The 144179-nt window shown below is 42.0% G+C and overlaps 1 protein-coding gene across 3 annotated transcripts; it reads left to right on the top strand.

The window, feature by feature from the left end:
- Nucleotides 1–35903: 35903 nt before the first annotated feature.
- CXXC4 (CXXC finger protein 4) lies at nucleotides 35904–139982 on the top strand. Of its 3 annotated transcripts, XM_075286276.1 has the most exons (4): nucleotides 35906–36355; nucleotides 38196–39269; nucleotides 134531–134566; nucleotides 137030–139982. In XM_075286276.1, exons 2-3 carry the CDS (start codon nucleotides 38442–38444, stop codon nucleotides 134549–134551), a joined length of 849 nt encoding a protein of 282 aa, XP_075142377.1. In that variant the 5' UTR covers nucleotides 35906–36355; nucleotides 38196–38441; the 3' UTR covers nucleotides 134552–134566; nucleotides 137030–139982. The 3 variants fall into 3 exon arrangements, with proteins under 3 accessions (XP_075142360.1, XP_075142377.1, XP_075142368.1); XM_075286267.1 differs by lacking the exon at nucleotides 134531–134566; XM_075286259.1 differs by lacking the exons at nucleotides 134531–134566; nucleotides 137030–139982 and having other exon boundaries at nucleotides 35904–36355; nucleotides 38196–39889.
- Nucleotides 139983–144179: the final 4197 nt, after the last annotated feature.

Here is a 144179-nt window from a genome sequence, read left to right as displayed (position 1 = left end):
CTGTTTGTATCAAATAGAGAAGAAGAGGATAGTTGGCTGAATAAAGGTTCTTCAGATGGGAAGTCAAGGCTATCCCTAGACAGGGTAACCTCCTCTTGCACATTTTAAAACCAAAGTTTAGCTTTATGGCAATGCATAGTGTATTTTAAAAATTAGCCTCAGATTTTTATATATCTACCTGCAGCCCTGAGGCTGAGAAAAAGTCACTTAGAAACCAATGTAGGTTTGGAAGGGAGGATAAGGATCTAGTAAGGGTGAGCAAAAGGTCATTTGCAAATAAATTTGCCATGTACTTAGATAAACCTATCTACATCCCTACTATATTGGAGCCAGTTCTATGTAGGTGCGCCAGGGGTTACATAGCCAGCCAAAAAAGCACTGGTGAAAGAGGACACCCCTCTGGTTTTGTTTTAAATCTTATGTAATTGATCCCATCACTTGGACAGCTTTAACATGGAACACTGGCCGTTTACCAAGGGATATTAAGTTTAAATCCATTTTAACATATTACTCCACACTTCTGTGGAAAACTGTAACTTCACTAACCGCTCTTTTAGTAAACCCCGCTTTCCACCAGCAAGTAGATTTGTGTCTTTTCATTGTAGGTCATACTACGACTTACAGAACTCCATGCTTTTTTATTAAATGAAAGCCTCATTACACACCCTCAGCTTCATCTACGTTAAAACTACCCAAGAAGTAAGGAATTCAGGCAAAGACGAATCCTCTTATACTTGCGTTCAGTGGTAGGCCAACTTACAAATATAACATAGGAAAAATTTGTTGTGTATTCTATAGAAAGAATTGGCCTTATCTATACGGCTTACTGGATTCCCTACAGATTATCAAAAATTACCTTTTATGTTAAAGGATTGTCCAATTTCAGACAAATATTAAGTGACTAATGTTATTGAAGAATTATGAAATTACATTCTCCAATATACTTTCTATGTCATTCATTCTGCTTACTTCCAGTGGATATAAATCAGACGATGGTCATGTGATTTACAGCCCATGGTCATGTGATGAGCACACATGTGCACAGCTGATTACCAGACAGGTGTCTGATTACTGTGCTGTGACTATAACGAGCAGCACCTGTGTGTACATCACATGACCATGGACTGTATATCACATGGCCATGGACTGTATATCACATGACCATGGACTGTAGATCACATGATCATGGACTGTAGATCACATCACCATGGACTGTGGATCACATCACCATGGACTGTATATCACATAACCATGGACTGTAGATCACATGACCATAGACTGTAGATCACATCACCATGGACTGCTTTTTATCCACTGGAAGTAAGCAGAATGAATGACAGCAAGCAGAGATCTGGAAAACCGTGAGGAATTGGAAGTATAAAGGAAAATTGTGTAACTTTTCATTACAAAACAATAATACTTGTGTCAGAACATTGGTCTGAAATTGGACAAGCCCGTTAATGTGTTATGAGGATATCTGCTACCAGCTTATTCTAACCAGATGGAGTAACTTTTTTGAGTGTCTTAGTAAGCATAGCTTGAAAGTTACACTAGCTGAGACACTATTGAAGTTTTTTCAAAGGACCTACCTAGTACCAGAATGTCTCCAAGCTACCGAACTGTTTCTCCTACAATTTACAAATTATGGGTCCATTGGATCTATGTATCACATGTGGTGGGCTTGTCCCATTTTCAGAAGGTTTTGGACCTCTATATGTTCAGTGATATCAACAGTTCTTGGTTTTATATTTCATAAGATCCCCATCGGTTTGCCTCCAGGGAGTATGGTCTAGTGAACTGCGTCATGAAATATGTTCTCCTAGTAGTTCAAATTCATATAGCATCTCAATGAAGAACATGCAGTCTCTTTACGGGATCCAAACATGAACAGAAAAATCACAAAATTTGAAAAAACAGACGTATTACACACAGATAGGATTGAATAGTATTACAAGATCTGGCAACCTTTGCTTCTTCCCACTCCTTTAACATGTTGTATTAAATATCTTTGAAGGGTTTTGGTGGATGTCCTTGATTCCTGAATCCTGACTCTTTTATCCAGTGTATATCTTTGACGGCTGCATTGGCTGGACTCTATTGCTGTTGCTACTGTAACCGTCACCTTGGGATATGTTCTTGTTATGCTTTCTTCTTTTCTCTTTGGTCAATGTAATTAATTCACCCCATGCATAGGGCTATTTTTTCACACATTAAGAGGCTATGCTTACTGTTTCTATAAGTCATTCTTCCAATAAATATTGTTTGAAATGGAATAACATATTCTGTGCTTGGAAATAATATTTTTCCAAACAAGTTGTGTAGCAGATGCAGGAAGTATCATGTTGTCAGGCACAAAGGTCCCATATAGTCCCAGCCAGTTTGATCCCTCATATGGTGCTAGCAACAATACTCGTAAAAGAACCCAACATGGGTCTCAAAAGTAACATTAATATTACCCCAGCAAGATCTTGTGTTGTCTTCTCCTCCTGCAGTTGTTTCCTTTTGGGAATCAAGTATATGGTTGTTGATATGTCAGCAGATATATGTCAGAGATAGTTTCTACATAGATAGAGGAATTATGTACTAGCAGTCTACCCCATATATTTCCATACCTTACAATGTCAGCTATAATGTGCAAACTAAATAAATTTTACTCGTGTAAATTAAAAAACAAACAAAAAAAAAACCTATTGTGTATTACAAAGCCTTAGGCAATGCACCCTAGTAACTAACAATATATTAAAATATAAAGTGAGATATAACAGGTTGCACCTGGACAAAATGTACTGTACTGTATACACTATGTTATGCCTAGTGCAGAGTGGCAGGGTGTTATGCATGAGGGGGAGGGGCACAGTACAGAGCACCGTGAAAACCTCTTGTCATCCTCTGCATCTTCAGGCCCTTCCCTAGGCATAACACAGTGAGGCAGATGAACTAATGGCAATGCAGCAAAATTCTGGTGCAATATGTGTTAAAAAAAAGCGTATGTGCATTACACATCACAAGTGTTTTAACAACTTTCTAGCAGTTTTTGAACCTTCCTACTCAGGGGCTTAAAAAGTTATACCATCTAGCAAAAAATAATACCAATGTTTTGACACATTTTTAGTTAGAAACTAAGCTAAATAATAATAATAAGTGGTATAAAATTAGATTAGACAGTCTAAAACTGTCTAATAAATCTAGTGCAGTTTAAGACTACTCTAAGCTTGCACTGTCTAAAATTGAGGGAGTATTGGTTCATCTGCCCCAGTGTAACAGTTTTGCCTGATGCGTTACTTAAATACTGAAATGTTGTAAATGATACATACAATATAGTACACACAATATAGTATTTTATCAAAAAACTATAGTAAAGAATTAACAAAAATAATCAACAATATATTAATAAAAAACACTGTATAATATTTCCAAAATCTTCATTAGTCTAGATGTGGACACATACTGTGAATACAGTAGATAAAATGTATGCTAGGTTGATATTTTTGGTGTATATATCTGCCACTCAGCCTCTCTTTTCTGTGTATATGCTCACTCACAGCTAGCAAATAACTGCATTCTTTCTTTGTTGGTTCTCCTTTACCTATCAGATGTAGCCACAGACAGCAGAAGAGTTGGGAGTAGGTGAAAGACTCTATGTGTACCTTACCTTGTAGTCTAAAAACAATGTGTAAGAATTGTAGAATTTGTTTATAGCTTCGCTTTATGTTATTAAACATGCTTTTATATTGTGTAAAAGTTATGAGATAATAGTGATTTAATGGATAATTCAATCATGCTTGTTACACCTTTGCATATTCCAGAATGTATTCGTACTTGCCTGAAGGGGGCAGGATATTACAGTATACACACTGTCCAACAAACATAATTGATACTATTTATCCTTTCTCTCTAAAGCAATTTTTCAATCAACAAAATATGATCAGCTCCCGGTTTATTCTGTGTTTAGTATGTCTACTGTAACTAAAGGTTTACGTGGAATCTTGTCTGGCTTCTTCTTATCTTTTATTGGATACTAAAATATTTAACAAAAAATTTAACAAACATAACATGTATATTTCACATAAGTATTTAACACTTAGACAATAATAGCAGAATAACAATAAATGGCATCCCAAGAAATCTCTGAAACGGTTAATTCCACTAACATTATTATCTGTATTCGTTGTTATGTTCTGCTGCAGCAACTCCCCCATTTCATAAATACTTTTCTACTGCATTTTCTAAGATGGCTTCAGGAATTTTCATCCATTCACAAGAACTTACTGTAAGTAAGGACATGTTACAATCTAAGGCCCCGTTCACACGGGGCAAGAGGGGGAGGTTTTTGGTGCTGAATCCTCCTCAAAATCCGCCCCTTCACAATAGTGGTCTATGTAGACCACTAGCGTTCTTTTTTCCGTGAGCGGTTTGTTCCCGCTCACGGAAAAAAGAAGTGAGCTGCTCTTTCTTCAGGCGGATTCCGCGGCTGATCCAGCCTCGCGGCAGCCCCCTCTGGACTAGGCCCATTCATTTGGGCCTACTCCGGAGTGGGAAGCCGCAACTGTTGGAAGCCATAGCAGGTGCATTTTGGTCCTATTCTGATGCGGCTTCCCGCGTCAAAATCAGGACCAAGATATGCCATCCCGTGCCCCATGTGAATGGGGCCATACAAATATTGTTCTATGGCTCCACTCAAAACTCATACAGTGTCAGCTGCATTATTCCAGGGATTCCTTTGCTTGAACTCTACAGTTTTTGTCCTACATCCATTTCCAATTTTTCTCAGGTTCGAAATCCACCTCAATGCAATTGCAAAAAGAGCAATAAAAAAAAGAGGAAGCAAATGTTTTGTGTCCTAACTACAGCATACAAAAACTACTGGAAAGGTTGAAATTATAAGTGTATGCTGCTGGTGCAGGAGACCAGGCATCGCTCCCATATACAGTCATGAGAAAAACAAAGCTCTATAAACACCCTCTTTGAATTTTATGGTTTTCTATGGTATTCTAGGGGCTCTTAAGTGACTATATAACCAGCAAAAAGTCCTGCACAGACTTTTTTCTATGCCCATTTCCTCAGACGATCCCCATTACAGTCAATGAGTCAGTTTTCTCTCCTCTGGTTTCAGTATAAAACCAGTGAAAATCTGATAGACATCCGGCAGACCCCATTATAGTCTATGGAATCCACAGTAACCGCTTTTTTAGCGGACTTTCTCTCTGTCTCTTTGCTGTTTGTATTTACATTTCTGACCTTTGGCTTTTCTTCTGACTACACTCTTGGATTATGATTCTGCATTGCGCTGCTCGACTGGTATCAACCCCTGGGCTAGCTGACCTCCCTTTTGTTGTTTGTCTTGTCTGCATTCTGTGTCATTACTTATATCAAGAAGGGACTGTTGCCCAGTTGTCCTCTGCCGCCTAAGGCAGTGAGGTAAGCAGGCAGGAACAGGGGACAGGTTCAGCTTAGGACTCGCTTGTTTTGTTATCCCCTCCCTCCCAAGGTTCACCAGCAGCTACTGAGGAATTGCTCTTCCAGCAATTCCCTTACAACTAAGTGGGTGCTCACACTACTGTCGGTGTCCGACGACTAGTGTCCGCTGCTAATGTCCGTGCAAAATCTTGTGCGGACATTAGCATCGGACACTAGCTGTGTCCGTGACATTTTGCATTGATTTAAATGGACATCGGGTGCATTCTTTTACTGTTCGGACATTAGCAGTGGACACTAGCTGTCGAACACCGACGGTAGTGTGAACGCTCCCTAAAACACTAAATGTCTATCTTTAGAAAAAAATATCAATATTTGGGAAGGTGGTACTCTGACTCTCATGATCAACACCAATCATCAAAATGAAGGGACTGCATTGCTTGCTATTGTCTACCATGGAAAAATGTGCATCTGTGTCTGATATTGCATCTCAGCTCCACTCACTTGAGTGCTCATGTTTTCATTACATTAGGATCTATTAATAATTGTATATATTTACTTTTTCTGCACTCCTGTTGCATGTTTTGATAACCTTTACTAAGGATAAGCCCCCAATGTTTACTTCTTGAAAAACTCTTTTAATTTCTCACAATGATCTGAGTTAACTATTATACAAAATCTGAAAGTAAAGATTGTGCTGAATTACTTCATACTTGTTCAGCAATTCATTCCAGCAATGTGATGCCAATGCAGGGTATCTGCACTCAGCAGCGGCTTTCTGCTACTAATTAGATCACAATGAATGGGCCTAATCAGCAGGAAATCTCAAGCTGCGGAATACTTGGCTGGTCAGCTGCAGCATCCGCAGCAGGATCGAGCAGAGTGCTTATTTCTTTCAGTTTCCTGCTACAGTCTCTGCCTCTCTTTGAACACAATGGGAGGCAGAATCTGGGTGAAAAAAAAGCCTCCCATTGACTTCAATGGGTTCCTTTGCAGAAAAAGGAACCCATTGAAGTTAATGGGAGGCTTTTTTTTCAGCGCTGAAATTCCACACCAAATTCCTCACCATTTTCCTCCGTGTGAATGGACCCTTATAACCAAGTAGTGAGTGGGTCTTAAAATGTTTGGGGTTAAAATTACGGGATAAATTGTTCTTCATAATGGTACCATGTAAAATTCTGTACAATGTACTGAGAAAATGGAAAAAAAATATTCAGAATGGGGTGGAATTGCAGAAAAGGTGCATTTGTGCGACTTTCTTACGGATTTAGTTTTTACAGCATTCACTGTGCAATCAAAATTACAATTCAACTGTATTCAATATTTTGGTACAATACTGAATGTTTTTCTTAGTGTCAACATAATCTGCATAGGGCATATTTTTTTGGCAGTTTTTTAGTTATACTATTTTGGGTAATGTCTATTGCTTTGATCACTTTTTCTTCAAATTTTTATCAGAGATGAAAGAGTAAGAAAAGATGAAAATTTTTGATTTTTTTTCCCACTATTCACCAAATGGGAAAAATATTTTTAAACGTTTGTAGACGGGGCGTTTTCAGACACAGGGATACCTAATGTGTATGTGTTTTACTATAGTTTTCTAGTTTTATATGTATTCTAGGGAAAGGGGGTGATTTAACTTTTTATCCTTTTTAATTAAATTGCATTACAATGCATTGCAAAATATCAGCACTTCTATTACAGGCTGCATAGAGTAACCTGTAGTAGAAGTAATACTGAAACAGTCCTTGAAAGCCTTCTATAGGCTCCCGGTTGTCATAGCAACAGATCGCTGGCCTCGATTCTCGTTCTGGACGCAAGTGATCCTCCCCAAAATGGCAAAATGATGATTCAGTCAACTTTGTTATGCACCTGATGCAACAAATAATTCAGTAAGTCCTGGGCAACTAGAATCCCCAAGCGCTGAAGCAAAAACAGTCCTGGGTGTGCTGCGCTCTGCTAACCGGAGCGGAACCAGGCCTTGGAGTTCTTCATCAGAACTCCTTATGGTGAAATTGAACTTGGTAAAGTCCGAGGCCCGGATCCGCAACTGCCCAGGAAACTCCAAGAAGGAGGACCCAGAAGGACGCAGACACTAATCTCAGAGTGAAGTCCAAGAGAGCAGGATGAACTGGAGTAGCAGGTGAGCAGGAGGGTAATCCAGGGGAGTCATGCAGATACCCAAGAAACAGATTCATGGTCAAGCAAGCCGAGTCGATAACTGAAGGTCATGTGGTATCAGAAGGCAGAGGCAGAAGTGTAGTCAAAGAAGCCGGGCCATACACTGGAGGTAAATGAAGTAGCCAAATCAGAATCCAAAAGCAAGGTCAGGCGGAAGCCAAAGGTCATACACAGGAGGTCAAGAAGGTGCCAAGTCAGCATCACAGACGAGAGGTCTATAAGGTCATACACATCCAAGGAAATCCAGGTACAGGGAAAGAGGCAGGAGGTAGTAGGACAAGAGACAGGGAACTGGAGAGAGGCTCGTTGCTAGGGGAGCTGATTCCGCAGGAAAATGAATAACCAGCCATGGGCCAAAACCAAAATGAGGCCTAAATAGCCTCAGGCCCGCCGTTTACCCCCTGACCGCGGAAGTGCTGTAACCAGCAGTGATCCCGGCGCTGGACAGGGATTGGGTCGGGTGCCTCCGTGCAGCACAGCAGAGGCCCCGACCCGTCCTAACAGACTTTGACCGAAGTCTCAGGGGCCCTAATGCCCACGATCAGTGCCTGCATAAGTGACCCAGGTATTAGTGCCGGGTCTTACCTGTATAATACAACAAAGACTCAATGGCTTTGGTGGCCGTTTAGCTCCTGCCATATTAAAATATTTGACATCTGCTGTAATAGTACAGTGGATGACGGTAAGAGATTAAAAGGAATTAGGAACCAGAAAACAATCTATTTTTTAAACCAAGTTTTTATGTTAGAAATATTTTTGCATCAGCTACTAGCAATAGGTGATGTCACAGCTTACCTACTCCCCTTCTCTGCACAGAGCTGTATAAACCTCTCCCAAAGGCCTTAATGAGTCGGCTCCAGACTATTGCTGCCTATGGACATGACCATGCTGTAAATCACATCACTGAATGCTATTAACTGAGCAGAGGAGAAGCTCAGGCAAGAAGACAGCCCATATAATCATGTACAGAAAATATAATCTTCAATCAGAAAATAAATACAGATTACAAAAAGTGATATATTTCAATATCTAAATATAAATATATATTTTAATAAATAAATACACGATACATTTCTTTTGAATCTGTATTCATAACTGCATCAGAGGCACTTATAGGAGCCTCTGTCACATATTCGTCATATGCAATAGGAAGAATAGCGCATCATGCAGCATTATTCCTTCCATTATAAAGACAGACAACACAATGGAACCCCAAAGGACCTCATTATAGGTCAGTGGGGCACACAGGGTGCCATTGGTGTCTATCATGTCATGGATCCGGCACTGTGTCAAGGTCTCCGTATATAATGAAAAACACAATGCAGATGTGAATGAAGCTTAACATACACATTCAGAATGACCACAATACAGCGCAGCCTATAAATACACACAATCAATTGGTTTATTTTCTGATGCACTGTCAAATTGAAATAGAGAACAGCTTATAAATACACACAATTGTTTCACTTATGATCTGTTCTATTGTGACATCATGAGTGCAACTTATTTATATGTTCTCATACACACAACTCAGAAGTAGCCATGCATCTTAAAATAAAAAAGACTAATCAGACCCACCAGAACAGAAAAACTTACAAAAACAAAACAAATGATCTCAGAACTGTTGAACAGCATCACTGGAGTAAAGTTCCTATTACCAGGAGAGGAGCACAGAGATACAACACAGCATTGAGGGGGGTGACCAGGTACAGGAGATTGATGACCTAAGGATAGGACAGTAAAATCAGATCAGTGGGAATCCATCTGTCATGAGAAGTGCCAATCAGCTATCTGCGCTCTTCATTGCTTACCAGCACCATCTACATCACAGTACCTGTGTAGGAAATTACATTCACTGTAATTCACAAAGCATGAAAACAATAAGGGGCATTGCTGTGGGCCCTTCAAACAGTTGATAGACAGGAGTGTGTCATTCTGGCAGTATTTGTGTCATTGATACATTTTGCAATATACTTTATTAACAAGTTATAGCTCCTTTCCATGAAATCCTGTATTTCTTCAATGTTTCACCTGCTTCTCTGTAGAGAGCGTTCCCTGCTTCTAAGGGTAGTTCACACTGTGTAAAGTGGAGCGCAATCTGGCATGTATACGCATGTCAGCAGTTTGCGCGCTCAAAAAGATCCCATTGATTTTAATGGGAGTTACGAGTGTATACGCCGCGTAATTTTGCGCCCGTAATTTTGGGATCTTTTTGAGCACGCAAACTCTGACACGCCGTATACGTGCCAGATCGTGCGCCAGATTACTCCATGTGAATGCCCCCTAAGTGTGTACAGAGTATAGGCTTGTGTTAGATGAAGAGAAAATGAGGGAGGGGGGGGGATCAATTCAAACAGTTATATCTCATGCAATATAAAATGTAGAAACTTGCTTTTGGTGTCTTATGAAAGAGGAGATTCTCTTCTTCCATATGACACAAAGGAGCAGGTTTTACCTTTATTATGGAAATTGGGGATTGAGATATTTGCATGCAGCTACATTTTTTATTCCTGTCTTCTGCATGAGAAACTGGACAGGAGACGGAAACCTGGCAATCAGTGCCCGCCCATGAGCTTCTTCTGTTCTCCACAGCGAAACATTTTTTTTTAACCGGACACAAAGTCGTACTTTATGTCCGGTTAAAAAAACCTGGTTTCTCCACGGAGAGGCAGAAGACGCTTAGGGGCGTACACTTTGCAAACCCATTCAAATGAATGGGATTCAAAACTGACTGCCGGTTTCCATCCCCTGTCCAGTTTCTCGGACAGAAGACGGAAACCTGCAAAGTGGAGACTGGGCACAGGTGTGAACTCACCCTTATTAAACCTTACATAGTTTTTTGTGTTATGTATTTTGTGCCTGTTTAGCATAAATAACTTTTTACTTTTGTATTACATGTTGGTACAGTTATCAAGTATGCACACAGGTTTTTACAATATATTTTGTGCAATAAAAACCATAGATTAAATAAATAATTTATTCGGTGGCCTAGGCAATGGTGCTGTAAAGACGCTCGTTTTCAGAGCTCCCGGACCCTGGCAGTAATTCCCTGGCAATATCGGCTCAAAGCTCCTACCTCCTCCTGGCTCCGACATGGTCCGTCATTTGGACCGAAAATCTGCATCTTCGGCCAGGGTGAGCCGCAACTGGCACGGTTTCTCCTGGCTGTGGCCTCCCCTGCGTCCTTGCCCGGCAGCTCCAAGATGGCGCCGGCGTGCGCCTCCAAGGACGGCACGGAGGTCCCTCCTCCACAACGGTCTGCTCCGACAGCGCGGCCTGCCTCTCCGGCGGCTTCTGCTATTCCTCCGGCCCTCCTCTCCCCCGGCGTGGGGACTTCATGGCCAGCTACTGACAAGGTACCGCAGCTCCTCCCTGTGCTTCATGATGGCGGTGATGTCAGCCTCTTGGTGGCCCCCCTCCCCCACTCCTCCGCTGCAGACACAGCTCCTGGAGCCCCTCTGATGGCCACTATGCCCTCGGCGCCCCTGCAGGGTGGGATGTGCCCTACTGATGCCCAGTCTCCTTCCCTGGGCCCTGCTGCAGCCTCCCCTCCTGTGGCTTCCCTGCTCCTTCCTCTCCAGGCCCAGGGGCCCATGCCTGAGGTCACACTGGCTCAGCATGCAGAGTCTCCTCCTTTGGATATTGCCTGCCCTCCCATGGGGGCCCTAACTTTATCTCATGAGGCCTTGAATCTGGCCTGTTCGCATGTGGTACCGCTGTCTCTGCCCCTGGGTGGTGTCCCCTCACCGTCCACCCATTATACCGAGCTGAATATGGACTTTTCTGGTACTCCTGCAATTCCGCGCGCTCCACCAGCTTCAGATTTCTCTGATTCTTCTTTGCAAGCCTCTCCCTCTTCCCGCTGGTCCAAGCGCCCTAAGCTGTCTGACATTTGGGATCTGCACCGCTCCATGCCTACTAAACTGGACCTGAAAGCCATGGTCCGGAGGGTGGAGGAGAGGCAAGACAAGATTCTATCTGGTTTCAAATTTGATCTTCAATCCCTGGTGGCTCAAGTTTCGACTCAACAGCAACATACGGACTCTATTGACCAGCACTTTGTGTCTTTGGAGCAAAACCTCTCTATCCCACGCATGTTTAAACGCCATCTGCTGCTGCAGGTGGATGATCAGGAGAATAGGGGCCGCCGGAATAACATTAAGCTGTGTGGAATTCCGGATGCTGTTCCAACTGGGGAATTCCGCTCCATCGCTGTATCTGTCTTCAACACTGTCCTCTCTAGGCCAATGGACACGGAGATAAACATCGATAGAATCCTCGAGATGTCCTTTGCCAGGTGCATTTCTATAAGAAGGAGGACTTTCTTCAGGCTGCTTGGCGTCACGGCCCGGTTCCCTTCCTGGATGGCTCGATATCACTCCTCCCGGATATTTCCCGCCGCACCCTGGCTATGCGGCGTCTCCTGAAACCTACTCTTCGTTTGATCCTGGCCTCGGAGGCTACGTACAGATGGGGCCACCCCTTCCACCTTCAAGTCCGCAGCAATGGAGCGGTTTTCAACCTGCACTCCCCGGATCAGGCGACTGCCTTGGCTCAATTTTTGGATGTCCCGGATTGGACCCTGCCAGTCTGGTTGGATTATCCGCTCCCTGCTGCTCCACCTGTTGATCGACCTTCTTCCCCCCCCCCCTGCCGCGTCAGAGGCGTCGTGGGGCGGACTCTATTCTGACTTCTTCCAGAGGAACTGTATCCTTGCCAACTGACTAGGAGTTGTTGGGACTTATGTGGTCTGATGATTATGTGGTACCTTGTCTTCGTCTCTTATTGCTCCATGTTCTCTTTGTCCTCTTCCCTTTCACTTATTGCTAAGCTTTGTGCCCCTTGGGCGGCCGTCGTGGACCTTATTCCGCGCCGCTCGCTCGTGGTGTGTCTCGCGACCCCTCCCTGGCTGGGCCGGAGTGCTCTGTGGCCCGATCTCCTCTGCCTCCCACTGTGGTGCTCCTTCGTTTTGCGGCACCTCGATAGGGACTGTATACGAGTGGTTTATTTCCTCCCCTGGCTGGCTGCGGTGTGCTTCGTCCTCTCTCGGGCGTGGGAGCCTGTGGCTTGAAGGTGCCTGTGGCCTAGTTACATGTTTCGGGCCTTGACCCCTTCATTCTCTCTCTTTCTTTCATGTTTTGCTGCTTTGGGAATGGGTAGCTTTGGTTTCTTGACTACCTCTCCCCCAGTTAGTTAGGTTTGGCAGCCCTCTGAGCGTATACTACGGTGTGCCTCTGAGACCTGCATTAGTGGGGTTCTCCCACTGTTTGGTGTTTCAAGAGTTTGGATTAGCTGGGTTCGGTCTTAGTTAGTCTCCCTTCCTGAGGGTAGCTTGGTTCGGGATAACTGATCTTGCTTGTTTTCTTTGCTTTTGTGTGCATGTTCCCCCCTCTCTTTTTTTTCTTCTCTCCTTTTTTTCTTCCTCCCTTTTTTCTTTTCTTCTCTTTCCCCTCTAGGGGGGAACCCCGGCTTCTGACTATGGATACTCTGGTGTTCTCTTCCATTAATGCAAATGGGCTCAACACCCCTGAGAGGAGATCCTCCCTCCTTTGATTGCACTGGAGTAAGAGGGCCACTGTCGCGTTTGTGCAGGAGACGCATTTCCAAGAGGGTTAAGCTCCTTCTTTCTCTTCACAGAGGTACCCTGATGTATACCATAATTGCTATTCTGAGTCCAAGTCCAGGGGAGTTAGCATTTTGATTGGTCAGGCAGTAGACTGGAAATTTAGGGCTGCCCTGCTTGGGCAGGTTCCTATTTGTTAAGCGGGAGTTGGCTGGCACCCAGTTCACCCTTGCTAACCTGTATCTCCCTAACTCTGACCAGGTTGGTACCCTAGAGAGTATCTTGGACAAGCTGGCTGACTTTGCCGAAGGTACCCTTTTGGTGGGACTTTAATCTAGCCTTGGACCGGTCTGTTGACGTCTCCAGAGGGCTGTCGTACCTGCCTGCCCTGGCGCTTTGCCAAGTTCGCAGGCTCCTCCACTCCCACCAATTGATTGACATTTGGTGCACGGTTCATCCGGACATTAGGGATTATTCTTTCTGCTCCCATCCCCATGATGTCTACTCCAGTCTGGACTATTTCTTTATCAGACACGCTGATATTCCCTTGCTTCGTGATTCGGTTAGGGACCCTATCACTTTCGCGGACCACGCAATGGTCCATGCTGTGCTTGTATCCCCCACTGTGAGACCTCGGTCCTGGCAGTGGTGCCTTAATGAGTCGCTCCTGCAGGATATTTCAACTTCTCTGGCTGTCTCATCCGCGCTCGACCTCTACTTTCGGCCGATGTCTCCCCTGTCACACTCTGGGCTGCCCATAAGTGTGTGATTAGGGGGGTGCTTGTTCAGCATGGAAACCCGCTTAAAGAAATATCCTGTGAAATGGCGGCTCTGATAGCTGAGGTGGTCTCCCTGGAGCAGACGCCCAAGTGCTCGCATGCGGCGGACGTCCGCTCCGCTCTTCTCCTGGCTCGTAAGAAGTTACGAGATTGCCTTGATGTTCGGACTAGATGCCTTCTGGCTAGGGGTTGTCGCCATTTTTATGAGTTTGGGAATAAGTGCAGTCACATGTTGGCCACATCCCTCCGGGAACAACGTTCGCGTAATTATGTTCCCTCCGTCACCGGGACGTCGGGTGCGCGCCTTACAAATCCGCATCACATCGCTGAGGAGTTTGCCAGTTTTTACCGCAGGTTGTATAATCTCTCTCCTCCTTCCGCGTCTCCCCTGGCTACCTTGCTTTTACCGGCGATCAGACAGTACCTCAGGTCTTCGGGTCTGCACCGTCTCCCGGACGGAGCCTTAGCTTCATTCGAAGAGCCCATTACCAGTGAGGAGGTTGCGCAGGCTCTTAAAACGATGTAGCCCAGCAAGGCCCCTGGCCCAATGGCTTCCCTGCTTCCTACTACAAGAAATTTTCGTCGGTATTGCTGGGCCCCCTGACGCGTGCCATAAATTCATTGTCCGAGGGCACCTTCCTTCCTCCGGACTTGACCAGAGCCCATATCGCAGTCATACACAAAGAGGGAAAGGACCCGGCATTATGTTTGAGTTACAGGCCAATATCCTTCCTCAACGTGGACCTGAAGCTTTTTTCCAAGGTTCTGGCCACGAGGTTGGCCCCCTTCTCCTTGACCTGGTGCACTCTAATCAAGTTGGCTTTATTCCCACCCGGGAGGCCAGGAATGTACGCATTGCCCGCTCCCGGGGCCTCCCGCTCTGTCTTCTCTCCACTGATGCGGAGAAGGCATTCAACCGGGTTGGTTGGCCCTTCCTTTTTAAGGCCCTGAAACATATTGGCCTCGGCCCAGTCATGAGTTCCTGGATTTCCTCTTTATACTCCAACCCCTCGGCGTCCACCAGGGTCAATGGAATCTTGTCCTCCCCTTTTCCGATAAATAATGGCACGCGTCAGGGATGCCCTCTCTCCTCATACAAAGAGTAGTTTGTCCACAGCCACTGCAATCAATTATTTATGTGTATACCGATGCAAGAATCCGCCCTCCGGACCGGGCATTAAAGCAGTGTTCACAATGAGAAAAAAGATCCAGCACCAGAAAATGACTGAATTAAAACATGGCTTTTATTCTAAATTGCTAAAAACACATAGCGTGAACACCAAAGTGCATAGAGAATATATATGTATAAAAAAGTTTTTTTGTATATGTCATACCAGTCCACGAAGACAAAAAAGAAACATCAGACGAGACCTACATAACACATGGCTGCCGCTGACGCGTTTCGAGGTAGTGTAACCTCTTGGTCATAGCTATCGCTATGACTAAGAGGTTACACTACCTCGAAACGCGTCAGCGGCAGCCATATATTCTCTATGCACTTTGGTGTTCATGCCCTCTCTCCCCCTTGATTTTCGTAATTACCCTGGAGCCCCTGTTGAGGAAAATCAGGGCCAATCCTGCTATAGTGGGCCTCAAGATGGGGAAGAATCATCTCAAGATTGCGGCTTATGCGGACGATCTGTTTTTTTCCCTACGTGACCCTGTCTCCTCTCTCCCCGTCTTGATGTCCGAACTCAGTGATTTCAACCACCTCACCAACTTCATAATAAACCTACAGAAGTCTGAGGTGCTTGATGTCTCACTCCCACCTGGGCTCCAGTCTGCGCTTTCTACTAGCTTCCCCTTCCATTGGTCTCGGTCGGCCATTCAATATCTCGGTGTGTGGATCTCCGGCGATCCGAGTGTGCTCTTTTCCAAGAACTACCTTCCCCTGCTTCGGGTTGTTCATTCAGACCTGAAATGGTGGTCTAGGGGTACCTATATCTGGCTTGGTCGCTGTGCTATATACAAGATGAATGTTATGCCTAGAATGCTCTAATTGCTTCAAACTCTGCCGATCCATATCCCTCCTAGCTTTTTCAAGTTGCTATACAGTGACCTTGTGCACTTTGTCTGGCAGGGCAAACGGGCTAGGTTAGCCCGTTCCACCCTGACACTTCCGAAGCGGTGGGGTGGTCTGGGTCTCCCTGACCCCCGCCGCTACTATGAGGCCTCCTTACTACAGCGTGTGCTGGACAGGTGCCCCCACTCCCCCTTCAAGCAGTGGATCTCCCTGGAGGGCTCCTTTTCGAGTCTTCCCCTCCATCCTCTCCCCTGGCTGAACTCTGTTCGTCTCCCTTCTCTGGGCTCCCTTCTTTCCCCTTCTTTTTCTTTCCCTGCTCTCTTCAATCCCTCTCTCTCTCTTTCTCCCTTGTCCGTTTGGGGTGGTGCTGGTGCCTCCCTCGGCTTGTCTGTTTCCGAGAGGCCCTGTTTCCATCTTGCTTGTTTTATTTTATTATGTATTTGGACCTTTGTTGTTATTACATGCCCTCCCGGTTTTGATTTCCAGTTGAGTGTTGTTTCACTCTGTTCTTTCTTATGTATATTTTGTATTTATAAATAAAGAATTTATAACAAAAAATATAGATAAATAAATAAATAATTTATTCTTCTGTCGCTGATATTGATATTCTTTTATAAATTTTTGGGGAGAGGTACATGAAAAAAATGTTGATTGAAAAGTTGTTAAACAGCTGAGGTCGGGGTTAATTGCAGTTTTTGAGCCTTTGTGCTCTCTCTATCATAACTACCTTGACTCCTGGACGTACAGTTACGTCAAGGAGTGAGAAGGGGTTAAACAAAACACGTAGAGTAGAACACTCACACAGGAATTCAAGTGCTTAGTCAAACAGGTAGCAGTTGATAAAGAAGATCAAGTAGCATTTTATATGCTGTATCATGGAATAGATGTGAAAGTAGTCAAACAAGCCAGGGAATCAGGTAACGGAAGTCAAACAGGATCAAGATGCGGTACAGTGGACAATCCCAAAGGGTAGTCAAGGAAACCAGGTCACAGTAGGTCAAGTTCAAATATAGTATTACAATCCCAGGTAACGTTGGCACTTCTGTGATGCCATGGTACGTGAGGAAAGGCAGACAATATCACAGTGCTAAAGAAAAATAGAGTACAAACTCTTTTAACTAGCTATATCCTCAGTGTAACAATAATTCAAATTGTATACCTTTCATCCCAGTTGGCTTGGTGATGTGCACTATGTATGAACGCCTGCTGCAAGACTTAGAGCAGAGGCAACAGATGGCCTTATATACATTCATTTTACCTATACTGACATTTTTTTTTGTAAATTTCAACATTTTTCCAGACTTCTTAATATCAAATAACATCATTTGATAAACCTCCCCCATTGGTTTTGTATATTTTTAATTATTTCTTTGTGACTAATATTTACTAATGGTTTTATCCATTATTGCCAAAAAAGTGGTATCCCCTACCAAAATCAAAAGGTCTTAAACCTAACTTTTATTAAAGTACAATTAAAATAATAATAATAATAATAATAATAATAATAAAAATAAAAATGAGCAGTGTATAGCCCCTATGTTGAAGATGTGCTGGATACTAAAACCCACACAATGCTCCTATCCCCAAACACCAGATATTACACAGGTGCAATCCAAACTGTGATGTGGCTGCCACAATTTAGCCGTCTAGTGGCAAGCCACAAATTATACCAATATCGACCTCACTAACAGTTTGTGTCAAAAAATGGTTAACTTGAAGCTGTGATTTTTATGTTTACAGCAGCATCAGCTCAGATAACAGCTGGTCCGCTAACTATTGCACGGAGTAAACGGAGGAACTGTACCAATCTAATGATTTTGATATTGAGAGCACAGCCCTAGATGAACGCTTTGTATCCCGTGGGTATCCCCGGTCGCTTTTGTCCTCTGCAAGGGAGTCTGCACAACGTACTCCAAGAGAGTCTTTGCTAGTACCAAGAGCTAAATCTAATGGTCCGCAGTTGATCCGTATGATTGGATCCTTTGACAGTTATTCAATGGAAGTTACCAACATTATTAAGACTAGAGATGAGCGAACAGTGTTCTATCGAACACATGTTCGATCGGATATCAGGGTGTTCGCCATGTTCGAATCGAATCGAACACCACGTGGTAAAGTGCGCCAAAATTCGATTCCCCTCCCACCTTCCCTGGCGCCTTTTTTGCACCAATAACAGCGCAGGGGAGGTGGGACAGGAACTACGACACCGGGGGCATTGAAAAAAATTGGAAAAAGTCATTGGCTGCCGAAATCAGGTGACCTCCATTTTAGACGAATAGTGGATTTCAAATCCGGGTCATATGAGAATGTGAACTTTGTGACTATGAGACAGGGATAGCTGTACAGGCAGGGATAGCTAGGGATAACCTTTATTTAGGGGGGAATGTTATTAAAAATAACTTTTTGGGGCTCTATCGGGTGTGTAATTGTGATTTTTGTGAGATAAACTTTTTCCCATAGGGATGCATTGGCCAGCGCTGATTGGCCGAATTCCGTACTCTGGCCAATCAGTGCTGGCCAATGCATTCTATTAGCTTGATGAAGCAGAGTGTGCACAAGGGTTCAAGCGCACCCTCGGCTCTGATGTAGCAGAGCCGAGGCTGCACAAGGGTTCAAGCGCACCCTCGGCTCTGATGTAGGAGAGCCGAGGGTGCACTTGAACCCTTGTGCACCCTCAGCTCTGCTACATCAGAGCCGAGGGTGCGCTTGAACCCTTGTGCACACTCTGCTTCATCAAGCTAATAGAATGCATTGGCCAGCGCTGATTGGCCAATGTATTCTATTAGCCTGATGAAGTAGAGCTGAATGTGTGTGCTAAGCACACACATTCAGCTCTACTTCATCGGGCTAATAGAATGCATTGGCCAGCGCTGATTGGCCAGAGTACGGAACTCGACCAATCAGCGCTGGCTCTGCTGGAGGAGGCGGAGTCTAAGATCGCTCCACACCAGTCTCCATTCAGGTCCGACCTTAGACTCCGCCTCCTCCGGCAGAGCCAGCGCTGATTGGCCAAAGGCTGGCCAATGCATTCCTATGCGAATGCAGAGACTTAGCAGTGCTGAGTCAGTTTTGCTCAACTACACATCTGATGCACACTCGGCACTGCTACATCAGATGTAGCAATCTGATGTAGCAGAGCCGAGGGTGCACTAGAACCCCTGTGCAAACTCAGTTCACGCTAATAGAATGCATTGGCCAGCGCTGATTGGCCAATGCATTCTATTAGCCCGATGAAGTAGAGCTGAATGTGTGTGCTAAGCACACACATTCAGCACTGCTTCATCACGCCAATACAATGCATTAGCCAGTGCTGATTGGCCAGAGTACGGAATTCGGCCAATCAGCGCTGGCTCTGCTGGAGGAGGCGGAGTCTAAGGTCGGACCTGAATGGAGACTGGTGTGGAGCGATCTTAGACTCCGCCTCCTCCAGCAGAGCCAGCGCTGATTGGCCGAATTCCGTACTCTGGCCAATCAGCACTGGCTAATGCATTGTATTGGCGTGATGAAGCAGTGCTGAATGTGTGTGCTTAGCACACACATTCAGCTCTACTTCATCGGGCTAATAGAATGCATTGGCCAGCGCTGATTGGCCGAATTCCGTACTCTGGCCAATCAGCACTGGCTAATGCATTGTATTGGCGTGATGAAGCAGTGCTGAATGAGTGTGCTTAGCACACACATTCAGCTCTACTTCATCGGGCTAATAGAATGCATTGGCCAGCGCTGATTGGCCAGAGTACGGAATTCGGCCAATCAGCGCTGGCTCTGCTGGAGGAGGCGGAGTCTAAGATCGCTCCACACCAGTCTCCATTCAGGTCCGACCTTAGACTCCGCCTCCTCCAGCAGAGCCAGCGCTGATTGGCCGAATTCCGTACTCTGGCCAATCAGCACTGGCTAATGCATTGTATTGGCGTGATGAAGCAGTGCTGAATGTGTGTGCTTAGCACACACATTCAGCTCTACTTCATCGGGCTAATAGAATGCATTGGCCAGCGCTGATTGGCCGAATTCCGTACTCTGGCCAATCAGCACTGGCTAATGCATTGTATTGGCGTGATGAAGCAGTGCTGAATGTGTGTGCTTAGCACACACATTCAGCTCTACTTCATCGGGCTAATAGAATGCATTGGCCAATCAGCGCTGGCCAATGCATTCTATTAGCGTGAACTGAGTTTGCACAGGGGTTCTAGTGCACCCTCGGCTCTGCTACATCAGATTGCTACATCTGATGTAGCAGTGCCGAGTGTGCATCAGATGTGTAGTTGAGCAAAACTGACTCAGCACTGCTAAGTCTGCATTCGCATAGGAATGCATTGGCCAGCCTTCGGCCAATCAGCGCTGGCTCTGCCGGAGGAGGCGGAGTCTAAGGTCGGACCTGAATGGAGACTGGTGTGGAGCGATCTTAGACTCCGCCTCCTCCAGCAGAGCCAGCGCTGATTGGTCGAGTTCCGTACTCTGGCCAATCAGCACTGGCCAATGCATTTCTATGGGGAAAAGTTAGCTTGCGAAAATCGCAAACTGACAGGGATTTCCATGAAATAAAGTGACTTTTATGCCCCCAGACATGCTTCCCCTGCTGTCCCAGTGTCATTCCAGGGTGTTGGTATCATTTCCTGGGGTGTCATAGTGGACTTGGTGACCCTCCAGACACGAATTTGGGTTTCCCCCTTAACGAGTTTATGTTCCCCATAGACTATAATGGGGTTCGAAACCCATTCGAACACTCGAACAGTGAGCGGCTGTTCGAATCGAATTTCGAACCTCGAACATTTTAGTGTTCGCTCATCTCTAATTAAGACTCATTGGAACATTCTTAAGCAGGACCCGGACATATGTAGTGTGATTCCACAACATCCATCAATAACGTTCCACAGGGGACAAAATTTGGAAGATAGAATCACGCATAGCCACTTGTCACCTCTCCAAGGACAAAGAACTTGGCTGGGAAAAACGGAGACCGTGGGAACATTCAGATGCGGCTCATGTAGGGCCTGCGGCTACATTCAGCATCATACAAAAATACGGGCTTGTGCCACTGGACATACTTTTCAGATCAGGGATTTCGCGAATTGCAAAGCAGAAGGAGTTGTATATGTAATCACTTGCCCATGTGAAATGAACTATGTGGGCAAGACCCGTAGGCAGTTGCGAGTGAGGGTACTTGAACACGTAGGAGATGTCGTTAGACGAGCTGATACTCCAGTATCCAAGCACGGTTGGGAGGCACACGACGGAGATCCTTTTGCCCTCAGGTTTCAAGTTATTGAAAAAATACCTAGATCAATTAGAGGCGGGAATTGGGATAACCGAATTCCTCGCCGTGAAGCACAGTGGATTTTTCACTTTTCATCAATGAAACCTCGAGGCTTGAATGATGGGATTTAATATCTACCGTTTATATTGGAGGTTAATAATTTCTATCTGGTCTTGACTTTTAGAACGGAGGTTACATAGGAGAGGTTCATCTCACATGACGCGTGTGGGCATTAGTTTAATTCCGGTAGATGGTGGACACATATACAATACTAACGTATGCTATCATGTAGAGGACATAACACGCTGCATTAGTCATCTAGTGGCGTGATGTTTAAGTATCATGTAGCAATATGCGTCTGTTTTTAGTGTATCCACCAGTTAAGATGTGCCCTGTACTAATAGTAACATGGCACTCTGGTGATGATACTGCTCATGTCGGTATGTTAACCCCATTCTGGCCATAGGGTTATCCTAGACATACTTTCATGTCGAAACGTTGTCCCCATTCTGTCCGTAGGGTCGTCCTAGACGTGCTTGCAGATGTGGGGTACTCGATTCGTTGAGCAACGGAGCTGCCTCAGAAAAATGATTTAATAAACCTTGATAATCCTGAGATGCTTTATTTATTATTTACTGGATGTCTCCGATTATCTCTTACCTAACACTTACCTTTTACTTAATACTTACCACATACTTGTTCTTCAATATCTGGAACGAAGCGCTGGAGTCTTCGGGCAGCACCGTGAACAGTCCTACCCAGGACACGCCCCCTCTATGACACTGTGACGTGTCACTGCCAGTGTGGACATCTGATTGGGCGCGCCTCCTTGGAGAGGTGGGGTTTTACCTAGCTCTGTTTCTATTTAAGAGCGGGGTGTAGAGAACGCAGTAGGACCCACCATCAGGGTCCCGGGAACTACTGACTTAGGGTTTAGGCTAGACATCATGCACCACAGATTGAGGGTGTAGTGATTAGTCTACTGATAGTCTCCTGATGAGTTATAGGATAACGAAACGCGTTGAGATGAAATATGGTGTGAAAGCAGTATCTAGTCGTTCAGCGCCACAGCTCCTTTACTATCTGACGCTGCTTCTATGAGTTAACGTGATACAACCATATCTTGCTGTGTAATAGTTAGCGGACCAGCTGTTATCTGAGCTGACGCTGCTGTAAACATAAAAATCACAGCTTCAAGTTAACCCCTTTTTGACACAAACTGTTAGTGAGGTGGATATTGGTATCATTTGTGGCTTGCCACTAGACGGCTATATTGTGGCAGCCACATCACAATTTGGATTGCACCTGTGTAATATCTGGTGTTTGGGGATAGGAGCATTGTGTGGGTTTTAGTATCCAGCACATATTATCTTCAACATAGGGGCTATACACTGCTCCTTTTTATTATTATTATTTTATTTGTACTTTAATAAAAGTTAGGTTTTAGACCTTTTGATTTTGGTAGGGGATACCCCTTATTTGGCAATAAGATTAATACTACTGGTAGTCCCAGATCCTTGGAGATTTAGTTTTATACCTTAGCATGGTGAGAACTACAGACCATGCTTTTAAAGGGAGTTGTCAGCAGGAAAATCAGTATGAAACTAATGACAGTAGACTTTTCACAGATACTTTTATATTCTGCATTGCAGCGCCATTTTCATGAAAATCAGGAGTTTACCATGATACAAATTAGTTGAAAAGGGCTTTAGGGGAGTTTCTTTTCCTGCTCTGGATAACTGCCAACAGCTCCGCCCACAATTGCTTGAGTGACGTCTGCCATTTTGTTACATTTTGGCTGCAGATAAGAGGGGTAATCTAGATTGTAGAGCAAATCCCCAGCAGGAGAAGAAACGCCCCTAAAGCCCTTGCATAAGAATATAATGTTATTTTTCATGAAAAAGTAGCTGCAACGCAGAATAAGAAAGGCACAGTTGTTGTGTTAATAAATGCACCCATATACCTTTAGCCTAGTTTTGAATAATTTTTTTGAGTGTCTCTGGGAGCTTCTGGTATCTTCAGCATTTGTTTACATGGTTCAGCTTTCTGTTATGTAACTTCCACACTAGCTCCCTCTTACCTCACTTCCCACCTTTCCTCTCTCCATCCCTACCATACACCATCTCCCTGTCTCTCTAGCTATCCCGCCCACTACTAGCTCCTCCCTACCTGCTCAGCCTAATCCCCAACCCCATTATATACTTACCTCTCTTCCTTCCAGTCTGTATACTGTGGGATGTCTCCTCCTTACTTTCTGTCTGCTAGCGCGTGCTCTTGTCCCAGGGCTACTCTGTGCTCTGCAGCGACGGTCCACCTCTACTTTGCAAGCATGGAAGGTGCGCAGTAGAGGTGGATTATAGACAGCAAAGCACAGAGCAGTGCTGGGAGAAGCGGCGGCAGTCAGAAAAGAAGAAGGAGCCATCCCACAGGAAGAAGCCTGGAAGGTAAGTATGATGGAGTGGATGGGAGTTAGGAGTAGTAGTGATGTTCCATTTCCGGAAATGAGGAAACGGATGGTCACTGAATAACCAGCAAATGTCCCTAGGGCGATCACATGACCGCAGCAGGAAGAAGCCTGGAAGGTAAGTATGATGGAGTGGATGGGAGTTAGGAGTAGTAGTGATGTTCCATTTCCGGAAATGAGGAAACGGATGGTCACTGAATAACCAGCAAATGTCCCTAGGGCGATCACATGACCGCAGCAGAGATATGGGTAAGTAGGAGGAGGGTGTGTTTAGATTAGTGTAGAGCTTTCCATTTATCCCGGACAACCCCTTTCAGCAATTCCACTAATGAAAATAGTGGAACAAACTTAGTGTTAAATCTCATGCAATGTTAGTCATAATGTGGAATGTATGCCTATTTTGTAATATAGAACAATTTGTGGAATTAGGTGTTACGTAAACTAAGAAAAGAACAAAGTTTTTTTCTCTTAATTTATAATTATTCAAATTAGAGTCTCACCCCCTTAATTTCTTAACGTAGGTGTTTTGTAACTTCCTTCCTAATCACTTCCAGATCCAGTCCTGAGAGTTGCCTATTATTCTAGAGAAAGCATTTGGAAGTCTGGAAGACTTGTAAATGGAACAGCCTTTTGTTTGGGTCTGCTTGTTTCATACTCAGCAGGTGCTGCATGTGGATGGATTTATACCTTGTCAAAACTCATACACCATGGCTGTATAGTGCAATGACTGCTCAGCCAGTATACCCTGTCACCAGGCTCTCATCCTCATTAAATAAAATTGATTTTCCAGTTTATTTTTATCAGATGACTCACTTTATTTTCACCCTTTCTAAGCCAAAGGAGATTGTTGGTATCGTCATATGCAAAAAAGTACAATAAGGACAGGGTTCCAAAATCCCCTTTCTTTCATTCATTTTCATTCTAACGGCAATGACTATGTCCTTTTAACCTCTTTCATAGGTTTTGTTACCTAGCCTTTCTAGACTTTTGATCAAGAAATCTTCTAGCTAATGCAGAAATACATAAATCCACTGTTCCACATTATAAATGCACAACAGAGTTCTAAACATTTTATAAGTTGTAAAAAAACTAAAAATGGACAATTGTTGACCTTGCAGCATTAAGAGTTCACATTTACTGAAATCAAAAGCTATTTCAATCATGTTACATATCACTTTCACAATCTTGCATCTATTGAACTTGTGAGTTTTTGGATAGTTTCTGCTTGAATTTCTTTGCAGTGTGTCAAAATAGCCTCCCAGGACTGCTGCTTTGATGTGAGCTGCCTCCCACCCTCATAGATCTTTTGCTTGAGGATGCTCCAAAAGTTCTTAATAGGGTTGAGATCAGGGGAGGATGGTGGCCACACCATGAGTTTCTCTCCTTTTATGTGCCCCTAGCAGCCAATGACTCAGAGCTATTCTTTGAAGATGATTTTGCAATGGAAAGCATGGTTCTTCTTTTTGCATCTTAGAAGAAAGTGGTCAGTCAGAGACTCCATACACATTGCAGAAGTCATTTTCCCACCTTCATGGACCCTAAAGAGGCCTACTAGTTCCCTCCCTATGAGTTCAGCCTATCAGATGACTCCGAAACCTCCTTTCTGACGGCGCAGAGTAATTGGGTCATGGTGGCCAAAAACCAATATTCCATCCATCTGGATCATCCAGGGTTACATGGCACTCATCAGTAAACAAGACTGTTTCAAAACTAGTCTTCATGTACACTGGGGCCCACTGCACCTGTTCCTGCTTGTGAGCACTGTTTAGGAGTGGCTGGATAGAAGGTTTTGCACAACGGTATACCTGTAATAGGGACTGCTGAATAATCAAACTAATATTATAAATGTCAAAGTTTGTATGTTTGTTCCTCAATCACGCAAAAAATGGCTGGTAAATTACATGGTTTCACGACTGTTATGAATTTATGTTCACATACTATGTTACACTGTTCCTGCAGCAGCTTATCTCAGCCAGGTCTGTTATCTCTCTGTGTAAACACACACTAACCCTCAGTGGTTTGTGTACACACATTTGCATATTATTTGAATTGCAGACAAACTGAAATGGGTGAACACCTTTAATCTAAATTGGCTTTTGTCAATTTTAAACATGCCGGGAAAAAGAAAGTCTAATTGTCGCAAACAATGAGAGCTATGAAGGTAAGCCAGTGTTCACAGACTTCTCAAGCGGAGCTGAGGGGGATCATCAACGCCAAGAATACATGCTTTATGTGGCGTTGCAGCAAGCTGCTGAGATGCCGCAATAATTACAGGCACGGTGCGAAGAACAACTTCAGTGCCAGGCCAACTTGAGAGCTGCTGAAACACAGGTGGATCATCAACGCCAACAACATGCCCATTATATGGCTTCTCAGCGAGCTGCTGAGATGCCGGAACAATCACGGGCACAGTGCGAGGAACGAATTCAGCGACAGGCCAGCTTGAGAGCTGCCGAAACGCCGGAGCATGCAGATCATCAACGCCAACAACACATCTATTATATGGCGTCTCAGCGAGCTGCTGAAACAATCCCGGGCACAGCACGAGGAACGTGTTCAGCGACAGGCCAGCTTGACAGCTGTAGAAACGCTGGAGCAGTTGGATCATCAACACCAACAACACACTCATTATATGGCGTTCCAGGGAGCTGCTGAGATGCCAGAACAATCACAAGCACGGTGTGAAGAACAAGTTCAGCAGCAGGATAGCTTAAGAGCTGCCAAAACGCCGGAGCAGGCAAACCATTGGCGGCAGCAATTTGCTGAATTTAGGCGGATCATCCACTCCAACAACCCGCAGACAAAGTCGTGGGCAGAGGCTAGTAAGTTATATAGAAGAAAATAAATTTCCTTGATCCAAAGCTTGTCAGATACCGCTTTCAGACTTCTGGAAAAGCAGGATAACATACTGTAATATGTGGAGCTGTAATGAGGAATACTGAATACTATATTTATTTACATAAATCTACCTCTTTACACTATAATCATACCATAGCTTGCCTGGATTTCCTTTTCAGAGTTATGAGAAAACAGGGTATCATACCAGGTAATGCAGTGATAGGTACTGTTGAGTGCTAAATATAGCATATAAATCCCCCTGCTTGCTCCCAAATCATGTCAACTTTTGGGTTTTGGGAAAGCTGGGGGCATTGCACGTGAAGCTGTGATAGAGAATACTTAATACTGCATTTATCTGTGCTATAGTATGTCAGATGTGATTTTCAAGGTCCTAGAAATCTGGGTAGCGTAACAAGTAATGCTGTATTAGGGACTGCTGAATACTAGGCAAACCCTCTTCCTCTGTAATTGTTCCTTTATGTGATAGATGTATTTGTAGGGAAAGCTGGGTAACATACCAGTCAGTGCTATAATACAGACTGCTGCTGAAGAAAAATCTTCCTATATATAAACCTCTTTCTAAGCTCTAACACGGATAGCCAGAGGCGTAGCTAGGGGTTCGGCACAGGAGGAACAAACATTTCCAAGTGGACCCCCTACCTGGGTATACTGATATTATCACTATGCGGTGACCATATAGTGATATAGTGGCTGTACACAAGGCTCTGAATACAGTTTAAGTAAATTCAGTACAGGAAAATGTTTTGACTGATCATTCCCGTTTCTCATCTCCTCCACCTGGACCTTCATGACCGCTTCTTCCAGCCGCAGCTTGTATCAGTAAAGTTTTCAGCAAAGACATCTTTGACTCCTCACTTTCCAGAGACTTTTTTCCAGAGACTCCACGTTTTACTTGCCTATACAAAGTAAACAGCCTGCTGCTACCCCAATTATAAAATACATTATATAAAAATCCCCTGTAAATGAATAATACCCCCATATGTATCTTAAATTAATAATGCCCCCTTGTGTCCCTTAATTAATACCTCCTGTGAGATTGTTTAGTATCAGAAATATTTTTGCTGGCAGCCGGCCAGGGTTATAAATAAAAATGCACTGACACCTGCATCCTCCCCTCTGTCCCTGCACTAGGCCTACCATCACCTTCACTGTACTATTTGTATATGGAGTGGCTGCAGGACTAATGTCAAATTGATGAGAACACTGCAGCCAATCACTGCTCTCTACAGTACAACAGTATATAGTACTGGGCTGCTGCGGTTTCTCTGTTGACATCTCGCTGCAGCCTCTCTGTATACATGCAAAGGTGACTGACAGCCCAGTGCAGGTATAAGGGAGATTGTACATTATAACACTCATGGCTCGTTCACATCTGCGCCCCGGGTCTCCGTTTTGCAGGTTTACATTTCCTGCCCGAAACTGGGCAGGAGACGGACACCTGCAGTCATTTTTCTAACCCATTTATTTGAATGGGTTTGAAAAGTGTCCGGCCGTGAGCGCTGGTGAGCGTTTTGTGCTCTCCATGGCGAAAGTTTTTTTTTTTTAACCGGACACAAAGTTGGACATGCAGGACTTTGTGTCTGGTTATAAAAAAAAATGTTTTTGCCGCGGAGAGCACAAAACGCTCACCGATGCTCACGGACGGACACGGTCTGACAGGTTTTTGTCTGAAGAAGACGGAAACCTGAAAATGTAGATCGGGCGCTGGTGTGAACCCAACGTCACCTGCTGCATCCTTTAAAATTTATGATAGCACAACCCTTTAAGCGAATAGTGCCCCTCAATTAATAATGCCCTGTGTTACCCTAATAATACTTCTGTATGCCTCCTTAAATCAATAATCCCCTAGGTCCCCCCTAATAATTCTCTTTTATGCCTGCTTAAATCAGTAATGCCTTAGCTAATAATGGCCCCTAATTAATAATTGCCCTGTATACTCCCTTAAAGGGGTTGTCCAGGAAATACAGAACCGGGGCACGAGGCTGGGGAAGATGAAATACAAAACTGCCCCCCAAAAACATACTCATCTGCGTTCAGCGTCACCCGGGGATTTGTACTGATGGAAGTCCTTGCTGCATGTGACGTCAGTGGTCACAGGAAAGGAACAGGGATGTCACTCGCAGTCACGTGTGGCTTGGGCTTCCGCAAGAACAAACCCCTGAGTGGTACTCGATCAGACAGAGGTGGGGATATCAGAGCGCTGGAGACAGGTGAGTATGTTCACATTAGTTTTAAAAAGCCCTTGCACCTGTTTTGCAGGAGTTAGGCTCTGTTCTGCCGTCTTACGCGCGCTACACATTGAAATCAATGGGAGGCTTTGTAACCCATTGATTTCAATGTGTAGCGCGCGTAAGCCGGCACCCATTGAAATCGATGGGATCTGTTTTGAAGCACCGCGCTCTGACACGTGTATACGTGTCTAAATTAACGGCGCATTACTCCGTGAGAACGGAGCATAACAATTGCACTGTGGTACCAAGACCAGTGCAATGTTCTAACAAATATTACTATGATTCTGAAAAATTGAACTCCCACCATCCGTCTCTATATTTATGCACAGGGGAAAACTGGGTGTAGGAAAAGTGGAATTCCCCTTTAAATTATCAGTAAATTATAACAGAACTCACTGTAGCAAGAAAAATCACCCTGTGAGCCACCAGCAAAAAAAAAAAATCAAAACATAACTGGGCATTCATTGTTGAGAGGAAAAGATGAGATGTTTTAGAGGGAAAGTCTGCCATGTGTCCTCAAATTGGAATGTGCATTAGCTGACCCATCCTTGCCACGGTCAGATTATTGCTATTATGTTTCCTGGGTGACTAATTTTCTGCTCCAGGTCAGTGCACAGAGTGTATGTCTATAACTAGAAAGACAGATCCAGTTCTGTCTAGAGATCGCAGCCAGTAAATGCAGTGTATTGTATACGTACAGTCATGCTGTCCACTTGCTTGATAATTACTAGAGGGTACAGGTGCCTGCACTTATATACTGTATATCAAAAAACATTGTGATGATGATCAGAATTTGGAGAGAGAGCACAATCATATATTTCACATCCTATATGAAGTGTACATGGGTATGTAGGTGATCAGATGAAGCCATTAGGGCTAATGCAGGTCTACACTGGTTCCAACTTCTGAAAGTACTTAGAATAGCTTAAATGAGTTAAGCATGTGATGTGGGTTTGGATGCAGGGGTGCATCTTCCATAAAGTGACTTGAGGCGATGACCTCAGAGAATGCCTCATGGAATAAACTGGGCGGTGTTATTTCTTTTAATTGGCCACTGCGGAGGGCAGTCTTGACAGGAGCATGGATAGGTAGGTAGAAATTATTGGCAGCTACCTATTGCAATAACATGATAGGTATTGCCTAACATATGGCTGGGAGTCATATACTCCGTGTGTGTGGAGAGGAAAAGGGGGATCGTAAACTATGTGGGGTGTGTAAAAAAAAGGGGTCATATACTGTCTGGGTGCCATAAAAGGGGTCATACAGTCCTATGAAAAAAGTTTGGGCACCCCTATTAATCTTAATCATTTTTAGTTCTAAATATTTTGGTATTTGCTACAGCCATTTCAGTTTGATATATCTAATAACTGATGGACACAGTAATATTTCAGGATTGAAATGAGGTTTATTGTACTAACAGAAAATGTGCAATATGCATTAAACCAAAATTTGACCGGTGCAAAAGTATGGGCACCTCAACAGAAAAGTGACATTAATATTTAGTAGATCCTCCTTTTGCAAAGATAACAGCCTCTAGTCGCTTCCTGTAGCTTTTAATCAGTTCCTGGATCCTGGATAAAGGTATTTTGGACAAACGATTCAAGTTCAGTTAAGTTAGATGGTCGCCGAGCATGGACAGCCCGCTTCAAATCATCCCACAGATGTTCAATGATATTCAGGTCTGGGGACTGGGATGGCCATTCCAGAACATTGTAATTGTTCCTCTGCATGAATGCCTGAGGATTTGGAGCGGTGTTTTGGATCATTGTCTTGCTGAAATATCCATCCCCGGCGTAACTTCAACTTCGTCACTGATTCTTGAACATTATTCTCAAGAATCTGCTGATACTGAGTGGAATCCATGCGACTCTCAACTTTAACAAGATTCCCGATGCCGGCATTGGCCACACAGCCCCAAAGCATGATGGAACCTCCACCAAATTTTACAGTGGGTAGCATGTGTTTTTCTTGGAATGCTGTTTCTTTTTGGACGCCATGCATAACGCCTTTTTTTTATAACCAAACAACTCAATTTTTGTTTCCAAAATGAAGCTGCCTTGTCCAAATGTGCTTTTTCATACCTCAGGCAACTCTATTTGTGGCGTACGTGCAGAAACGGCTTCTTTCTCATCACTCTCCCATACAGCTTCTATTTGTGCAAAGTGCGCTGTATAGTTGACCGATGCACAGTGACACCATCTGCAGCAAGATGATGCTGCAGCTCTTTGGAGGTGGTCTGTGGATTGTCCTTGACTGTTCTCACCATTCTTCTTCTCTGCCTTTCTGATATTTTTCTTGGCTTGCCACTTCTGGGCTTAACAAGAACTGTCCCTGTGGTCTTCCATTTCCTTACTATGTTCCTCACAGTGGAAACTGACAGGTTAAATCTCTGAGACAACTTTTTGTATCCTTCCCCTGAACAACTATGTTGAACAATCTTTGTTTTCAGATCATTTGAGAGTTGTTTTGAGTAGCCCATGATGCCACTCTTCAGAGGAGATTCAAATAGGAGATCAACTTGCAATTGGCCACCTTAAATACCTTTTCTTATGATTGGATACATCTGGCTATGAAGTTCAAAGCTCACTGAGGTTACAAAACCAATTTTGTGCTTCAGTAAGTCAGTAAAAAGTAGTTAGGGGAATTCAAATCAATAAAATGATAAGGGTGTCCATACTTTTGCACCGGTCAAATTTTGGTTTAATGCATATTGCACATTTTCTGTTAGTACAATAAACCTCATTTCAATCCTGAAATATTACTGTGTCCATCAGTTATTAGATATATCAAACTGAAATGGCTGTTGCAAACACCAAAATATTTAGAACAAAAAATGATTAAGATTAATAGGGGTGCCCAAACTTTTTCATAGGACTGTATTCTGTGGAGGGCATAAAAAGCGGGGTCATATATCTTGTAGGGGGCCAGAAAAAGGGGGCTTTATACCATGTGGTGGACTAGAAAAAGAGGATTTATACCATGTGATGGTCTTAGAAAAAGGGTTTATATACCATGTGGGGGGTGGTAAAAAAAGGGGGGGGTGTTATATTTTGTATGCAGGGCCAAAAAAGGAGGTCATATACTGTGTGGGAGGTCAGAAATATTGGGTCATGTATTGTGTGGTGGGACAAAAAAAAGGGATTGTATATTGTGTGGGAGCCAAAAAAAAGGCTGTTATACTATGCAAGGGCCAAATAAAGGGGATGTCATAATTAGGGGGGCCCCATCGTGTAACCAAAATTAGCCAGGTTGGGTATCTTTTTTGGGTGGGAGGGGCATCTTTCTAGGGCTCAGTGAGACAAAAAAGATTACAAACATGCATAACAGTTTTAAAAATAAAAGGAGAAAAAAAAACTGAAGATGCATATACTTAGAGTTTTTTTTTTGTTTCCAGGAAGCTTGGAGGAAAAGTATAACCAACACCCAGCTTGTTCGTTGGCTTCCACAGTATCAATAAGTCTACAACATATTTGCAGTCTCTTGTAAGGTGAAGCTCTTGGCTTGTGCTCAGGTAACCCCCTCCAGCGTGCCCCATTTTCTGAGTGCTGTACTTTGGTTGTCTCTGGTGCTTCCACTGAAAGGAATGTAGCGGTATACACACTCAAGAGCTATAGGGTAGGGGTACTCAGCTACTTTTAGTAAAGGTCTGTTGATGGTGTCCCCTCATCAAGTAAAGGTCCAAACTGAACACATCCAGTATTTTTCAGACAAAAAGACAGGTCTGATTACAAGATGCTCAAGAAAAATTAGGGAAAAATATTTCCTGATGTGGCATCATACTGTGTGGTGGTCGCTAACATGGCATTATACTGTGGAGTACTCTAAGAAACTTTCTGTGGGTGGGGAAACTAAGAAGCAATATACAGTGATTGAGGGCACTAAGGAGCATTATCTTGTGGGTGGGGGCACTAAAGAGCATTATACAGTGGTGGCACCAAGTAGAATTTTACTGTGGATAGGGGTACTAACAAGCATTATATGGGTGGCGGCATTAAGGAGCTTTATACTGTGGGTGGGGGCACTAAAGAGCATTATATGGTGGGTGGAACTAAAGAGCATTATATTGTGGGAGGGGCACCAAGGAGTATTATAATGTGGGTTGAGGCATCATGGAGCATTATATTGTGGGTGGGAGCATTATACTGTGGGTAGGGGCTCTAAGAAGCATTATACTGCAGGGGAATCAATGCAACACTAGTTCCCCACACAGGAAAATGCCCCATTATTGTACCCCCCAGTATAACTGTTCGTTAGTGCCCCCACACATATAGTAATAGTGGCTAAGAGAAACATTCATCTCCCGCCCCCTGTCCCCAAACCCTGATCCCTTGCACTAAGCAGCAGCAGGCATCACTAACCGTCCCTGCTGCTGGCGCAAGAGCCCTCACGTATGAGGGCAATAGAGATGATTATCAATTCCTGCTGCTGCTAGTGAAATGGATCGGGGTTGGGAGGTGGGAGAAAGAGATTTCTCTTGGCTGCTGACAAAATGAAAGAGCATGGGTGTGGACAGCTGATGGCCGCAGCCCACCAGTTGAATATCCCTGCTGTAGAGGGTGAGTTAGCAGTTGCCCTGGACCCCGAGGGGGACCCGATGGCCCATCAGACACATCGAATATACCACTATTCTATTTGGCATAAGGTGGTAGGGACCCCGTTACAGAATTTGCATTTGAGCCCAAAAGCTTCAAGCTCTGCACACACTGCCTGACCACCACTCCATTCAGAATGGGTGACAATAGTCCCTTGCTCCTGTTGAGTATTTGGACATCTTTTAATCTGCAAGTTATCCAATATCTTAGAACTTCCTTTCATGGAAAAATCCCTTTAAAGAGGACCTTTCATCAGATCGGGCACATGCAGTTTTATATACTGCTGGAAAGCTGACAGTGCGCTGAATTCAGCGCACTATCGGCTTTCCCGATCTGTGCCTGGTGTAAATCGCTATCAGTCCCGGTATCGTAGGGCTTTACAGTCAGAAGGGCGTTTCTGACAGTTAGCCAGGGACGCCCTTCTGCCCAGCAGCGCCTATCACGCTGTGCTCTAAGACTGGGGAGGAACGCCCCCTCCTGTTAATACTCGTCTATGGATGAGCATTGTGAGCAGAGGGAGGGGGGCGTTCCTCCCCACTCACACTGTGCAGCGTGATAGGCGCTGCTGGGCAGAAGGACGTTCCTGGCTTTCAGAAACGCCCTTCTGACTGTAAAGCGCTACGGTACCGGGACCGATAGCACTTTACACCAGGCACAGATTGGGAAAGCCGACAGTGCGCTGAATTCAGCTCACTGCCGGCTTTCCAGCAGTATATAACACTGCCTGTGCCCGATCTGATGAAAGGTCCTCTTTAAGTCTAATGCCTCGTTTTACAGAGACGCAGTTTTTTGGGTTTTTTTGCTGAAGATTTTGCTGTGGATTTTTGAGCCAAAGTCAAGAATCGCTATTAAAGGAATGGGAAATATCTGTGAGCTACTTATACTTCTACATTCTGCTCAATCTATTCCTGGCTTTGGCTTAAAGAACCGCAATAAAATCTGTCACAAAAAAGCAGCATTTCCACAACATGGGGCCTTAGCCTACCTACACGTGGTACTGATTTTTCTGCTGCAAATCTGTTGGTGGATTTTATCATAGAAAGGGATGAAAATCATTATGAAAATCTACAGAAGAAATTAGCAAACCATAAATTAGTTACAAATTTCATCTAGAAACACACAGAAAATCCACAAACCATGCTATGTGTTCAAGTGGCCTAAAAATGATTTCTGCTTGCAGGTATTTAAAGGGACTTTATAATATATCCAAGATATATGCAACTTTCTGAGATACAAGCTAATTCTAAGGGCTATATCAGACAGTATGATTCCCTGCCAGGATGAGAGCAGATCGATGATAAACACATCGATTTACGCTTCGCAGTAGCGATAGTTCCTCCCCCAATTACTTTGAATCATCCTGTGTAATAGGAGCGGAAACCTGGCAGCAAGTGTTCAATTCACCTGCAGCACCACCACAGGGCAAATAAAACATTGCACATTGCTCAGTGAGAGTGATGGGTGGTCTGTGTAATAGTCAAGCACCCCGGGTCCTCCTCAGTGAGTGGCACTGTTCATAGATGCCCAGTGTTGGGGAAGATGGATTAGAGACCACCTAACCAAAAGCAGATGCCAACAGATGCCAACCTTCTCTCCATTATGACCGCATTGTTAATAGAAACCACATGGCATTTCTAGCATTGCTACAGATGTTATCGTTTTCTATCGCATGAGATGACATTGTTTTACATTTCTAATAATCGGTCATTCTGTGGGGACCAAACAAATGGAGAATATTAAAATTCTGAAGTGATGGTCCCCGGCGGCCATGAATGATATAGGTTGTACTAGCAAGAATGAGATATGGAAGGGTCAGTCATAGACTTATCAGCCATGAGACCAAATCCCAGGGGACTAGAGCAGAGCTCAGTCATGTCTGCTGCTATTCCTTGGAGTATGGTGCACGTATATCTACAGTATATATAATATTCTATCTAAGCCTATCTATATTTCTGTAGACGTGTGTGGTGTGTGCACATGTAGGCTGCCTCAGTTTCCTGAAGGAAGAAGCTCCATGCAGCCGCCTCACACCTCGGGGATAAAGGAAAGGGAGGTCACATGAAATTTCTTGTCACCACCAGAGAATAAGGATGATGCTGAAAAGCGTGAAGTTTATTATCCCCCTTCCCCGCGTTATCAGCCGCCGTCCCCCCGCAGGACGAGCCAGTGTCACTCCCCTCACACCGACCCCCAGACAATAATAATAATAATGGCAGCCGTGTCCCTGCGGAGGGCTGCGGGGGGAGCAGGAGACGTGGCTGCTGCTGCTCCGGAGCTGAGCTGAGGATTTGCTGTGTGAAGGGGGGGGGGGGGGTGTAATAGGAGGAGGAGGAGGAGGGAGGGAAGACTACAGAGAGAGCAGTGCCCGTGTGTGCGCCTCTGATTCCCGGTGTAATTTGCAGCCAATCATCAGTAGGTGTCCACATCCCTGCATCCTCCTCACCTCGGCGCCAATAACTCTCCACCTCTCTCCTGCCTCCCTCCTCCTTCCCTCTTCTATCCCCCATCCCCCTCCTGCTTCCTCCCCCCCCCCTCACCTCCTCCTCCCCTCGCAGCCCCCCCATGCCTCTCAGCCACACGCAGAGAAAGAGAGAGAGACTGACTGACTCCCAGGCTGCTCCCTCCTCCCTCCCTCCTCACACACATCGACTGGAAACTGACTGGAGAGCAGCGCACAGGGAGAGCCAGCTATAGACACACACACACTGAGGGGAGAGCAGGGACCACCGAGAGACCAGCGGCGGCGGCGGCGGCGGCGGCACGACACTGCTCCTCACCCTCCTCCTGCCCCCCAGCCATATACCTGCCTGCCCCGCTCCCAGGATTCTCCCCTCATATCAGTCACATCAGCACTAAGTAATAAAGTGTCCATGTCCTGGAGCTGCCAGGGCACCTGGAGTGTGTCCCCCCTGCCCAAGGTGCAATGTGTGGGGGCAACTAGATGCAGTCAGCAGCAGCACCGTGCACAATCCCTGTCCTATCCTCCATACAGTGGTAAGTACACAGATTTTGTTGTTCCACCTTGTCACCCTCTCCCCTCCTCCCCTGCCATCACTGAATGTTGCTGTGCCTTTGCCCTTTGCTGTAATGTGACTAATGGTAAGTGCCGCCGGATTCATTTATTAATTAATCTGCCCCTCCCCCATGGATGGGAAATGTGACCTTTGATCTCCGTGGAGCCAGAGCAGACATGGCATATTAACCATCTCGTGGCCAGAAGTCTGCGAGAGGGCATCAACTATCTGTTGTATTTGTAGCCATCACTTCTTCTTGCCACTACTTTCTTGACTTGATAAACCTTGTATGGGTTACATTGTGGGCATGTGTTGGCTCACCGGTGGCCAGGGCACAAATTGTTGTCTTGTTGGCATAACTAGTTTGGAGTATGCAAGTTTGCACATTGCGTTATTGGCGAGTGTCCCGTGCATGCGTTGTATTGCCATTGTCAGCTTGCATTTAGCCTGGAGCCTTTTGGGGCAGCCTTTGTACTGCCATCAGACCTGTGAGTGTCGGCTTTCCTTGATAGAGGGCACAGACAGTGGTGCTTCCTCTTGGCAGCAGAGCAAGGTCTTTGGGATTTCAGATCCCTATCAGTATTCCCGGAGGATGCGGCTCCTGTGGGTTTCCGATTCCTTGTTCTGTGCTGCAGGGGGATCGTGCCATGTTCTACTAAGTAAATGCTTCATTAATCTAATTATAGGTTTAATTAGTGGAACTGATCACCATGCTGAACTTTGGGTATTTGCTTGGCTGAGCGTCCCCGGTTAGGAATTTGTAGATTATTAGGGACGTGGGGCTGCCATGGTCCAGGGAGAGGTCAAACTTGAGATTCCCATTGGGACTGCTGAAGATCAGATTGGAAGCTCCTGTTATTCGCCTGTATCAGAGGCAGGAAAAGTTGCTGGCGGCCCCTGGCTGGGGAGACAATGAAGCCTCTCTGGTCCTGTGGTGTGCAGGTGCCTTGTATTGTCACTGTGTGCTGTCACCAGGGCTTAGGGATGGATGCAGAGGGTTCTCATTCTGTGATTGTAAAGAGCTCAGCCTCGCTACAGCTGCTGGCTCTTAGATAACAGCACAAGAATATGAAATTGCCTGACTTATTTTTATCTGGCCCCTTTCTCATCTCTTCCTCTCCTTGCCTTGCGTCCGCTCTCCCTCCTTCACATTGCAGGGGCCCACCTCCCCACTCCCCATCATTTAAATGGCTGCTCCAATTGAGACCTGTCCTTGGTACATTGAATTAAGACCCTAGCAGAGCCAGCTGTGCTGGGATTCCAAGTAATGACCGTCAGCCACAGAAGGACAGTGTGGCAGCTGCTAGTGCCTATTTAGTGGGGCTTGTATCCAGGCGGCCTCTCGCTGGCATTGTGCTTCTACTCTGATGCATTGTCGACTTTCTCAGCACTTCATTTGCTAATTTCCTGTTCATTTTTCTCTCCGAGCCCATTTTGCTTGCAGCCTTCCAGCGTTTCCGTGCCTTGACAAGACTTTGTTCATGCATTTCATAACGTTAAATGCCCTCTGGTTAGAGGTACCATAACCCTTTCCATCTCTGATTTACATGTCTTTTGATCTCTACTTTCTGTCTCCCTTGGCATTTGTCAACACCCCCAATTTCGCTCTCCTCCCCTCCCTCCCCCCCTCTCCCCAGTCTCAGGTATTCCATCCTGCTATTAATGCTATTATGCAATTCAATTATGTTCGGGGGAATAGGAGGGGGGTGGGGGGATGCTATTTATTAATGTGATGGAAATGCTTTTGACAGTGTATTTCTTTCTTTCTCTCTCTCCCTTGCACCTTTTTGGAATGATTCTCTTTGTTTTACTTGGAACAGTTGGCGTTTGTGATAATGCACAAGAAGATGCTCCGTGACAAAGTGCTGTCTGCTGAAACATCACCTACAGAGAAATAAAAGGCACTTCTCCCAATTCCACTAACCTCCCCCCTCCCCAAAAAAATCACAATCCAATCAGTTGCTTATTGAGGGTCTCACCCAAAAATAAAGGTGACTGAATTAAGCAGTTTCGGTGGTTTCCCCCCTCTCTCCCCTCCTACCCCCTTCCACCTACCCTCCTCAGAGATGTCCAATATGAACACTAATGTTTGCGTGGAGAATGGACAGAACCCGGAGGCTGCCGTGCTCCCCAAGGATAACCTGGTGGAGGGGGCCTTGAACAGCCTGATGGATTACAATTCGGAAATGGAGAGGTATAGGTCCTTTGCTACCTTTTACAAAACCAATGGTGCGTTCCCTCAGGCTGCTAAGATTGCCAGGATCACCACTCCTATCTTCCCCAGTGCCCGGATTGGCATGTCTCCTTGGAACTGTGATAATGCAATGCTTTGGGGAAGGAAATCAGCAGCTATCAACCCTAATAGGACCAGCATGCACAGAAACGACTCCCAAAGGCTGGGGAAGCCTGGCGGAGCGCCAGAGTCGTTGCAAATGGCAAATAATAATTTCCTTTCCACCTTATCCCCTGAACACTGCAGACCTTTGGCAGGGGAATGCATGAACAAGCTCAAATGCGGCGCCGCTGAAGCAGAGATAATGAATCTCCCTGAACGCGTTGGAACTTTTTCCGCTATTCCGGCTCTAGGGGGCATCTCATTACCTCCAGGGGTCATCGTCATGACAGCCCTTCACTCCCCCGCAGCAGCCTCGGCAGCCGTCACAGACAGTGCGTTTCAAATTGCCAATCTGGCAGACTGCCCGCAGAATAATTCTTCGGGAGCCGGCGGGAACCCTGCCAAGAAGAAGAGGAAAAGGTGTGGGGTCTGTGTGCCCTGCAAGAGGCTCATCAACTGTGGAGTCTGCAGCAGTTGCAGGAACCGCAAAACAGGACACCAGATCTGCAAATTTAGGAAATGTGAAGAGCTTAAGAAAAAACCTGGCACTTCACTAGAGGTCAGAGGAGATGATTCTTTCTTTCCCTGCCTTCCCAGCTCCCTGCTTCCCCCCATCCCTCCACCCCTCCAGTGCTTCTTGTCTGGCTTCAAGACGCACTATCCTTTTTCTGATACCTCCTGCGGGTTGTGAGGTTGTCCTTTATGCACAGCCAGATGTGAACAGAGAGCTATTGGTGTGTATGTGTGTGTGCCCATGCAGCTTGACACTTTTACAACTTTTCCTCACACATAGCAAGTATTAACCCAGTGCTGCCCTGTGAAGCGGCCGGGGAGGTACAGAATAATCTGTGTGGGTGTGCTAGATCATCTCAGAATTTATTTTCAGTGTCACACCTTTGTGTTATAAGAGCTGCTGTATCTGTACCCAGTCCTATTAAATTATACAGAAAATGTTTGTAAAATGTTATTTTTTGGTCCTGTAAAGTCCTAACCACTAAACTAATGAGTGAAATCTGCAATAAACTTTATCTTACACTCGAAACACTCATGTGCGTGTGTGTATGTGTGAATGTGCTGTTACCAAACCGTTTTTTTATACACTAACTGTTGTGAACTGAATAATGGAGCGCAATACCACCTGCTGTATTCTACAGGTGTAGTTTTGCCCTTTTGTTTGGTCTGTAGCTTGTGTTTTTTTCCGTGCGTTTCTTTTACCTGTTTGGGAGTATAGAATAAGGGGTTGTCTCGAATTTAAAAATAAAGCAGAGGATGTTTTCACATTACAAATATTCCTTTACAACCTTGCGGCTTCAGTGCTGTTGGTCTTGTTGATTTGTCCTGCAGCGGTGACAGGCCACACGTGACTGCTGCAGCTACTGGCTGGCTTCAGGGGTAATGCCTGCATGGAGGACGCACAACTATTGAGGCCCATGATACGCCACTGATGTCACGTGCTTGTATGACACGCCATCACTGCAGGACAGATCATCTAATCCATGTAATGTTTTCATTTATAGTAAAACATTAGCTGCTCATAGAATTTTTATTTATTTTTAATTCCTGGACAGTCCCTTTAAGATGTAAATAATTGATACACAGGTATGCATTTTGGGGAGGGGAAGGTTGTAAGTGACAAACTGCCAAAAATATATCATTTCTTAGCCCTGACTTGTATGACCACTTTGGATGCCCATTAGCTTTAGATCTTACAAGGACCCATGCAACCGAGAAAACACTGTATGTTAACCACTCCAACAGAACTCTCTGAGGATTGTCCAGGACTAGAAAAATATAACACCTGTCTTCTTGAAACAGCACCACATGCGCCTGCAGTTTGTGTGTGGTAATGCAGCTCAGCCCTATTTACTTCAATAGAACTGACTTGCAATCCCTCATACAACTCATTGACAAATTTGATACATTCATTGGTATAAAGAAGCCATGTTTTTGTAATCCTTGACAATCCCTTTAACTATTGAATTGTTTTAAAAGGAGTCTGTCAGCAGAAACATCAAACTAAAGTGCCCTTGAATCTGAGGGTATGTACCAAGTAGCACATATGGATTCATTGTCATGTTTATAAAAAGCTGTATTCCTAAGCATTGGAAGAGGGGATCACACTAAATGGTGCCATAGGAATCTGTGACCTTCCCTACAATACATTGTATTAAAACTGTCTAAAAGAACTGTCTTAGGCCCGGTTCACATCTGCCTTTGGGTTTCCTTTTGGGGAGTCTGCTATGGAAACCTATCCGCATAAAAAAGCGGCTACCTAAGGAAACACGCCGACCCAATAGACTATAATGGGGTCTGTATGGTTTCTGCATGAAAAAAGTGCAGCTTGCAGTACTTTTCTCTCCGCATAGTTCATGCGGATAGGGTTATGGAATTGCACGATTGCAGATGTGAACCGGGCCTCAGTTGATCATAGCAGCCAATCATAGTGCAGCTTTCAAGGTGTTTTCTGCTCTAGAAAAATGAAAGCTGCGCTATGTTTGGCTGCTATGGCAACTAAAACAGTTTTCCTTGTAGACCATTTAATACATCTGCCCCTTTGTGTTTGACCAATGTTTCTGCTGACAGACTCCATTTAACACTTAGGGGGTGAAAAAATTGAACAACCCATGTGTGCTTCTACCTTAGTAAAACAGAAAGAAAATGCTATGATGGGAATATAAGCTGATTTTAGGGTTCCTCAATGGGATTAATGACAGGAAGTCCAGAAATGTCTGCCGCCATAATCACTTCTTCATGTCATATATCACAATGTTTGAGATATATTGCTATGTGTATATACATGAATGCAAGCAGCTCTTCTTTATAAGTTTTGTTCCCCTTTAATCCCTTTGGACTGTTGTAATGTAGGCTATGCAGGCATGGCTGCTCGCTCATATACAGATAATGAGTTTGATGAATATAACTTAGTTTTTCCTTGGTAGAAAGGTTGTGCTATTTCTGTTGTAAATGAGACACGGAAGGTTACTCCTTTCATTCATAAATGATCAGCCTGCGACTCATTCAGTAATGAGCTTTGTTTTACGTCTAGTATCACACACTTCCTGCAATGCTACAGCTACAGCTAGAAGTCAAGTCATTATCAGCGCGGCCCATGTACAGCTCGCTCAGGCCCCGACCTCTACCATCTTTGTCTATGTCGCCTTTTTTGTAGAGCCCAGGGCACCTAAAGATTTTCATATAAGTCTCTGCATTTAATGTTGTAAACGAAGCGAAGCGGTAATTGTTTTATTGATATTAATAAAGCCATTGAACTGCTGGAAGTTTCATCTTTTCCCCACCCCACAAAATCAATATCCAGTTGACAGAATGATTTATTGTGTGCAGCCCTTAGTTTATGTAGGTTTTTATTATAGTTTGTGCATTGTTTCCTTGCCTGGAAAAAATAATGTCAGTGTACTTAGTACTGGTGAAATGTAGAGATATAGGTGCTATCTTTTTCTGAAATACAGTGGTTTGGTCTATATGTCTCAAATAGGGGTAAAAAAATCCCGTTTATTTTATGTTATAATGGTAACAGAATGTCAGGAGGTTGTTTTTAGTTTGGAAATATACCATACTCTATTTTTTTTGGATTTGTTGCATCTGGACTGGTTTTCTGAATAGGAAAGGTTATAAGAGATGATAGAATTGATAGTTGTGATATCAGTACTACCAAATTATCATCAGGTCTTCTCATTATGTAACTTTCTAAGGCTGTGTTCACATGGAGTTTTTTGGTCAGGAATTTGGTCAGGAAAAATCCGCTTAGGAAAATTCCTGAGGCGTTTTTTTTTAAGTGTTTCCTGAAGCGTTTTTTTGAAGCGTTTTCCGCCTGAAAAAAATCAATGCAAGCCAATGGGAAGAAGAAAATCCACCTGGCATTGTTTGTGGCAGTTTTTGTCAAAAACGCCTCAGAAAAAACGCCAGGTGGTTTTTCCTTCTCCCATTGACTTGCATTGAATTTTTCAGGCAGAAAACGCTTGACGAATGGACATGTTGCTTCTTTTTTTCCGCTGGCGGAAAATCTGCTAGCAGAAAAAAAAAGCAGGTTACATAAGGCTGTATGGTGAGGCATTTTTTTGGAGGAGAATTTTGAGGCGGATACCTGACCAAAAAACTCAGTGTGAACGCAGCCTACGGCTAAGTTCACACGGGGTATTTTGGTCAGGATTTTGAGGCCGTGTCCGCCTCAAAATCCTGACCAAAAAGACGGCTCCCATTGAAATCAATGGAGCCAGTCAGTTCTTTTTTCCGGGTGCCGTTTGTTCCGGCTCCCGGAAAAAAGAAGTGACATGCTCATTCTTTCAGGCAGATTCATCTCGCGACGTCCGCCTAAAGACATTCCCTCCCAACTAGACCCATTCATTTGCAGTGCACCCGCATCCAGACGCAGCTACCCGTATTTTGGTCCGGAACCTGAGGCGGCCTCCGCTTCAGGTTCCAGACCAAAAAACCTGTGTGAACTTAGGATCATACTCTGAATTATCAAGACATTTGCTTGCTTTTAGTAAGTAGAAACATTTTTACTTACATGCAGAGGCTGAAAATGTCCTTACTGTATCTACCTGAGACATATACGGTAAATGGCATGTAATAAAATAGAGTAATTTACTGAAACAATCTTCAGACGTGTTAGTAAGTTTATTTAGTTAGTTATATAAGTTAAAAACATAGGCAATACATTCCTTAAAAGGATTTTCCATCTAGTTAAAATTGATGGCCTATCCACAGAATCAATGGTCCAACTATCAACACCTACGCTGATCAGCTTTTTTAAAGGGTGTATCAGTTGTATTACAATTTCCTTGGAAATGTTATAACTTTAGCAAGTGTGATCCCTGAAGGGCTACCACTTTAAATCCTTGCTGTTTTCTATGCTTAAGGGTAAGTTCACACAGGGTTTTTTGGTCCAGAACCTGAGGCAGCCTCCACCTCAGGTTCTGGACCAAAAAACGTGTTGCCGCGACTAAATGCTGGTGCACTGCACTGCATCGGCATCCAGTAGCGCACTCTGCTCCAAATTAGGCCCAATGAATTGGCCTAGTCAGGAGGAGGGAGTGTCTTCAGGCTGAATCGCGTGGCGAAATGGTCTGAAGAATGAGCATCTCGCTTCTTTTTCCAGGAGCCGGAACAAACGAAGCAAGACCTGAGCGGCTCCCATTGATTTTAATGGGAGCTGTCTTTTTGGTCAGGATTTTGAGGCGGATACGGCCTCAAAATCCTGACCAAAAAACCCTGTGTGAACTTACCCTTAGAGTCCAGTGGGCCTTCTCAGTGTTAGAAAGCTGCCTCTGTGGCAGTCATTGGACCACCCACTAAGCCCCAAAGCATAGAAAAGACAGAGAAAAAGAATGCATTGACAATTTTTTTATTTATTAAGACCAGTTAGGGAGGTATCACTTTTTTCTAATCTGTTTTTATTTTCTGACTAGATTTTTTAAATATTACTTTTTGTACATGATTATGAGGTTCACAATCTTACCAAGGCTTCTCTGTACTATTAACAGTAATTGGTCAATTATGCTGTACAGGATTGTCATGGCCATAGGCAGCATAGACTGGAGCCAACTCAATGAGGTATATAGTAGAATTTTCCAGACATGCTCTGTGCAGGGAGGGGGGTAGATAAGTTGTGACATCATCTATTTGGCAGTAGTGGATACAATGATGTATGTTATCTGTAGAAGTGTTAACCTCTGTTGTAATCTTGTCTGTTCTTTCTGTGATGTAAATGAAGTGACCCCTATAGCTACAGATTGCACTGCAGTTTCAGTGTGACCGGTTTCCTTTAGGTATATGATTTACCATTGAACCTGCTTAAAATGCTTTATGCTTATCAGAACCAATTAAAATAATAATTATGCTTATGCTTTATTACAGGTGATTATGTATTAACATTGTAGGGTTGCTATTTATTGCAGGTGTTACAGGTAACATTGTAGGGTTGCTATGTATTTCAGGTGTTACAGGTAACATTGTAGAGTTGCTATGTATTGCAGGTGTTACGGTAACATTGTAGGGTTTCTGTATGTTGCAGTTGTTACAGGTAACATTGTAAGGTTTCTGTATGTTACAGATAGCATTGTAGGGTTGCTGTGTATTGCAGATGTTACAGGTAAAATTGTAGGGTTGCTGTGTATTGCAGGTGTTACAGGTACCATTGTAGGGTTGCTGTGTATTGCAGGTGTTACCGGTAACATTGTAGGGTTGCTATGTATTGCAGGTGCTACAGGTAACATTGTAGGGTTGCTGTGTATTGCAGGTGCTACAGGTAACATTGTAGGGTTGATGTGTATTGCAGGTGTTACAGGTAACATTGTAGGGTTGCTATGTATTGCAGGTGTTACAGGTAACATTGTAGGGTTGCTATGTATTGCAGGTGTTACAGGTAACATTGTAAGGTTAATGTGTGTTGCAGGTGTTACAGGTAACAATGTAAGGTTGCTGTGTATTGCAGGTGTTACAGGGAACATTGTAGGGTTACTGTGTATTGCAGGTGTTACAGGTAACATTGTAGGGTTGCTATGTATTGCAGGTAACATTGTAGGGTTGCTGTGTATTGCAGGTGTTACAGGTAACATTGTAGGGTTGCTGTGTATTGCAGGTGTTACAGGTAACATTGTAGGGTTACTGTGTATTGCAGGTGTTAGAGGTAACATTGTAGGGTTGCTATGTATTGCAGGTGTTACAGGTAACATTGTAGGGTTGCTGTATATTGCAGGTGTTACAGGTAACATTGTAGGGTTACTGTGTATTGCAGGTGTAACAAGTAACATTGTAGGGTTGATGTGTATTGCAGGTGTTACAGGTAACATTGTAGGGTTACTGTGTATTGCAGGTGTTACAGGTAACATTGTAAGGTTAATGTGTGTTGCAGGTGTTACAGGTAACAATGTAAGGTTGCTGTGTATTGCAGGTGTTACAGGGAACATTGTAGGGTTACTGTGTATTGCAGGTGTTACAGGTAACATTGTAGGGTTGCTATGTATTGCAGGTGTTACAGGTAACATTGTAGGGTTGCTATGTATTGCAGATGTTACAGGTAACATTGTAAGGTTAATGTGTGTTGCAGGTGTTACAGGTAACAATGTAAGGTTGCTGTGTATTGCAGGTGTTACAGGGAACATTGTAGGGTTACTGTGTATTGCAGGTGTTACAGGTAACATTGTAGGGTTGCTATGTATTGCAGGTAACATTGTAGGGTTGCTGTGTATTGCAGGTGTTACACGTAACATTGTAGGGTTGCTGTGTATTGCGGGTGTTACAGGTAACATTGTAGGGTTACTGTGTATTGCAGGTGTTAGAGGTAACATTGTAGGGTTGCTGTATATTGTATACTTTACAGGTAACATTGTAGGGTTGCTGTGTATTGCAGGTGTTACAGGTAACATTGTAGGGTTGCTGTGTATTGCAGGTGTTACAGGTAACATTGTAGGGTTACTGTGTATTGCAGGTGTTAGAGGTAACATTGTAGGGTTGCTATGTATTGCAGGTGTTACAGGTAACATTGTAGGGTTGCTGTATATTGCAGGTGTTACAGGTAACATTGTAGGGTTACTGTGTATTGCAGGTGTAACAAGTAACATTGTAGGGTTGATGTGTATTGCAGGTGTTACAGGTAACATTGTAGGGTTACTGTGTATTGCAGGTGTAACAAGTAACATTGTAGGGTTACTGTGTATTGCAGGTGTAACAAGTAACATTGTAGGGTTGCTGTATATTGTATACTTCACAAGTAACATTGTAGGGTTGCTGTGTATTGCAGGTGTTACAGGTAACATTGTAGGGTTACTGTGTATTGCAGATGTAACAAGTAACATTGTAGGGTTACTGTGTATTGCAGGTGTTAGAGGTAACATTGTAGGGTTGCTGTATATTGTATACTTTACAGGTAACATTGTAGGGTTGCTGTGTATTGCAGGTGTTACAGGTAACATTGTAGGGTTGCTGTGTATTGCAGGTGTTACAGGTAACATTGTAGGGTTACTGTGTATTGCAGGTGTTAGAGGTAACATTGTAGGGTTGCTATGTATTGCAGGTGTTACAGGTAACATTGTAGGGTTGCTGTATATTGCAGGTGTTACAGGTAACATTGTAGGGTTACTGTGTATTGCAGGTGTAACAAGTAACATTGTAGGGTTGATGTGTATTGCAGGTGTTACAGGTAACATTGTAGGGTTACTGTGTATTGCAGGTGTAACAAGTAACATTGTAGGGTTACTGTGTATTGCAGGTGTTAGAGGTAACATTGTAGGGTTGCTGTATATTGTATACTTTACAGGTAACATTGTAGGGTTGCTGTGTATTGCAGGTGTTACAGGTAACATTGTAGGGTTGCTGTGTATTGTAGGTGTTACAGGTAACATTGTAGGGTTACTGTGTATTGCAGATGTTACAGGTAACATTGTAGGGTTGCTGTGTATTGCAGGTGTTGCACGTAACATTGTAGGGTTGCTGTATATTGTATACATTACAGATAACATTGTATTGCAGGTGTAACAAGTAACATTGTAGGGTTGATGTGTATTGCAGGTCTTAAAGGTAACATTGTAGGGTTGCTGTATATTGTATATGTTACAGATAACATTGTAATGTAGTTGTGTATTGCAGGTGTTACAGAAAGTAGGTTGTCATTATTCATTCAGTCAAATTATAATTTTTTTGCATTTTCCTTTAATCGTATTCCTGTGGAATATACTGGCACTTAGTAAATAGGGACAAATCCCAAAGGCCGCTGTTACATAAATATGACATACCTTACAGAAACTGATGGCCCATTAACTTGTAAGTAAATTTGGAGCAGTCGGCCTAGCCACTGCAGTAAAAGAATGAATTGGGTAGTGTGCTTTAGCCACAACATGCCCAGCCTCCCCGGCTGTAACTCCCCAACCAGATGTTACTATGCCACCATGGTGGTCCTCAGCTGTTGACTAAAGCTACTATCGCTTTGGAGGAATGTGGACTTCACTATAACTTTAATACAGTTAAACAGATCTTAATCTTTTTGTTGCAGAGATCCTAAAAAATAAGTTGCCTTATGGAATATATTTGCGATATATATGCATGAAGCAGCAGCAGTAGCCATGAGTAATGCTCATTCATAATGTGAACTGCAGTCAAGGTGGAATATGGAAATTGCTTCCATGTAGCAGTACTATAGAAAAGTCATGCGGAATTCTAATTCACTACCGTGTCCCTCCAGTATAACAGCAGGCATGCAGGGCAAAGAATAGTGATTTCAACTTTCCTACAAACTTATTATCACATCAGAATTGTTATTTACTAGATTCTTCTGTATCAGTTGAAATTTCATTCTTGACATTTTAGAATTGCTCTCTCAAGGGTTTTTCATGTTGTTAGGTGTCTATGGGGAAGTGCCTTTGAGAGTTGGTTCATTTCTCATTTGTGTGCATGAGTTAAAGTAGTTGTCCAAGTATTAAATGAACTTACTTTGGTGATTTTTATTTAAGGCTGGAGCTGGGGCTTGAACTGGACTGGTTCTGACCCTGGGGCGATTGATCTGAACCAGCCCCTGGTCGCTCCTCCTCTCCTGTTTGCATAGGTAGTTAAGTACCTGTACTGTAGGGGCTGGCCCAGCTTAAAGCTATTCCTCTTCCCTGCCTCCATACACATGAACACTCAGCTCATTTGAGCATGTATGTATTCTGAATGTGGAGAGAGGAATATGCTACTGTACAATCATTATTTTTTCTGACATCTGATAGTTGTCCGGCTTCATGGTAAAATTAGATTAAATATCAATTTCCCTTTAACTCTCTTCTGTCACTAACACACCTATTAACGTGAGCGAGGAGTCAAAGTCAGTGGTTTGTCCCACCAAAGCCACAGCCTTGAATACTGTAGTGTTTGTCAATGGTATTGATCTAATGAATGCTAGTTCAAATTCCCTTGGGAGAAAAGTTATTAAAAGTATTTAAAAAATTCTAACCATGAAATCTCCTTCCCTAGCTTACATATAAAATAAATAAAACAAAAGAAGCAAAATAAAGATGTTTGGTATCGCCACACTCAAAAATGCCCAAAAATATAAAAATATTTATCCCACATGGTGAATGTTGTAGCAGGAAAAGGAATCAAAATGGCCAAATCGCTGTTTCAACTTTGAAGTCTTATGCGAATGAGGCAGTTGGTACACTAGGCTGGACTGCGGGGGGAATGACTCTCACTGCGCAGGGTAGTGTAGGCAGGGGATGGGAGGGATCTGAGGGGCAAGGTCATCTGAGCTGGAGGCCAACCCCAGTGCACTAACTACGTGAATTGCAGAAGACTTCAAAATTGTTCTTTTCCACATCTGCAAAAGTGACGTCCATAAGAAAGGTATGTTGTTTATGGCTGTAATGGACAGTAACACTCTATTGTCTTGAGTTGAATATGCTTGGGTGAGGGGATAGATTCCTTTTAAGGACAGGGCCCCACAGGCCGGAAATGCCGCGAATCCCATGCCCACTTTGCTGTAAAAACCGCAGCACGGACATGCTGTGATTTCCAAAACCGGTGCGGCTTTGGAAATCGCATCATATCAATTATATCTATGGAAACGCCAGCGGCTTCCCCGTAGCTATAATTGTAACAGAAATTCCGCGGAGGAAAACTCTGTGAACTTTCTGTTCAAAGCGCTGTGGGATGAACTGCGATGCGTTCCTGCAGTGGTTTTTCCCGCAGCGCTTTAGAGCTGCAGAACGTCCCATGGGGCCTAAGCCTGGGTCCATTCACACGGAGGAAAATAGAGTGGAATTTCAGCGCTGAAAAAAAAGCCTCCCATTAACTTCAATGGATTCCTTTTTCTGCTAGCATATTCTGCTAGCAGAAAAAGGAACCCATTGAAGTCAATGGGAGGCTTTTTTTTCAGCGCTGAAATTTCACACCAAATTCCTCACCATTTTTTCCTAGTTTCATCCAATTCATGATTTTTTTTTTTCCTTGTACATCATACAGAATAATAACCGGCACGATTAGGAAATATATTTCATCCCACAAAAAGCCAGCCCTCAAATGTGTTTTTGAAGGGAGAGAGTAAAATTCAAAAATAGAAAAATAAACATCTTGGTCCGGAAAGAGTTAAATGAAAAAACACCAGGAAAATGCATAGCAGCAGCAGATTTGTTGGAAAAAAAATCCATGCCCATACATCTTAATGGAATGGATTCTACAGCAAGTGCATGGATGTCTGAAATCCCAGTAGGCATGAATTGGAGAAATTACTGCATCAAAACTGCTCTGTGTGAAAATACCCTTCGCCACCAAGTTCTCCTTTTCTGTTGAATTGTTTTTAATTACATGTATATCTTATACTGTATATGTTAGGTGAATACTCATTGTAAGGCATCAAGCACATGTGTGTGCCGCCAGGCTGTGATTGAACGGCGTGTTCCGCCCGTGTTCTTGTGGCCCCATTTATTGAGGCCACTGAGCACAGTCCACAAAACAGACAGGAAAGGAGATGTCCTAAGTTTTGCTCCCAGCTCATGGCCCCTTACTCTGGACTGTGAAAATACACAATCATGTATGGGGCCATAGAAATGAACGAGTCAGTGTGCAGGCCGTGAAAAATTCGGCTAGCATACTGACTGTGCATACAGTTGTGTGCATGAGGCCTAAGAGTTATGATTGTTTTATTTAATCCAGGGTATAATTTCATAACAAATGTTTGTTTTTTTCCAGAAATAGCGCCATTGCTTTACATGGGTTGTGTCTTGTATTCCGTACTCCGCTCTGGATTAGGCCCAAATGAATGGACCTAGTCGGGAGGGAGTTTCTTCAAGCGATGTTGCGAGGCGAATCCACGTGAAAGAATGAGCATCTCGCTTTTTTTGGGGAGCCGGAACAAATTGGGTCCCGGAAAAAGGACTGACTGGTTCCCATTGTTTTCAATCGGAGCCGTCTTTTTGGTCAGGATTTTGAGGTGGATACGGAAAGACTAAGATCACTGGTTACTGAGAAAATAGGGACTGTATATGAGCATATGATATCACAGAGGTGAATCGCTTCGGGAGGTCGTGAACGTTTCCGTTCATTGGCGGCAAGCACAGAGTATATTAGATCACAGCACACATTTTACTATAAGAACATGAGATTTGCTGCAGCTAGTATACCACTTTAAGTAGCAAAGTCCAGTTCTCCCTGGCAATGTAACGCTGCCTTTTTCTTGCCCTTGAAGTTGTCCCCTCTTCCCAAAAACCGATGCGGTAGAGCTATGAATGATAGGGCCTACCATCTGTGTAGTAAAACTCATCTAATAGCTGATTACATAATTCTTTCCGTAAAGCACCTGGTAGAAGGAAAGCATAAATTTCCCTGTGCATTATTACATCAAGCAGAGACGGCATACCAATTTCAGCTGCCAGACACGGCACTCATAAAGATGGTGCATGTAAGGGTGAATTATCCATAAACTTTGGGGACCTGTTGCAGGGGTGCATATACATCTGCTTGTATCTGTATAAAAGCAGGGATTTGGATATTGATCTCTCTATGCCACTCTCATTCTTTGTTTTATTTTTTATTTCAGGGCAGATAGATAGTCTTGGGTGTGAACAAATTGTGAAGGAGATTAATTAGGCTTGAAATATGCAAGTCGGCAGCGTCCTTTATGAATGAATGCGATTCCCCCCTCCCCTTGTGTCTGACACCGAGTCAGTCACGGGACCATTCTTTCATCTGCAGTGAGCTCTGTTACCGAGCTGACAACTAATTATTCCATGACTTGTCATCATTATATCATAAAATTACCATGATAATATTATTTGTTATTTACCCTATGGGATCATATGGAAGATAGATCAATTTATAGTATGGGAGGGAGACTGATGTATATGTTTTCTAATTTTTCTCTAATTTGGGTTATTACCATTTAGGGTCAGGGACTTGCAAGGGGATCTAGAGGGTGAAAGGCGGCAGTGGCGGCTCTTATAAGGACCTTCATAAATCCTGCCTACTATAATTGTTCCTAAATAATTAATGCTTAGTGGGGGGAAGCTGTTTCAGTATATGAAGGCGCAGAAGTAATTGGTGTTCTCATCCCGTGCCAACAAATCACTATATCTGTCCTTGTGATGTCAGTGTGTTGAAGAGAAGCGGTGACAGACAGGAAGGAAGTAAAGAAAGGAAAGTGAGGCTGAGCTTTAAAATTGGCTCTAAAATATTAGCAGTTTACTAAATAACACAATGAACTCTATCTGTGCAATGCCGATTTATACACTGACATATAGTGGCAGGATGGGGACTGTCTAAAACATTATTCTGATTTTACATTATGGTGTTGTCCCACCGTTTGGTCAAAATGATATACATCTTATGCAGCTGCAAACAATAACAATCATATACTGTTCTTATGTATTGAATATGTTGCTGAAAATATATTTATTTTCTTTTATGAAATTATAGTATAGTTTCCGTTCCAAATAATTAGCTGGCCTGGTGCTGTGCACCAAATTTGTTATTACTGTAGACTGCTTGGCTAAGTGTGATACTTTGCATTCAATAGTTGTGTGGGTCATTATTTTAGTGCAAAATATTGTGTAAAATGAACCAGCCAAGAGGTGGCTTAAAGTAGGGCACAATTTTTAGCAAGTTGCACCATTTTTCGGACCATTTTTCCGTATTTTTCGGACTATAAGACGCACTTTTTTCCCCCCAAATTTCGGAGGAAAATGAGGGTGCGTCTTATAGTCTGAATGTGGGTTTGCAGCATGGCTGCGCTACTGCCACCGCTGGTTTTCTTCAGCGGCAGTAGCGCGGCAATCCGCAGGCCCCGGCAGCTAAGACAGTCCCCGGCATCTGCTGTAATAGACCGGCGGATGCCGGGGAGTGTCTTAGCTGCCGGGGCCTGCAGATTGCCGCGCTACTGTCACCGCTGGTTTTCTTCAGCGGCAGGAGTGTGACAATACTGCAGGCCCCGGCAGCTAAGACACTCCCCGGCATCCGCCGGTCTATTACAGCAGATGCCGGGGACTGTCTTAGCTGCCGGGGCCTGCGGATTGCCGCGCTACTGCCGCTGAAGAAAACCAGCGGTGGCAGTAGCACGGCCATGCTGCAAACCCATTGCTCCTCCGCAGGTTAGTTAGCCCCCCCCTGGCCTCATACCTTTAGTGATGCAGGCCGGCTCCTGCACGGCGAGGCCGCAGGAGCCGGCCTGTTCCGATGACAGCCAGGAGCCTAATGAAGGCTCCCAGGCCTGTCATAGGTATATATTACTATCGCGGCTGGTCTATGACCCTCCGCGATAGTAATGTATAGAATCTCCCATAGACGGCAATACACTTGTATTGCCGTCTATGGGACTTGCAATCAAATGATTGCAGGTTCAAGCCCCCTAGGCGGGGGATATTAAAATAGTAAAAAAAACAAACAAAAAAAACACTTAAAAAAAATAATAAAAAATAAAATAAATAAAAGTTCACCTCCTTTCCCTAGAATACATATAAAAGTATAACATTACTGTGAAACATATACATTAGGTATCCCTGTGTCTGAAAATGCCTGGTCTACACCTGGCCCCACAAAAAAAACGCCCTATACATCCCCGTACAGCTGCAGGGTCACCTGTCAATGTGGCCTTGCAGCTGTTCCAAAACTACAACTCTCATATATTAAATATTTTACCATTTTTTGCCTGAAAATTTTTTTTCCCTATTTTTCTCCTCTAAAACCTGGGTGCGTCTTATAGTCCAGTGCGTCTTATAGTCCGAAAAATACGGTACATCATACAGCGTCTTCCATCAATGCAAAAACTAAACATGTCCATTAGACTAACTTAGCAAATTATTGTTTATTTAAAAGAAAAAAAATGCTTCTCACAGAAATATTGCAAGTACGGCTGGACTATTATGGCCCGAATCAAAATCACGATTAATTGAACATTTTTCCATGATTATAATTAATGAACAATATCAACTGGATTATGGATTTGGTTATTTATATATCTGCAATCCTGAGTAGATCGCATACAGTTTGTGACATATCTTTTAGCCAATGCAGTGTGAGACAGAATGGCATTGATGAAATTAATTGAAATAAGTGATGTTAATCTAGCTGACTTTCGATTATTTTTCTATTAATTTCCCAGCCCTAATTGCAAGTGCTCCAAATGTACATGTCTGGGCATATAATTCTAGTGATGCTCTCCCAGTAGAATACAGTACAACTTCTGCTGTAACCTCAGTGAAAGGATAAGTATATCATTAGGCTGGACATAGGCTTTCTTTATGCTTTTCAAAGAGAAAGCATACCGTATATACTTGAGTATAAGCCGACCCGAATATAAGCCGACCCCCTAATTTTACCACAAAAAACTGGGAAAACTTATTGACTCGAGTATAAGCCTAGGGGGGAAATGCAGCAGCTACTGGAAAATTAAAAAAATTAAAATGGATGAGTTCTTGGGTGCAGTAGATACTGGGGAAGGGGAGGGGGTGTTTTGGTTCTCTGTCTGCCCCTTCTCTGAGCCTGAGGACTGGGTTTTTTACCCCCACTTGGAATTCAGCCTGGCTGAATATAGGGTATCTGTAGTGCTCCTATTAACCCCTTCCCGACGGAATAGAAGCACTGCAGATACCCTATATTCAGTAGACCAGGCACTTTCAGACACAGGGATACCTAATGTGTATGTGTTTCACAGTCATTTTCTACTTTGAGGGCAGGTTCACACCAGCGCCCAATCTCCGTTATGCAGGCTTCCGTTTCCTGCCCGAGAAACATTCATGGGTTTGAAAAGTGTCCGCCGCTGAGCGTCTTCTGCTCTCCGCATTGAAACCGTTTTTTGGGGGGGTTTTTTAGTCGGACATGCAGGACTTTGTGTCCGGTAAAAAAAAACAAAAAAAAAACGGTTTCGCCATGGGCAGCAGAAGACGCTCACCCACAGACACTGAATGTCGGTTTCTGTCTTCTGCCGACAGAAAACGGAAACCTGCATAACTGAGATCAGGTGCTGTGAACCCGCCTTTATATGTATTCTTGGGAAAGGAGTGATTTAGAACTTTTATTTATTTTATTTTTTATTATATTTTTTTTAAACTTTTTTTTTTATTTTTTACTATTTTTTTTAGCCCCCCCCCCCCCCCCAGCTTACATGGCCACGTCACCCGGCATGTGGTGGTGGTGGTGGTGGTGGTGGTGGGGGGCGGGGTCTGCTATCCTGGCCTGCTACCAGAAAATTACCGCAATGACCCGAATATAAGCCGAGGAGCACTTTTTCAGCACAAAAACTGTGCTGAAAAACTCGGCTTATACTCGAGTATATACCGTAATTGTTATATTTAAGGAAATTTTTTTTTTTAAATTACAAAATAATTTAAACTAAGGCTCCGTTCAGGTCAGCTTAATGTATGCAAAAAAAAACAAAAAAAACCCTGATACAAATGGTAGCAAAAATGGTCATCTGTTTACATGAACAGACACAAAAATATGGAATACAACGTTTTTATGTCCCTCCTTAAATGACAGATATGGATCAGTTTTGATTTAACAATGGTCTGTATGTATACAGATGACCAGTGGTTTTGTTGCATCCGTTAAACTGATCTGCTAAATAGGTGTAAGAAAAGTGATGTGAATGGAGCTGTATTTTAAGTTACAATTTATTTACTTATTTGTATTGGTGGGACAGGCATTTAAAATTTTCTATTTTTTTAAATGTTTTAATTAAAAAAAAAAAAAGTTTTTTGTTTAGCTTTATTCTAATTAAGCACAGTATCATTTAATTTAACCTAAGTGTTGTCATTTTTTTTGTTAATTGTTCCTTTTTTATATTTCGTTAACTTAAAGGTTTCAAATATTACATTGGGGATGTTGCCTAAGCGTGGCGAGATTGTAGCAAAGTCTGCACCAAAAGAGTGGAGTCCAAATTTATGCATTTTAGGCTAAGGCCCCATGGAGCGAAATGCAGCAAAAAAAAAAAAAAAAAAAAAAAAAAAACTGGAAAAAAACCACAGTGGAAATGCATAATTTTTTGGACTTTGTTGTACTTTGTATGTACTGTAAAACGCTGCATTTCGCAACGTGGGTCTTCAATCGTAGACAGTTTTTAAATCTTACAAGACAGTTTTGAACAATTTCTATAAAACGGAGTTGTAAAGTGCACCTGATTTGTTAATAATAATAATAATAATAATAATAATAATAATAATTAATAAATGTTATGTATATAGCGCCAACATATTCCGAGGAACTGTACTATTTGTAGGGTTCAAGTACAGATAAAAAGATACATTACAAAGAAATAGTCACTCCACACAGTGCAAGGGCTTACAATCTGAGAGGTAGCAGGGGTGGCATCAGAGGTAGCATTGCTTATACAATGGTCAGACAATGTTGTAATAGAGGTTACTGTCATTACACAAACATAAAGCTATATGAGCCATAACAAGTCGTGTCCATTAACATGCAGATGGTGCCTGGACATATAACGTTAGCCTGAAACGGCATAATATTGTGTGGGGTAATGTGGGAGCTGGAACTGAGGAGGGTTCATTTTAGGGATTCTAATTACGGTACGGAAGGGTTTACATTAGGAATAGTGATAGGCCTGTCTGAAAAGATGTGTCTTTAGTTTGCGCTTGAAGCTGTAGAAATTGAGAGTTAATCTGATTGTCCGGGATAGACCATTGCAGAGGAGTGGTGCAGCTCGGGAGAAGTCTTGTATATGAGCGAAGGAAGTTCTGATAATAGAGGATGTAAGTGTTAGGTCATTGAGTGAACGGAGAGCACGAGTTGGGCAGTAGACAGAGATGAGGGAGGAAATGTAGGGGGGGTGCGGCATTATGGAGAGCCTTGTGGATGAGAGTAATAACTTTATATTTTATTCTATAATGAAAAGGCAGCCAGTGTAATGACTGGCACAGACCAGAGGCATCGCTGTAGCGTCTAGCCTGATAGATGAGCCTGGCCGCTGCATTCAGAATAGATTGTAGAGGGGAGAGTTTAGTGAGGGGAAGACTGATTAGTAAGGAGTTACAGTAGTCAAGGCGAGAATGAATCAGAGAGACAAAGTGTCTTTAATGTATCTCTGGTAAGGAACGGGCGTATTCTGGAGATGTTTTTGAGGTGGAGGTGACATGAGTGTGCAAGTGATTGGATGTGGGGAGTGAAGGAAAGGTCTGACTCAAACACAACCCCGAGGCAGCGGGCCTGCTGCCTAGGAGTTATAGTAAGGCCTGAGACTGCAATGGATATATCAGGGACAGATCTATTAGATGGTGGAAACAGTAGTAGTTCGGTCTTAGAGAGATTTAGTTTCAGATAGAGCGAAGACATGATATTTGAGATATTTGTTAATGGGACGCCCTATTATTCCAGAGCAAGATATTGGTATAAAGTCAAAAATATCTAACATATAAATGTTGAGCAGGTCCTGTCTGTCTGATTTAATCTTTTGCAGTATAATTTTAGGGCAGAATTGATAAATCTCCCCTAATGGTTCTGCACTCAGTCATTGGTGCTTATTGTTACTACTGTACATTCCTTCAGCAGTCATTCATGTCTTGCCCAGGGTTTTATGACTTGCTTTCACACCCAAATCACCATGGAACATAAGGATTGACAAGGTCATTTGTATTTTTTTTTACGTGCAAGGGTACATACATGTTTGATTTCTACTTTAGACTTTCCCGTTGTATAACGAAGCCACAAAATATAGTTGAATTTGTTTCATGGATGACACCTCCTGCCCTGAATGGTTCTTATTGACTTACAGTGGGGTCTGTTGGGTTCCTGTGGTTTCCATTGTTCTGACAAGTAGAATACTTCTCCATACAGCACTACTTGTCTGATCTGCTGGGATCTACAGTGGAGGTGCAGTACAAAGCTTTAAGATGTTGGCATAACCTTTGAAGGGTTCCCTGATAACCTGGTCACAAGTTGTTCTCTTTCCAAGATCCCCAGCGACCAACTGTTCTCTGTAGGGACACATTGCAGCAAGTGTTCGATTCACTGTGCATCACCACAGTATAAGTGAAGCGGCTTTAACACTTTCTGTTAAAATCAGTGAATTGTATAATGTAAAGCAAGATATTCTTTTTGTAGTTTCTATGTGTTTTTGTTAATAGATGAGGGATGTGAATGGAGGATTGTCAGAATTCTTTAGAATGCTATCTGAATGGAAAAATGGATTTTCTAAAGTCTTAAATGTAAGTTTTGGAAATATCCCTGGTACCAAGGTGTATAAAAAGATGAAATATAGTCTTTCAAATCTGGGTGATGTGAAACTACATGAACAAGTAGCAGTTCAAAGGTATTCCAAATCCAGGATTTTTAAGAGGTTCTCCAGGGACTCTTTGTTACTGCCCAAGATCTTTATGTGTTGACCCTTGGGTTATAACCCAGAAACCAGCTCCGTCCTCTCCATGTTCAGTGATGATATGCATATAAGGGGGCTAGCTTTACTATTAAGGTGATGGAGTCTTCCAGCCCCCAGATACACTTAATACCACTGAACACTGAGAGCAGGGCGGTTAGATTCTCATCAAGTGACCTGGTGTTGGAACCAACCCGGAAGCCTGAGGTTCAAAACAGAAAGAACTCAGACAGTATGTAAGTAATAGAGTCCCCAGAAAATCAATTTAAGCACATGGGACAGATTTATTAAGAATGGCAATTTGTATTCTGTCCAATCATCAAATCCACTGCATTTATTATGTAACCTTTTCACTCTTAATAATTGTGGCTATTCAGATCCAGTAGGATCTGCTTCAGATTTCAGCCATAATTTATGCCAGGTGTCTAATATAAATTATAATAAAATAGTCAGAGCCACCCACTGAGTACCCCAGTCTGCCCACTCATTGCCCTGTTCTGCTCACTTTCCTTTCACTCTGTTCACATGACTGAGCCGAGACTTAGCCATGTGTCAGTTCGGGATTTGTAGCCTCCCATTGATTTCAATGTGTAGCGCGCGTAAGATGGCACCCATTGAAGTCAATGGGATTCTGTTTTACAGCGCTCACTCTGACACGTGTTTACGTTTTCAGAAATGAGCAGCACGTTACTCCGTGGGAACGGAGCCTCCCATTGACTTCAATGACATTTTTTTACATGTGTAAAAAAACACATCAAAATACATGTCAAAAAACAAGTCAAAATATACATGTAAAATGTCATTGAAGTCAATGGGAGTCTTATTTTTACACATGTATTCTTTATATGTGTATTCTGCCAAAATGAGTGCGTTTACTCCGTGTGAATGGACACTAATTTTTGAAAAAAAATGCAGCATTTTTTGACAGATCACAGACTGCAGAAAACTAAAGAATTGGTCATGCGACACCATTTTTTACATTTGCCAAAAATGGTGTCACTTTTAGGGTCCATTCACACGGAGGAAAATGGTGAGGAATTTGGTGTGGAATTTTAGCGCTGAAAAAAAAGCCTCCCATTAACTTCAATGGGTTCCTTTTTCTGCTAGGAGAAAATGGAGGCTTTTTTTTTTCAGCGCTGAAATTCTACACCAAATTCCAATGAATGGGCTTAGTCGGGAGGAGGGATTGTCTTCAGGCCGAATCGCAAGGCAAAATGGCCTGAAAAATGAGCACCTTGCTTTTTTTTCCGGGAACTGGAAAAAACGGTTCCCGGAAAAAAAGACCTGAGCGGCCCCATTGATTTCAATGGGAGATGTCTTTTTGGTCAGGATTTTGAGGCGAATACGTCCTGAAAACCCTCACCAAAAAACTCTGTGTGAACTTACCCTTAGCCTAAAAGACTATAAAGTTTTTTGCAGGCGAATATAGGACGAGGAATCCACCTCAAAAAAACACCACCCAACTTTCCCATTCATTTCAATGGGAGTCACAGATTTTTTATCTAGCTGATTTTTTTTTAGCAAGAAGGGGGAATAAAGGGCATGATCTGGCTTCTGTTGGATTTTTGTGTTTTTTTTCCCCATTCATTGTAATGGGTTTTGCAAGATGGAACCCTTCTGAATATGGATCATAACTGCTTCTTTTTTCCTCTAGCTGAAAAATCTGCTATTGAAATGAGTGGTAGATTTGAGAGAAAAAACCCTGTGTGAATTAGTGTTTGTGAGAACGTAGGTCTTAAAATTGTGCTCAAAATGCTATAGAATTATCATAGATGTTGGTGCCGATCCTGAAACTAGACCTGATCCTTAGAAATAACTTGTTTGAATGCCATCAGTACAGTATATTGTTGTAAACTGTTTTAACATAAATCAAGAGTAAAATGACTATGAAAAGTGTGTAATGAAACATACTTATTCTTCTCCACTTATCTGGCTCTTTTCCAGCTCCCTCCTCCTTGCTAAATGGAAATTCACCCTGAAATCTGTGTCTTTGTCTCAAAAGGTGAACAGTCTGTAGCTCACTAAGGGCCTGTTCACAAAGTGGAAATACATGCTGTTTTAGGCTGAGGCCCCACGTGGCAGAAAAGCTGCTTTTTTGTTTGCAGATTTTGCTTAGTTTTTTGAGCCAAAATCAGAAGTGACTTCAAAGGGAATGGGAAATATATAGGAAGCTCTTATACTTCTCCCTTCTGCTATGTCCACTCCTGGCTTTGGCTCAAAAAAACTGCAGCAAAATCTGCAACAAGAAAAAGCTGCTTTTCTGCAACGTGGGGCCTCAGCCCATTGTATTCAGTAGATGGCAGGGATCAAAGCAGGACCTCTGCTGCTTAGGCTTATTCAGCTGAGCTGGATCATTGGGTGAAAGCTGCAGCGGAATGCCATTCAGGGTGGGGGGATGATTTAAGGCAGAAGTCCAGAGGCTGCTATAGCAACTGTAATTGACTATAAGGAAAAACTTTGCTAAAAAAATCTTGAGTCATATAGTATGAAGTCAAGGGTATCCAGAAGGGCCAGACCCCCATGACCATTTTATTATTGGCTGAGTAAAGCACTTCTTGGAGAGCTGTAGTCCTTTCTTTGACTCTGTCCGACACTAAAATTTCTGATTAGTGCCAGAAGGAGGGTCCATGAAAGAGATCCTTGTGTAATACTTAGGGCTATTGAGAAATATAGCGCTCGCCATGCTGCAGATCCCAACTAATGTACCACCTCAAATGAAAGATCATGGAACTTTGATGCCATGAGCAAGTGACCAGTCATTTATAGGAGGAGAATGGGCAAGTCTTTAGTCAGCATGAGCTAATAAGAAAAGTGCTCTGCTAGGCTGGGGGATTATGACCTTAAAGGGATTCAATCATTAAAACTGATTTTTTTTCCCCCCTAACACGTACAGTGTTGGCCAAAAGTATTGGCACCCCTGCAATTCTGTCAGATAATACTCCTTTTCTTTCAGAAAATGATTGCAAGCACAAACTCTTTGGTATTAATATCTTCATTTATTTTGCTTGCAACGAAAAAAACACAAAAGAGAATGAAAAAATGTCAAATCATTGATCATTTTACACAAAACTCCAAAACTGGGCCGGACAAAAGTATTGGCTCCCTCAGCCTAATACTTGGTAGCACAACCTTTAGACAAAATAACTGCGAACAACCGCTTCCGGTAACCATCAATGAGTTTCTTACAATGCTCTGCTGGAATTTTAGACCATTCTTCTTTGGCAAACTGCTCCAGGTCCCTGAGATGTGAAGGGTGCCTTCTCCAAACTGCCATTTTGAGATCTCTCCACAGGTGTTCTATGGGATTCAGGTCTGGACTCATTGCTGGCCACTTTAGAAGTCTCCAGTGCTTTCTCTCAAACCATTTTCTAGTGCTGACCTGAAGTGTGTTTTGGGTCATTGTCCTGCTGGAAGACCCATGACCTCTGAGGGAGACCCAGCTTTCTCACACTGGGCCCTACATTATGCTGCAAAATTTGTTGGTAGTCTTCAGACTTCATAATGCCATGTACACGGTCAAGCAGTCCAGCGCCAGAGGCAGCAAAGCAACCCCAAAACATCAGGGAACCTCCGCCATGTTTGACTGTAGGGACCGTATTCTTTTCTTTGAAGGCCTCTTTTTTTCCCTGTAAACTCTATGTTGATGCCTTTTCCCAAAAAGCTCTACTTTTGTCTCATCTGACCAGAGAATATTCTTCCAAAACGTTTTTGGCTTTCTTGGGTACGTTTTGGCAAACTCCAGCCTGGATTTTTTATGCCTCTGGGTAAGAAGTGGGGTCTTCCTGGGTATCCTACCATACAGTCCCTTTTCATTCAGACGCCGACGGATAGTACGGGTTGACACTGTTGTACCCTCGGACTGCAGGGCAGCTTGAACTTGTTTGGATGTTAGTCAAGGTTCTTTATCCACCATCTGCAAAATCTTGCGTTGAAATCTCTCGTCACTTTTTCTTTTCCATCCACATCTAGGGAGGTTAGCCACAGTGCCATGGGCTTTAAACTTCTTGATGACACTGCGCACGGCAGACACAGGAACATTCAGGTCTTTGGAGATGGATTTGTAGCCTTGAGATTGCTCATGCTTCCTCACAATTTTGCTTCTCAAGTCCTCAGACAGTTCTTTGGTCTTCTTTCTTTTTCTCCATGCTCAATGTGGTACACACAAGGACACAGAACAGAGATTGAGTCAACTTTAATCCATTCCAACTGGCTGCTAGTGTGATTTAGTTATTGCCACCACCTGTTAGGTGCCTCAGGTAAGTAACAGGTGCTGTTAATTACACAAATTAGAGAAGCATCACATGATTCTTCAAGCAGTGCCAATACTTTTGTCCACCCCCTTTTTTATGTTTGGTGTGGAATTATATCCAATTTGGCTTTTTGACAATTCTTTTTGTGGTTTTCCATTGAAGATAAATTAAATAAAGATAATAATACCAAAGAATTTGTGATTGCAATCATTTTCTGGAAGAAAATGAGTATTATCTGACAGAATTGCAGGGGTGCCAATACTTTTGGCCAACACTGTAGGAATAGCCTTAAGAAAAGATATTCTTCTCCTACCTTTAGATGTCTTCTCTGCGTATATTTATACACAAGAAAAGGGTCACATAGGGATAGAATTCCAGGAGGAAGGAGGTAGAGGGTTGTTAGTAATTGGTAGAAACAATGTAAACACTTACAGGTCCTTATCAGTTCTCAGGGTCTCAAGTCAGTGATGTCTGTAAGATGCCATAAAACCATGTGACAAATGTAGCCCCCTCTCCAGTGTTTGAAGCAGGGTCATGAATTCTATCCCTATGTTCCCCTTTTCTTGTGTATAAATATGCATCCTTCAGAAATGGTTTTAAATTTACTTGAGAAAGGAGCCTAGATGTTCCGAAACATTGTAATCTGTCATCATTATTAGTTAGCCATTAAAAAGGTATCAACTACTGAAGGCTATCAAGTTTTTTGTTTTTTTGTGTGTATTTGTTCAAGAGGTTTTATCAAGGCTGTATGTTGATGTACTCTGTATGCAGTAAAGCATTGTATATTCACTGTGTGTGTATATGTACAATGGCATGTGTAATAAGTGACATTGACCCATACCTTTGGTTTGACCACCATAGAATAATTAATCGGTATTACTTTTTGTCTAAATATAGTGATGTGTCTTATAGTAAGTCACTGATTCCTGTGCAATTGAAATGTTTTCTCTTGCTCTCCCCAGTGTGAAGTCTACTAGAGGTGCCCGGATATGGGTCTCACCTATCTAATTCTATTGTTTCTCCTGAGATCTGACAGAGAGCTGAGAGATGACAGAATTGTCTGTTACTAACGTTTCTGGAAACTTCATCATACATGTTTAGCTGAGAGTAACATGCATATTTATGGGGAAATCCACCACCTTAAACAGGACCTTTCATGTTCTCATGAATATACAATTTTATATACCGTTAGGAAAACAACGCACGCTTTCCTGGTAAGCTGGAGATATCAGTGCTTTTAATTTCAGCACCGATATCTCCCCACTGTCAGAAAATCATTCGTCATAGCACAATGTCATCATTGACGTCCACAGACTTGTACTCGGGGTGAGAGGGGTGTTCCTCACTAAACTAACAGCACCGGTATCTCCATCACTGGGGCACATACCAAGAAAGCTGACAGTGCGCTGAATTCAGGACACTGTCATGAGGACATAAAAGCGTCATCTTTTACATCATCATTATTGAATATTCATGGTTTCTTTTGTTGGCATATAGACCATAACATCTTACAATATCAGATCATGTAGTAAATGGCTTGTCACCTATCTAGTATCTGGTCATTGGAGGTCCTGCTGTTGACACCTCCATGATCATGAGAAATGGGTTGTTATGCCGCCCTTTTGATTGTAGTGTCCTTTGTGCATACATGCTTCAGTCAGCCTCTGTGAGTTATGGAGTCCGACAAGTACACTGCATAGCCATGTTTGTACATATGTCCCATAGTCATTGCTTTTATCCATTCAAGCAGGGAACGCAAAGATCTCCCATTCTTGTGTTTATGTGCTTCCATCTTAACACCTATCATGTGATTTCGAGACAACCCCTATAATAGCTGTGCCTTACTATTATAAAATCGGCTATGAGTATGTGGATTGGAATTCGTGAATGCATTATTTGCACAAAAATGCCAATATCAGTAAATGTTATAGGGTTGGTCACATGACCATGCCATATCTCTATCCCATTAAAATGAATGGAACTGAATATAGGACCAACTAATATGATGTCACTTTCTGAGAAGAAGAAGAAAGCAGACGTATTTTCGAGGTTCTGTACAACACCTTTAATGCCACCAGTCACAACAACATTTTGTGGTATTTATCATAGGAAGGGCTGTCGTAAGGCAAAGTCAACACTATTGGCGGAGGATTATTCTTATGAATATTCTGATGGACAAGTCCATCACAGGCATGAAAAACTCATTACTCATAAAAAAAAAAAAAAAAAAAAAGTCTCATTTCTCATGGTATGAAAACCTATGTCTTTGTGTGGTAGTAAAGTATCCATACATCTTCCCAAGTCCTCTATCTCTCCGTATCTATCTCTTTCTTTCTCTCTTGATGTATATTATTGTATCATCTCGCATATCTTTTATCTAGCCAACTATCGCCATATAGTTCTCTTTTGAATCATAAAATACATCTAGACTTTATGGGTATTAATATGGTATTTCTAGATTGTATGTGCTTTTTCTTGTGTTTTTGTATTTTCTACTCAATTAGCTATGAATGTGAAACGTGTGACTAGGGACGGAAGCTTTTTCCCTTCCTCCTGTAGTTAGCAGACAGCTGCTAATTGCTATGTTGTGACAATCTGCAGTCTTCATTAGGTATTTTTAACTATATGAGCTATGACTTGAGGGAACTTTGTGTGTAGGGCTGGATATAGTGGATTATATAATAATGAAAGTCCCCCACTATTTATATATTTAGCTCATAAATACAAAAATCTACTATGGTTGTAATACATTTCACTACCATTATAGTATCCATTTTTTTTCTCTTTACACGGAAACATTAAGAAAAAAACCAAAAACCTGGAAACACGAAAGAGGAAACTAGATAATTCCCAAACTGGAGTTTTGTGTACTGTCGATGGGCCATATCTTGCTCATGTCATCCAGCTAAATTGGATGGCGGGTAGTGTACCCGTGTCACTTCTCGTTTTATAATGATCCTTATGGTGTCCGTGCCCAATAGATACCCGTTGGCCAAGTACTTGTTCAGCTAAGAGTTATTTCTCTGCCAGCTACTTACCTCCTACAGAAGGAATGTATTGGGCATGCTAAAATCCAAAATCCCTGATCCTTCTTTCCCACGACATCTATCTACAGGGGAAAGTAGAGACATCTGTAACAGTTTACATAGTAGGCCAAAATTGGCCAGTTTTGGCAACTTTCATCTAGCGATTTACATGGTAAACCATACACATATTCATTCTTTGATCAAAAACAAGAGTATTTCAGATTTGTTGAACTAGAATACTATTCCCTACCATACCTGACAATATGTATTTCAAAGGAAAAAGAGGAATCCAACATGTCTGATTTTTATTTACCCCGATGACCGACACATGGTGTCAGTCTGGCCTCAATCCATTGTTAGAGCTGGTGGGATCTGCTGATACCTGCTTAGTATAATATACACTGAAGCCTCTTTGAGCCGACCAAAGCAAAACTGCATGGAAAAGTGGTTTTCTATGGGGGTGTTCTTCTCAAAGAAGATGGTTAGTATGGAAAACTGCCATAGAAAATGTGGCCTGGTTATCAAGGTGATCTTCTCAAAGAGGTGGTTTCTTCAAGAGCTTCTACTGTATACTCCTTTTATGTTTCTGGTTTATCTTTTGGTATTATTGGAGGTCAGGTTCAGTGAACTATAGAAAGAAAGAAAACAACATGGTAAAAGAATGTTCTTTCATGATTCTTTCCATAGATATTCTACCTAACCGAGGAGGTCTTAGAGCTTTCAACAATGTTTTATTGGCTTCCTTTTGCATCAAAGAGACTTTGTTCAACTTTTACAAGATTTTATATCCAACCTTTCTGTGACGTTGAGAACTTCTCATAACTGTCTGGGGTGACAGTGGTGAAAGTAAAATAAGCCATGTTCTTAGAATAACCTTGTAAGGTGGATTAGTTCAGTTTGTGAGACAGTTGTTCTAATTGTTTTCTATTGTCTGAATGGTTGACAGAAATAGGAAAGTATTGTATTTTTTTGTTTAGGTGTTATACTTTATATATCTGTAATTGTGGCTGCATTACGACCCACAAGTCAATTCATCTATGACACTGCAGTCTTCAGAAAGCCAGCAGATTTGGCGACAACTACGATGTGAATCTTTTCGCATGTCAATTGTCATTAGATCATTGGGCAAGTGACACGTGTCACCGCAGAAGCCTTAGGTCTTATGGATGCATCGATCCATATTTGGCCTTATTCACATGACAGTGAAAAATGGCCATGCAATGACCGTTTTAAAACCCATAAATATCTGTGGGTGTATTCACATTTATCCTCCAAATAGACAAAGATGCTGCATGTCTGTTTTTTGATGGATGTATAAAACAATCTACGTGGAGAAGATGATTTAGTAACCTTTTAATCACTTCCTTTACCAAAGAAAGAAATATTCAATTTTTAAGGTATGTAAAGAACTTGTAAACCAGGAGTCCACCTACAGATTGAGCGGAGCTGCATTTTAATTCTCCTATCTTCTGCGCTATTTAAGGCTAAGGCCCCACGGGCCGTAATTGCAGCGCTAAAGCGCTGCGGAAAGAACCGCGGCGTGAATGCACTGCGGTTCTTTCCACAGCGCTTTCAATAGAAAGTTCGCTGAGTTTTCCTCTGCAGACTTTCTCTTAACATTATATCTACAGGAAAGCCACCGGCGTTTCCGTAGATATAATTGACAGTGTGTCTGCACTGCGATTTCTTCCACAAAGTGGGCATGTGATTTGCATGAATTCCATCCCCTTTGCTTGCACTGTAAAATGCCGCGATTTTTCCCGTTTACATCCTGTGGGGCCTCGGCCTAAAGAAGTTTCCCCATGAAATCCCATAGGATATAGGATAACTTGCAAGTTAGTGAGATTCCGCCCACTCGAATCCACACTGACCAGATGATCGGGGGGACTTCCACCCCCTAATCTGAACTAGTGCAATAGTTGGGCAGCTTGTGTATCACTTCATTTATTTCAATGGGAAATGATGAAGTGCTAAAGGAGAAATGGAATAACTTGCTTTTGTAGGAAAATTCCTTGATTTGTAAATTTTACTTTTTCCAGAAGAAAAATGATGTGATCACATATATCAGTTGTATCAGGTTTTTTTGCCCCATAAATAATTACAACGGATGGCAAAACTGATAAAAAAAAAGATATCAGTTCTCAACAGGCTTTTTTCACAAATTTATTTTCCAAAAGCATCAATTCTTATTGGGTTTTGCCACAATTGTCCATGGAAAGCTAGTAGTAATACCGCCAACTCCGTTCTTCCTTTCACCAGGTCCCAGTGTCAGCTAAATACAGGCTATTACAGGGACTAGGCCTAGTAAAATCAGTGCAGTTCATTGAGTCATGCTGTTGTGGAATTCCCATAGAGGTGAATGGGAGCTACGTAAATGCTGTTTTGGTAACCTATTTGCTTCTATGGAAATTACAGAGATGGCAGAGCTCAGTGCACTTTGCTTTTTTTACAGAAAGCCCAAAAAAGGAAGAAGAGAGTATACCTTAGGTGAGTATATTTTTTGTGATTTTTTTTTGTTTTTAATAAAATGGTCAAAGAGGGATATGTAGGGGAGTTTTTATTTCTATAGTTTTATTTCAAATTCAGCGTCTGGATGTCCTCTGGGTGCTGCCACATCTACCTTTAGACTGAGGCCCCACGTTGCGGAAACGCGGAAGCTTCTTTTTGTTGTGGATTTTGCTGCATTTTTTTGTGCCAAAGCCAGGAGTAGATTGAGCAGAAGGGAGAAGTATAAAAACTTTATATATATATTTCTAATTTCTTTTGTAGCCATTCTTGGCTTTGGCTCAAAAAAACGCAGCAAAAACTTTAACAAAAAAAGTGCGTTTCCGCAACGTGGGGCATCACAGTTAGCCAGTAGAGATGAGCGAGTACTGTTCGGATCAGCCGATCCGAACAGCACGCACGCATTGAAATGAATGGAAGCACCTGGTACTTCTGCTTTGACGCCGGCCGGCCGCTTAACCCCCCGCATGCCGGCTACGTCCATTCATTTCAATGCGTGCGTGCTGTTCGGATCGGCTGATCCGAACAGTACTCGCTCATCTCTATTAGCCAGCACCCAGCGCTCAATACAATTTATACGGCACCAATAGAAAAATGCTGCAGGTAGAGTTTTTTTTAAAGGGCTAATGCACAGGTTCGGAGCTATATAGCACTAGAACTAGTATATTATATTCCAGAACATATCCAACTGTAGAACTGTAGGATCCGATCTGGCTTCATTTTCCCTCTATCTTCTCTGCAACAACAGAGGGAATGGAAATCAACATCACACATATGGGCACGTATTCTTAGATGTACATAGTGAACAGCGTCTCTTAGGGTTATTCACTTTGTAAAAAAGACAGATTAGGGGCAACCTTATTGTAATATACAAGTTTATAAACAAGATAGAGACTTTTTATATATATATATATATATAGATATATATATATATATATATATATATATATATATATGTTTTACATGTAGGCTTGTAACAACGACAATGGGGCATCCTCTACATATATCACCTTCTTCGTAGGCAAGGATTCTTCTCTGTAAGAGCAGTAAAGCTATGGAACTCTCTGCCACATGTTATGGTTGATTTATTGAGCAAGTTCCAGAGACTTGTGAGTGCCTGCCTTAAATCATAATATCACAAGTTATGGATATTAATTTTCCGGAGATGGGATATAGATCCAAGGATTTATTCAGACTGTCTTAAAATAGGAGTCAGGAAGGATCTTTCACATAATATGGGGCAATTGGCAACCTTCTTCAATAGAATTCCTGATCAGTGATTAGGCATGCACCTCTTTCAAATAGGGGACACAAGGGCCCCCATTATCTTGTTTGCTATTTCACGATTGCGATCGGAATTCCGAACACAATCTTTTTAGGTGGGATCGAGATCGGTGATTATTTCCCACAATGCTTTGCTATTGGCCAAGCATTGTGGGAAAAGCTAACAATGTTAGCCGTCACACTGAGTATACGCTCCGCTCATTCTGAGTGGAGTGTATACTCAGTGTGAAGGCTTCGCTGCGGTTCCATAGGAATGAATGGAAGCAGCCGGCACACAGCCTTAACCCCCTGCGCATCGGCTGCGTCCATTCATTCTAATGGGAGACTAGCTAACATCTGTAGTAGCTACTTACCTGCAGAGATGGCTGGTCCGGTGCCCGGTTTTCTCGTTCTTCTTCGCCTCGCTGCCCCCGCCTCCCAAGTTAGTGTTAAAGAGCTAGGAAGAAGGCGGGGCTTGTGGCTTAGGAGAGTGAGGGCGGGTACAGGGTGGGGAGACGTGACGTCTCCCCTCCCAGTACCCGCCCACACTCTCCCAACCTGGGAGGCAGGGGACAGCGAGGCGAAGAAGAATGAGAACACCGGGCACCGGACCAGCCATCTCTGCAGGTAAGTGGACACCAGGGGGGACTAAGTAGCCAGAGGATTAAAAAAAATATCCTCTGGCTACTTAGTGATTAAAAAAAATCACTACACAGCGTGGATTCTAACAATTAAAGCCTTCAATTGTTAGTTTCCATGCTGTATAGTGAATAGGATTGTTTTTAAAATCCGATCTCCAATTAGAAAAAAAATCCCATTGACTTGCATTGGGATCGGAATTGGGATCAAGATCGGGTTCGAATGAAAAATGATCGGAAATCGGATTTCAAAATCGATCCTGAAAAGTCAAGATCGGCTCAACCCCAGTCACTGGCTTAATGCTTGTTTGGGTTTTCTCTTATGTTTATCCACATATGTTGTTTAGAGTTCCAATTTGTCTTCTATTCAGATTATTAGTTATATGACATAAATTTGGCACAATTAACTATTGTGATCTGAACCAGACATCTTCACACTTCAGTAGTGATCGAGACCTTTGTAAAAGAACTGCTCTGTTCTGAGCATTGTATCTACAGTATATAATAGATGCTAAAATTCACTCATATTAGCCATGTTCTAGCCTTTAAGCCACCTATATTATGGTCATGTGAGAACAGCGTTATGGAGAACCGTCTTACTCATGGTCATACTATCTGCGTACAGGCACACAAACATGGTTGCCTTCTCCTCTGTGTGAGGACGCTGGCTGTCTGCCAGATAATCGCTGATGTCATTTGTGTTGTCACTGAAATGTGGGGTCAGGCATTTTTAATATACAGCTGACAACAGATGGCCATGCTACTGATTTACCACACTATGTCAAGATAAAGGCAGGAAGAAAATTTGGATGACTTTAACAAATTAAGCGTGAATTTCACAACATCCAGATGTAGCAGAGCCGAGTTTGTTATTTAAAGGCATATCCTCCTTCCTTACATTAGAGTCAGGAGGTGCACTTTAAGAAGTAATAGGACTAGTTGTCCCTTACTGTTGCTGGTATGGCATGTCTGCAGACGTCTCCATGTTACACGCTTGCTCGTGAACCTCAGATGAGGATGTAGACTGATTAAAAAATGTGTAGGCAGTATAGCATGCCCAGCAGTTACACAGTGATTGCTGGCACCGTGCCACTCGTTTCCCAGACTGTATTAGAACTGTGGAATAATAACTGGTGGTGTGAAATAATGAATGCAAACTAATGATCCTGATGGAGTATAAATCTATCCAGGTTTACTGTGCACTAAGTCATCCAAATAGTTAATGCGCTGCAAATATTCCAAATAAATATTCCTAATGAAAAAGGATTGTATACTTCTAGATATAGCACATCTCACAGTGACTTTTACAGTGCTACTGACCAGCATGATTATGTGGTTGCACATAGGACTGCAAGTAAACTCAAGAACTGTTTTTTTTTTCCTTTTTCTGTAGATTGTGAGCCCCATATAGGGTTCACAATGTACATTTTTTTTCCTATCAGAATGGGAGGAAATCCATGCAAACATGGGGAGAACATACAAACTCCTTGCAGATGTTGTTCCCAGCGGGATTCGTACCCAGGACTGCAGTGGCTGCAGTGCTGACCACTGAGCCACTGTGTTGCCCCTCTCAAGAGCCGTATTTTGGGATAGCAGGATGGATGTGAAGTGTCTGGTATTTTATTAACATTAATGGTTATAGCTAACAGTGTATGAGGGATGGCCGTTTGTTATACCATCCATTATTTTTGTCTGTTTTTTTTTGTTTTTTTTGTGAATGCTCAGAAGTAAGAACAAAAAACTCCTTAAAAATGGATTATATAATAGTGGACACTAATGCCAAGTTCACACTAGTGTTTGGGTCTCCGTCATTCAGGTCTGTATGGGGACTCGAAAAACGAGATTCTGTATGCTTAAAAAGCAATTCCCTGCGGATATCTGTGGACCCCTTAGACTATAATGGGGTCCACTGGTATTCGGGTAAGTTCACACAGGTTTTTTTTTAGGCGGATACGGCCACAAAATCCTGACCAAAAAGACCGCTCCCATTGAAATCAATGGGAGCCAGTCAGTTCTTTTTTCCGGGAGCCGTTTCTTCCAGCTCCCAGAAAAAAAAAGCGGCATGTTCATTCTTTAGGCCGATTCGCCTCGCGATTCAGCCTGAAGACTCTCCCGACTAGGCTCATTCATTGGGCCTAATCCGGAGCGGATTGCGCTACTGGATGCCGTGGCAGTGCATCGACATTCAATCGCAGCTACCCGCCTCAGGTTCCAGACCAAAAAACCCCATGTGAATTTACCCTTATACTGAAATTGGCAAAGAGGACTTTTCTCTCCGCCGATTTTTGACAGAATCTGCAGCAGAGTCTCCTACAGAACCTAACCTGACTGTTAATTTGTCTGGTTTTTTTTTTAACAGATCCATTAAATAGATCAGTTGAAAAATAACAGTTTAACATCAGCCCATTTACCATCCATTATGATAGGCATCCATTTTTTTTTTTTGTTTTAAAGGGACCATATCATTATGGACTTTCACCGGTAGTATGAACTTATCCTAAACTGACACCAGGGTCTTCTTGTGTAGAGGAAAAGGTTCATATATACTCTTTGTTGCTGCAATAACTAATAAACCTGGTTCTTGCTTGATTGATATCCCTCACACCAAGATACATCATTGAAAGCAATAGGGAAAAAAGCCTCCCATTGATTTCTAAGAGGAGCACTCGTATGCCAGCACCCATTCAAGTCAATGGGAACTGGTTTTTACGCGCTCATTCTGAATGTGTTTTATGTTCAGAATGAGCGGAGCGTATACTCCATGTTTTTTTTCCTATTTACACCACACCATATAGTGAGGGGAAAAAACAGTGCAAAGGAAATTTAGAAAACTAACAGTCAGACTAATGCTTATGTGTTCATGGGGCCTTTGAAAAATAAGAGATGGAATCTGATCAGTTACCTGATGCAACTCTCTTTGAAACACATCATGACAACTGCATACACCTCAAAAAACCTTTGTGAAAGGTTTTCCTGCAAGACTTGATCCAATCCATTCTCTGTGCCAAATATATGCATTCACATAGTTCTGTAAAACTTCCATGTGAATGCAGCCTTTGTGTGTTTTTTCCTTCTCGGTTTTGTCACCTACCAGTACATCTCAGATTACTGTAAACTTTTAGTAAAGATCAAGTTGTCACAGACCTCAACAAAAAGTGGCAAGGAGGTTTGGCAATGCAAAAAATGTACATTACTTCATCTCAGGACTGGAAATACAGTGAGTAATTTGAAAAAATAGTCTTTATTGAAACAAGATACCGTATATGCTGTAAGGACTATAGATCCATAATACCCTCGGAAATAAGAAAATATTAGCATGTTACTGGGAGAGGTTACTATTGGCAGCATTATGTGCAGAGGACAGGTAGTGGGCGGACATAGCAGGAAGTCTATCTTGGTATTTTTTTCTCTAGCTCCCATAGTTCCTGAGAAACAAGCACAGTAAGTTTTGGTGCCTGATGTGCTATTTAAGCTCTGTAATGTCAGAAGGGTGGTGTCAGGCAGGAGAGTGATTCAGAGCTCCAATCAGAGGCAGCCACTGTCAGAGCTCAGAATCACACCCCTTGTCTGCTCCTGCCTGACACCGCCCTCCTGACAGTACAGAGACTAAATAGCATATCAGACACCAAAACTACCAGCACTGATTGCTTGAGAACGGTGTGGGCTAGAGAAAAAATTCCTATTGTGCCAGAATCCTTGGATTGGAGCCTATTAACAAATGCTAAGAACTGGAGATGGTGAAATGAACCTAGTATCTCCATTTTCTTATGAAAATATACCTAGAGTCTCACTTTAGGTTTGTATGTGAGTGATGGTAAGGCTGTGGTTTGATTGAGATATTGTCTATAACAATGACTCTCTGAGCCCTAGCCTAATGTATAGCAGGAAGGCTTATGCCAGATTTTCATTAGTCAGTATGGGGCAGTTAATGTTTTTGGGTTTTTGCAATACATGGCTTCAATATGTGTTTTTCTCCCAGGCATATTTATATTGTCTATTATGTACTATGTTAACTGATACCTATTGTAAGATGCCTTGCTAAATGCTATCTTGCTGTGACAGGTTGCTGTGGCAACTGCTGAATATTCTATTTATAAGGAAAAGTTTCTTTATTGTTTACCTGTCTGGCGGCATACTGGCCATTATACGTGAACAAATAATTTACAGGCCAGCCATGCAGTGTGTGTATCACCATGCGTGTACCGCTAAGCTTGTGGTGTGAGAAAGCAAGAACAGTCCTGGAAAATGTGCTACGTCATAGGTCAGATCACTGAAGTATATGCCTTGGCATTCGGCTCTATTCAGTCTCCGCATTTAGGAGGATATTTAATAATACCATTGTGAGCCTATGAGTTGGTGCTGATTAGGCCCATTCATCTGGAAAGCCCTACATCGGCATCCCATCGTGGGTAAAATGAAGAGAAATTCTGTGCAATTTTCCGCCATGTGAACTTTCCTTAAAGCCCCCATGTTGCAGAAATGCAGCTTTTTTGTTTCAGAGTTTGCTTTAGTTTTCTGAGCCAGTCAGTATTGTATTGAGAGGATAGAAGTATCAATACTTCCTATATATTTTTCATTCCCTATGTAGCCACTCTTGGTTTTGGCTCAAAAAGTGCAGCAAAATTGTCAACAAAAAAAAGCTGCATTTCTGCAATGTGGGACCTCAGCCTAAGATATGGCCTGCAACTACAACAGGTTGCAGCTACTTCCCAGGTCACTCGATAGACTGTTCACTTGGCTCCAGCATTGACGTGATAAATGCAGAAATAGCCATTGTGGGCACTGCTGCAACCAGTGATTGGCTGCCACTGTCACATGACATGTGAGCCTGTCCTTGTTAAAGACCAGGGTGGTTTGGTCAGTTGAGTTTTACTGTTCGATATTGTTTAGCACTGTAAACTTTTAGTAACAAATCTGAACAGTCTCTTCAAACACTTAAGGACCGGGCTGTTTTTCCTGTTCCAAGACCAGACACATTTTAATTTTTTTTTTTGTACATGCTTTTTGAAGGGATATAACATTTTTCCTTTGAGTTATTCAAATAACATTTTTGTGTTGTTTTTATTTTTACATATTTTTTTTTCTTTATTTTAATATCTGAGTCAAAAGGTAAACAAAAAAAGAAAGTGAAATGTGTTTGTTTTTCACAAAGTGGTTTACCCCCTTCCCGACATCCGCTGTAATAGTACTGCAGATGTCGGGTATTTAAATATGGCAGCCACTCAGGAGATGAGCGGCCGCCATAACTGCCAAGTTTCTGGTGTATTATACAGTGCCTGCACATATTACGGGCATTAACCCCAAACCCCTCAAATCTGACCAAGGCACCATTTTATTGGGGATCGCTGGTGTCACATTACTATGACAGCTGGGAGCCTTTGAAGGCATCCACACTTGTCTTTCATTGTCTTCTATAAAGTAGCCTATAATAGAAGTATCGATATTACACGATAAATAAAAAATATAAAAAATTACAAATCACCCCCCTTTCCCTAGAACACATACAAAAGTACTTAAATACTGTGAAACATACATATTAGGTATCCCTGTGTCCGAAAATGCCTCGTCTACAAATCTATAAAAATATTTTTCCAACTGTATTGGGAAAAAAAATCAAAAGTGCCAAACCGCCATTTCGTCTCTGATAAAAATTTGAGTAAAAAGTGATCAAACCAATAACAATTCCCCAAAATGGTAGAACTAAAAATTACACCTGGTCCCGCAAAAAAAGACGCCCTATACATCGCCATACACAGAAGTATAAAAAATTTCTGTGTTAACATTTTTTTGCAAAGTTTTAGATTTTTGTTAAGGGGTTAAAATGTAAATAAAACTATATAAACTTGGTATCCCCGGAATTGTACAGCATAGTAATCAGAGCTCTGTCTTGTAACGAGCTGTGCTCCTGTTTGTCCATCACATGACTATGGACTGTATGTCACATGACCATGATCTGACTTTTATCCACTGGGAGTAAGCAGAATTAATGAGAACAGGAGAGGAATATTAGAAAACTGTTTAACCTTTCAATATGTAAGCAATAACATATATTTGCTCTGTAAGTCTGACCTAATAATTGGGAAGTAAACTTTTGAGGGTTTAGTAACCCCAAGGATGAATTCAGATGATGCAGTTAAAACCAAATCAAAAACTAATTCTACTACTACGCTGGCATTTCCCTAGGTGTAATTGACATGCTGCGATTTCCAAAATGTGCATATTTTTCCGCAATGTGTGGATGGGATTCACTAGAATCGGAACGGACTCGTCCATAGAAGCCTATGGGAGACTAAAAACTTATGATGGCACACTGATGTACTGTATAGTGTGTCATCAGCGTGTCATACGTTTTCGCGGACAAGCTAGGGATATCATTAGTTATCTCCTGTGGTTTTTTATGGTGAATCTGCAAACTAGGATCACACACTGAAGACACTCTGTCCGTTTTTGTGGACCTACTTCACTGATGCTGAAGACATACCGAACGCACACTGAAGACACACTGTCCACAAAAACTGAACACTAATTACTAGTTTGCTTAACGCGAAAAACATGTGGTCATCTGCAACTAGCCTAAAGGTTATTCCCTGGTTGCTTACCCACCTAAAATTAGGGCCCCAGCAGGGTTGTCGGGTCACTAAGCTAAACATCCAACTCTACTATCTTATTAAGCACTTTAATTCCAGCTCCTAGTTTGACTCCTTCAAATACGGCTCATGTATAATAATTAATATATATTGCTGATACCAATAATTATAACACATAATTATAGCGTATTAGTATGATTTTCTCGCTAAACTTTCCTGAAATCCTATGAAAATAAATATGTAACAATCTATGCATTAAAACAATGAATTGTACAATTTTTAAATAAAATTTAATAATGATTTTCAGCTGAAGTTGGCAGATTTTTTTTATGCCTCTTTGCCTGTCAATCTTTGTAGCTGTTTTGCGTAGTCTTCACCTCTTGTACTTACCCTGACGTGTGAACATGGAATTGCACCCTGAAAGCTAGCGATGTAAACTTCTCCTCTTAGAATTTTTACATCTTTCAATGGAGATCACAACCTGGGAGAAAAAAGCTAGAAATCAGGATGAAAACATGCAAAGAGAACTAAGCAATAATATGCATGGAAATGTAAATGAATAATATAACATATAATGTACAATACAATTTAAGTAACATTTCATAAATAAAAAGCAAAAGAAAACTGAGAATAGTGTAGAAAGTATTCTGGTATAGCATTTAATGTGGTTCCAAAGGTGAATGTTAACCCTCGTCAGTGCCATTAAATGATCAATCCACCTCTGTTTACTTGGCAAATATACTGTAGTTCCTTTCCGTTATCTATCAGAGCGTACCTAGCATCTGCGAGACTGAAGCATGCAGCCCTCTGTACACTCAGTTCCACCCACCATCTGGTTGATGTTAGTAGTTTAAACTGAGTAGAGAGGAAGCCTATTATCATATTGAAATTGTTAAAGAGGCCTTCGTGTTGATTCAGTGGGATTTTTTCCATCATTTGTCTGCATAGAGCTAGGAGTAGAGTGAGAGCAGGACAAGCAAGGATGGTTTACATCAGTGTATCAGTTTGCCTGTTTTTATGTACCAATGCCAAGATGAAATATACCGAGGATTAGTAATCGTGCACTTTTTGTCAAGGAATGTCTTCACAATATTAGCTTATTAGCCTATAGCAAAGTGGACATGAATGCAATTCCTCCTGAACGTAATCTTAACATTTGCGCTGCGCTCTCCGTCATGCGGGTTCGTCGGGGGACCCGAAAGAAGGAGAGCATGTCCACTAAAACAGTGGATACCTGTGAACTCCATAGACTAATGGGGTCCACTGGGTGTTTGTTGGGATTCCACCATTGTTATACAAAAACTGACAGAGAGGTCCTTTTTCTCTCTGCTGATTTTCAGAGGATTCTGTGTTGTCTCCTACGGAGACTCTGACGCAGATGTGAACCTAGTCTAAGACCCATTATTCATATGCATTGATAAACAAAACATTGCTTTAAAATCACCTTCCTATGCAATACAATACAATGCAACTATTCAGCTCCATAAGTAGCAAGCTGGGGTGAACTTTGTGTTCTGACACTGTTTTGCTACAGCCAGGATAAACTTTTATGAGAGTGGCTATTCTTTGGGAATGAAGGATGGGCTAATGTTTTCTTCTTACATGCGACAGTAATTCTTATGCACCTCGGATCACCTCGAATAGTCCATAAAACCTCAGTTTTGGAGATTCTGTGAGTGAGCCAGTCATCTAAACTTTGAAATTTCACCTTATCAAAGCCATACAAATTTTAATATTTGCCCATTGATTTCTGCATCTAAAACATCAACATCAAATATTAACTGACCACTTATTTCCTAATATTTTCTAGACCTTGACAGATGTTTTTTTTAAATGTACAGTGGGGCAAAAAAGTATTTAGTCAGTCACCAATAGTGCAAGTTCCACCACTTAAAAAGATGAGAGGCGTCTGTAATTTACATCATAGGTAGACCTCAACTATGAGAGACAAAATGAGAAAACAAATCCAGAAAATCACATTGTCTGATTTTGTAAGAATTTATTTGCAAATTATGGTGGAAAATAAGTATTTGGTCAGTAACAAAATTTCATCTCAATACTTTGTTATATATCCTTTGTTGGCAATGAGGTTTTCTGTAAGTCTTCACAAGGTTGGCACACACTGTTGTTGGTATGTTGGCCCATTCCTCCATGCAGATCTCCTCTGGAGCAGTGATGTTTTGGGGCTGTCGCTTGTCAACACGGACTTTCAACTCCCTCCAAAGGTTTTCTATAGGGTTGAGATCTGGAGACTGGCTAGGCCACTCCAGGACCTTGAAATGCTTCTTACAAAGCCACTCCTTCGTTGCCCTGGCGGTGTGCTTTGGATCATTGTCATGTTGAAAGACCCAGCCACGTTTCATCTTCAATGCCCTTGCTGATGGAAGGAGGTTTGCACTCAAAATATCACGATACATGGCCCCATTCAGTCGTCCTGGCCCCTTTGCAGAGAAACAGCCCCAAAGCATGATGTTTCCACCCCATGCTTTACAGTAGGTATGGTGTTTGATGGATGCAACTCAGTATTCTTTTTCCTCCAAACACGAAAAGTTGTGTTTCTACCAAACAGTTCCAGTTTGGTTTCATCAGACCATAGGACATTCTCCCAATACTCTTCTGGATCATCCAAATGCTCTCTAGCAAACTTCAGACGGGCCCGGACATGTACTGGCTTAAGCAGTGGGACATGTCTGGCACTGCAGGATCTGAGTCCCTGGCGGCGTAGTGTGTTACTGATGGTAGGCTTTGTTACATTGGTCCCAGCTCTCTGCAGTTCATTCACTAGGTCCCCCCGCGTGGTTCTAGGATTTTTGCTCACCGTTCTTGTGATCATCTTGACCCCACGGGGTGAGATTTTGCGTGGAGCCCCAGATCGAGGGAGATTATCAGTGGTCTTGTATGTCTTCCATTTTCTAATTATTGCTCCCACAGTTGATTTCTTCAATCCAAGCTGGTTGCCTATTGCAGATTCAGTCTTCCCAGCCTGGTGCAGGGCTACAATTTTGTTTCTGGTGTCCTTTGACAGCTCTTTGGTCTTCACCATAGTGGAGTTTGGAGTCTGACTGTTTGAGGGTGTGCACAGGTGTTTTTTTTATACCGATAACAAGTTTAAACAGGTGCCATTACTACAGGTAATGAGTGGAGGAAAGAGGAGACTCTTAAAGAAGAAGTTACTGGTCTGTGAGAGCCAGAAATCTTGATTGTTTGTAGGTGACCAAATACTTATTTTCCCACCATAATTTGCAAATAAATTCTTACAAAATCAGACAATGTGATTTTCGGGATTTGTTTTCTCATTTTGTCTCTCATAGTTGAGGTCTACCTATGATGTAAATTACAGACGCTTCTCATCTTTATAAGTGGTGGAACTTGCACTATTGGTGACTGACTAAATACTTTTTTGCCCCACTGTAGCTTGTGAGCCCCATATTGCGCGCACAAACTACATTTTTCCCTATCAGTATATCTTTGGAGTATGGGAGGGAATCCACACAAACACGGGGAGAACATACAAACTCCTTGCAGATGTTGTTCTTCACATGATTTGAACCCAGGACTCCAATGCTGCAAGGCTGCAGTGCTGACCACTGAGCCACCGTGCTGCTTGCCTTGACAGATGTTATTGTCACAAGATAATCCACATTCTTTACTTTACCTTTTAGTGGTAATAATGAGGTTTTTCTGATTACAAATGTTTATTTTCTTTAGCCTTGGCCATCAGTATAGATGATTTAGGTCTGACTCTTGACACCCCTTTATTTAGCTGCTTCAAGGGACCATAAGGGACCAATATAAACAATAAAGCTGCTACAGTATTAACCCAAGTAACGTGGCCCCTTTAATGTGGCTGATTGGTGCGGGAGCCAAGTGTCAGACCACCACCAACCTAGTAGTCATATCCTATTCTATAAATAGGTTATCAGTATTCCGATCCTGGAAGATCCCTTTAATGTTATGGCTGATCAGTGTCTATGACAAAAGCACGAGTACAAAGCAAAAAGAGCTGAACAGAGATTAGCTCAGCTCACGTTCCTCTTACGTAATCTAGTCACCAAGGTCCTGTTTCATGGACAGTGGTTGCCCAAGGCTAACAACACCTTTAAACATCATGTTGTTAATAGTGAGTCTAGTGTATAAAAATGGTGCAGGCCACACGTCACTGGCGTGATAATGCCATTTGGCATGAATACTTCCGATATTTTCCTCCATTGGAGAAAACTTCTGACCATAGCCTAACTTGTTTAGGTTTGTATTGTGCAGTTGCCATTTTAAATTATGTAAAAAATGGATTCCTTCAGCTATAAAAAAAAAAATAAATAAATATTGCAGTATATTTATGGGTTTGTATAAAAGTGCATTAGAATAGACGTATCCTGAGACCACAGGAAAAGTTAATTTCCTCATTTCCTGAGCCTTGTTGCGGATAAGAGATGGGGATTACTTAGAAATAGGGAAAAGCTTATCATAAGGAGCATGGTGCAAGGTTTATAACAGGTGAATACCAATTATATAAAGAAACCGAAGCTTGTAAAGTATGGCATAGAACAAGGTCAGTGAATTTCCCCGGGAAATAAATGTAAGGTATTTTCCCTTTTAAAGAATGTTCATTCTAAATTAATCCACAGGTAAATACAGATCTGTGAGTTTTCCTCTCCTACCAAATTGTCGAAATTTCTATTCAAACTTTTTTTCCATTGTGTTTTTAAAATTGACAATAGGAATTGGCCTCCAGCTCCTGTAAGGGTTGTCACTCAGGATCTGAAACAACTGGGCACAAGGCATATGGAAGCTATAGAGGAGATTCTCTCTCGTGATGTCAATAACATGTTGAATACTTTTATAGATATATCTGAAGAATTTATAATTATTATTTTTTTTTTATTATTATAACAGGGTTATACAAAGTAAAGTTGACCATACACGTACAATAAAAGTCATCCAAGTCATCCAAGATGGCAATAAAAAATTACGGTGATGGCTGACGATCAGAATCATTACCGCTATCGTATAGCTTTATCTAGCCCATAATAAGGCCAAGTGTAAAAGTAAATAACTTCTTATGGAAGCTAGCTAACAGTGCTTTCAGTCAATGGGTTCTGCCGGGCTACATGGGTTTAGCAGTCCTCCCCTCTATTATTGGGGACCCATACAATGGAGATGTGATGCTAGTGTGAACATAGTGTAACTTATAGACTTATATAAGTTTTGCCATATAATATATTAAGGCCTATTGTTTGTTTGTATACATCCTGTAAGCACAAACCTGTACAATATACAGTATTCTTAAAGCACCTATTTACAAATGTTTGCAGTGTTTTCCCTATGTGCCCCTTCACACGGAGTAAAAGCACATGTATTTTGGCAAAATACACGTGTAAAAAATACACGTGTAAAATCAGACTCCCATCGACTTCAATGACAATTTTTTACACGTGTAAAAAAACACGTCAAAATACACGTGTAAAATGTCATTGAAGTCAATGGGAGTCTTATTTTTACACGTGTATTTTGCCAAAATACACGCGCGTTTACTCCGTGTGAAGGGGCCCTGTGACTGCAAACCTATACTAAGACGCCTTGCACTCGACTGAGTGTGCATTCGATGTGGGGTATGAGTTTGCAGGGAAATGTATTCAGAGGACACTTGGCATTTTGCATTCTGTTATGCACTCACGTTTTTATGGGCTTCCAGTTGTTTCTGTTCTGATGAAATGGAACAGGACAGGACTTGCCCTATAATCATCCATGTCATCGGAACAGAATGACTCCGGAGCTCACATAGACACGAATGCTATATGGAATGCATTTTGATGACATTTTGTGACATCTCAGTGTATTTTGCTGTAAACTCGGCCCCACGCCGGAAGCTCACTCGGTTTTGTGCATGGGGCCTAGGTGTAAGACTTATTTGCATTTTTATGGGGCACACTTATAGCTGCTATTTAGTTAAACACTTTCAGATAGGTTTAGGTTCTCCACCTTTTAATACTACATTCATCCCTCCATCTTTATTTTCATTCTTCTGTTGTGTTCCTGGACAAGAACTGAAAACCAGTCCGTCAGATGACAGGTAGCATCGGGTCCCGAGGTACCCTATTGTCTATAGTCAATTCAAATGGGTGTCCATTATTTTTTAACAGACAGCATCAGAAGAAAAAGCCAGTCTTGCAAACTTTTTTTTTTATCTTGGATTTCTGCCGGACTCTAAACAGAGACTTTGACACAGATGTGAACTTAGCCTTAAGTTCCAGGAATCAGGAGAGCTTGGTGGAAAAAGTCTTGGCATTTTGGTACAGTATTTATTAGTGTTGCCTTTCCTAGCATAGTAAAATGTGCAAAGAGTTGCATTACGTGCTTTGTTACTGCATTTCTCTTGTTGTTCCAATTATATCTCCAGCTCCAAAATTCTCCTTCATTTAATTGATTTTCTATGAAATTGACAATAAGGTACTTACTTGCTTGAGATGGGATACAATGATAAGCTAAGCTGGTGCCTATTCTAGGCCCAAGGATTAAACTTGGAGAGAAACTGTATCACTTACATGGATTTCATATATACTATATACATCTATTGCGCTGTTGCATATAAAACCATAATGTTGGCACAATATAAATATCTGGTATAATAACAAGAAAAGAGCAAATAATAAGGTTAGAAGAGACTTGGATTATCATCATGAAGAAATAAGTATGATCTAATATATTGTATTAAAGTGATTGTCCTGTTGTGAAGATCAAAATTAGTTTATCGGCACCATACCTGCCTTTTTATTCGGCGTTGCCGGTTGGCTGTTTATCTCAGAGCAGTGTCTGTAGTTTAGCTACAGTGCTTAGAGGGAGTCTGAGGTAGTCTTAAACACACCCCTTGCCTCATCATTGGTTCAGGCTGCTTGTTCCCGCCTCCTGCAGCTCTTCTTCTTCTGATTGGCCCCTATTTCTAAACACAAGTCTATAAGAGACTTGCAGGAAGTCAGCGCATGCGAAGCAGATTTCTATTACATCCAGGGAAAATTATTATAATAACCAGTGAGAAGATACAATACAAATACACAGTATACCAGGGGTGCTCACACTTTTTGAGCATGTGAGCTACTTTAGAAACTGACCAAGAGATAAGATCTACTACCCACTTCTTGTGGGCGGGGCCTGTAGGCGGGGCGGAGCCTGAGAGCAGGAGACAGCTCTCCGGTGTCTGCTTGTTCACAAAGCAGGCTGAGAATCATCTCCGGACACTGGCAGGCGGGGCCGCCGCAGCCCTGACTGCGAACGAGTGCAAGGCCCCGGCCCGCCAGTGTCCGGAGATGATTCTCAGCCTGTGCTGTCAACAAGCAGACACCGATTACGCGATCGACCCATACGTCCTTCACGATCGACCGGTAGATCGCAATCGACGTATTAGGCACCCCTGCTGTATACTAAGGTAAATGAGCTTTAGTTAAGGGACGCTTGAAAAGTTGCCTCAGAAGCCAGATACTGATGGAATTGATAGAATGTCAATCTGAAATATCATATGAAAAATAACATGGTACATACAATAATTACAACATACTGTTGAGCAATGAGATTTGACTTATTAGTAAAAATTATGCTTGTGCTCCAGGGAACTGACAATATGGTGCATTGTATCGCCTTCTAATATATATAGTCTAGTTACAACTTCCAAACAATCCATTCTTTTAAGGCGATTTTCCTTTAAGATACAGTGACATACAGTGGAAGCAGATGTCAGCCTCTTGTGACACAGTTTTCAAGTAATCTTGATAGATCATAAGCTGCCTCTTTCTACTGTAAGTGATGTGCACTCTAGCAGAGGCATGAATAAACTTAGCAAAGTCACGAGAGATTGTTGATCATTAGATGAAACACTTTTTTCTTATTGTTGACACAATTAAGACGAATACAGAAGCTTTAGGGAAGATGCTAAGAAGATGTCTTATTCTTCACCGTAATAAATAAGGAATTATGAACCATAGAATGTTAAGTGGATTATAGACATTGGTGGTTATTAGCGGACACGACATACCATGGTCTGGTGTTGTCCAATCCTGGCAGATAAATGGTCACTAATTTGGTAGAAAAATCTGCTAACCCCAGATTTTTATGAGATGGATATGCAAACAGAGATAAAGGTAGAGCAAATTACCATGTGTACAGAGATCATCCTTTCCATACAGCTCAAGGGAAGTGAACCTGTGAGGTGATTGCTGCTGCCCTATCTGAGAGCAGGGTATGATAGAGGTAAAGAAGTTGAGCTCTCTGATATACATCCCTATATGATAGAGGAAGATGTTGATCTCTCTGAAGTTTAGGTTTATGTGATTTCTGAGTCAACAACAGAGTAAAGCCTAACAGGACTCCTAGAAGAGATAGTAAGAGTCCTGATTACTCTGCCTACATATATTGATTGACAATCAATGACACAGGGTGTAGTGCTGCCTTGCTCTGTTTATAAGCATTTTCTCTCTGCCTGCCATACTTTTCTCCTGGCCATGAGCGCTGTGCTCTAGTACGCCTCTCTCAGGTGCGCTGGACCTTTAAGAACCTCTAGCCTTACGTGGATTACTATGCTGATCCTGGGCCAGCCACCCTGACCTCTGTTTGGATACAGTTACCCACAAACTCTGCCTTTGCTATTCTCAGCCTGTAACATGACTATGCTCTTGCCTATTCCCTTGGTGCCATGCACGCTGATGTCTTTTAGAGTAGTCCAGTGGACCCAGACAGATTGAGTTAGTTACCTGGTGGTCCCATGCAGCAAAGTTCAGATTCCTGTACAGGTGTTAAAGGTAAAACTAGGGGACGACTTAGACAAATCTCTGGAGTAGCCCAGACACAAACATTGGGTCAACATTGCATTCTGTTGCAGAAGCTGAGTGTTGTATCCATCTGCTGAGCGTTACTCAGGCAGGGATGTCAATCACTGTGTATGGGTGGGGAAATCAGGACTCAGAGATCCTTGTCCGAATCTCAAATCACATAAATGTATACATCTCAGAGCACAGTTCTTCTACCTCTATCATATACTTCTCTTAGGGCAGCAGGGGAAGGGCAAAATACAGAAAAAAATACAAATATAAGACTGAGTCTATTTGTATCTAAGCTACTTCCACCACCCCCCATATAGCAGCGTTCTTGTCCTTGCCCTTGACCGAATGTTTGCTTGAACAAGGCTGAACTGCAGTAGCAAACCCAACCGATGGCCCAGAGAGGTGCTGTTTCTTGGAGAGAAGACAAACATTTTTCTGTTGCTGGACAAAAAATTTAATTATTGTGAAATATCTTTATTCCCCACAATCTACATGCATGCTTATTGCTTAATCTGTGTTTCTTGTATGGCTAACAAGACTTTTCGTGAGGCTATATCAAATGGCAGGTATTCCTGAACATTCTGATCCTGCAAGTGATCGAACGGACTATAGAGTAATCAGAGATTGAGGGAAAGGGATAATAACTTCACTTGAAATGCATTTAGAGCAAGTTTATTTTGATGCTAAAGACCAGCGAGGAATTTTTCTATACAAAAAACAGGTCGTCCGGCAGTTCTCCGATTTGATAAAATATAACTTAATGATACATCAAAAAATGATGTGTAACATAGAAAAATAGGTGTACGCCGTGCACCCCGAAGATATCCAATAGCCGACAATTATCAACAAGGAGGTGAGCAGAACTACACATTTTTCTGTTTTTGCGAGGAATTTTTCTACTAAAACTCAAAGGCAAGAATGTTTTTATTATAACTTGGGGAAATTTTCATAATAATTAAAAGAGAGCAACTAGGGTCATGTCCATATGCATCACATTTAGCAAAGTAGTACAGTTTCTCATGAAGCTAAGGGGACGTTCACACTACCGTCTGTGTCCGACAGGTAGTGTCTGCTCCTAGTGTCTGTTCAAAATCTGTCACGGACATTAGGAGCGGACACTAGCTGTGTCCGTGACACCTGTCATTTATTTAAATGGCGACTGGGTTCGTTCTTTTGCACTCCGTGCCCATCCTTCCCTGTCCGCAAGTGAAGATGTCTGACTTCTCAAGCGGACAGAAAAACCCTACATGTCGGGTTTTTCTGTCCGCTTGAAAAGTCGGACATCTTTGGCAACTTGTGTAAGAATATAATGGAGTTATGTTGTTTTGAAAAGCTGATCATCTCACAACTATTCTACATGAATATGTAACATAATAGGGCCCTTTTGTTTTGTATACTCTGATTCTTCATATACAAGCTTTCAAGATGCTCTGCAAAATGAGATATTGCCGCACTTGCATCCTTTTTCTGACATCACCTGCTCACTATCTAGCTATTGGGTGGCTGCAAGCACTCTGTACATAATAGTTGTAATACTAACAGATCTCTGTTGGCTTTCCGGACGAAATGAGGGATGAAGCGGTTACAGCCGAGCAGCGCTCCCTCACAATTACCAGGGTGGGAAGAGCAGGTGGGAATTGTTTTGTACAGCCCAGTTCAGCCATTTTGTTATTTCTGTGGCATTAAGAACTATTAATATGCAAGGACTTTAGTAAACTTGATTTGAGGGCACAGAGTAAAAAAATGAAAGTATAACTAAAACTTTTGACAACTTTTAACTTTCCGGCCACATTTGCCTTGTCATTTTCTCGTTGTGTTGGAGGTTTTGGTCTATGTGAAGTGAAGAGAAAATGAGGGTGAGGGAGGGTCACTTCAAATGGCTTTATCTCGGGTATTCTAAGTTGGAGAAGAGAGGAGAATCTCATCTTTCATATGGTACTAAGGATATAGTTCTACACAGTTCGCACAGATTTTGAATGTGGTTGCAGAGCCCACATACTCAACCACGTCTGCTGAGGGGTGGGGGCCACAGTGACTCATGCCAGTTAGATACCACCAATTCTGGGGATACGTGGTTTTTTGATTATGGGAAAGCCTTAGAATGTTATATGACCCTTGACTGTAGATCTCCATAACTAATTACAAAATATTGCTATTAAGTAACATGTATTATTTTCCATAAACTTCCGTACGTTTCTCAGATATTTGTGCTGAGCCTTTGTCCGTGGGCAGGGATATTATGTCCAGCAGCCTTGGCAGACTTACTTTATTGGCAGGGCAGTAAGCCTATTCCCAGCTTGAGCGGTTGGTAACATACAGTAGAATAATGTTTACCACATAACCACAAAACAGTTGTTAATGCAACGTCAAAGTCTTTGGATGTTTACCTAGAGATGAAGCGCACCTTATATTTACAGATGACTCAGGGTGCTATCTCCAGAACACTGGATCATGTTGCCCTGCTTCAAGGTATTGTGATGATTTTCTCCAAAGTAAATTTAGTAAGAGGTGTATCATTTCTGAGTTGATAATTGCCATGGAGATCAATGTGACGGTGTGCACTAGCTTATGATAACATATGCCATATGTAGATGTGACAAAGACTACATCAGTAATAAAAATAAGGCGTTGTTTGGTGTGTACCAAATTCTTCTGGCTTATACCATATACCAGGCACACTTCAAACATAGACTTCTATGGAATGATAGTGCATATATCAAAATAATTTTTTGTCCTCTATTTGGTCAGTATGTATGGGGATCTTCAAAGGGCAACTTATGTAACTGCATGTTATACAGTTAGATACATACTGCATATAGATTTGGAAATTTTTTATGTTGTACACTATGAATGTATACACCAAATGTGGTGTTAACATGGTCCGAGCTGTAGCAGTCCTTAAGAATCTAAGTAAGATTCTTTGTTTTATTACTTCCTACTCAGCTAATGTATGAGACCAACTAAACCCATTATGGCGAACCTATGGCATGGGTGCCAGAGGTGGTATTTAGAGCCACCCATCTGTGGAGCAAATTGTACTGAGTGGGTTCCACTGTGGAGTAGATTGTACTGTGTGGAGGCCACTGTGGAGCAGATTGTATTGTGTGGGGGCCACTGTGGAACAGATTTGGCTCTGTCTGGGTCACTGTAAAGCAGATTGGACTTTGTGGGGGCCACTGTGGAGCATATTGGACTGAGTGGGGGCCCTTCACTATTTATATCACACAATAACTGTTTTATAGCAGACGTGATATTATTATTACAGGTCATAATAACATTGCACGGTGACTATAAAACAGATCTGTGAGTTGTAAATAGTGAACATTAATTGTTCAAAATTATACCAAATACAGTATAAAGTTGTTTGTATAATTGGAAGCTCTGTAAATCCTCATTCACACGACCATATTTTGCAGGCCCATAATTGTCCACAATTGTAGATTCACATTGTATTAAGGTTAAATTGCTGTGTTGGCACTTTATGATAAATTAGTGGGGTTTGATCCTATTATTCTTGGGGAGATATGTCACTGACAAATAAGTGTGGACATGACTTTCTCCCTGTTCCCAGTCCAGTACACATATTCCTCTTGGCCAAGCCAAGTGTGTATGTGAAGGGGTAGTTGGAAGCCATAGCTATAAAAAGTGGGTAGGTGGACTGATTATGCAGCATGATGTGTATAGTTTGTGTATAGTGTATAGTATGGCATCTTCAAAATGTAAGGTAAGGTAATTGACGGAGAATTGTTGTAGTTTTAAAAGTGCCCATATACATTCATATTTATGGTTTGACTAAGCATGCATGTGTTCTCAATGGGGGTAGACTGCTGCCATATCTATTAATAAATCAATAAAAATATAGATAGGTATAGATATTCCCTGAGTTAAATAAAGTTGGACATTGAAATCCTCCAACATATTCTTTCAAAGGAGAGTCAGGAGATACACAATGAATGGTCAGCTGGTCCCACCAAAATCTGGGTTTAGCCAACATAAACCTATTTTATGAATTTACTGAATTACTATTATGGTTATGACTAGACTCTGGAGTAAATGTGATGTATCTTTGGTGCACGTAGTTTGAGCTAAAAGTTGTATGACTTAGATATGGCTTAAATGTGACATGATGCTCAAAAATATGCTGTAAAATTCCTGGCTCTAAGAAAGCCAATAAAAGATGGTATAAACCTAGACTAGACTCTCTACAGATACACCAGAATATCATACAGCATTAGTAACCGTGGTAAATCTGGCGCATTTTCAGACTACTTGTTTAAGTTTAGCACTACCTAACTGTGTATGACAACCTTAACAGTCTCCGTGAAGTGACTGAATACAGCCCCTTGACAAGATACAAGGGAGTGACAGGGAAGATACATACAAGGTCCTATGTATGCACAGTTACAGGACCTGTCTCCTATTAGCCCAATGGGCAAACAAAAATCATTGTTCACTGGCAGTCATTGCCTTGTGTAATAAGGGTTGTGTAGTCACCATGCCATGAGAGCACACCGAGGAGGAATGAACACTTTAGCAATTGTTCCTTCTTCATGTCCTCTGCATTGGCCAATATAGAACAAGTTGCGTGCGGTGGAGTTTGTCACTGTTTGTCAGCACTCAATAAAAAAGATCTGTTGGTCTAATATGGCCTTTACATAGTGTAGGCTTTAGGGGCTGGTCAGAGGAATCCAAGAGCCATGTTCAGGAAAATGGCTTCCTTTAATCTAAGCCTGCACTAGCCGACGGTCTTTTATATGTGATGGAGTTACTGTAAGCTTGGAATGGGAGAGAATTTCTGAGCTTTTATATGTGGCTGCTCAGTAACAGGATATAAATTATTGGCTGTATTCAAGACGTAAGTGTTTAAAGCAGGAAAGGTTCTAATTCAAAGAGAAGCCCAAATCAAGAGGCTGTTGACTTTATTCTAAGATATTCTGTTTGGCTACTTTTCAGCTCCAAGATGCCAAGCATTTATGGCTTCATGTTATTATTTTTTAACAGGGTATTTGGAAACTGTCAGTAATGTGTATATGCGCTTACTGTATTTAATGGCTGAATCACAAGTGTCTTATATTGTTCTCTATTATTAGGAGCGCCATCTAACTATATTATATCATACATGTCTGATCTTTGTAGAAGTGTATCTATATTCTGCAATGTTATTTTAGTACATGATTAATATCCTTCCTTTCTACCTTTAGTACCAGTTCTGCCTTTAAAACAAGGACTAGAGTAATGTGTCATGAGCTTGTTAATGAGGACTTTCTGAATTGTTAGTGACTTCATAATGGAACGTATGACGTTATGAACTTATACACCCATTGAGTCACATTGACATACCGGTCACTCCTCGAAAGGTTTCCTATTGTTTTTTTGCGGACTGATTCTATTGTAACTATTTCTGTCTGATTTAACATTTCAACAAATGTTTTCGCTTTTTCTTAAATTACCGTTTAGTGGGGATTTTGACAACAACTTAAAGGTATTGAATTAAATTCAAATTAAAATGACCCTCCTGTTCACAATAAAAAAAAATTCCTTTTAATATTATGGCGCAGTTCTTCTGATTTCTAGTCCCCTCTTCATTTTCTGTAAACTGGCCACCAGCTTTGTAGACTAGTCTACACTATTTACACTCTACTTTATTTAGTAGTGTGGAACCCAATGGCCTGCTCTTGAATGAACTCTCCTGTAGCATGATATGCATAGAGTAATCGGTGGTCACTTTAAAAAGTGAGGGGAGGATTGGGAACTACACCTGAAAGATTGGAAAGGAGTATAGGATAGGCTTATATAAGAGAGTAAAGCTGATGGCAGGGTGTCCCATCAGCAGGACAATAGGGTGCATGCAGTAGGTTTACTTAGATTCAATGTACCTTTTGCATTAAGACATGCCAACAATTCCCCCAAAGACCTTTGTTCTTCTGGCTTCAGTTGTCAATTTATGGCAAATTGCACAGTACATGCAATTTATAATACTTCTCAACAGATCCATCCAAATCCAGTTCGAGAGATAGGTTAGGACCACCTGAAGCCAGCAATTGTTTTCCTTATCTCGATTTATGTCTCTGTTCCTGAGCTTTTTTCCAAATGTGCAAATGAACTGTTTCAAACAATGAGGGTGTCATTGTTGCTGTGGGTGCTCCAAAATACAATGACCCTAACAAAATCTAAAAATTATACCAATATTGTCCAAATTGGTGCTTCTTTCCATTATCCTGAAAGGACTAAGAATATTGCACGCCCCACTCCCTGGATACTTTATGACTGCAACCAGGCTCCTAATACTCTGATTCCAGTTACCTTTGGATAGTCCATCTTAGGAGCACTGGATAAACAGGGTGTATCAATTATACTGGCTTGAAGAGATTTCCCACTGGGAAATTAAGACCAGATATTAATTCTTACATATCTGGGGTCCGTAGATATCTTTGAGAAACTTCACTAGTACATAGCGATGGGTCAACCTGACTTTCTCTTGTGTTCCACTCTTATTGTTGCCTTCTACAGTGGCGGCCAAAAAAATCCCACACCATTTCACAAAATGTAATGGTTGTAGCGAAAAAATGATTTCTTGTCTTTTTCCATTTCTATCCTCTTCTTTCCTGGATGACGAGTATTTGGCATTGGTATTTTGTACATGATGTCACGTGACATTTTTCAGTCGATTTCGTAGTAGGAGGTATACATATCATCTGCAGGGACTCAATTTATACGCATCACATACATTTGACTAAATCCACTGGTGGTGCTTTTTTTGGGGGGCCGCCACTGTATTGTCTGTTAGGGCTCTCTGCCCTGTATACTCTTCTATTCCATCACTTCCAGTCAGTCGGACTTGCACAACGTACCTATTTTCTATGATAATTGTTCTCTCCCTGTTGCCTTATATAATTTAGTTATGTCCCGGTCCACAGATGTATTATAATGATACAGTTTATCACTCATTGTAGTTGGTGTAAGCCTGTGCTTTGTGTCTCCAATTGCTGCTTTCCTCAGTTAGAGGAAAAGATCATCATCTGCTTCCCATTTACATATATGGGAAGCAGATTTAAGGTGGAGCTCAGATAAAAATTCAACTGCATGAACATACCCTTATAATGATAAAATTTAGATCTTTATCATGTACTAGCATCTGCCCGCAACTTCGCTCTCGGGTTGTTTTATGGCGCCGACCTGCGTATACGTATGCAATCAGTGTTGGCGATAATCCGCCTGCACCCCCATCTTGGCTCAGCTACATCTAAGTATATGTGCAGTATATACAGGTGTGGCTCGGCCCCCCAATTTTCCCCCCACCCCCTCCGCACGGCCCCCACCTCTCACGCGTCCCAAGCGCCCCCTACAACCCCCTTCCAGCACGCCCCCCTCACTCCCGTGTCAAAGGTTGAAGAGCCAATACCCCCACCGTACTCACAGAGTATGCACACCCAATAGATGTTGCCGACATTTCGGCAAGTTTCACTCCCCGCCGGCAGAGGCTGAACACTATTTTTCCACGTCGTTCTCACTCACCCGGCACACCCGATACACTCCTTGGGGCCCCACACCAAGGCTGCATGTGTGCTTCATGCCGGACCATCGCAACGACATTTTCCTCAGCTTGCACACTGTGCGGGTTGAGCCTATATAGCGTCGCCCGCACAATCGCGTGATCCTATCGGAGAACGGCTGAAGGACCTGTGATAACGTCATCTCGGGTCCTTTAGCCCAGTGCGAACATGAATTCGGTGTTAGCAGTCGCAATTTCTGTTTCAGTTGTCAATTCTGGATATGATTTGCAGAAGTTAGGTGTCTCTTTCAGTGGATATACATGTAGTGTAGAAATGTAAAGCAGAATAGTTAATTTCTATACATATACTTTGTGTTCATGGACATAGAAAGCAATAGATATATATTACTGATACAGGTTACAATGCTTGAAAACCCTTTGTTAACCACAATATTCAGTATGTTTTGTGGCAAACACATATGAGTGCAGTACATAATTTCAGGTTCTACTATTTGGTATTGAATCCGTTTAGGACGCTGTTCAGATGTCATTATCTGTGATTGCTGGATATGTTGATGTGCTCCACTTTAACACTTTATTATAAGGAGCACACAGTGCTGTCTTCTCACCAGTCATTTCTTGTTCTGTCACACCTGTCCTGAAACTGAATTATTCTGCAGGGTAATCTAAAGCCTCCCCTCCACCCAGCATCATATGCTTTCCGTTGTTTATTGAGTTATGTTGCACCATACTTCAGATGCGACAGACATTTAATAATGTTGAAGTCTCAGCTCTGCAGGGGCTAAAAAGATCCCAGCAGGCTTGTTAACTTCTACTCTCGAATATTATGGGAATACTTTTTTTTCCCTCTTCCTAGACTTCTACTTAATTTATTTCATGGCTATAAAAAGCTCCGCTATGGTTTCAGTGTTTTGCATTTTTGCAATTTGTTCAGTACCGTATTTCTCAAGTGAATGACACACAAGGTACCACTTGGAATCCATTCCAAGCTATTAATGTTAAGCCAGACACTGCTAAGTTATAGTTGCTCATTCCATGTATTAATATATCTAATTTCTAATTATTTCAATCTTATTGTTTAGATCTAAAAAGTCTATATAAGTCAATATATATTGAATTTGCTTACGAACACTGTTCCTTGATAGGGAGTTCTTTGTGATTTCCAATAAAAGAGTTGTCCCATATGGGCAACCTGTACTATAAGTGAAGACCTACTGGCAACAAGGAAAGCTGCAGCGAGCAGCACATTTCAGTTGCTAGAGAAATGTGGTATTACATGGGACCTATTGAAATTAAGAAGCAACCATGTAACAGGGCCAGGCGATTATGACCTAAATTAAAATCACAATTAAAGGGGTATTTCCATCTCAAGGATGCTATCTATTCTGCTAGTTTACGTAAATTCAAGAGTTTTCCTAAATACATTCCTTTAGCAATTCTGCTTTGTTTGCCTGCTATGCTAGATTATTCCTCCCATTGTTTATACAGCATTTCCTTGGTCCCCGTCCTGTACTGTGATAATAGGTTGGAAGGATGATCGCTGCTCAAAAGAGGGAGAGGGGCTGAGTTATTTTTCTTCTATCTACAGCTCTGTGGTCAGGACAATTAGTTCAGCTAATTGTAGTTTACTGATGAAGTCTGACCAGTGTCTGTTGTGTCTATGTTCTACACAGAACAAAGATAACACTGAGTCTGTTCTGTGTAGAAGCATGGTAAGCCTTCTATACAAACATGTGTAATGTAATATACATTTACTTTACATATTATTTGATCTGCATTTATATTATATTTCTAGTCATCATAATAATCTCTCATGGTAAAGACAATGTCTATATCTAGTAATATACTTCATAGTGTTGTGTTCATCAAACAGTCAAAGCCCACCCACCAGCTTGTTGAAGAATACAGGAACTGACAAGAAGAAAAAGCTGCTGAGACAGGGAGATGGGAATAACAGTTTTTGTTAGGCATATAAGGCAATGAAAAATAAATAGTATTGTTAAAGAGGTTGTTCAGAATATATTTTTATGTCCTATCATGGGGCTATCATGGGGCTATGGGCTATAAATATATGATCTATGGGTTGTTGGCTCCTGTGCTGATCAGCAGCATGGGCGCCACTTACAGTTGTTTCGAAAGAAATAGACTAAATGCAGAAGAGTATGTAACAACCCAATGGACATTTGATTTTCTATTTTCTGGTAACATGTTGATGGTAGATTTTTGAGGACAGAAAATAAATTTGTCTGTAGTAATACAGGAAACAGTCGATTCTGAAGAGGGGGTAGGTGGTGCATGAAGCTGCAGCTTCTTTCCTTTACTGTGAAATGCTGTAAGAGGGGAACTGGGAAGCATCTAATTGACTAAGCATGTGGGAGCAGCAGGAATGTACACAAAGTACTATGAAGAGCATACCCACTCACCAAAGCTGTTCTTCTAAACACATTCATTGATGGCAACTTGCGTGTGGCTCTTGCATCCAAAGAGTTTCTGTAAGCTACATTATTGTACAACTGAATGCAGCATTGACATCTGCATGCGTCTTAGCTGAGTACTGTATCTTTCCTTGTTTGTGATATTGTGGGTGAACAGTTGTACACAAGTTTGCACTGGCTCACAAAGGAACACGTGAGTCCCCTGGTTGGTCTCTGACCCCTAGACGCCTAACCACTGCAAGAGTGCTGCATGGTACTGTACCATCCTGCATACATATATGATTCGTGCGGGCAGTGCGCGGCAAGCACACGGAGCCCTTTATAGTCGATGGAAGCGATGTGCTGTCAAAGCAAACGGACCCCAATTGCGATTGTATTCCGTCCGGAGGTGTACATGTGAACTCCTTCCGTACAGAATACAAGCGCTAGTGTGAACCAACCCTAAGAATGCAACTGAAATTTCCTTTCCAATTATTGTAAAACCTTCATGGTACTCTGTTTGCAGGAAAGCAGAATTGTGCTATATATTGTGGAGAAGACATCACCGTGCAGCCCGAGTTAAAAACATATCAAAAATACAATAAGCAAAAGAAAAACCTGTCAAGTCAAGAAATAGTTAAATTTAACCCGTGTTATATTTTTAATGCTGTTAAAAATTACAGTAACACCTGTACTAAAGCAAAGTGCAAGATATATTCAATGCGAACAATTATTAATAATTCCACACTTGTTAAAGTCTGAGAATGTGATAGGACATTCATTATTAATCCCGTGACACTTGTTTGTCATGCATTTATAAGAATGTAGACCTGAACAGTGACAAATAATAGAAGGCTGAGCTTGACACTACATATGCTCACACACTCGCTCTGTGAATGTATATCTGCTGCTGTTTGCACAGTTATGGTGGGCCCACACACAGCTGCTCAGCCCTTTACAGCTCCAGCTATGTAGGAGGTCTCGTCTCTGTGTAGCCACAGGCCATGCTTCAGAAACCAAAGTGCAAATCCTTCTGGTTGATTCCATCTCCCACTGACACAAAGCAAGCAGCAGGATTTCTACTGCTACATTTCCGTAACCGTGTGAATTCTACTCACCAGACCGAGAGCTGGTATCTGCTAATGTGCTTTTATTGCGTAGTTGTGTCCCTGTGCTGCAGCATATCACTAACAGAGCATTACCGCTACTTCACTTTCCTCCTTATACAATTAATCGCACATGTTGTGTGAAAAAAAAAGAGTTCATTATGGGGTTTCAACAGATATAGGAAAAGGGTATTAGTATTTCAAGGAAAGTGTCCATTATTTGCAACGCCTACTTGTTACAGAAATCATTTTTTGGAGGATTAAACATTCTTTTTTACACAAGGTTGTACGCACATTGAAAACGTTGAATGATTTTGCATAACGTATCAGTTCAGTTGTATCATAGTAGATGCTATATTGAAGGAGTATTCCCAAGTTATGGTATAACTCTAGGATGATCACTGAGGTACCACCAATCTTTAAGCTATATCTACATGACAAATTTTGACCATGCCTGCTGTACGACCAATCAATCGGGCAACTCCATTTATTTTAGAGAGTGCAGTCACATTGTGATCTAGGAGGTTCTGCGACCACAACTTCTAGTCACAAAAAGTCGGACATTGTTAGACTTTTTTGCAATGTTTGTGGCACCTTCAAGTCGCAATTCATCTCCATTCACTAACATAAGTGAAGGAGTCGTAGGGTGATACGGCAATCTTTGGTCACATGATGGATGTTTCTGTGCCAAAGTCGCCATATAGATCTAGCCTGCTCTGATTCAGAGCTGTGGCTCCATCATTGGGAGTGCTGCTGTGCTGTAAACTTCAATATCGCCTCATTCACTTAGAGACTACCACCGCCAAAACGTCTTTACACTGAGACACTTGTTGTAGAAAAGTCACATTTTTTGTTGAAGATTGTGCCGTTTTTTTGTTTTTTTTTTAGTCAAAGCACAAGTGCTACTTCCTTCTGCCAAATCCTCTTCTAACTTTGCCTCAAAAAAAGAAGCTTTTCTGCACTGTGTGGCCTCAGACACTTAAAGACAAAGGGGGAGTTCACACGGAGTAACGTGCCGTGACTTTGCGGGCCGTATACGCTCCCATTGATTTCAATGGGAGTCGGGAACGTATACGCGGTGCTATTTTGAGGGGGCGGAGCGGAGGGGGCGGCGTTAGCAGGCAGGGAGAGGACCTGCTCTCTGCTAAGCGTGAGGGGAGGCCGCTGGAGCAGTGCTGCGTCCACAGGGCCTCTCCAATCCACCGCTCGCTTCCCGTGCCGGGCTGCCGAGACGGTGACGCTAAGCTGGCTTAGGTCAGCAAAAATGCCGCCCCCCCTTGGGGCCCTGGCATAGCGCAGCCTGAAGCGGTTGCTTCAGGTCACCTCATGAGAGGTGCGGCGCTGCCAGTGACAGAAAAATTAAAGTGTTATCGTTCTCAGAATATGGTAAATGTGGTACTAAAACAAATTATTTTTGGCATATAAATGATTTATTGGGCAAAAGTAGTACAGCATAAAAAATCTTCATGTAAACTTGGTATTGCTATTAATCATTGTCACTGGCAGAAGTTAACATTACTTATAATGCCCAGTGCACTGAAACACTGGGTGGAGTTGGAATCAGAAGGCTCTGTATACTGTGTAGTAGCTATGTAACTTGACTGGTAGCAGAGTTGCACTACTCTGGCATGGCCACTACACAGTGCATGGAACCTTCTGCTTCTGGCCCCCTACAGTGTATTGTTCTGACACCAGGCGCAGCCAAGAACAGCTTATTAGTGGGGGTGCCAGATGGCGAACCTTTACCCATCTGATATTAATGACCTATCTTAAGAATAGAAAGATGGTAGAACAAGGATGTGGTAGATAATTTTTATTTACAATCAGCTGATTGTTGTGAGGGCTGCCTGTCAGGCCTTCCCCCACCCCTCCGATCAGATATTTATCGCCTATCCTAAGGCCACAAAATCTTAAATCCTGGTTTAGCGTACTACTTAAAGGGAGATGTGTCTGTCTGTCTATATGTGTCTGTATGTGTGTGTCTGTGTCTATATGTGTCTGTCTTGTCTGTATGTGTGTGTCTGTGTCTATATGTGTCTGTCTTGTCTGTATCTGTGTGTCTGTGTCTATATGTGTCTGTCTGTGTGTGTGTCTCAGTAACCTAGGAGCAGAGATGGAAGGGGAATGTTATACTGGGGCAGAGATGGCAGATGGAGGGAGGACATGAAACTGGAGGAGAGATGGAGGGAGGACATGAAACTGGGGGAGATATGGAGGGAGGACATGAAACTGGGGGGGAGATGGAGGGGGGGCATGAAACTGGGGGAGAGATGGAGGGGGGACATGAAATGGGGCAAATAAAGGAAGATATGAAATTGAGGGAGAAATGGGGGGGCATGAAACTGGGGGTAGATAAAGAGGGCACTTAAACTAGGGGGACATTAAACTGGGGAGGTAGCTGTAGGGGGACCTGTCTGCCTCTAGTTGCCCCCAGTTTAATGTCACCCTCCAGCTACCCCTACGGTTTAATATCTGCTTCCAGCTTCTCGATTTTAATGTCCCCCTCTAGTTGCCCCCAGTTTCATGTCCCGCTCCAGCTGTCAATTTATTGCCCCACTCCAACTACCCCCACTGTTTAATGTCCCCCTCCAGCCGTCCCAGCTTCATGTCCCCTCTATTTTCCACCAGTATAAATTGGGGCACCAGGAGAGGGACTTAATACTGTGGGGCAGTTGGAAGGGAACATTATAATGTTGGGGCATATAATGTATGGGTGACTGTAGGAGGATTATATTTTGTGGGGGCACATGGAAAGATGATTGGGAATGGGCGGAGTCAACGTAGAAGTGGGTGGAGCTAAATTTGCTGTGGCGCGGCCCTCTAGCATAGTTTCAATTTCTTATGTCACCCCATGGGAAAATTAATTGCTCACCCCTGGTCTATGGGGTCCGTGGGTTTCCTTAGGTAACCACTTTTTTATGCATATAGGTTTCCGTTCGAGGGTCCTAAGCGGACTCCCCGAATGGAAACCCAAACGCATTTGTGAATAGGGCCTTACCTACTGGAATAACTTTAAAAGAAGTCTATGGAGCGAAATGCTGTAGACCTGGATTGCTAAAATCCCAAAATGCATGTGTTTTGCATTCTTTAGACATAAGTAAGAATTTTTCTTTCATTGAAATACAGAGGTTATTAAAAAGTCGTATAGTCTTTAGCTATCCAAGGGAAGAAGCTTTTTTTCTTAATATATGTATAGCTATTACTACTGAATCTACTATAAAGTGAGGCTCTACTTTTTATTCCATCACCTATTATATAAGGAAATTGCATTGCTGGTGATTCCTTTTTACAGACAGAAGCATTTCTGTTAATAGTTATTCCCTATGGATACTGTCTCCTTCCTGTTAACAAAATTGAGGCTTTCTTTATGGCACCTTTATTTAGAGTTGCAATGTGCATTATGATAACATTATGATTGTGTTATAAAAGCTCTTGTTAGGTTCTGTGCACACTGTGTCTAAACCTGTCATCGGAGGTATATGTCAGGAAGATTTCCCATTTCACATGTTCCACTGACAAAAGGCTTCCATATGTGCCTCTTTATAGGTCTACAGTGGCATATGTTGCCCATTGTCTTTGTAAAATAAATATACTTTTTTGTGGTGGCTTTGTATATAGTAAAGTGCAGGTTGCTAAGCGTTCCTATAATGAGAAAAGGTACGCTGGTGTGTGCTAGGCATGCTTATGTTTAAAGGGAACTTGTCACAATAAACATGGAGTCTAACCTACTACTGTAGTAGCATGTTATAAAGCAGCAGGAGCTGAACAGATTGATACCTATTTTTTTGGACAAACTCATGCTACTGGTATATTCAATACAAACTGTATTATGCGGCGATCCCACTTGCGCCGCTGTCTGCCCTTTGTGTTTCCGCCTAAATTTCCAGAAAAGCTGCATAGGGACGGCTTGCCGGTGGTCAGTTTACAAAACCCATTCATTTCAATGGGTTTATTAAACAAACCGCCAGTGTCTGTATGCAGTTTTTTTTGCACGGGCACAAAGGTCGGACAGTGGTGCAAGTGTGAACGCCGCATTAAATCCGTGAGATTTCTAGGCTCAGGAGTCCATTGGGCGGTGTTATCAGTGATTGCCAGCCTTTCCTTGTATGTATTTGTAGTTATTCCCACCAGACTCCTAAGCCTAGAAAGAACAGATATTTCTTTCCCATAAAACCATATCTCGCTTCTCCGTATCATGTCGCCCACCCACATATATGACCGCATGTACAATGTGACAGGTTCCCTTTAATTCCACTTACTACGTATAAAGTGGGAATATCTTTGACATACAGCATGTCACTTACAGTAAACCATATGTAGTCCCTGCAGGGATATCTGTGTGACCCTATAAGGCTCGTGCATACGTCCTAGCCCATAATACAATGTACACAGCTGCAGGGAATACTATCATTGCTGTGCATACGGTAGCCTGTGACATACTCTGCTTTGCACTCCAGACGACAGGCTGTTGTGTTTATTAGGAAACACCGCAGGATCTGGCATTCTCCTCGGTTGTCGGCTGCAGTGCTATATTCAGCTACACGCTGTCGTGCATCATTTCCAGGCTATAAATATGATTAATATCTTTGTAACATTCATTACTTTTATCAGGAATTACCTGTGTATAAATAATGCAGTATTCTGCAAGCAGATGTGTGGATTCTTAGTGAGGACTCCATTAGTTCTTGTTTATATACATTATCACGTTCATCATCTTCATCATCACCTCCTGTCTATCAGCGTGAGGGTAACAGCAGCAGTACGCCTGCTTTTTCTTCCCTTTGTCTGGTCATGTGCTGCATCTCCTCTTTGGAGGCGGTAACAGGCCAAAGGAGAGACAGATAATTTCTCCAGTGTATTCTGGTTGTGCCCTGGGGCTGCCTCTCCCTGGGATACGTCTGGAACAGCTCCAGCGGGAGCCTCCTAATGGGCATCATTAGAATATTCTCAACAGTTCAGGATCATTGTCTTTTTATTAGGTGTATATTTATTTGTCTTACGTCCCTTTCCTGCAATATTACCTTTTTATACGCGGAGGTGGCAGGGAGATGTTGCTAAAATTTGTGTGAAAAGCACGAAGAAATTCTTTTCAGGTCTCTTTCTATGACTCTAATCCTTCCAATCAAGCTTGTTTTTATTATTACCTGCCACGTTTTTGGGGCTCTTCTTAGGAAACACATTTAATGGTTGAAGTTGCTTTTGGGAGCTGTAAATATTCTGAACCGTTCAAGACCCTCAGGGTAACAGTAAAGGCAGAATGTTTAACTATAGCTTTGAGAACTATTATGGGGTTGGTTATTTTTTACACTCATGCCTAAAATATATTGCACAGGGTTTTGTTGCCTCTTTTGATCAGCTATTATCAACACTGGGGAATATGGATAAACCTACTGGAAACGCTATGTAAGATGTTTGTTGTCTCAGGATATAAGTGTTTCCAGTTTTTACTAATAGTCATAATTTTTTTTATAAAGCAGTGGCATATTCTATGGCGTGGTTCAGTGCTATAGAATATACAGCACATACATTGATATATGTATAAAAGCTTAGGACTCATGAGTGCACGTATATTAGTTTACATTTGATCACAGTGGCTCAGGCCCCATTCACATCTGCGTTTGGCCCATTCCGTTCCCCTCTCCGCATGATAAACCGAGCGGGTTTACTAAGTACTACTTTTAATGCAGATTAGGTTTCCTTTCCAGGGATCCCCAAGTGGACTCCCCGAACAGGAACCCATGCGAGGAGGTGAACCAGGCCTCAGTGGTTAGCATTGCTGTGCTGTGTTTGAATCCAGCAAAGGTCAGCCTGTGCGTGGAGTTTGTATGTTCTCCCCAATGTTTGTGTGGGTTACATCTGGGTACTCTAGTTTCCTCCTCCACTCCATAGACATGCTGATTGGAATATTTATATTGGGAGCTTGGCTTGAATGATCACCATATCTGTAAAGTGCTGCAGAATATCTTGGCACTATATAAGTAAATAAAGCGATAGCACACCCATAGACATTCATGGAGCCCTACAGTATGTTGATAGAGTATAGCTCAGATGTGGACCATATGGCAGCGCATTTGGCATGGCTTCATCAAACATAGCTGCAAAGGCTGTGTTGGCCTTCGCTTTGGCATGTTCATGAGGCTATACAGTGGTTGACAAGTCAGAAAGCCCTGATTCTGCATTAAACATGGCTGCTCTTGTCTATTTGCTGCCATGGAGAATTATCTGTGTTATATGTAATTGTATTTTCATAAATTTAGTAGCAAAAAAATCTTCTGCAAATTATTAGAAGTTGGAACCCCCACCGCTGTAGTAGTGAGTCGTTCCATCATCTTCATCATCGTTTCCCTCAGACCCCTTTCTCTAGAAGCTATTGGCATGTGCAGTATATATCAGTAAGAAGAGAGAAATGATTTTCGTCAGGAGCATCTATGCAAATCCACATGTTAAAGAGGTTGTCAATGACCTACAATTAATGGCCTATCCTTGAGTATAGTCTGTGAAGTCAGACAAGACAGATCTTGGCTATCGGACCTCCACTTATCTCGAATGAATTACGTATTCTAAGAATACATAGATAGTGATGGCCTAGAAATATGATAGGTCATCTTTTTCAGATCTGCAATATAAATGGCAATGATGTTGGAAATCTGGGTCCTGGCTCAGTGTTCATTGTGGGAAATATGGCCGACATGCCGCATCTCATGAATTAGCTACATCTATGCAAGGCCAGCCTTGATCAGCAGTAGCAAATAGTGACTACAAACATGATCAATCTCACCGAAGGACCCAGTATATCCAGGCATTAAATGGACAATGTATGTATATTGATTTTAATATGCACCATTTAATGCCCTGCAAAAGGGAGTTGAAAACTTCAGGTTTCTTTTTATAGATGCCTGGTTGTGGGACATCATGTGATAATTTTTTGTAATATTTGTTGTTATTGTTGTTAGTAGTAGTAGTAGTAGTGTTCAGGAATCTTAAAATTAAAGATCCAATTTATTGTCTGTTTTCATGGAAAATGAAGTAGTCAAAATGGTGGTTTCTTACTATTGCCCAATACTGTGTGTTTGATTTATGTAATAATCCTCACTAACTAAAAAAAATCCTGGTCATTCACTGCTGTCCCATCTCTTCTGCTATCAGCTCAGACACCTTGTCAGATAAACATTGTCACTTTACTGTGTGAAACAAGAAGCCAAGCACCTGCCCGTCACATACAGAGTTGGATGTCCTGCATCTTTGATAGTGTCTCTGCACGCGAGCAGAGCTCATTGTCAGATACTAACCCTTTAGTTGTGCAAGCTATATGGGGACATTGATATCACCACCATGTGTCTCCAGCTACCATTAAAGGGATTCTACCATTTTTTTTTAAAAACCTTTTTTTTTTTTTGTGGATAAGACGTCATAATAGCCTTTAGAAAGGCTATTCGTCTCTTACCTTTAGACGTGGTCTCCACTGCACCGTTCCTTAGAACTACTGTTTTTTACCGGTATGCAAATGAGTTCTCTCGCAGCGATGGGGGCGGGCCCCAGTGCTCAAACAGTGATGGGGCGTCCCCACCGCTGTCAGAGAATTGTCTCCAGCGCCATCTCCTTTTTCGTCCACAGTGTCATAATCAATGTCTTCTTCTGGCGCAGGCTCATAACTTCTAGGCGTCGGGCCTTGAGCAGTGCAGACTGCACAGGCCACATGGCATTTCTTTAGAATATCCCATCACTCATCCATCTGACAGTATCTGGTTTCTGGGATTCCTTCTGATCTTTCCTGCAATAGTTCTGAGACAATCCTTATACATTTTAATGTCTTTACTAATGGGTTATTCCTAGAGATGAGCGAACAGTGTTCTATCGAACTCATGTTCAATCGGATATTAGGCTGTTCGGCATGTTCGAATCGAATCGAACACCGCGTGGTAAAGTGCGCCATTACTCGATTCCCCTCCCACCTTCCCTGGCGCCTTTTTTGCTCCAATAACAGCGCAGGGTAGGTGGGACAGGAACTACGACACCGGTGACGTTGAAAAAAGTAGGCAAAACCCATTGGCTGCCGAAAACATGTGACCTCTAATTTAAAAGAACAGCGACGCCCAGCTTCGCGTCATTCTGAGCTTGCAATTCACCGGGGACGGAGGTTTCCGTCCAGTTAGCTAGGGCTTAGATTCTGGGTAGGCAGGGACAGGCTAGGATAGGAAGGAGAAGACAACCAACAGCTCTTATAAGAGCTAAATTCCAGGGAGAAGCTTGTCAGTGTAACGTGGCACTGACGGGCTCAATCGCCGCAACCCAGCTTTCCGCGGATCCTGAATGGAATACACTGACAGTATATTCCCGTACACCCGATATATACCCCCGATACCCGTTCCAACGGTGTGCCCCCCCACCTTCACCCCAGAAATACCCTGCAAGTCCCCTAGCAATAGAATTGGGGCTATATACACCCACTATTTTTGCTACTGCCATATAGTGCCATTGTCTCACTGGGAATTCAAAGAATATATTGGGCTTACATATAACTTCAATTCCAGGGAGAAGCTTGTCAGTGTAACGTGGCACTGACGGGCTCAATCGCCGCAACCCAGCTTTCCCAGGATCCTGAATGGAACACACTGACAGTGTATTCCCGTATACCCCATATATACACCCCAAATCCCCGTTCCAACGGTGTGCCCCCCCACCTTCACCTCAGAAATACCCTGCAAGTCCCCATAGAATTGGGGCTATATACACCCACTATTTTTGCTACAGGTATATAGTGCCATTGTCTGACTGGGAATTCAAAGAATATATTGGGGTTACGTGCACCCACAATTTTTGCTACTGGTATATAGTGCCATTGTCTCACTGGGAATTCAAAGAATATATTGGGGTTACGTGCACCCACAATTTTTGCTACTGGTATATAGTGCCATTGTCTGACTGGGAATTCAAAGAATATATTGGGGTTACAAATACCCTCATTTCTTGCTACTGCCATATAGTGCCAGTTTCTGACTGGTAATTCAAAGAATATATTGGGGTTATAAATACCCTCATTTCTTGCTACTGGTATATAGTGCCATTGTCTGACTGGGAATTCAAAGAATATATTGGGGTTACAAATACCCTCATTTCTTGCTACTGGTATATAGTGCCATTGTCTGACTGGGAATTCAAAGAATATATTGGGGTTACAAATACCCTCATTTCTTGCTACTGGTATATAGTGCCATTGTCTGACTGGGAATTCAAAGAATATATTGGGGTTACAAATACCCTCATTTCTTGCTACTGCCATATAGTGCCAGTTTCTGACTGGTAATTCAAAGAATATATTGGGGTTACGTGCACCCACAATTTTTGCTACTGGTATATAGTGCCATTGTCTGACTGGGAATTCAAAGAATATATTGGGGTTACAAATACCCTCATTTCTTGCTACTGCCATATAGTGCCAGTTTCTGACTGGTAATTCAAAGAATATATTGGGGTTATAAATACCCTCATTTCTTGCTACTGGTATATAGTGCCATTGTCTGACTGGGAATTCAAAGAATATATTGGGGTTATAAATACCCTAATTTCTTGCTACTGGTATATAGTGCCATTGTCTGACTGGGAATTCAAAGAATATATTGGGGTTACAAATACCCTCATTTCTTGCTACTGCCATATAGTGCCAGTTTCTGACTGGTAATTCAAAGAATATATTGGGGTTACGTGCACCCACAATTTTTGCTACTGGTATATAGTGCCATTGTCTGACTGGGAATTCAAAGAATATATTGGGGTTACAAATACCCTCATTTCTTGCTACTGGTATATAGTGCCATTGTCTGACTGGGAATTCAAAGAATATATTGGGGTTACAAATACCCTCATTTCTTGCTACTGCCATATAGTGCCAGTTTCTGACTGGTAATTCAAAGAATATATTGGGGTTACGTGCACCCACAATTTTTGCTACTGGTATATAGTGCCATTGTCTGACTGGGAATTCAAAGAATATATCGGGGTTACAAATACCCTCATTTCTTGCTACTGCCATATAGTGCCAGTTTCTGACTGGTAATTCAAAGAATATATTGGGGTTATAAATACCCTCATTTCTTGCTACTGGTATATAGTGCCATTGTCTGACTGGGAATTCAAAGAATATATTGGGGTTACAAATACCCTCATTTCTTGCTACTGGTATATAGTGCCATTGTCTGACTGGGAATTCAAAGAATATATTGGGGTTACAAATACCCTCATTTCTTGCTACTGCCATATAGTGCCAGTTTCTGACTGGTAATTCAAAGAATATATTGGGGTTACGTGCACCCACAATTTTTGCTACTGGTATATAGTGCCATTGTCTGACTGGGAATTCAAAGACTATATTGGGGTTACAAATACCCTCATTTCTTGCTACTGGTATATAGTGCCATTGTCTGACTGGGAATTCAAAGAATATATTGGGGTTACAAATACCCTCATTTCTTGCTACTGGTATATAGTGCCATTGTCTGACTGGGAATTCAAAGAATATATTGGGGTTACAAATACCCTCATTTCTTGCTACTGCCATATAGTGCCAGTTTCTGACTGGTAATTCAAAGAATATATTGGGGTTACGTGCACCCACAATTTTTGCTACTGGTATATAGTGCCATTGTCTGACTGGGAATTCAAAGAATATATTGGGGTTACAAATACCCTCATTTCTTGCTACTGCCATATAGTGCCAGTTTCTGACTGGTAATTCAAAGAATATATTGGGGTTACGTGCACCCACAATTTTTGCTACTGGTATATAGTGCCATTGTCTGACTGGGAATTCAAAGAATATATTGGGGTTACAAATACCCTCATTTCTTGCTACTGGTATATAGTGCCATTGTCTGACTGGGAATTCAAAGAATATATTGGGGTTACAAATACCCTCATTTCTTGCTACTGCCATATAGTGCCAGTTTCTGACTGGTAATTCAAAGAATATATTGGGGTTACGTGCACCCACAATTTTTGCTACTGGTATATAGTGCCATTGTCTGACTGGGAATTCAAAGAATATATTGGGGTTACAAATACCCTCATTTCTTGCTACTGGTATATAGTGCCATTGTCTGACTGGGAATTCAAAGAATATATTGGGGTTACAAATACCCTCATTTCTTGCTACTGGTATATAGTGCCATTGTCTGACTGGGAATTCAAAGAATATATTGGGGTTACAAATACCCTCATTTCTTGCTACTGCCATATAGTGCCAGTTTCTGACTGGTAATTCAAAGAATATATTGGGGTTACGTGCACCCACAATTTTTGCTACTGGTATATAGTGCCATTGTCTGACTGGGAATTCAAAGAATATATTGGGGTTACAAATACCCTCATTTCTTGCTACTGCCATATAGTGCCAGTTTCTGACTGGTAATTCAAAGAATATATTGGGGTTATAAATACCCTCATTTCTTGCTACTGGTATATAGTGCCATTGTCTGACTGGGAATTCAAAGAATATATTGGGGTTATAAATACCCTCATTTCTTGCTACTGGTATATAGTGCCATTGTCTGACTGGGAATTCAAAGAATATATTGGGGTTATAAATACCCTCATTTCTTGCTACTGGTATATAGTGCCATTGTCTGACTGGGAATTCAAAGAATATATTGGGGTTACGTGCAACCACAATTTTTGCTACTGGTATATAGTGCCAATTTCTAACTGGGAATTCAAAATGCGCAAGGCTCCCGGAAAGGGACGTGGACGAGGCCGTGGGCGAGGTCGGGGGAATGGTTCTGGGGAGCAAGGTAGCAGTGAAGCCACAGGGCGTCCCGTGCCTACTCCTGTGGGGCAGCAAGCATTGCGCCACTCCACAGTGCCAGGGTTGCTTGCCACATTAACTAAACTGCAGGGTACAAACCTTAGTAGGCCCGAGAACCAGGAACAGGTCTTGCAATGGCTGTCAGAGAACGCTTACAGCACATTGTCCAGCAGCCAGTCAGACTCTGCCTCCTCTCTTCCTATTACCCAACAGTCTTGTCCTCCTTCCTCCCAAAATTCCCAAGTTCACAGAACAATAACCCCAACTGTCCCTGCTCCCCAGAGCTGTTCTCCGCTCCTTTCATTGTCCCTCAACCTGCCTCTCCACGTCACGATTCCACGAACCTAACAGAGGAGCATCTGTGTCCAGATGCTCAAACACTAGAGTCTCCTCCATCTCCGTTCGATTTGGTGGTGGATGACCAGCAACCCACCCTCATCGACGATGATGTGACGCAGTTGCCGTCAGGGCATCCAGTTGACCGGCGCATTGTGCGGGAGGAGGAGATGAGACAGGAGTTGGAAGAGGAAGTGGTGGATGATGAGGACACTGACCCGACCTGGACAGGGGGGATGTCAAGCGGGGAAAGTAGTGTGGATGTTGAGGCAGGTGCAGCACCAAAAAGGGTAGCTAGAGGCAGAGGCAGAGGTCAGCAGCTTAGGCGAAGCCAGGCCACACCCGGAATCTCCCAAGATGTTCCAGTTCGTACCCAGCCCCGAAAAACTCCCACCTCGAGGGCACGTTTCTCGAAGGTGTGGAGTTTTTTCAAGGAATGCGCCGAGGACAGATATAGTGTTGTCTGCACAATTTGCCTCTCGAAATTGATTAGGGGCTCTGAGAAGAGCAACCTGTCCACCACTTCAATGCGCCGTCATTTGGAATCCAAGCACTGGAATCAGTGGCAGGCAGCAACGGCAGGACAAAGGCCGCCTGCCGTTCACGCCACTGCCACTGCCTCTGCCACTGCCTCTGCCACTGCCACTGCTGACTGTGCTGGCGATGCACTCCAGAGGACGAGCCAGGACACCACTTCATCTGCCTCCGCCACTTTGTTGACTTCTCCCTCATCCTCCCCTGTTCCTGTCTTATCTCCTTCTCCTGCACCATCAAAGGCACCATCAGGCGCTTCTTTACAACAACCCACCATCTCTCAGACATTGGAGCGGCGGCAGAAATACACTGCTAACCACCCACACGCGCAAGCCTTGAACGCCAACATCGCTAAACTGCTGGCCCAGGAGATGTTGGCGTTCCGGCTTGTTGAAACTCCCGCCTTCCTGGACCTGATGGCAACTGCAGCACCTCGCTATGCCGTCCCTAGCCGTCACTACTTCTCCCGGTGTGCCGTCCCCGCCTTGCACCAGCACGTGTCACTCAACATCAGGCGGGCCCTTAGTTCCGCGCTTTGCACAAAGGTCCACTTGACCACCGACGCGTGGACAAGTGCATGCGGACAGGGACACTACATTTCACTGACGGCACACTGGGTGAATGTAGTTGAGGCTGGGACTGCTTCCCAAACTGGCCCGGTGTACCTCGTCTCCCCGCCTAACATTCCTGGCAGGGACACGAGAAGAACACCCCCTCCTCCTCCTCCTCCGCCACCGCCTCCTCCTCCGCTGTTAGATTGACCCCAGCTACGAGTTGGAAACGTTGCAGCACTGGCGTTGGTAGACGTCAGCAGGCTGTGCTGAAGCTGATCAGCTTGGGGGACAGACAGCACACTGCCTCCGAGGTGAGGGATGCCCTCCTCGATGAGACGGCTATATGGTTTGAGCCGCTGCACCTGGGCCCAGGCATGGTCGTTTGTGATAACGGCCGGAACCTGGTAGCAGCTCTGGAGCTTGCCGGACTCCAACATGTTCCATGCCTGGCCCACGTCTTCAACCTAGTGGTGCAACGTTTCCTAAAGAGCTACCCCAATGTTCCAGAGCTACTGGTGAAAGTGCGGCGCATGTGTGCCCACTTTCGCAAGTCGACAGTAGCCGCTGCTAGCTTAAAATCTCTCCAGCAACGCCTGCATGTGCCACAACACCGGCTTTTGTGCGACGTCCCCACACGCTGGAACTCAACGTTTCAGATGTTGAATAGAGTGGTTGAGCAGCAGAGACCTTTGATGGAATACCAGCTACAAAACCCTAGGGTGCCACAAAGTCAGCTGCCTCAGTTTCACATCCATGAGTGGCCATGGATGAGAGACCTTTGTGACATCCTACGGGTCTTTGAGGAGTCCACAAGGAGGGTGAGCTCTGAGGATGCGATGGTGAGCCTTACAATCCCGCTCTTGTGTGTTCTGAGAGAATCCCTGATTGACATCAGGGATAACTCAGATCACACAGAGGAGTTAGGGATAGCATCCGATCCGTCACAGCTGGAGAGTAGGTCCACACATCTGTCCGCTTCACTGCGTTTAATGGAGGAGGAGGAGGAGGAAGAAGAGTTGTCCGATGATGTGATGGTGATACAGGAGGCTTCCGGGCAACTTCGAATCGTCCCATTGTTGCAGCGCGGATGGGTAGACATGGAGGATGAGGAGGAAATGGAGATTGAACTTTCCGGTGGGGCCAGAGGAGTCATGCCAACTAACACTGTGGCAGACATGGCTGAGTTCATGTTGGGGTGCTTTACAACCGACAAGCGTATTGTCAAAATCATGGAGGACAACCAGTACTGGATCTTTGCTATCCTTGACCCCCGGTATAAAAACAGCATCTCGTCTTTTATTCCGGTACAGGGGAGGGCCAATCGCATCAATGCTTGCCACAGGCAATTGGTGCAGAATATGATGGAGATGTTTCCAGCATGTGACGTTGGCGGCAGGGAGGGCAGTTCCTCCAGTAGGCAACCAAGTTCTCACCGGTCCACACAAACGAGGGGCACACTGTCTAAGGTCTGGGACACCTTGATGGCACCCCCTCGCCAAAGTGCCGCCACGGAGGGTCCTAGTGTCACCAGGCGTGAGAAGTATAGGCGCATGTTGCGGGAATACCTTTCCGACCACAGCCCTGTCCTCTCCGACCCCTCTGCGCCCTACACGTATTGGGTGTCAAAGTTGGACCTGTGGCTTGAACTTGCCCTATATGCCTTGGAGGTGCTGTCCTGTCCTGCCGCCAGCGTCCTATCTGAGAGGGTGTTCAGTGCAGCCGGTGGCATCATCACTGACAAGCGCACCCGTCTGTCAGCTGAGAGTGCTGACCGGCTCACTTTGATAAAAATGAACCACCACTGGATATAGCCTTCATTTTTGTGCCCACCTGTGTAAAGCACCCCAACATGAAACTCCATGTCTGTACTCAACCTCTCCAATTCCTCCGCATCCTCATACTCATCCACCATAAGCGTTGCACAATTCTGCTAATACTAGGCTCCCTCCACCCTGATTTCCCCCAACTCTGCTGGTTAGAGGCTCCCTCCACCCTGCTTTCCCACAACTCTGCTGGTTAGAGGCTCCCTCCACCCTGCTTTCCCACAACTCTGCTGGTTAGAGGCTCCCTCCACCCTGATTTCCACCAACTCTGCTGGTTAGAGGCTCCCTCCACCATGAATTGGTCCAAACTGGGCTGTTTAGAGGCTCCCTCCACCATGAATTGGTCCAAACTGGGGTTTTTAGAGGCTCCCTCCACCATGAATTGGTCCAAACTGGGCTGTTTAGAGGCTCCCTCCACCATGAATTGGTCCAAACTGGGGTTTTTAGAGGCTCCCTCCACCATGAATTGGTCCAAACTGGGCTGTTTAGAGGCTCCCTCCACCATGAATTGGTCCAAACTGGGGTTTTTAGAGGCTCCCTCCACCATGAATTGGTCCAAACTGGGCTGTTTAGAGGCTCCCTCCACCATGAATTGGTCCAAACTGGGGTTTTTAGAGGCTCCCTCCACCATGAATTGGTCCAAACTGGGGTTTTTAGAGGCTCCCTCCACCATGAATTTGCCCAAACTGGGCTGTTTAGAGGCTCCCTCCACCATGAATTTGCCCAAACTGAGCTGTTTAGAGGCTCCCTCCACCATGAATTGGTCCAAACTGGGGTTTTTAGAGGCTCCCTCCACCATGAATGGGTCCAAACTGGGGGTTTTTAGAGGCTCCCTCCACCATGAATTTGCCCAAACTGGGCTGTTTAGAGGCTCCCTCCATCATGAATTGGTCCAAACTGGGGTTTTTAGAGGCTCCCTCCACCATGAATTGGTCCAAACTGGGGTTTCTAGAGGCTCCCTCCACCATGAATTGGTCCAAACTGGGCTGGTTAGAGGCTCCCTCCACCCTGATTTCCACCAACTCTGCTGGTTAGAGGCTCCCTCCACCATGAATTGGTCCAAACTGGGCTGTTTAGAGGCTCCCTCCACCATGAATTGGTCCAAACTGGGGTTTTTAGAGGCTCCCTCCACCATGAATTGGTTCAAACTGGGCTGTTTAGAGGCTCCCTCCACCATGAATTGGTCCAAACTGGGGTTTTTAGAGGCTCCCTCCACCATGAATTGGTCCAAACTGGGGTTTTTAGAGGCTCCCTCCACCATGAATTTGCCCAAACTGGGCTGTTTAGAGGCTCCCTCCACCATGAATTTGCCCAAACTGAGCTGTTTAGAGGCTCCCTCCACCATGAATTGGTCCAAACTGGGGTTTTTAGAGGCTCCCTCCACCATGAATTGGTCCAAACTGGGGGTTTTTAGAGGCTCCCTCCACCATGAATTTGCCCAAACTGGGCTGTTTAGAGGCTCCCTCCATCATGAATTGGTCCAAACTGGGGTTTTTAGAGGCTCCCTCCACCATGAATTGGTCCAAACTGGGGTTTTTAGAGGCTCCCTCCACCATGAATTTGCCCAAACTGGGCTGTTTAGAGGCTCCCTCCATCATGAATTGGTCCAAACTGGGGTTTTTAGAGGTTCCCTCCACCATGAATTGGTACAAACTGGGGTTTTTAGAGGCTCCCTCCACCATGAATTGGTCCAAACTGGGGTTTTTAGAGGCTCCCTCCACCATGAATTTGCCCAAACTGGGCTGTTTAGAGGCTCCCTCCACCATGAATTTGCCCAAACTGGGCTGTTTAGAGGCTCCCTCCACCATGAATTGGTCCAAACTGGGGTTTTTAGAGGCTCCCTCCACCATGAATTGGTCCAAACTGGGAGTTTTTAGAGGCTCCCTCCACCATGAATTTGCCCAAACTGGGCTGTTTAGAGGCTCCCTCCATCATGAATTGGTCCAAACTGGGGTTTTTAGAGGCTCCCTCCACCATGAATTGGTCCAAACTGGGCTGGTTAGAGGCTCCCTCCACCCTGATTTCCACCAACTCTGCTGGTTAGAGGCTCCCTCCACCATGAATTGGTCCAAACTGGGCTGTTTAGAGGCTCCCTCCACCATGAATTGGTCCAAACTGGGGTTTTTAGAGGCTCCCTCCACCATGAATTGGTCCAAACTGGGCTGTTTAGAGGCTCCCTCCACCATGAATTGGTCCAAACTGGGGTTTTTAGAGGCTCCCTCCACCATGAATTGGTCCAAACTGGGGTTTTTAGAGGCTCCCTCCACCATGAATTTGCCCAAACTGGGCTGTTTAGAGGCTCCCTCCACCATGAATTTGCCCAAACTGAGCTGTTTAGAGGCTCCCTCCACCATGAATTGGTCCAAACTGGGGTTTTTAGAGGCTCCCTCCACCATGAATTGGTCCAAACTGGGGGTTTTTAGAGGCTCCCTCCACCATGAATTTGCCCAAACTGGGCTGTTTAGAGGCTCCCTCCATCATGAATTGGTCCAAACTGGGGTTTTTAGAGGCTCCCTCCACCATGAATTGGTCCAAACTGGGGTTTTTAGAGGCTCCCTCCACCATGAATTGGTCCAAACTGGGGTTTTTAGAGGCTCCCTCCACCATGAATTGGTCCAAACTGGGGTTTTTAGAGGCTCCCTCCACCATGAATTGGTCCAAACTGGGCTGGTTAGAGGCTCCCTCCACCATGAATTTGCCCAAACTGGGCTGTTTAGAGGCTCCCTCCACCATGAATTGGTCCAAACTGGGGTTTTTAGAGGCTCCCTCCACCATGAATTGGTCCAAACTGGGGGTTTTTAGAGGCTCCCTCCACCATGAATTTGCCCAAACTGGGCTGTTTAGAGGCTCCCTCCATCATGAATTGGTCCAAACTGGGGTTTTTAGAGGCTCCCTCCACCATGAATTGGTCCAAACTGGGGTTTTTAGAGGCTCCCTCCACCATGAATTGGTCCAAACTGGGGTTTTTAGAGGCTCCCTCCATCATGAATTGGTCCAAACTGGGGTTTTTAGAGGCTCCCTCCACCATGAATTGGTCCAAACTGGGGTTTTTAGAGGCTCCCTCCACCATGAATTGGTCCAAACTGGGGTTTTTAGAGGCTCCCTCCACCATGAATTTGCCCCAACTCTGCTGGTTAGAGGCTCAATCCACCCTGATTTTCAAAACAAATGTTGGTGCCAACCTCAACTTACTACAAGGGCCAAATTCACTGCTGGTGACAAGCTCTCCTCACTGCAAGTGCCAAATACACATGTTTCAAGGTGTTTTCCTACTGTCAGAGAGGTGGTATTGAGTGTGTAAAGTGTGTAGTTGTTAGGCTGTGATGTTGGGGTAATAGAGGGTCTTTGGTGTGTTAGATGCCCCCAGACATGCTTCCCCTGCTGTCCCAGTGTCATTCCAGAGGTGTTGGCATCATTTCCTGTGGTGTCATAGTGGACTTGGTGACCCTCCAGACACGGATTTGGGTTTCCCCCTTAACGAGTATCTGTTCCCCATAGACTATAATGGGGTTCGAAACCCGTTCGAACACACGAACATTGAGCGGCTGTTCGAATCGAATTTCGAACCTCGAACATTTTAGTGTTCGCTCATCTCTAGTTATTCCCACTTAATAATGTTATAGATCTTCACTAGTGTATGTTATAACAGTATGATCGATGGGGGTCTGACTTTTGAAACCTCCATAGGCTGAGGTTTTTACATTTTATCCCAAACAAATGGGAATGTATTGTAGTTCCCTGCATAGTGGAATGCCATGTGCACTGCTGTACATGGTGTAAGAATAAGGGACCTCATTTACATTTTGCTATTTGGATTGAAATCCCTATTGATCACAAGATTATGGCACACCATAGTGATTTGCCATAACATTACTAGATGGGAATACTCCTTTATTAACAGTTTAGTTATCTCATTTTAGTATATATTTGTGTTATGTTTCATCAAGCAAACCAAATATAAAGCCACAATAATAAATAAATAGTACATGTGAGTATAAGAAACTTTGCCACATATCTGATTAAGGAAATCTGTTTTTTCTTCACTGTTTCGGTTGTTCTTTCTGTTTATCAAAATAGAATCCATCTCTGTAGTCACCTTAAATACAAAGTTCTATGGAGAGGGGAAGGGGGAGGAGGCAGTAATTTATTGCCTCATTATGCTAGGTTCACATTAGTGTCAGCCTATCAGTTGTCCATCAGAGAACCAGAACAATGGATAAACGGACGGCTACAACAGTGGTCACATACGAAGCCTGACAAACCCCATTAATTATTGGATCCATCATGTGTCTCTTCGATTAAACTGAAACTACTGGTCTTGCAGGACTTTTTCTTCCTGCAATTTTGGACATACACTGTGATGAAGTCTGCAAACGGAGCCTCCAAAGCAGATGTGAATGTAAGGGAGCATTCACACTACCGTCGGTGTCCGACAGCTAGTGTCCGCTGCTAATGTCCGTTCAAAACCGACATGTAGGTTTTTGCTGTCCGCTTGAAAAATGGGACATCTTTGGGAATGGACAGTTAAGGACAGGCACGGACAGTAAAAGAATGCATCCGATGTCCATTTAAAGAGGACCTTTCACCATATCTGGGCACATGCAGTGTTATACACTGCCGGAAAGCTGACAGTGCGCTGAGTTCAGCGCACTGTCGGCTTTCCCGATCTGTGCCCGGTGTGAAGAGCTTACGGTCCGGTACCGTAGCTCTTCTATGGTCAGAAGGGCGTTTCTGACCATTAGCCAGAGACGTCCTTCTGCCTCGCGGCGCCTATCGCGCTGTGCTGTGGAGCGGGGAGGAACGCCCCCTCCCTCTGCTCACACAGCTCGTCTATAGACGAGTATTATCAGGAGGGGAGGCTGCGTTCCTCCCTGCTCCACAGCACAGCACGATAGGCGCCGCGAGGCAGAAGGACGTTCATGGCTAATGGTCAGAAACGCCCTTCTGACCATAGAAGAGCTACGGTACCGGGCCGTAAGCTCTTTACACCGGGCACAGATCGGGAAAGCCGACAGTGCGCTGAACTCAGCGCACTGTCAGCTTTCCGGCAGTGTATAACACTGCATGTGCCCAGATATGGTGAAAGGTCCTCTTTAAATCAATGCAAAATGTCACGGACACAGCTAGTGTCTGATGTTAATGTCCGCACAAGATTTTGAATGGACATTAGCAGCGGACACTAGCTGTCGGACAATGACGGTAGTGTGAATGCTCCCTAACCTGATAAGAGGTGGTGTCAATGAGCTTTGTCGTTCACTGTAAAAGAGTTTAGCATCTGTAGTTACGCTAGGTTCACACCTGCGTTCAGGGTCTCCGTTCTGTGGTTTCCGTCTTCTGCATGCCAGAAGACGGAAAGCACAGACCGGGACCGGCCGTGAGCGGCAGTGAGCGTTTTATGCTCTCCGCCGCGAAACCGGATTTTTTAATCCGGATACAGAGTACTGCATGTCCGACTCTGTGTCCGGATTAAAAAAACCGGTTTTGCGGCGGAGAGCACAAAACGCTCACTGCCGCTCACGGCCGGACAGCTTTCTCACCCATTCAAATGAAAAATGCAAAAAAGTAACTCAGTCTGATAAGTGATGTTTCTTATATTTACATGTATTATTCATTTAATTATTTTTTAAGGATAAAAACGTGGCTGCTTTCTTCCCTAAACAGCACCATACCTGTCCATTCTACATACAACCTTTGGACCAGTGTGGTGCTGTTTGTGGAAGAAAGCAGCCATGTTTTTCTATTTCTGAACAACTTCTTTAAAAATATTTTGTGTCTCAGACTGAAGGAATAAATATTGTTATAAATTTGGCACTTTTTTTTTTCGTTTTCTCCTAAAACCTATTTTTCCATATGTGACCCCTTTTATATATATGTTGTTTGGAAGCCAAACCTGATGAATGAGTCCGCTGGTCTGGCTCGGTTTCCTGTGATTATTTTTCTTTAGGGCACATGGGCTGATTGTTGAACTGTTGATTTTCATTAGTAACAGTGTCTAGGGTGATGTCAGCATAACTGGTTAAGCAGTGGGAGTCTCCCCTGCATTGATCTGTAAGGTGAGAGGGTTTTATTACTGACTGTAATGTCAATAGAGGAGCCTCCTGGTTCTTCAGCACTGTGTGGTCCTACAGTGTTGGCCAAAAGTATTGGCACCCCTGCAATTCTGTCAGATAATACTCATATTCTTCCAGAAAATGATTGCAATCACAAATTCTTTGGTATTATTATCTTCATTTAATTTGTCTTCAATGGAAAACCACAAAAAGAATTGTCAAAAAGCCAAATTGGATATAATTCTACAGCAAACATAAAAAAGGGGGTGGACAAAAGTATTGGCACTGTTTGAAAAATCATTTGATGCTTCTCTAATGCTAGGTTCACACTAGCGTTCACCTGTCCGTTCTGAGCTTTCCGTCTTCTGCATGCCAGAAGTCGGAAAGCTCAGACCGGGTCCGGCCGTGAGCGGCGGTGAGCGTTTCATGCTTTCCGCCGCGAAACCGGATTTTTTAATCCGGACACAGAGTACTGCATGTCCGACTCTGTGTCCGGATTATAAAACCCGGTTTTGCGGCGGAGAGCGCAAAACGCTCACCGCCGCTCACGGCCGGACAGCTTTCTCACCCATTCAAATGAATGGGTGAGAAAGCCTCCTGCAGGTTTCCATCTCCTGCCTCTGTTTTAGGCAGGAAACGGAAACCTGAACTACGGAGAGGAGAACGCTGATGTGAACGAGCCCTTATTTGTATAATTAACAGCACCTGTTACTTACATGAGGCACCTAAAAGGTGGTGGCAATAACTAAATCACACTTGCAGCCAGTTGAAATGGATTAAAATTGACTCAACCTCTGTCCTGTGTCCTTGTGTGTACCACATTGAGCATGGAGAAAAGAAAGAAGACCAAAGAACTGTCTGAGGACTTGCGAAGCAAAATTGTGAGGAAGCATGAGCAATCTCAAGGCTACAAGTCCATCTCCAAAGATCTGAATGTTCCTGTGTCTACCGTGCACAGTGTCATCAAGAAGTTTAAAGCCCATGGCACTGTGGCTAACCTCCCTAGATGTGAATGGAAAAGAAAAATTGACGATAGATTTCAACGCAAGATTGTGCGGATGGTGGATAAAGAACCTCGACTAACATCCAAACAAGTTCAAGCTGCCCTGCAGTCCGAGGGTACAACAGTGTCAACCCGTACTATCCATCGGTGTCTGAATGAAAAGGGACTGTATGGAAGAATACCCAGGAAGACCCCACTTCTTACCCAGAGACATAAAAAAGCCAGATACTTCGAAGTGGAGATCCAGCACGCAAAAGAACTTCTTAAAAATCTGTATTTATTGAAAAATTCACGTTAAAAACATGCACATATGAATCCATCGGTAGTGGTGACCCCCATCGGAGAGAAAAGCATCCAAACTGACGCGTTTCGGAACTAAGGAACCTAAGGAATCTAATTTGTGCTTCTATTTTGTACTATACCTAGTTTACATGTGCCGAAGAAGAGTCTGGCACTGGGAATGAGATCAAATTCACCTACATCACTACTGGTATATATATAGGGGTTTCATTGGTCACAGCAGCATCTGGGCTGATACCACACTCATTACCATTCTTCCATCGCCTTTCTGATTCCTTTGATGGCGACCAGTCTATGTGGAGTAAATTTATTACTACCACCCTTTAGTGCATTGTAGTGAGACAGGAGAAAAAAAAAAATATGATACACAGCCTTTCACAGTCAGGATGGAGAAAATTAGCTTTTTAATGCCAAAAATAGCAGTTAGTCACCAAATAGTCAAGAGAGGTTGTGGCACAGAAGAGGACGCAATAACTGTGTGGGGGCAATAACAGGGGATGGGAAGTTTGTGTGCACAGACATGATGTGAGCAAGTTTTTCCTGACACTTTGGGCCAAGAAAGACGATCTGGAAAAATGTACAAATGAGACGCAATTGACAGGAGGAGTTGTGCACTTTTCCACCAGTGTCCCTAATTTTTTAGTTTCACCCTGTCTAGCATATTACAACACATTGCACTATGTGTAATTATGCAGATCATATAATATGCACAGTTAATGTATATTACATTACACAAGTTTGAAAAAAAACAAAAAACATCAGACTTGCAGTAAACTCTGCAAGTCTATGTGTTTACATAGAGAGATAACAAATAGCAAATTGCAATTAACTGACCTGATTGAACAGATCCAGAGCAGAAGATCTGAAAACAATTCAGAGAACTCACCTCCAGTGAGTCACATCATCCGTCCTGGATCATATAAAATCCTATATGCCTTGACAATGATGTAGAAACAATGGGATGAATAATTTCAACTAGCAAGCAAAGAGACCGATGTTGCTAAAGCAATGTATTTAGGAAAACTGAGTTCACATAAAATAAAAATATAGATAGGATCCTTGAGATGGGAATACTCCTTTAAGACTTAACGATGACTATTAAGCTGTTCTCCCGTTTCTTATCTTCAGTCTGACTGCTTGTTTACATTATATTTGCCTCCGCCTCACACTAAGAGCTCTATGGAGAAGGGAGGGGTGGTGTAGGATTCACTAGTTAATTGATTTATTTTTCATTCTTTGCACTGGTTTCCTCTTATCTACAACCTAACATTGTTAATAGTCAGGATAGTAGCTTGTGGAAATTATTTGAGTGTCTTTTCTATCCACCCTCCCCTTATCCTAGACTGATATGTAGAAAGTAGCTCTACTTCAGATGGTGAAGAAAACATATTTCTTTAATAAAAAACAAGGTTTACCGTACTGGAGATACAGTTTAAGGCCCTGTAGTTTTCAGAGCACCTTGCACTTGAACCGTGAACCTGTCTACTGTATCAAAACTCTCAGAATTTTAATAATATAGTAGCTGCTTGGTGACCTTAATTATTTTATGGATCCTTATTAGAGATGAGCGAGTAGTATTTGATCGAATACCTCTCCTGCATAGATATTGGTGTACTCGGTCAAATACCACGTAGTAAACGCAGTAAAAATTCGATTCCCCTCCCACCTTCCCTGGTGCTTTTTTTTACACCAATAACTATGCAGGGCAGGTATTCAATCGAATACTACTTGCTCATCTCTAATCATTATGATTTTTATTTTATTGTCTATCTTGGCCCCAAATTTTGGGCTAATGTTGCCCAAAGGGGAAGTTTCTCTTTAATCCTTTGAAAGTAACAAATCTGTTACTTTGCGGTTTGAAATCAGTGCATCCTTGTATATTTTTGCCATAGGTTTATGCAAACATAAGAGTTTTCATCAGCTTCACTTTCACAAGTTGATTGTAATTACATAGAAGGAATGATCTCCTCTGACATCAGGCAGCTATAGGTTTCTGCATTGTTTTGACAAGTAATAGCATCTTATTAGCGACTGTGGAAAGATCGTGTCTGCATTTAACCGACATCACATGAGTGACGGCATGAAAGTATCCCTTGCTATGAAATATCTTGAAAAATGGATGTTTTCTACAATTAACCAATCCAGTGAATTTAGTCATAATTGGGATTAGACTGAGTGAAATGGGAAATAACAGCATTATTGCATGTATGCATGTTTAGTCTATGTAGCTAATGAAGAAAATTTTTGAGCTATTCCAATCTACATTGCAACAAATTTTACTATGGGACAGACTTGCCAATGTGTGTTGTTTTGTGTGATTGGCTTCGTTTTAGAGCTTTCAAAACCTATAGTACATGGTGGGTAAATACAGTAAATTGGGTTATTTAATGCGTCATATAGGCCATTTTATGATGCAATTTTGTACAAAATTTTTTGACGTAAGACATGCACTTCAAATTCAAAAGTATACTTGATCTGGTGAACTAAAGGAGTATTACCATCTTGCTTGGATATCCCACCACTCTGTGACTGGTAGGGGGTTTGCCTTCTGGGACCCCCATGGGATCCTAAGAATTACAAGAAGATTTTTTTTTCTTTTTTGTTTCCACAATCTGATTTGTATAGAACTGCTGCATGCCCTCTTCATTACCAATATTCCATTATTTTACAAGATGCAAAAACCCATACAAAGTTTAGTAAAAACTGGAAGCCTCCTTGCTCAAAATGTACAATTAACATACAGTTTGTGGATGTTCCAACTAAAAGTGTTTACCCATCTCATATTCACATACAATATATACATACATGTCTTAGAAATGCTGTTCCCATCACTAGACCTTGCAGCTATGTTGAGACTATGGATCCTACAACTTCTGTAAATGGAGAGATGGCCATATATCCTGGACTCTCTCTATATTCACTTTTATGAAAACTAACTTGGCTTTTGTTGGAAGTTCAATAGAAATGAATGAAGACAGCGGCCACCTATGGTAGTATGTATTGCTACTTGTTCCTGATCTTCTAGCAAATTCAATAGACAGCACTTGCAATGACCTGATCATAAATTATGGTATTAGACAAATATTTTTACACATTTTTCTTATGTGTATGGACGATGCCAAAATTCCATAATTTTTTTTGTCTTTTTCATAAAAAATAAAGCTAAGGAAAGGGGCTTTTACATTTTATGAAAATGAGGACAGTGGCATTTAATTTGTCTCCATCAATCAGGCTCATTTTTATGTCCATAGATCTAATCCTCTGATTTAGCAGAGCACCAGACAGTAGTCTAACTCAAAATCATACATCACTGGTGGCACATGGACCCTTTGAATCATATAAATAGCTACCTGTGTAATAAGTTGTTGACTTGAGATTGCCAGACTAAGATCCACTACTTGTTAGCAGCTCTGCTTGGGCTCATAAGAGGAGGTCCAGAATGGTGAACTCTGTCTTCCATATGCCATAATTGTGCATATGGGAAGGGGTTTTTCTTTTGAGTCCATTAATCTATGACCAAGTGGGATTTTAAAATAATATCGAACGCTTTCTAATGGGTGCACTCGCCGGCATGTTTTCCTCCCTGTTAGATGCTTTAAGTTTAGCATGTCTTGGTTGGAGACTGGTTCTATAGAACTTCTTTAGCAATGTACCCACTAAGATCTATATTGTCAAAATGACTCAATGTGCTCCAGAGGAATGGTAGGTGTATTAACATTACATCTTATATTGGTGCTATTGCAGTGCACATAGGAATTGCCATTTTTCCCTAATAAGTAGAAATGATCCTAATTGTTTGTTGAACACTCAATTGAATGTTGAAAAAGTATTATTCTAAGAAGCGATAGGGACAATATGTCTTATGGTCAGTGTGATGGCATATGGTCACCTAGGGATTCCTTAGAGTTACAATTTGACACACAATTCCCTTTTCTTTTTTTCTAATAAAATCCACATACTTTCTGAAATATTCATTTCAGTTCCTGAGACTAGCAGCCATGTTTATTCTCACCTGCATTTCTATCATTGTGTAAGGTAGCGGCTTTACTCACTTAGGCCCCGTTCCCACAGAGTAACGTACGTCTCATTTAGACACGTATACACATGTCAGAGCTAGGCGCTTCAAAACAGATCCCATTGACTTCAAAGGGTGGAGGCTTATGTGCGCTACACATTGAAATCAATGGAAGGCTTTATAACCCATTGATTTCAAAGTGTAGCCCGCGTAAGACCGGCACCCATTGAAGACAATGGAATCTGTTTTGAAGCGCCTCGCTCTAACATGTGCATACGTGTCTAAATGAGCAGCGCGTTACTCCGTGGGAACGGGGCCTTATACAAGAAGGGTTCAAGGTACCGCCACCAATTAAAATTTTATTGCTTTACTTTGGAGCACAATAGCGTATAATATCCACATACAACCTGCATGCAAAAACATCATCATTTGCTTTTGTGCTCCACAGTAAAGCAATAGAAGTTAAACAATATACATAATGGTTTCTTGGACCGTTTTTTTCATATTGGTTTTCTCTGGTGGATTATTTATTTTTATTTTACCTTACCTGGTGTACACAGTACCTATTTCATTTCAGCATTACTTACTCACAAGACAGGGAGGCTGTGTCTGCATCATGTGTATAAAGCTTATGAAAGATTATGTTAATATTAATGTTTTCAAGGTGTATTGGCCTGTGAGATTTGTACAGCCAGAATTCTACATGTTTATTTCTCTGAGTTTGTACTTTTAACTAAGTCTGTAGTCACACCTGCATTGGGTGACTGTTCCCTTTCTGCTCCGTCCCCTTCTATGTCCTCATGAAAGTGCGGTTTTATATAATGCTAGAAAGCCGACAGCGTGCTGAATTCCCGGTATGCACCCCTATACTGGAGATATCGGTGCTGTTAGTTTCGGCACTAATATCTCCCCACTGTCAGAAGGGAGTTCTGTACCGTCAGCCTCTGACAGTTCAAGGCTATGTTAGGGTACTGTCGCAGTAGGCAGCGTTTCTTACAGTCCAAAGATGATTAAAAGGTGGTTCAGGGTTCCACTGAAGACCACAGAAGCAAGACCTTATATTAGGTAATACAAACTGTAGTTTGATGCTGAATGTCTCAGGTAGAAGCATATTTTGCTGCTGATTCCGAAATTCTGCTCCAAAATCTGCCTCTCATTATTTCAATACTAGTCTCAGGTAGAATCTACCTGAAGAACAAGCATAATACTTCTTTTTTCTGCTAGCTGAAAGAATCAGCTACAAGAAAATTTCTGCCTGTAAGGGCCCCTTCACACGGAGTTTACGCTCCGTATTCTGTACATTTTACACGTGTAAAAATACACGTGTAAAATGTAGTTAGCCATTGAGTTCTATGGCTTTTTCGCATAACGCGCGTCTTTTTGCACGCGCACAAAAAGATGCGCGTTATACGAACATGCCATTGAACTCAATGGCTAACTACATTTTACATGTGTATTTTTACACGTGCAAAATGTACAGAATACACGGAGCGTAAACTCTGTGTGAAGGGGCCCTCTTCCATTACATTGAATAGAAAACAGATTTCAGGCGCAATTTAGAGCTGATTTTGTTCCTATGTGTGACATACTCATACTGCGATGCTGAGAAACCACACTGGTTTTGCAGGGACTATAAAAGTTTGCGGCATGTGGGGCCGCAACAAGGGACTCCCTCTATGCTTGCCACATACCCTAATCTAACATATGGATGGGTTTATTTTAGTGAGACGAATCCTCTGGAAATCGTTGTACTTGTTTGATAACTGTCTTAAAGGGATTGTATAAGATTAGCGAAATATGACTAGTTTATTCCAGTAAGGGCGCCACTCTTGCCCATGGTCAACCATCTTTCTTTAATACATACAACTTTACTTGAAATACAGAGGATGTAAAGAAGTAGACATTTATTATCCTTGTATACGATTTTGTTGTTCAAAATGACTTTTCTATATATTACCGTATACCTGGATTTCCAAGAAATGCGTAGTGTCGCTTGCTCTCTATCTGTATATCTGGAGACTCGAGCAGGTGCGTAAATGCAATCAGGCAGAGACTACTGGGAGACAAGAGCTGGTGACATAAATATTGCTGATGGGAGCAGAGCATGTCACATAAATATATCTGTACAGCCGTTAAGGTGGTATAGTGGAGCCCTAGCTGTCTACAAGGGTGCAGTGTGCGCCTCTGTGGTAAATCCATCTGTGACCAGACATCCAGCCAGAGACCTGACATAACAGCACAGCCCACGCTCTCTGACTTATGCTCAGCTGGAAGCTTCTTAAATCAAATTCTGCCAGTACAGTCGTCACCCCTGACCCTTTTAACGCCAGTAGCTGAATTGAAAATCAACCGTCCCCCTCCCCCATTCCATCTCCTACCTTGTGGTCTATGAGCATAAACAAATAATTGTATGTGTATACATGGATCCGATATGCTGCACACATTAGGGGGAAGAGCTTACAATCTATACGAGGAGGCTACACTGGATTTGGGGGATTGGACTGGCGCATCCATTTAGATAGATTTTCTGTAATTATGTGTATATAGGACTGGAAAGAAAATAGAATAAAAAATGAAGTTCATAGGTATAAATGGCAAAATACACAAAGAGAGGACGGTATTCACACAAACCCCATATAAAATGTATGATTTAAAGTCCTTAAAAAACACAGAACCTTTAATAACCTCTCATCATATTCATGATCAATATCACCGGAGTAATATGCAATCCGTCGGTAGCGTGCAAGGTTTTTAATTTTGGAGAAAAGCTGGTTATGTCTGTCAAGCCTGTGAAGGTCAATTCCGCTCAGGTTTTCCGAGCATAATATATTCATTGACCCTGCTTCACGGCATTGCCTCTTAGTGGGAGTCATGGCTGCAGGTTTCATGTGTTATCTCTCAAGGGAGCAGAGCTGCTGTAGCCTGTATTTGCACCTGCGTGAGCGGCGAAGGCAGCCTCAGACAATGGCGATCTGCCAGGATCCCCTAACGCCCCCCTCCCCCGCTTTCATTTCCCAGGGAATCTGTCTTCCCTGTCACTCAGGATAATGATTCCCTGCAAGCATAACCGAGATCCAGAAATTCACCGTAATCTCATCAATAGCTTGATTCCCCAGCTGGGTCTCTTGAATTTATACCGCTTGAAAGGAAATGGCCAACACGTAGCAGCTAATGTGCTAGTGCTCAGTCTGGCAGCAAGATTTCTTATACGGATAACCTCTTCCATTTTGGTGAGAAAATACAAGAAATATTGGTCAGCACATTGTTATCCTCGTCCTCCACGTTCCTCATTCAAAGGTTCTTATTTTATTGAATAGAAGCAAAATCAATAAAATGCAATTTTCAGCTATCTGTTTTATCACATTAAGGAAGAAGAGAAATAATGTCATATTAGCCCAGTCTTTACCCTAGAGAGACAAAGACCCTCGCCGTAATTTGGGAAAATCTTACACAGTGGCTTTCTAAATGTGCTGCTTTTTAGTTCGCAAACGCTGGTTTTATTTCTTTCTTATTGCGGCCTTTGTGTTCTATACCAAATATGTTTTTTTCTAACAGCTCATACAGTATAAAGGTCTGCCTTAAATATGAACCCCCTCTTATCTGGGATTCATTAACATTTATTATTTTTTAAGATTGTAATTTTTTAATATACTTTTTAAAAATATAGAGTTGAATATAATATATTATAAACAGTAAAAAATGGTACATGCAGAATATATTATATCATATGAGATATCATGGACGATTCGGGATCAGCACATAAACCTATAGTCATATTATTTATTTTTCATGTTATTTTATCACTAAACATAGACATTAAATTTAATGTACATTTTTATAAGTGATTTATTTTTCATCTTCATAGTAGTCAGAGCTCCAATTGTTTTCTATTGTAAGGCTCTAGTGATGAGCGAGTAATATTCGATCGAATATCTCGCCGGCATAGGTATGCGTGTAAATGGCCGAACACCAAGGGGTTAAATGCTTCGAATATTCAATGCTTTTAACCCCTTGGTGTTCGGCCGATTACACGCATACCTATGCTGGTGAGGTGTTCGATCGAATACTACTCGCTCATCACTATAAGGCCCCTAATTTCTTGTATCTCTTCATATAATAGAGGTATAGAATAAAATTCTTGCTGCCTGCGACTACCACTAGATGGACCTTTGCAGTCTACTGCCTACTGTATTATTATTGGGATCAATTAGTGGAAATTAAGGCTGTCATTTCATCCGCCTGTCTTAATCTATTCCCTGCTGATACCAGATGAACCACAATTGTTGAGAAGTCCACACCTCTTAATTATTGTGGTGCTTTTCTGGCACATTTCCCATGCACCAGAGACTAAAATCTTATCTAACAGAAGGTGCTGTTGTAGATTTTAGTTAGAATTTATCATACCAGGGTTTTAGTGTGAAATGTTCATATTCGCAGAGGTCCGTCACCCTCTCTGCCCACTCCCTGTCCTGTGCCACTCACTGTAAATCAGAGCAAACCTTGCCAAAAGTTGGGTCCTTTTTGTCGAAAAAAACTAATAACCTTGATAAATTCAAGACAATGAGAGCTGCAAAATTGTGATGGAAATCCAGCTAAATATTTACTATCTATGAATTTACTAATCTACCTTGCTGTATGTACTAGGTTTAGGAGTCCAGTGGGTGGTTCCAAAAAGTGATTGACAGTTATTTCTGTATGCACACTCATAAAGGGAAGGCCGTCAAATAAATTGGACAGCCCACTGGACTCCTAAGCCTTGAATGCACAGAGATATAGACAAAGTACAAGTTAAACAGAATCTTTTCCCTCAAAAGTATACATCAATCTGCTCAGATCCTGCTGCTTTATAACAGGCCTGCCTGTTTGATGGGAGATGTTCACTTTAAAGTGCAGAACTTTATAAATCAATATTATCTGTATCCAGTCCGGAAGTGAGAGCTTCAATACCGGACCACCTTATATAAAAATAATAAACATGGTGGATTCAGTATGAGGGGCATTTTTAAAGTCAGTTTCATTGAGTCTGGGTTGCCGTAATTTTCTCCAAATCTAGGAAATGTTGCATGATGGTTCATACATACAACCTCTTTAAGTCAGTTGTTCACGAGCATGGCAGGCTTACCAAGCCCAATTTTACACCCAGTTTTTCAAAAGTGTAGTGAGCATTGTTTAAAAAAAAGTTTTATTCAAATACAGTAGCCCAAAAACTCACAAAAACCTATTTTATAACTTTTTGGAATTGGAATGGTGTTGTGTACAGCTTGTTAAATTCCCCTTCCTCAATGGTGTTCCGTGGTGGACCTTTTAGTTTAAAACTACTTTTCAGTAGTACGGCACGTATCCTGAATTCTGAGAAATAAACTGTAATAATGTAGCTGCCATTTTAAATTAGACCTGTGCTGGCATGCTACCTTGATAGCAGTTTAGGATAGAGAAGTGGATGATAAGCTTGGGGATAGCGTATATAATTTTCTACAACTGAATTCAATATTTTATATGAAGAAACCTTTTTAAATACATCCATCCACCTGCAGTAAGATTTACTCTTCCTTCAAAGAAATAAAGCTCAGACAAGCTGTCAATTAACTTTTAGTGGGCGGGGAAGACAGGACTCACAGGTTCTCTTCAGGAGTCCTGGCAGTATTTAAAGGGGTATTCCCATGTATATAATCATATCTATATTTGCAGATAAGTAGAAGTTAAACATTTTTGTAATTATAAGTAGTTAAAAATTCTGCAGATATTTGAAGATTTTTTTTAACTTTCTTAGTGGTGACTATCTGTTGTCTTGATCGGTTGCCATGGATACGACCACAAATGCAGAAAGTCTCTATGGTCTGGGACTTGTCAGGAACCCAGCTATGATTTTCTTATTGTAGCTGTGTTATCAGACAGGGACACTACATGTATCAGAAGATATCCCGGCTACAATAAGAAAATCATGACAGATTTTCTTACCTTAGAAAATTCCTGCATTCGTGGTCGTATCCACTGGCAACCGATCAAGATAACAGACTGTGACCACAAGATATTTAGAGAAAACCTTTAAAACTCTGCAAAATGTTTAATTACTTATATTTGCAAAAATGTTTAACTTTTAATTATCTACAAATTTACAAATATTTATGTACATGGGAATACCCCTTTAAGTTTTATCCATGAAAATGTACTCAAACTTAGCGTCTTATCCTCTATCCTATGCTATCCCAAACCTGACAGCGACTTTAAGGATTAGCGCTCAGTAAGGGTGATGTCGTATAACTTAGGGCTGGGCAATTAATCGAAAAATAGTCAAAATAGAAAGTCAGCTCAATTCATCGGTGAATTCGCTCACATCAATGAATTATTTCAATTATTTTGTATCCATGATATCCTGTCTCACATCACTTTTGGATAAAGGGTATGTCACTAACTGCACACTATCTAATAAGGATCAGTTATATGTAAATAACAACAACCAGAATTCAGTGGCATGGGGTGGTATATAAATAGGAGATGTGATATGTAAAAAGGGGAGTGCCCTAAAATAATCATTCATTAATCATAATTGAAGTAAAATGTTCATTTAAGGGCTAGTTCACACGGTGCCAAAGGGGCGGATTTTGACAGCAGAATCCACGTCATAATCCGCCCCTTTACAATGGTGGTCTATGGAGACCACTAGCGTTCTTTTTTCCGCTATCGGCAACTGCCAATAGCGGAAAAAAAAGAAGCGAACTGCCCTTTCTTCAGGCGGATTCCGCCTGGCAGCTGCGACCTCCAGTGTCGGCATTTGAGCCGACTCCGGGGTGGGAGAAGCCGCGACATCGTGGCAGGTGGGTTTTGACCACATTTTGACTTGGCTCCCCGAGTCAAAATATGGTCAAAATCCGCCCCACCGCCCCCCGTGTCAACGAGCCCTAATAGTGAGTTTGATTTAGGTCATAACCCTATCATAAGGTGAGCTTGCCTGGATAATTTTAATGAAAGACCCTATATCTGAGAAGTTTGTTACAATTCCTAAATAGTTCCCAGGTGGATAGAAAGTATATTCGGTTTTGTATTTTCATTTGAATGGCACTTATAATGTGTCTTACTCTGTCTTTCTGTTCCTTTGTAGGAGACATACAATTGTAAATGACAGTGGTTTTTTTTTTTAGTTGTCTTAAGAATTTATACAATGAAACCCACATTTATTAAATGCATTTTGGGGATGGTAAATGTTTTTCAATAAATACCTGTCTGACTTAAAGGTGGAGAGCTTCTTGTATAGAAATGTTCTGCTTGGATCAATTTTGTAATCAGTAGAATTGCTTAAAGAGGTTTTCCGAGTGAGGTTTAATAGTGTGAAAGACTACAGTTCCCATGATCACTTCCCCTCTCACAGGCACTGCTTTAATTTACAGCTGCCTATCTGTCCCTTTACGATATTTGTAAGGTAGTACTATAATTACTCTGCTATACTTATACTCACTGCATTATCTGCTGCCCAGCATTTGAAACACAATTCCTCCCAAAACAAGGAGACAAAGGGGAAGAGCTGAGAAGCAGGGGAGATAAAAGGCACGCACTCCAGGTGATAAACACCAGATGCATGGGACTGCATGTGGGACTGGCTTACAGAGGCATCTCAGCAGCAGATTGCGTATTAGAAAAGGACCATGTAAACCTTTTGCATAGAATCTTTAAATATTGGAGAACCCCTTTAATTTACATTTATGTAGAGTTGAAAATAGACTTGGAGACCTGCAGAAAATGTCTGATTTCCTGCTGTAACCGTATAGGTCACCAATGACATACAAATGCTGTTTTTGCTATCTGTGAACAGATGCCTTCACAATGCAACCTTTGCAAATCCCCTCGCCAAAACTGTATTGATATGGGCACACTGTGAAATTTTATGTAGTGTAGTATACAAGTGGTGCAAGCCACATCCACAATATAATGAGAATACAACCTTTTTACATCCCTCTTACATATTGTTATTTCTTTCCTCTCCTTGAGCCTCCTCCTATATTATCCATCTCTGCTGTCAGTTTTATGTTTCCAGCCTCTCCTCTAATATTTACATGTTCTGGGTGTTGAGCCTCAAAATATTAGATGACTACCATAACCCTCACATTTACCGAGTTCTTTACATAACTTTCCACTTTCGATAACTTTATTATCAACTGATATTATATACATTAGACAGACTGTTTGATGGTGACTATGTTATATCCTAATGAGAATAGGTGTAATGCTCTTATATTTGTTATTTGTGAATATTATTATGCAAATACTCTAATAGATGATAATACATGCTATCAGTCTCCTTTATAGCCCATAGGTGGTAATAGAGCATCCAAGTTAACTCTGTAAGCTGTTTTTGTATCTTTCATTTACCTTAAATAGGGGACCTTGCATTTTTGGGAACAACGTGTTAACGTGTTAAGAATAATAGGATAGCCAGAGTCAAACGTTAAATTGGCAGGAACTGTGATTGGCCTATATGTGTATACTGACATTGCCGGTCAGTACAGAATCATTGAAAAGGTTATCATCTCTCCTATGAATCTAAAATATAGTACACAGATACATTCACCTTGTGAGTCCTAACCGCTCTGTCACATACAGATGGAGGGATGGCACTCTGGGGTCACAGGACATGCATCAAGGGTCTCTTGTGGCCTTCCAAGCACACATTGTCTGTTGGTTATATGGTCTCTTCAATGTTGGAAGCCATTTTTTATTTGTGCTTGTATAATTCTGAGCTGCATAGTGTTGTATAGCACACAGAACTTTTGAGTACTTCTGTCCATGTTACAATGCAGGGGTGGCAAGATGTACCACAATTAAGGTTCTGAGGAACTGACATTACAAGTAAATATATAAAGTCATTGCCTATTCATATAACTGGAGGTCACAGCCAGATCGCTTCTAAAGCTCCGGAACATAGTTTGTGCCTCCACCACTCCATGTTCACATCCATGAGACCTTCCAAGATATCTGAAAATATTAATACTGGAACATGTCTTTTTTTCCCTGCATTTACTAGATCTAGTACTAGTGAAGCGGCAATGGTTTGGAATGGTTTTCAGACTCTCACCAACATCTCTCTGTCTCTATCTCTATCCATCTACGGTTGACACACGTGTTAATGTATTCAGTCAAGTTATGGCCCTTTCTATAAGATATGTAATGTTGTTCGGTCCCTCAGTCAGGAATTCAATGCCTCTTTGAGACCTTCCATTGTATTTTGCAATAATACAAAACAAAGAAAGTGATAAAAGGCTACACATGCATTCAAGCACTAGAGTGCATACAGTGGGGGAGGTCGGCGCGTTTGACGTTTAAATATTAATAATCCCCTTGCTGCTGGAAGGCTCTCAGACTAATCTTCAAGTAGTATGTTTTTTCTCACTGTTAAAGGCATACTGTCACCTAGGAATCAACAATACACGGCACAGAAACATAGTCGCATATACAATGTACATGAATAATCGAATAATATTGGTATAGAAATAAGTTTGTCTTTAAGATAAGATAACATATTTTGCACGGATTTGTGATATCTTTCTACAGGTACGCTATACAAGTCTAGTAATAGACATTACTCCCTATTAATAACTTGCAGATGCCTTTCTAAGCTTCTTTACATGTGCCAATATCACATGAAGAATTGGTAGCTTCTTTGAACAGATGCTTTAAATTCCAGCATCTTCGAAAAAAAATTAATTCCTGACATTTTATAAATGTTACCTAAAAGCAACGAGTAGAAAGATGCCTCAGAGTTTAATAAAACCAGGATCAGTTTATTAAAAATTGGATATTACCTCTTTAGTGAAGAACATTTGGTTAGACACCTGTATGCATAGCACATAATGCCGTGCCAATTAAATAAGTTTAGCTCAAAGTCTCCACACCAAGTCAGCATTAAAGGGGTTTTCCCAGGCTTATATAAATGGAGAACCAAGCATGCCTGTACCAGGTTACTAATATATCTTCGGAAAAGATTTAGACCCTGATACCGCTCTTGTGGCTTGTTGCTGCATTGGAGATTTCTGAGTAAGTCTATGTAAGGCTAAGAATGCAGAGTTTCTGCCCCTATTATACCTATATGGAAAACGCAAGCATTTAATGGAAAACACCAGAGTTTCCGAAGGTATAATTGTCATTTTATGATTTTTCAAAAACGGAAGCTTTTTCAAAACTAAGCTTTTTCACTGCAGATTTTTTGTGCAATGTGTGAATTAACCAGAATAAGGCAATGTTTTGTGTCACGGGAGTTTTCTGGAGGTTAAATATTTGTGTATATTTAGGATAGGCCTGTTGTGGCAAACCTGTGGCACGTGTGCCAGAGGTGGCACTTAGAGCCCTCTCTGTGGGCACCCATATGTGGAACAGATTATATTGAGGGGGCCACTTTGCAGCAGATTTTACTGTGTGGGGGCCATTGTGGAACATATTATATTGTGTGGGTACCACTGTGGAGCAAATTGTACTATGTGTACTTTATGGTAACTACCGTGGAGCAGATTGTACTGTGTGGGGGCCACTGTGGAGCAGATTGTACTGCGTGAAAGTACATGCCCCTTCACTACTTCTATCCCACAGGATCTGTTTTATAGCAGACAAGTGATATTATTACAGGTTGTAATAACATTGCACGGTCACAACAATACTAAAAAATAAATTCTGTGCGATGCAAATAGTAAACATTAATTGTACAAAATTATGCCAAATGCAAACTATTACCTTTCAGTACAAAGTTGTTGTCTATTATTGAAAGCTCTGTAAAGCCCCATTCACACGACCTTATTTTGCGGGTTTGTAATTGTAGATCTGCACAGTATTAAGCTTGAATTGCCGGGTTGGCACTTTGCAATAAATTAGTGGGTTTTGGGTTGTAGTTTGGGCACATTCTCTAAAAGGTTTGCCATCACCGGGGTAGGCCATCAATATCAATGCTTGGGTGAGCTCTGTGGCCTCTTTATTACGCGGCACAGTGCAATACATTATGTAATAGCTGTTAGCTCTGTCCCATTCATTTGGTAATAGACTACTATTACACAATTATACAGCACTGTGCTTGGTAAAGAATCGAGTGGCCTCAGCACCCAAACACCAGATCAATTTGGGTGCAAGGAGCTGGTTCACCACCAATCTGATATTGACCTATCCTAAAGATAAGCAAATAATTATACATTTGCGGAAAACACCTTTTAAGTTTAGTAAGGCTACTTTTACTTTGAGTAACATCAGACCAAATAACTTATATTGTGTCTGTTTTACTGTGATGGTTTTCATCTGAATTTTTTTCTTGATACACATGTTTCATGTAGGAGATCCTTGAATTATATCTGTTAGGGTATGTTTAGTGGCAACACCTTTCAAATGAAATGGCTCCAACAACTCTGCCACGAGGTAACATACCCTGAGTGTATAGGCATGTAAATTTAAGGCAACCTCCTGATCCATTGTATGCAAGGTTGAGTCTTTTGGATTGTTAACAGTATCTACACCGCGTTATATGGCCACCTATTGAGAACCACTCTCATTGATTTGTTATGGCATTTTCCACTTCTAAAGCCTTCTTCAGTTCAGTATCTTGTAGAGTGTGTTAAAGTTAGACCAACAGATGAAGCAAAGTTTAACTGGACAAATGCATTGGAAAACAAAAAATCACATTCAAAAGTAATTAATGTGTTAAATGTCAAGTAAAACTTTGTGACATTTGTACTCCAGCGCTTTCTATTTTACCGAAAATTTTTCTTATTTCAACATAGAAATTGGAGAATTTTCAGATAATGCAGCCTCACGCCATATTTTTGTGAAGGAGATTGTTCGACCTATTCAATTATTTTGTGCATTGAGGATCCTAATTAAACAGAGAGCAATTCTTGCAGAATGGAATTTTACGTTCTTGTAAAATTTGCTAGTCCTGCAGTTTGTTTAGAAATGATGGTAGATAAATGTGTTTTGTTCTCTTATTTAGCTCTGTGTTAATCTATACTTTCTTTTTTTGTTTTCAGAATAACAGACATTTACTATAGCATGCAATGTACAAGGTTAGCATGAATTTACTTTTACTCTTCTAACACCATAAACCTTACAATAGGGCATAGGGCGCTATTGAAGAACTATTGTAGTCTCTGCTAAGCAATGAATGTGTAAAAATGTAGTGAAAGTGTATTCTAGAGACACACTTATATTGAATGTTTGTTAATGGGTTAACATTTATCCCAACTTTTCCAGATTTTCTACTATGCAATTATTTATTAAAGGGGTTTTCCTGGACTACAATATTGATGGATGTCCTTGTCTCCGGACACCCCACCAGTCAGGTGGGCCATGGAGTTAGGAGGGCCCGTCCCCTTCACATCCCCATTCATTTTGTAGAGGCTGTGCATGGTATTTACAGCTTTTTGTTGCTCAGTACGATTCACATGAATGTGACAGAACTGTAATACCTGGTCAAACCCCTACCAATCTGGCATTATTGGCGTATCCTAAGGATTTGCCATCAATATCAAAGTCCTGTAAAACCCCTTGAAAAATAAATTTCTCCCTACACCAGATATATTATTAATTAGATTTGAATTATGTTTTTTATTGTATCAGACTATTAAATTACATTTATTTAATAGTACGATTAAGAGTACAGGGTACAACAATTCATGTTGACAAGCCTTGTCCTCTATGTTCATCATATCTGTAGTCATATGGGAGTGGGGAACCTGAGGGCTCAGAATATGTGTGCCTGTTATGCTACCGCCCCATCCTGAGAAAACATGGCCTAGTACTTGGTCACTTTTTATGTATATGAGACAGAAAGGATGTGTCACCTTTCAGCCATATCCTCTCTATTTTTCCAGTAAGTGGTATTTCTTGCTTGTAAAGACACTATTAATAGGTTAGGGTAATAAGACCAACCTGAGATCAGGTCTTCTCTTGACAGGTCTCAGCCATTCTGACAGCTTTGGTGGTACATCTATCCTTGGCATCATAAGTGACCACCCAAAGGCAAAGATATTTTTTGACGTCAACTGTAGAATTTTACTGCTTTGCGTATTAAATAACCTATTTATTTTGAAGTTTCCCATGTTTATGGGGGAAGATGTGACCTGAATTTGGGTTGTCCAAGATTGGCAAACCCTTATCTTACATATAATCTGTTTTCAGTGCAGTTTCATGCAATCCATTGTCTGTAAGCAGACATTTGAATTTGGGGAAACTTTGACTGTAGTATTAATGTGATAATAGGTAGTGAGTCCACAAAAAATCTCATGATTTCACCTTTATCTCCTATTTATATCGACAGTTTAGAGAATCTTCAGGAGCATCTCCGTACTTTTTTGTAAGCATTAGGCTTCATACACACAGCAGTTTCCATTCAGTTCTGCACTACAATGCTGTATTTGCAGTGCTTTTAAGGAAGAATATCTCCATAATACTACATAGGATACTGATCCAAAAGCAATAACTTTGGTGTTCCTCCAAATTGAAGTGGAAGCATACAATAAGTCCCCATTGACTATGGGTGCTGAATAGTGGATTTATTATACCACGGGATTTGTAAATATCACATAGCAATGTGCACAAGGCCTTAAAGTGGACCTGTCACAATGAAAATTCCGTCTAATTGATGTTATAGAGGTCGCTGTCAATCACTAACTAGGACCACTCAGTGGACTCCTAAACCGAGAAGAGCAGACATTGAGATCTTAGTTTTACTGAATCTTCTCTCTCAAGACATCCCCAAACGCTCAGCTTCTCCTCCTTAAAGGGTTCTTCCATGAACATAACCATATTTAAATTCGTAGACAATTAAAAGTTAAACGTTAACCATAAAATATTTGCAGAGTTTTAAAGGTTTTCTCTAACTATCTTAGTGTTTTTTTGTCTTGATCAGTTACCATTGTATATGGCTATGAATGAAGGAACCTTCTATGCTTATGAAATCCAATTATTATTTCCTTTTTGTGCATGGGTTATCTTCTTGTGCATTCACTGTCCCTGCCTGATTCTATGTAAGGAATAAGGAAATCATGGCTGGGTTTCAGGCAAGTCCCAGATCATAGAAAAATTCTGCAATTAATGGTCATGTCCATGGTCAACTGCTGAACACAACATATTAAAATCTTTAAAATTCTGCAAAACTGGTAAAAAATTGCAAATATAATTACGGTAACATTTAATTGTCTACCAATATATCCTTGGGAAATCCTCTATTAATCTTGGTCCCTCTCCTCAAATATAGGCTGGTTAGAATTGTCCGATTTAAAAAGTATGACAACCATATTTAGCTATAAATTTTTCCATTTGGAATTCCTAAAATTTTTTAGCGATTTTAATTGAAAATTCTTTACAGTCATTTAAAAACTGGAGATGGTTTACAAAGATATCCATTTTTTAAGTAGTTGATTTATCTTAATTTTGCCTAAAGTGATCTAGAAATTCTTAGACTTAGATTGAAGCCGGAATGATATTTACAGCAGAGTAACCTTTTCTCCTCTTTCTATTATTTACAGAGAACACCGGTCCCCAGCGCTGAAGCATTCCGATGGTTCTTTTAAGCAGATGTATATCATATTTTCAAGGCACTCTGAAGTGATTGACAAGCACTGGTCTTGTTTTGGGAACTGCTAAGTCCATGACTGAAGAATATGCTGAGACACTATTTTCATTTTGTGTACAGGGGTTTCCTCAAAAGAAAAAATATGAATAATGTTTAAAAAAAAAAAAAGTAAAAAAAAAAAAAAGTAAAAAGTAAAAAAAAAATAAAAAAAAAAAAAAAAAAAATAAACATCACCAGAGCCTGGCTGGTTTACTTACATTTAGTACACAGGTTCTTTCTTTAATGTACTTTAGCTATAATTAACAGTGAAATTGTTGTCTACTTTAAAGTGACTACAAAAGGAGAGATTTGGGTAAACCCCTGCTGTAATATGATGTATCTTTGAGAAATTAACATATCTATACTTCATTTCCAAATATGTGTTTCAGTACTGTAAACTGTACAGATAGCAGCTTGTATTTTGTGTGTTTAGACACAAGGAGACAATCATGTCTGAGCATCTATATGAAGATTAACAGTTTGTAAGCAGCAGTGTGGTTCTGCAACTTAAATCCGGAGCAATAAATTCTAGCTTTAAACATTATTTCGCCAGCTGGATAGTCACAGCAGCAACAGCACTGTTTTTTTTTGTTTTTGTTTTTTTTTTATTTCTTGTTTTTTTTTTTTTCGTTTTTTTTTTATTTCAATTTGCCATGCATACTGTACATTCCCAGGAAATAAACCTGCAATTCCAAAATATAATTTTTTAAAAAATCCACATGTTAACTACTGTCGAATAAGTCAACTGTATAGTAAGTGTCTTCTATCCATCATGTTCCTGAGCCCCTTTTCCATTTATGTATCCAAGGAGTAGTCCATGCAAACATTCTGACCTCTATGTGGGTAAGCACTAGTGTTATTATGAGGATATCCCCCAGAAGCACTTACCACAGATGACCTACTTTTCACTGCTTCGTAGATCAGAGTAAAAGCAGCATATGGTATTGTAGTTTGTCCGATCGGACCAGTCTTTTGAATTATTTGTTCAGGGAAACAGAAGTGTCCTGTGACCATGTAACTGAGTACATGCCTTCTGGTTAGGTTTTTCTATAGTAACTGTAAACACTGTAAAATATAAATGCATTCTCACTGTAATGACAAGAGTAAAACATGCATATAGATATATAAATAAATATATTTCTGTATATATAGGTCGTGTCCAATACAGCCAGGCAACTCCAGACTTGAAGAGTTTTGTTTTGTTTTTTTCTGTTTTTTTTTTTTTTTTTATAAAGGATTTCCATATAGAACTTTCATTGCAGGGGTAGACTGAGCAGTCAGGCTATTGGGATGGGTCTGCGGCTGAGAAGATGGTCCTTAGACCCCTAGTCACCCGTATGCTGAGATCAAGTCCAGCATTCACTCCTGCCTCATTGGGTGTCAATGTAGTGATTTTCTTTGTGCTCTATAAGTCACTCACATTCATAGACAATGCCTGTTTTAGGCTCGGGCCCAGTTCTCTCTCCGCCCTGACCTAACGCATGGCATTATTTTATCTCTCACATAATACCAAATAAAAGCTTGTATTCATAGATTCCCCATTAATATCTGCCAAGAAACACATTCTTAGTTGATCACTCCAAATCTGGAATTGCCTACGCCATTTTGTTTTACTTTACGCCATGATAAACCCGTTGCATTAACTTGTGACATTTCCATACCTGTGTAGCGGTTTTATGGTACTTTTTTTTTTTGTTATAGACCTACTGAACAGCACCAGTCGAAAAGCCCCTCCAGCAGATTTTACCTAATGTTTTAGCTATGTATGTATCTTATAAGTGAGTCTTGAATGTTTTAATTTTGTGGGGGTTTTTTGTATTAAATGTTTTAAAATTACATTGAGTAGATCTAAAATACATAGGTAGCTTTAAAACCACATAAGAAATTTACTTCATCCCAATAGCCACTTTTACCAATCAGAATAGGATTTTTTACATTACTGTTTATCCAATACATGATACGGTCGAGAAGTATCAATCCGCTAATAGTGACCAGACACAAGTAAAGCCTTGTTTGCACTTTTACTAGTACATTTTCGTAGCCTTCTGAAAGTTGTAATTGCTCTACCAGAGATGTAAAATGAGTCAGTTCAAGCTACATTAGGTGTACAATATCTACAGTTCTTCTAACCAATGTACTCACTGTCTGATACCCTAATGTTGCATGTCTTTGTGTGCTTTCTGTTTTAAAGAACTGGTTAATCTATATATTGTAATTGTGCTGCTTACATGTCCAATCCAATTAAAGCTATACATTACCGAGAATGAAGAGAGAAGGTTTACTGCAGTGCTAACCCTGTAATTCATCTACAGAAATTTTTATTAAAAATCACATTATAAATCTGTAATATATGTTTTATCACAATACATTTTACTGTTTTTTATTTTTTATTTTTTTCTGTAATTTAAGAGATGTTGGGTCTTTTTCGTAACTTTTTCATCCTAAGTGAAGTAAAAATCCACTCTTGCGAATCTGCGCTAGGTTATACTCTACATAATGTGACACAGCTTCTTCGAGTTATTTATAGTGTAGTCCTTTGGGAGATATGGCTGCACAGGGCTTTGTTACTGAGCTCAGGAGTAGCTGTTTTTGCCATCCCCATCTTATAAAAATTAGAAGTGACTGACTCTTTAGGCGCTTTTTCACTTAATGTATGAGTATAATAGGGTACCCTTAGACTTCTGGGGTGTCCTACTGTACAGATGTAGCAAAGTTAACCCTTACTTTTTGCACAGTAATTACTTGCTGCATTGTAATAACAAAGTCATTGACACATTGAATATGAAAGTTAACTGTGCTACAACTGTACCTCTCAACATTTCCAACGTCCCACATACAGAGACGTGCTGTGTTTCCCCTCATTTTGTAAGGGGCCTGTCTCTGTTGTATGGCACTATATGGAGTACAATACAGTTGCACACTCCAATGTACCATTGGAGTGTCCAATTATATTCTACTCCATATGGAGTACTCCATACTTCTTATGGTGCCACATAAGTACATCTCATTGTCAGGAAAGCTAACTCAAAATATTACATTTGGACTGGTTGACCATCTTATGGGTCTAGAGGGTGAGGTAGTGAGGCATGTTAGATTTTGGGGAGAAAAGCTGCCAACAGAATTTCGTTATAGCAGCTTGGTCTTCTGTCCATATTGAGAATATACATGTGCTCAGCCAAACATGCATGTAGGTATATGGAGAGATAGCTGTCGGATGAAGGATTGTCTTTCAGCTGACAGGTATCTTGTGTAAGGCCTGTTGGAAAGGAATCTACCCTTCTAGTGTCAGCAATTTTTTTTTTTATCCACATCCACCTGGCTTACAGTTGTTCTTGCTGTTAGCCTCATAGTCCAATAGGAGAAAAAGTGACTGACAGCAGAAATATGTGGGCATCTTGGTAATACATATGAGAGTCCTTTTATCCTTTGCCATATTACGAGCAAAAATTGCTCAACAAATGGATATTCACTTTATAAGTTTCTGTTTGGGTGTTCTTTAAATTAGGGTACAGACAGTACTAAAATACTATTTTCAACATGCACTAGAATATGTACAGTCTTCATTTTGCATTGTGAGTTAGGAAAGGAAGCTTATTTGTGTTTCAGAATCTTGGCATGTAACTCTTACAATTAATTCAGAAGAATAACAATATTTATATTGGTTACATCTGTAATCGGATAATGAGGAAATAAATGTGTTAAATGAACATACCATTTAGGGTCGAATATCTTCAGCAAAATAACAGTAGTAGGTCTTTGATCATGGCTAGATGCATAGTGATTTCTAACAGTTGGTTACATGTAGCAACTAAATGTTCCAGATTTTGTTTGTCATTAAATTTGGCAGTTTCACACTGAGATCTACTATGTTCCTAGCTAATAAAAGACAGCTCCTACTGGATGATAGAACGGTTACGCTATATTAAATAAAAAAAATTAAAAAAAAGGAACTGCATTTTTTTTTCCCTTTAATTTATGGCCCACTGATATGTACTCCTTTCACAATGTTCTCCTATTTCTGAACTGTGCTGTAATCTATGACATTTTCTAACAGATATATGTGTAAGGTGTATGTATGCTTGTGCAGTTATGGAAAAAGCAGTTTTGGAAAACAGTGTATTTATGAGAAAAATCACCTATGGGGCATGTAAAAAAAAACCTGTAAAAATACACATTAATTTGCCCGGTAAAGTTGTTTTTGTGACATTTCTGTGTTGTTAAATAAAGGACTTTAGTATTCAAAAGATCTCCATTTATCTGTCAAAAATTATTTCTGTCTACAAGTTTTTTTTTCACATTTACAAAATTCCGTATATACTCAAGTATAAGCCGACCAGAATTAAACCCAGGCTCCACAAAAAACTGGGAAAACTCATTGACTCGAGTATAAGCCTAGGGGGGAAATCCACCATTTCAGATAAAAAGTCTGGTCATGTGCATTACAGCTTAGTAACTCCATGTGCCTCATAGTACCGTATTTTCCAGACTATAAGGCGCACATAAAATCCTACGATTTCCTCAGAAATCGAAAGTGCGCTTTATAGTCCGATGCGCCTTATAGATGGATGAAATACAATACAATTGAAGTTAGAGATGCGTGAATACTATTCGAATAGCACGCTCCAATTGCAATGTATGGAAGCGGCACGCAAACTTTGCCGGCGGCCGCCGCTTAAAGGGATTCTACCATTAAATGAAGTTATTTTCTCTTGACCATGTCGGAATAGCCTTAAAAAAGGCTATTCATCTCCTACCTTTTGCCATATCCAGTGCCGCCTTCTTCCTGAGCTGCGTCCTCCCCTTCTGTGTCGTCTTCTTTGGACGTCATGGATGACGCATGCGCAGTCGGCTCTGGCTGCAAGAGCTTGTTGGTAGAATCCCTTTAACTCCTCGTGTGCTGAGCGCTTCCATTCATTTCAATGGAAACATGCCATTGAAATGAATAGAAGCGGCTGGCACGCGGGGGGGTTAAGCGGCCGCCGGCAAAGTGTGCGTGCCGCCGCTTTCAATCACATATAAGGTGCACCGGACAGCGCTGCGCCTTATAGTCCGGTGCGCCTTATATATGAACCTAGACAAGACTATAAGGCGCTCATGGGTAAGGTGCCTTATAGTCCAGTGCGCCTTATAGTCCGCAAAATACGGTAATAGCAGTTAACCCCATCATGTCCCTCACATTACCCCCTATGTACCTCATATAAGAGTTACTGATATGTGGGACATATGGAGGTAATAATTAGGTATCTTCATAATTAAGGTCCTTTATTATTACCTCCATATGTCTCACATATTAGTAACCCTTATATGGGGCACACAGGGGTTAATATGATTGACATGATGGGGTTAACTTCTATTAATGTGAGGCACATGGACTTACTAAAACTAAATTAATAACCCCAAATGCCTGACATTACTAGGCAGAGTAACCACAGCAGATATCTGTGTGTTTTACTTTCACTTTACAGTAGCTTCCTCTCCTCGATACTACAGACATCTTCTATAAGACACAATGAATCCTGCAAATAATGGCCACTGAGTTATCTGCAGATCTTACATTCTAGTGGCTACAGGACCTTTGATGACATCACAGTCACGTGACCTACATGACAAGCCAATCACAGAGCAGTGGCTCTAAAGGACCTTCCCCTTCGTTTAATTTATGCAGGTCCTTGCAAGTCTCTGTGCTCTGTGGACCATGACTAGAGTATAATCCGAGGGGGGCTTTTTGAGCATAAAAACTATGCTGAAAAAGTCGGCTTATACTTGAATATATACAGTACTTAGATTTAGTTTCGTAACATATATTGATCCATTTTGATGTTTATTAATTTCAATGTTGTTTTCCCTACTTCTATGCACAGAATATGTTTTTTTTTCCCAGATTATAGGTCAAATTAATAGTATGAAGGCAATACAGTGAAATTTCTTTGAGATGACGACCCAAAATTGCATGAACAAGTGGTTTTATAGAGCAGTGGACTTCTCATAGAAGATGGCTAGTATAGGAAACTGAAAATCTGTCACAAATAAATTTGGCCTGGGTAAGGAGGTCGTCTTTTGGTGAGGTTTCAACTGTATATCATAGACACTGAAATCCAATACCCACAATACATCATTGTGTCTGAACCTTTTTAAGCCAAGTACTCCCTGGTGAAAAAAGTTCTAACCGAGTACCCCAAAGAACGTTATGGTGCCTGTCAAATGACAGATCCTGAAAAATTGGTGTACATAGTGCAACAGACAAATCCTTCTTGTATGAGCACCTGTGGCAGACAAACACTAAAAGTTTTGAGGGTCTTTTAGCTTCCATCCAGTTTTTTTTTTACTTATTAGATCATAGATCAGAAGCTATATGTCTATTCAGCACAGACTATAATACACAATAGTTTCCAGCCATGGTGTGTACTCCCCGAGGCTTCATATCATAACCCTTGGGGTACACGTACCATAGGTTGAGAACCACTGCAATATACCACTGTTTTTCAAATATTTTCTTTTAGTTAGCTACTGTATTAAAAAGTGGTTGGTAGCTGAATGCATACAAAAATATAATAAAATATATTTAAGAAGGACTCTATACTTAAAAAGCATTAAAATAATCTCCACTGTTAATAGCGTCCAATCTGAATTTGACACAAACAGCTGTATGCTAGGAATATATAAAGTGACATATATAAACAGGGAAAGACTAGGGAGACTCCTATGATCCAAAATAACCTGACAGATGTAGCTTCCACCAGCAAGAAGCTATTCATGTAAGGCAAACTTTATAAAGTACAGTACTTGGCTATAAAGCACAAAATTAGATATATAAATCCAAGAATTCACTTTCCTAATACGCTTGGAAATTTATGGCAGAAATTTGATTGTTATGGAAAAAGACCAATTGTGTTTGGGTCATTTATCTCTCCTGAACTCAATGTCAATTTGGAACTGAGCCGGCGCACATGAGTAATCTAACCATAATACCATATCAATATTTAAACTATTCCTGTATGACATCAAAATATAAAAACTAGAGATGAGCGAACACTAAAATGTTCGAGGTTCGAAATTCGATTCGA

Source organism: Leptodactylus fuscus, chromosome 1, assembly GCF_031893055.1.
Source record: "Leptodactylus fuscus isolate aLepFus1 chromosome 1, aLepFus1.hap2, whole genome shotgun sequence".
NCBI lineage: Eukaryota > Metazoa > Chordata > Amphibia > Anura > Leptodactylidae > Leptodactylus > Leptodactylus fuscus.
This window is presented reverse-complemented; position numbering and strand designations above follow the sequence as displayed.

Bases quoted from the DNA above. Each gene is read 5' to 3' on its own strand.
- CXXC4 (XM_075286259.1), top strand. From the start codon at position 38,442: ATGTCCAATATGAACACTAATGTTTGCGTGGAGAATGGACAGAACCCG.